Source organism: Leucopleurus acutus (assembly GCF_964270905.1).
Source record: "Leucopleurus acutus genome assembly, chromosome: 5".
In the NCBI taxonomy this organism is placed as follows: Eukaryota; Metazoa; Chordata; class Mammalia; order Artiodactyla; family Delphinidae; genus Leucopleurus; species Leucopleurus acutus.
The window spans coordinates 232,186-342,093 of record NC_139147.1 but is presented as its reverse complement, the minus strand read 5'-3'; the positions used below and the strand labels follow the sequence as shown (position 1 = coordinate 342,093).

The following is a 109,908-nucleotide window of genomic DNA, read 5'->3' as shown; positions in this document are numbered from 1 at the left end:
CTGCCCCCGATACGATCCCTTTTGCTTAAGAAAGTCAGAGCTGCTTTCCATCGCTTGTAACCCAGGATGCTGAATGCAGGCGTGAGGCTCTCAGAAGTGGAACAGCCTTCCACCTTTTACAATTCTGCCCTGGAGACTAGGGGCTAAGCTTCCCCAGTCATTATGAAGTTTGGGAAAGGAGCTGACACACTTCTTCCCCAAATTCAGGCCCTCCTGATACTGAAACCTCCTAATACTTCTGCTCCTAGCGCAAAGGTTAGGACGTGGGGCGGAGCTGGGACCCCAGCCTCTCACCTGTAATGAGATAAGCACCCCCTACCCCCAGCCAGTTCTCAGGGCACCTGTGAGGCCTGATGACACACATTAGCCCCGACAGAGCCAGACACGGAATGCAGCCACGGCCGCCGCTCAGCCCACGGCCCCTTCCGCGCACTTCCCTAAGCTGCTGAAAGAGGCGAGAGACGGAGGTGTGGAGACACCGCCATCCCTGCTTAGGTGAGAGGTCTCTGGGGGCGTGGCACCCTCCCTGCATTGGTTCTGCCCCCCAGATTCACCGCGAGGAAGACTTACTGGGTGTTGGGTGATCTGCGGTGGGGCCGGGGAGACAGTGGGGTGGACACCCACGGGGGGCACCTCTGGGGGCAGCACTGACCCACGGGCTCCTCCGTCCAGCCCCCTCCAGGCGCGGGCCCGGGAGACCTCTTCCAGGAGGTGCTGTTCCTGTAACGCCAAAGCAGAGCCCGTGCTTGGAGGCAGGGAGCTGTGACAGCCGGAGCGGGCTGGCGTGTCCCAGGCCCTCACCCCGCCTGGCACGACAGCGCCAGCTCACAGGCGTGTGGCCCCCGCAGTGGGGGAGCGGCCCCAGGACCACCTGCTACCCCCGTGCACCAGGCTCCCTCCCACCCCACCCGGGCGCATGATCAGATGGTAGGCCCGGGGCGCAGCTGGGTCGGAGTTGGAGCCAGGCCCTGGAGGCAAAGCCTGAAGGCCCTTGCCTGGTACACACGGGAGAAATTGACCCCGAACGACTTTTTCCAGCCTATAGAGGATATTCTGTCTCTCCAGCATGCTTCCAGGTCGACTTCACCACAAAGCAGTGAGTTTATCACAACTATCGTTTGGACCCGAACGCACCCCTTCCCATGGTCATTCCCTGCTGCGGGTGCCTCTGGTTTGGACGAAGCCCTGGTCATCTTGGAATCCCACTTCCGGGGAAACCGGACCCTTCACGCGGCACTTCCACCTCTAATCATGTGCAAACAGAGCAGTTTTTTTCAGCTAACAGCCCCCTGTGAGAGCCCAGCCTACGGGAAACAGGTGAGTTCTCCTCTCTTCCTGGTGTCCGTGATCGGGGATGACGCCCCTCAGCTGCTCACGGCCCGTCAGCTGTCCACCCCCAAGTCGCAAACGGCAGAACCAGCACGAGTTCCAGAAGGGCCCCCACCTCCACTGGCCCGTGTTTGCTCTGAGCTCAGGCCGCAGTCTCAGCTGCAGAGAGCTCGGGCCAAGGCTCCCTGTGGCCACGTGGCCTACCCAGAGTCTCTGCAGAAGGTCCTTCCTCATCCTCAGAGCGCTCCGCAGGGCGGCCTCTGGCCCGTCCTCATTTCCTGGAGGGAAGCGCGTGCTTCAGGGCTCAGCACTGCAGACCCCGGCAGCTCCCACTCCGGGACCTGCACGCCTGTCCCAGAGAAGGAGGGAGGTGCCTGGGGACGGAGCTCGGGGGGCTGCCCTGTGGGGATTACGTGGGCAATGGTGGGGGGCATGCGGGGAGCTCAGTCTCTCAGGGGGGTCTATCTTACTCCTGGACAGGAGCCGGAAGTTGCAGAGTGAGGATTTCCCCTGGGGCCCGAGCACCACGTTGCTCCTGCACCTTTGCCGGGAAGTCCCGCGGGCTCCACGGGGCGCGGTGAGAGGAAGGAGGCCCTCACGGGATGGGGCTGAGAGCCCAGCCTCCCATCATCTGGAGCCACCCCGCAGCCCCAAGCTGCCTGGAGGCTGGCGTGTTCCACGGAGCCTCAGGGAACGGTTCCTGCAGCGTCCTGGACACCATGCCTCTGGTGGTCCCTGAGCTCCTTTCCTCTGGGTGCACGGGCCTGCCCCCTCCCCCCAGGCCTGCCGCCTCCCCCTAGAGCTGGAGATGCCCGGGCTGCCTGTCCTCTGGGGTTCCCACTCCCCCTCCAGGAGTCCCCACTTCCCTGGCCCATTTGTACTGTTCCATGTTCTGAGCTTGTCCTTGGTCATGTGACCTGGTTTGGGATTTTTTTCTATCTGGATTTGGGCCCTGGGCTCTGTCTGCTGCACTTGGGAGCTGCCTGGAACCCCCGCAGCCCAAGGGGCTATGCCACATAGTAAAGAACAAGCAGTGTCTCCCCAGCACCTCGCCTAGATGTCCCTGAGCCTGGAGCCCGTCACCAGGGAAAGCAGTCCTTGCCCTGGGTCCTGTGGCCTAAGCATCTGCCCGCCAGCCAGGCTGGGGACGACGGGGCGTCTGGTCTGGGCGCCCGAGGATGCGCAGGCCGACACGGGTGGGGTAGGCCCTCCACACCCACACCGCACAGCGAGCGCAGGGCGACGTGGTCTGATGCAGGTGTGGCCACTTGCGATCCAAGCTGGGCAGCCTGGGCTGCTTATCTAACCTCTCTGTGCCTCTAGCGCTCAACTGCGAAACAGGAATGATGAACGTGCCCTCCTGGGTATGCAGGCTGGATGTGGTACGATATGAGGGTGTGTGTGTGTGTGCGTGTGTGCGTGTGTGTGTGTGTGTGTGTGTGTGTGTGTGTGTAGGTTGCTCTGCGCAGCGTCAGGCAGCCCGGGGCTCTTACCGGGCGTGAGCTGGGGGTCCTCAGAATCCACTTCCACATCCTCGCGCTCTTGCTTCAGCTTCTGTGAGAAGAGAGCAGAGCGAGGACCGTGCTCCAGGCGTGGGCTCAGTGCGGGGGGCCAGGCCGGGCACCAGCGCCCAGACAGACGGGCTGGGAGCAGGAAGCGTGTGAGGGGCCTGTGGGGGAGGGAGCCAGGTGGGACCCTGAGGCCACACTCGCCATACAGTGCACACACACTCCACCTTGAAACCCATAGGCCCTTGCAGGAGGCTACCTGAAGAGCCTGACCAGGCCGGCTCTGTGTCCTGACCACCTGACTGCCCCACTGAGCCCTGGGCTGAGCAGCTACTGTCGGGGCCAGTTCTGGGGTGAGCCCTGCTGCCGCTCTGGGCAGCCGTCGGGGGCAGAGGGACAGAGCAGGCAGGTGAGGTGGGGGGAGCCGTGAGGACCCCGCAGACCCTCGGAGGAGGAGAAGGGGGCCGGCCTGAGGGCGTCCACCGGCCGCCCACCCCAGGCCCGGCCGAGATGCCGCGCCCTGAAACTCGGAAGCTGGGAGGCCCCGAGGGGGAGAATCAGGGCGCCCTGGCGGTGCTCCAGCCCGTGGGTGCGGGCCTGCCTCCTGGCTGCAGAAACTGCCGGGAGAACCTACTTGGTTCTGTACAAACAAAGAAGAAAAGCCAAGGAACCACAGTTCTTCACTACGAGGCTAAAAGCGCTGAAAAGGGTCTTGCTTTGGAAGTGGGCTCGTTCCAGGTATAATCTTACCTTTCAAAGCTGTGCTTCTGTAACAAGCTGCTAAAAACACGAGTGCCCAGCTGCCTTACCTTCTCCAGGAGTTTCAGGGTCAGCCGGGTCAACCGATCTGCCACCGAGGAGTCCAGCATCCCGGGGCCACAGGAGGGGACGCCACGGGCCCGCCCCTCCCCGTCTCAGTTCCCTCTGGAAGAACCGCTCAGCCGGAGAGAAGCAGCCCAGCCCTGGGGCCACTGAAAGAATCCCACGCCGGGCTCGGTTTGCCTTCTGGCCTCTGCGGCCAGAGAAGAGCGTGTGTGTGTGTGGGGCACACACCCTGGACACACAGTGTCGGGCATCGCCGTGGTTGTTGCTAGGAGCCGCAGACATGGCGAGGCCCGGTTGCCAGGTTTCCACTGAGCGTCCTTCCCAGGCCCCGCCTGTCCCCATGCAGGGGTTACCAGTAAACACTGCTGATCCCCAGGTGTGGCCAGGCGGGGCTCCTTGGGAAGGAAAAAGTGGGCAGCAGCTGGGGCCCGAGGGGTAGAGTGCAGCCCTGGCGGGGAGGACAGAGCCCAGAGGATGGGGTGGGGAGGGGCACGGCATCCACCCCCCACGCACCACGGGGGCCTGCCACCCCTGCCCTCAGTCTGTTATGGCCTCCAGGAGGCCAGCAAGCCCCTGGCCTTTCCTAGGGATCCTCCCAGCCAGACGGGAGTAAAGGCCAGAACACTGGAAGACAGGGTGCGACCACCACCTCCCTGCAGACTTCAGGAAACTCTGCGTGGCACCAGGGAGCTGGCCAACGAGGTGCCTGGGGGCTTCTGGGTGGGAGCTCAAGGTGGGCTCACCCCACAGGCACCCAGCTGGCATCTCAGAGGACACGGGGCCACCCCGAGGCACCACCCCTCAGGGTGGATGTGATTCCAGCAGGGGGACTGCCCAGCCGGGACCCATGCCCAGAGAGGGGCAGGGGCACCTGGGAGGCGGCCCATCGGTGTGTGACCCACCTGCCCAGCAGAGGGCATGTCCACAGGGCTGGCATGGGGAGGGGGTGTGATGGGAGGGTGTGAGCCCATCAAGGGAAGACTTTTCTAAATGATGCTTCATTTCAATGCTTCCCAGGAAGGGCAGCCTTGAGGAGTATTGCGTTTTGTTTTATATTGCATCAATACCTACTGTATCGGGCATTTTGTAGGGTGTCCCTCTACTATTGGGATTTGTTTGATGATTTCTCACAATTGGACTGGGGTTATGGGTTTTTGGGAGGAAGACCACAGAGGCAAAAGGCCCTTCTCATCACGTCCCATCCAGGGTGTGTGCCGTCAACATGACCTACACTGTGGACAATGACCTTAGTTACCTCGTGGACGTGTGTCTATCAGGTTTCACCACTGCACAGCTACTATTTCTCTCTCCCTTTCCACACTGTCTTCTTCAGGAGGAAGTAGCTATGCACAGCCCATACATAAGGAGTGGGGGGTTGTGTTTCCCTCCTTGAAGGTGAGTATCTACATATCTGGACAGCTGTTTAATTGTTAAAAATAAGTTAAGAGTCAGATCCAACATTTCAGAATATCTAGAATAGCCATGGAAATGATTCTGGGGTTCCTCGGAACACAGCTTGAAAACCACTGGCCAAAGCAGCGTGGGCAAACACGTGGGCCCCCCACAAAGTTTTAGAGGTACTGCAACATGTAAAGGTTGAGAGATTCAGGCATAGATCTGAGTCTCTGACTGCTCCTGGGAAATCCGATCCTGTGGTCTGCTAGTGTTGCCTGCCTACCTCTGGTCTTATGAGGCCACCGCCTCATGTCTGTGAGCCAAGACTGCAAGCATCACTCACCACACAGGGCTATGGTCTGACACAGGAGGTGGCTGAACTTCCAGGGCTCCCTGAAGGTTTGTGTAAGTTGCGGTTGCTTAGACTCACACGTTCACACAGGTTGAAAGGTGAGCTTGTGTCAGTAAAGTCACTACAGCACATTCGTGGAGGAGCATAGTTACTGGCACTCAGTCTCAGAGAGCAGACAGGGGGCACACGGCCCGCACACAGACCCTACTGCATTGAAGGCACAGGAGTGAAGGAAACACGGAACCCGCAGCGTGTTCGCCGGACACCCCTGCACAGTTAACCCGCAGCAGCGCTGCTTGATACGCCACCTTTTCTCCAGCTGCCGCTTGCAGCGCTGTCATCCTACCCAGCTCTACCATGGCCAGATCTGACGCGGGGGCAAGTTTGTGGGTGTTTTCACTTCTCACACAGGGAAACCAAGGCACAGCTGCTTAGGGGTTTCCTGTGTTTCTTCCTGAGTTTGCGACCCCCCCCGCCATTTAGGTAACCATCACCAGTTGGTGAGAGCATCCCCCCACCCCACCCTCCGCGAGGGAACGCTCACCCAGGCACATTTACGCTACAGTAACAAGAGATGCCAACAATGGCATCTGACGCTTCGGCAATGACACTGACGCTTCGGATCAGTGTCAGTTAGTCAGAGCTTATCAGCTTCCAATGAGCCTGATAACTGTAGCAGCATTTGATTGTTAATCAAAACCGTGGGCTAGGAATAAAAACCTCGCCTTACTTCCTCATCTGGACAAACAGGCTTAAGTGGAGTCTGAAGCTAAGGAACAAACAATGATTTCATGAGACTCCAATTCCCACACGGACCATGAATTCATAACCCACATCACATTCTCTTTCTTTTTAAAAAAATTTTTAACAGACTATCTTTTTGAGCAGTTTTAGCTTCACAGAAATTGGAACCGGAAGTACAGCACATTCCTTTTTAATAACCATTTACAATATATTTGGATTGATTTACCCAAATGTTTCAAGGCCTTAAAACTTTTCCATGTGAGAAGAGACTTTTTTGCCTTTCACTGAAACAGCTCTCTCCCTCTGGTGATCTAGAACTGCGCACAATTACTGTATCATTTAAAATTGCATCCTTACAGGCCTCTTGGCAAGTGGCCCTATGGAGCCCCTTCCACGCTGGGGTTCCAGGGGTTGTCCTAACAGGAATACACTTGTATTCCAGGTGTGGGTTTGCCTTTCCTGCCCGCAGGGCCTCAGCCTGACCCTCTCTCAGAGTTTCTCACTGCATGGGGTCCCTGCTAACACTCTTTGACGCAGGGCACTGCTTTATGGCAGCGGTGCCAGAGTGGACCCTTGACTGTGCAAGCTGGGGGCAGACGCTTTAAACCAGAGCCCTCGATATGGCACTGTATCCCCAGTGGGAAGAATCCATGGGTCCAGGAGTGGCAGCACCGCCGGTGGCTTCCTGTCCCTGTAGCTCTGGGCTCCGTGGGTTGGGGATGCCGGCCCCGATTCCCACTGACTAACTCTGGCCGCCCCCGGCATTCCGGTTCTGTGGGTCCAGGCGCCAGCGGGACCCAAAGGAGGGACTCCTAGGAACGGAATCAAGTGATTTTGTTGGCTGTCTGCGATCGTGACACGAACAGGGCCACCATCCCGGTCGCCGAAAGGACCCCTGGAGACGAAAGTTTGGGTCCTGCCACCCCCGGGCACAGCCACAACCCGGAGCGATTTTAGGGGCAGCCCTGAGCTGGCGCACGCATGCAGTGGGGCCCGGCCTCCTGGGCTGTCCCCGGGGGCTCGCGAAGCTTGACTCAACTGGCCACCGGCGCAGACTCCCCCCAGGGCGGCCTCAACCTCGCGGGAACGCGAACCGGCCTCCGCGCCAGTCCCGGCCGGGCCCGACGACCCACGTGCGCGGGGTCCTTCAAACCGACCAACCACAGAGAGCACCGAGGCTGCCGCGCCCCGCTCAATGGTCCTGCCCGAAGAGGCGGGAGCGTCTATGCGCCAATCGGAGGAACGGACGCAGGGGCGGAGCTCCGCCGGGCCGCGCCTCCTTGAGGGCACCTCCCTGTACGCGCGTGCGCGAGGGCAGGACCGCGGCCCCTGATTGGCCGCGGGCCGGGGGTGCACGCCCCGGGGCGGGGCCGAACGCGGGGCGGGCCCACGTCTGCGTGACAGTTGTCGCGGGGGGAGGGTGAGCCCAGGCAATGGGGAGGGAGTGTAAATAGAGCGAAGGCGGCAGCGCATCGGCCCCTTCACCTCCTGGCGACCTGCGAAGAGCCCTGGAGTAAGATGGAAGAAGATGAGCAAGAGCAGCGGCGCAGAAAAGTGGAGGCCGGGAGAGCGAAGGTAAACGGCAGCGCCTCCTCCCCTTGCTGTCCCGGCGTGGGCTCCACAGGGCGGGCTCCGGTGCCTGCCACCGCCCCCTGCCAGGAGCGGACGCGGCCAGGAGGGGACCGCTACCGCCGCACTCTTGCCCTTTCCGCCGACTGGGCTGGAAGCCGCCCCTTGGCCGCCGCCATCTTGAATCCGCCGCCCTCTGCTTGGGCCCGCCCCCGCCGTAACCACAGCCAATCAGCGGCCGGGGGCGCGCGGCGCTTCGCGGAGAGGTCGGGCGCGGGGTACGCCGGGACTGGCGGGGCTGCGCTTGCGCCGGGCAGGGGCGGGGCCGTGGGAGGCGGGCGTCCCGGCCCCTCCCCTCCCACCGGGACCCCCACCCCCCCACCCCAGACCCGACCACCCCCGGGGAACTGCCAGAGGAGCCGGCGAGGCGGCTTCATTGAGAGACAGTGGTGTCCTCCGGACGCGGCGTCCCTGACGGCCGCCCGCTCCCGGAGCCCGAGGTGCGGGGACGGGCTGTCACCACACCTGCGCTCTTGTGCACACCTACTGGCACCTGCGCGTCTCCCTGTCCTCGCCCGGATTCCTGGAGGGCTTGGAGGCCGGGACTCGCTGCAGTTGGGCGACACGGGCGCTCCCCCTAGGGCTCAGCTCAGCTTCCATCCGGTTAAAACGACGTGCAGAGATCGTTTTACACGGAATTCTGCAGTTCTTTTTGCTATAGAAGTTCAGAGTGGTGTTCCCGAGCACGGGACTTGTTCACCCTGTGGAATGCCTCCCACCGACCCACGCCTTGGTGTCGGGGCTCCTGAAACGCCTGTGCCGCCTCCTCGCTGCTTGGGGCCCAGGTGGACAGTCCTGGGCAGGTGAGGGCGGAGGGCCTCTGCCGGGGCCGCGCCCCGCGCCGGGCCTGGGAGCTCCAGACGCCCGGACGGAGCCTCCTGGGAGGTGTCACGTCCCTGCGCTGCGGATGCCCCCGGGAGCTCTGTGCGGTCCCGGAGTGGGCCTTTGTCATCCACGTAGGCACCGTCCGGTACTCACTGTTCTGGGCGTGTTGTGGCCATTGAACCGTTTACCGACCAGACGCGGGCCCTAGAGACAGTGGAGAAAGCCTGGACACATGTGCTGTGCCGCCCTGGCCCACCCCACTCCGGCTGTCGTGGGCAGCCGCTGTGCAGTGCCCGCGACTATTAGGCAGAGCCCTATGAGGTTGCTGTTTGAGGTCAGACGTGGTCAGACATTGGGAATTTCACATGGATCAGCCAGCAGGGGTGTTCAGTTCCGTGCTAGTTCCTTCCCTTGAGGAAACCACAGGGCCACTGCATTAAAGGGAACACTCAGAACACATGGTGAGTGGTGTGAGGTGGTGACAGGCAGAGGACAGAGCGGCCTCCTTGGGCTTCCTGTGCAGGTCAGACTTCCGACTGGGGTTTGAAGAGTGAGGCTGTAGTGTGTTTTTTCCCCTTTGCATGTGCCTGGCACGTAGGAAGGAGATTGGAGGCGAGCCAGAGTTTAATACTCACCGTTTTCCCTGAGCTCACCATGGTTTGTAAATGTGCCTAAATGTTGCTTGAAGGAGCATTAATGGTGATGAGAAGATTTCACCTTGGGAGAAGAAACAGATGCCTCTTCTTGGGTGACCACAGGCCAGAGACTGGGTCTGTGATGCAGGAAGGGATCTCACAGACGGTTAGATTTGATGGAGTTGGGCACAAAATAAACGAATCTGGGACTGGTTTTGAAGGCAGTGTCTGTTCTTGAGAGACGGTTTCTCTCACTTAAATTGCCTTTTGTGATTTTCCTATGTCCACGAAATTGTGCACTTCTGTTATCATTTATACAAACATTTGTTAGATGCATTTGCTTTTATGACCAGAGTTGTCATTTGAAGGACCTTGTCCTCCTGTGAAAAGCTGACGTTAGCTATCCTACCTTTTGAATAAGGTGCTAGTGGGAGATGGTGTGTGAACAGTCTAAACCCTCAGATTTGTGGGACTGAACAGAGCCAGGTGTGCCTTCTGATGGGGACATTCTGCGGAGGTCCCTGGTGCTTTGGTGAGCTGCGTCATGAAAAATAGAACATCTGATTCCAAAAAGGAGGATGTTAGATTGACCTGGCTTAATTAATTTTTTGCTATTTCTGTACCTTGTCTCAGAATCTATGGCAAGGAAGTTTGGGCTAGGCTATGTATTTCCCTGATTGGGGAAAATGGGGCAAAAAGGGAGAATTTAGCTTTTCTATATAGTTTTAAACCTTAAACATGCCTTGATTAAGCTGTCAGTTTTTAAAATAGATGTACTTTTTAATGTTTGAATTTTTCTGTACACTGTCAGGGGCTGGGACAGCTATTCTGCCCGTCAGCCTTATTGCTTTCCTTTGTCCGGAGGCATCATTAACAGTCCTTAATGTTAGATTCTTTGGGTGTCACTCTGAGCTTTAACTCCCAGTATCGTAGATGTTAATGGAGGTGGTGTTTCTGGGACGGGGCCCGGTTGATGTGAGTCTGGCCAGGTGCGGCCGTGTGGACCGAGCCAGCCCCAGAGCCTCATGTGCCCCACAAGCTTGCTGTCTTTGTGGCTCTGTTACCTTTTCCTCGCTTACCTTTGCCTCTACTACCTCTCTACGTTTTTGCGCAGCTTGCTCACTTCCGACAGAGAAAAACAAAAGGTGACTGTGCGCATTCGAAGAAAACGCCGGCGAAGAGGAAGGGCGCGGCTGTCGATGCGCCTGACCAGGAGGAGAGTCCGGTAGCTGCGGCCGAGGCTGCCGGACTCCTGGGAGGCCGGGCCGTTGGCAAGAACGCGTCGTGCAGCGACACCCCTGATGGCGCAGGAGCCCCTCAGGTAGATCTGCTCGGCTCTGTGTTCTCACGTTTTGCTTATCTCCTGGTTATTGCTAGCGTAATTTACTAAAAGTGGTCTTAGGTCTGTTTTTGCCTATCAAAAGTGGGGAAAGGGGGTTTTATTTTATCTTGCAAAAGTGGCGTATATTTTTGTGGTTTCACTTCTAATTAAAGATTTTTCTGCACCCCATGATTTTGAGAAATTTGGGGCGAACTGTTTGAAGGCAGGGGTCAGTATTGGTGCTCTGCGTGGTAGTGGGAGTTTGACAAGTGTGGGTTCCTCGGGTGTGGCTGTGCATCAGCCCCCCTGACAGGTATCTTTGGACACTTAAGCCGTAATATCCCTTCACCTGCTGTCAAATCCACCTGCTTGTTGGTCTTTGTCCTTTCCCTCCTTTCTGAATGTGGGGTGAGGAGGGCAGGGCTGAAGGTGTCACAGAAATGGTGTCTTGTCTGTTGCTTGAGGCCCTGTGAGCTGCAGGGGCGGGTGTGGACCTGGGTGTTGAGGGTGCATGGCCTCCCTGGGCCTCCTGGTTGCCTGCATGCGGGTCTCCTTGGGGCCTCCTCTCGTGTGTGCGCTTGAACTGGGGGTACCCCTAACTTGTGTGCAGCAGGGCCGGGGCAGCTGTTTGCTAGAATGAGCTGAAAACTGGTGGTTGAGGGCAGAATTTGACTCCAAGTCATGCAGTGTCTGGACGGCCTTATTGCAAAAAAAGGAATGATTGCTAGCATATAAAGTTTATGATATTCTGCCTACAAATGTACTATAGAATGTTCCTTCTTTGGAAAAATTGGAAGACCTCGCCGTGGCGCTCCGACTTTGCCCGGGGAGCAGCTGCCCAGAACTCTGGTGCCTGAGTCTTTGGACCAGCCTGTGCCCAGCTCACTCTGCTTCCACTCCCTGTGGTCTGAGGGACCTGAGGCTGGATGTTAGTTTCGGTTCATGTTCGTGCTCTTGTTGCTTCTCTGGGGTCGAGCTGCGGGTCACAGCTGAGTCCACGGAAGCCACGTTGAGAGCGCTGAGCCCTGACTCTCAGTGGCTTTGCTCTGTATGCTTCCTGCTTAGGCTCTTTGAGGAGAAAGCCTTGCAATGTAAATCATCATTTATTAATTTCATATTTTTATTTTCAAATCAGACAAGTCTTTTTTATTTTAAGTTAAAGGTTTTGTGGTTTTTAGCTTTTCATTTTAAAATGTCAGACCCACAAAAAAATTGCAAAAAATAACACAGAGTTCCTGGAGATCCCTCACCTAACTTCCTGAAATATTGACACCTATGTAATCATAGTATAAATCACATCAGTTTTAGTTAACATTGAAACAATACTGTGAGCTGATAGATAGAGCTTATTCTAATTTTTCCGATTTTTCTGGTCCAGGATTCTGTATTGCATTTCAGTGCCTTGTCACCTTAGTCTCCTCCAATCTGGTCAGTTTCTCAGTCTTCCTTTGTGTTTTATAAGTTTGACACTTGTGGCGTACTAGCTAGTTATGTTGTAGGATCCCTGTCAGTTTGGGTTTGTTTGATGTTTCCTTCCGATTGAAGTCAGGTTGTGCATTTTGGCAGGAACACGGTGGAAGTGATGATGATGTCTGCTGAGTGCATCCTGAGAAGAAGCACAGGTGGTGTGGTGGTAGCTATGTCTCACTACTGGGGGGCCTGCCAGATTTCTGCTGACAGAGAAGTTTTTGTTTTCCCCTTTGTAGTTACTAAGTATATTATGAGGAGGTACTTAGAGACCCTGTAAATACTCCATTTCTCATGATACTTTCCATTAGTTTTAGCTTCTATTGAAGATTCTTGCCTGCAGTAATTACTGTGATGGTGTTGGCCAAATGATGACTTTGTTTCCATCATTCCATCTACATATATTAATTGGTGTTTTACTCTAAGGAGGAACTGTTGCTTCTCCGCAATTTATTTATTCAATTATTTATATCAGTATGGACTCCTAGATACTTATTTTATTATGGGTTTTAATCCATCATATCCATGTTTATTTTGTTGCTGAAATACATACATTTGGCCACTGGGAGTGCCTTTGAATTGGCATGTGACCTTTTAACATGCCCTCATCATTTTCTGGCGCCTTAATTCCTGGCACCAAGGTTTTCTAGGCTTATTTTGCCCTTTGCTGCTGCAGCCCCAAACCAGCCATTTCTTCAAGGAGCCCTGGTTCCTTTCGGTGGAGAATGGCTTTAGAATCCAGGATCTGGGCGCTAGGTGTGCTTATTGCTTGCGGGGTATGGCTGCTTCTAGGCTGTTTCAATAGACAGAGCCAGAAAGTATAAATGTGTGTATATGCACGCACATCTATATCTATCTGTCTATTTGCATGTATAATCAAAACCATGCGTTCACACTAATATCTTCAATTCCAGTCCAACAGCACAGAATTTATTCTAGCTTTTCCCCTCTCCTTATTTTTAGCTCCTTTTTCCCATAGTGAGAAATTGGGGAAAAGGCTTATCTACAGTATCTTTACTTATTTGCTCAATCTTAAAATACACACAAATTAATTTCAGAATTGCTACTTCTCATGCCAGTAAACACAAATTTACTAACTATAGAACATTTGTTTACACAGCCATCCCTCGCTTCTCGAAAGCTCGCTTTACACCACTTCACTTTTACAAAAGATCTACATTAGTACCTGTTTTGGCTAACAGAAAGAAATTCAAAGAGGATTTTCAGTTTTATGAAGAAATCTAATTGCTTCTTTACCTTTATGCCATCTTGGTTTATGAAAGCTTTCATAGGAATGCTCTGGTTTTGGTAGTGGGGGAAACCTGTAGTTGTTTTTGTCTTTATTTTTCCAAAGTTTATTGTTTAGCATTCCCGGGTTATTTGTTAGATATATGTACTTTGAATATTTTTCCTAGTCTTGCTTACCTTGCTTAAGTTGTTTTCTTAATGGTGTCTTGTGATAAGCCAATATTCTTAACTTTGATGTTGAATTTATCATTTTTTCCTATGGTTAGTGACTTCTGTGTCCTGTCCAAAAGGTCTCCCCTAGTCCTGAGGTTGTGAGGATAATCCCCAGTGTCTTCTTGAGGCTTGATGGCCTGGTTTCTATGTTTAAGTCTGTGATCCATCTCAAGTTACTTTCTGTGTATGGAGCACCGTGACTTTTAGAAGAATGGTTTAGTTTTGCTGGTTTTGAGTGTTTTATAAATAAAATAATCTGGTATGCATGTCCTGAGTCTGGGTCTTCTTATCCAGCATCCTTTAGGAGTTAAAGGCTATAGTTCTTTCATTTTCGTTGTTGTATAGTATTTTGCTGTATGGATGTACCTTGGTTTTTCTGTTCCACTGTTGATTGGCATTTGCTATGAACATTCTCATACAAGTCTCTTGGTGTCTGTGTGAACACGTTTCTATGGGGCCGTAATTAGGTATTTAATGTCTGAGTCAGTATTTAGGTATACGTTCAACTTGTGTATGTTGAGCTGTGTCTTAAAACAGTTGTTCAGTTTATATTTTCAGTGGTGGCATATGAGTGTTTTCCTTGTTCCATAACATCTGTGATTGGTGTTAACATTTGTTTTCTATTTTAACAGTTTTGGTGGGTGTGGAGTGGAGTGTATTTTAGCGGAGTGCAAGCTTAGTCAAACATTCCAAAAAAATCAGTGTGATTCACTTAAGAGACTAAAGGAGAAAAGTCATATGGTCTTCTCAGTTGATTTCGAAAAAGTGTGTTCTGCGAGAGAATGACCTGTAATTTTCCTCTCTTGTCAGGTTTTTGTGTTGAGGTTATGTTGGCCTCATGTGACGAGCTGAGAGGGTCCTTTGCTCTGTGGATGAGCTGGTGTAAGATGGTGGAGCTGTTGGGGACTGAAGCTTTCTTTGTGGAAAGACCTTTAATTGCAGAGTCAACTTACTGAACAGTTACCAGACTATTCAGTTGTGCTTTTTCTCAGAATGTGTCCTTCTAATCTTCCAGTTTGGGGTATGAAGTTATTCGTAGGAATACTCTTCTGTGGCGTCAGTGTTGACGACCCTTTTCAGTTTTGTTTGTCCTTAGATATGTTTTTCGTCTGTTTGTTTGTTTTGGCCACACCCTGCGGCATGCGGAGTCTAGTTCCCCAGCCAGGGATGGAATCGCACCTGCTGCAGTGGAAGCTCGGAGTCCTAACCACTGGACCATCAGGGAAGTCCCTGAATTGTCAGTTGAAAGCAGGCTACTGAGATGGCCTCTCCAGTCACTTAGAAAACTGGAGGGTGGATGAGTTCACTGTTCCTCGTCCTTCTAGGTGGTTCCCTCATTCTTCTGTTTCCTCATTATTTAAGGTGGTGTTGGCATGGTTGGGAATAATTGAGTGTGACAGAACAATCCTTAGGATGATGAAATAGCATCATGATATGGGAGAAGCAAGGTTGCTCAGATCCGTTTTGTGTCTTAGATAAATGCAGGGGTCTGGTAGTAATTGCAAGGTAAAATGTTTTACTCTAGAAAAAAAAAAAGTAAATTTTCTCATTGTTCTTTGGAAGACCTGTAAGAAGGAATAAAATTATGCCAGTCCTCTCAAGCAGTTATAACTGACCAGAAAAGAAACTTGATAAGTGCAGTTAGGTCCAGCAGACGCTAACGCTCACCCTGACAGCGGCAGAGTGATGTGTTCGGGGCTGGAGGTGCAGGTGGACATGGGGGTGGAAGCCGCCCGGGAGTCGCCAAGTTGTGCGCACCGAGCCTTCCTGCAGATAAAAGCCCCAATTCTTGTAAACTTATGGGTCAAAACTATTGGGAGAAAATTCATTGGAAAGCTTTAAACTCAATTTTGAGGTGATTTACAAAAAGAAACAAAAATACTATTCTGCAAATTATTAAGGAAAAGATTTATCTAAAGGAAAATCTTTAAGATGAAATATTTGAATTTATATAAAATTAAGAGCTTAGAAAATATGTGTTGAGCAACTAAAGTTTAGTGATTTGTGTTAAGTACGCGGTGAAATAAAGAAGCAGAATTCGTTAAAAATCGGGCAGCGACATCATTAGGGAAGCAAGTTACATAAAAAATGTTTAGAGCGTGAGATTTGTGTAGAAGGAGAGTAGTGCAGATGGAACTGGTGGGCCTGGAGGCGGGCAGGGCCGGGGGTGGGGGGCGGCAGCGGCGGGCTACCCTGGAGCCGCTGTGGATGCTCCTGGCCCTTCCCCTCCAGCTGCAGGAGCCCGGTGGAGCGGGGACGCCGCAGAAGCTGGAAGACGACGGTCCGGAGCAGCCTAGGGTGATGACGAAGGTATGCCTCTCCTGGGTTCTCGTTTAAGGTGTGTCCCGGTTGGGGAGGCCTCCCTTGCGTGCGTGGGGGCCGGAGCCAACTGAGGAAGCTGGAGGCGGTCTTCCTGTGACCTTTGATCTTGGTGGTGGGCGTGGAAGGGAGAGTCGCCCTTCCTTCACTGAGGGTCCTGTGGGGTCAGCGTGCCTCCTGGACCTGGCCCTCCATGCCCATGCCCATGTGGGCAGCCCTGCACGCGAGACACACTGGGGGACGGGCTTGCCGGCTGGGCGCTGGTCTTACCATCCCAGTTCGTACCACAGTGCTTGGTGTGACTTCCATGAGTGTTGAATTGATTACTTTTCTTTAATCCATTAATTTTTTTCGCGGTATGCGGGCCTCTCACTGCTGTGGCCCCTCCCATTGCGGAGCACAGGCTCCAGACGCGCAGGCTCAGCGGCCATGGCTCACGGGCCCAGCCGCTGTGTGGCACGTGGGATCTTCCCGGACCGGGGCACGAACTCGTGTCCCCTGCATCGGCAGGCGGACTCTCAACCACTGTGCCACCAGGGAAGCCCGCAAGTTTGGTTTTTAGTCTGCATTATTGCAGAAGAAATGTAGCTCAGAGGAGGGCCTGGCAGGGCCTGGAGAAATGGTCTCTAGTGGGGTCCGTAAAACCCAGCCTTAAATACACATTTCATACTTGTTTTAAACTGCGACTTGTAGCATCTTTGTGGAAAAGTACACAAAACTTAGATATAGCCCAACAGATGAGTACACCGTGAACAGCACGTGGTCTCTACAATTCAGGGGCAGGGCGGTGCTGGACCCTGCTCCCTGCTGCCCACCCTGAAGCGAGCACCCTCCTGGCTTCTGTGCCGATTCTGACGTAGAGCTTTGTGTGAATGGATCAGACGTGGTTCTGGTCTTCTCTCTCCTTTACCTTCAGCATCTTTGCATCCTTCTGTTTGAGATGTGTGCCTGGTGAGCAGCATAGGGTTGATTTTTAACTGACTCTCACAGTTACTGGGCGGTGATTCCCTTATATCTAATGTAATCGCTGATGCGCTTGTACTTACATCAGACGTTTGATTGGGCTTTCTATTTGTCCTGCCTGTTTTGTTTCTTTCTTTTCTCCTTTTTGCCTTCTTTGGATTATTTTTTATCAGGGGATTAAAAAAAAATTCTGCCTTTGTTCATTTTGAAGTAATAATATACAGTTTCTATTCTTTTAATGGTGAGGTTATTAAATACAACATATATACTTACCTAAGTCTAAATTTAATCAACAGCTTCACCTTCCTCTTGCATAGTAGTTACTGAAACTCCATTTATACTTCCCTCAACCTCCGTTTTCGTCACAGTCTTTTTCTTAATTGTAAAGCACTCATAAATTTTACCATCTTAACCATTTTAGGTGCACAGTTCATTGGTGTTTGTACATTCACACTGTTTTGCAACCGTCAGCACCATCCGTCTCCAGAACTCTTCTCATCTTGTCAACCTGAAACCCTGTCTGCTAAGCGACGTCCCCCAGCCCCTGGCAGCCGCCATTCTACCTTCTGTCTCTGTGACTTGGCGATCCTACATGCTTCACGGCAGTGGGGCAGTGCAATCGTGTAGTTGTCTCTTGGGCCTGGCTTATCTCACTGCACTTGGTGTCCTCCAGGAGCTGGAGCTGGAAGTGCTGCGCCTGAGCCTGAGCGACATGCACACGGCGCGGCTGGAGCTGACGCAGGCGCACCTGCAGCGCGAGAAGGAGGCGGCGCTGGCCGAGCTGCGTGCTGAGCTCACCGGGCGGCACGCGCAGGAGCGGGCCCTGCTGCAGAGCCGCGCGTGCAGGGAGCTGGAGCTGGTCCGGGAGGAGGCAGGTACGCTCGGCGCCCGGCCCGCGGGTGTCGTTGGAGGCGCCTGGCTTCTGAGCTGTGCTTGGGCCTCTGTGTGCGACCAGGCCTCGTGGAGCCCGCCCCCGCCCCCGTCCCCCCCTGCGCCCTGTGCCAGGTGGCGGCTCAGGTGCCTCTCAATCTGGCGATGTGCTGGCCTCAAGGTGAACTTATATGATTTCATTTTAATGTTTCTTGGTATATCTTTTGTTAGTACTTTTTTTTTTTCCTTTGTGGTGCGCGGGCCTCTCAGTGTTGTGGCCTCTCCCGCTGCGGAGCACAGGCTCTGGACACGCAGGCTCAGTGGCCATGGCTCATGGGCCCAGCCGCTCCGCGGCATGTGGGATCCTCCTAGACCGGGGCACGAACCCCCGTCCCCTGCATCGGCAGGTGGACTCTCAACCACTGTGCCACCAGGGAAGCCCTGTTAGTACTTTTTGTAAAAATCATACGTAGTAGTTTTATTGAGCTGTAATTCATGTACCACACGATTCACCCACTTAAAGTGTTTAAAGGCAGCACTTTGGTGGCTTTTCGTGTTTTCATGCTTAGAATGTTCTTCCCCCGGAGGAAACCCTGGCCCGTTTCCCTGTGATCTGCCCCGGTTGCAGAGTCTGCCTCTCCTGGGGGCCCACCCACCTGGAGGAGCAGCCTTGTCGGTCCTTTGATGCCTTGCCTGTTTCTTCACCTAGATTCAGGCAAACACAAGGAGATAGTTCCACGTCCTCCCCTGCTTTTGTTAAATTTTAAAAATACGAAATATGCCTTCCTTAGTTAGGCCTGTTTGATGCTGTTTCCTCCATGTGCACCCCTGGGAACGGTCCCCCGAGAGGCCCACCCTGCCGTCGGGTCCCTGAAGCTCTGCTGCAGGTGGGGCCCCTGTGGACCCGGCGGGACCTGCCCTCGGAGGCTGGCTTCTGGGCCTTTGCGTGATTTCTGGAGTTGTCCAGGCCGCCTTCCCCGCGCCCAGGGCTTGCTTGCTGTCGCCTGGTGCTATTCCTCCCCAGCCCCACGCTTGGCCGCGCCCGCTGGTCCAGCCTCCTCTGCCTAGCACCTCCTTTCTTGTGCTTCTTCTCTCAGGCGGGGAGCTGTTGGGACCTAGAATGTCTTTACCTCTCTCCATTTACTTGTGGTCCAGCACCCAGCCTGGAAGCTGGCTCAGTGGGATCCTGGACTACGGGGCTCTGGGTGCACAGTGGCCTAGTGTGGAGTGGACGGGCCGAGGTCCCCGTAAGCAGAAGGATGATGCAGGCTCAGCGCTCAGTGATCTGTGCAGCCCCAGAGTTGGCCTCGCCCGGTCCTCCTGGACTGTCACTCTGGCTGGACGTCACCCGTCCTTTGTCAGGCATGAGTGTGATTTGCTAATTAACCCAGACATCATCACCTGCTTGTTTCTCACAGATGTGTTCTGTCCTGTTAATGTCGGCAAGTGTTCGGTGGAGCGGCCAGAGGTGCCGGGAGCCTTCTCGTTTCCTGGGGGATCAGATTGTGGAAAAGTCTGAGCTGCGGTGATCTGAGCGACTTTTTATGTTTCTCTTGCAGCTGACCTGAAGGAGAAGCTACAATCAGAAATGGAGAAAAATGCCCAGATGATAGAGGTACACAGGATAAGAAAATTCATTCCGTGTACGCGGTATTTCCCTCATCCCCACCCAGGACCCCTCCCCTTGATTCTAACAAAATGCAGTCAGAGCTGGAGTCGCGGGGGTGAAGCATGATGCGCTGCTTTCTCTGCACAATGTGAATTCATCACAGCAGCTGGTTGTGGGCTTTTGTGTTGCCTGGTGTGATGCGAGTCTCTTTCCTCCCATCTGGTTCTGAGCAGCCCTGTGGCGCGGCCCTGGCTGTGCTTGGGACACAGACCTTGGTCCTCACGGACGGGAGATGTGGACGCCACAGAGGTGGTGATCAAGTGACGTGTATGGGCCTCGGGGAACCACGGGGGGTGGGGGGGTGGGACGAGCGTGACTCTTGCAACCCATCCCTTTCTCAAGGCTACGCTTGTAGAAGGGCCGTTGGCGCTGGTGATGGCCGAGGAAGTGTGTAGTGTTAGGGGATGTGTGACGTCAGACCGAGGGGAGCGGTGTGCCCTGGCCACTCTGGACAGGCGGTGGGTGGAGGATGGCCTTGTGCCCCAGCCCCTGCCCTCTGAGCTGGACAGAGGGGACTCGTTTCTTAGGGCGCCTGGGACAGCGCCTGACCCCGTCAGAGCTCGACGGTGTCGCTGTAATGCCCGGGTCTTGCGTGGGGGAACGGATGCCTGTCTTGCCGGCCGAGTTCCTGTGCTTTTGCTCAGCGACCAGTTCTGTTTCTGGCAGGTGGTCCTGGTTCTCGTGTCCTGGGCTGTTTGCCTGCAGGTGCTGCTGTTCCTGTGTGACCGGGCGTCCCGAGCTGTGTCCTGTACTCGCAGTCTGGTCTGGGCGGGGTGGCGGTTTTCGAATGCGCAGTTGAAATTTTTTTACCGCAGTAATAAACTGTTGGCCATCATCTACTTTTTCCTTATTTAAATTAGACCCTGAAGCAAGACTGGGAATCCGAGAGAGACTTGAGCTTAGAAAACCTACGCCGAGAATTATCGGATAGGCATCGGTCAGAACTGGAGAATTTACAAAACCAGTTTAAGAAAGAATTGGCAGAACAGCAGGCTGAGTTGGAGAAGGTTTTTCAAGACAAAAATCAGGCTGAATGTGAGTCTCTCATTAAAATGAGCAAGTTTGGAAGGGGACTGAAGTTTCGTGTCGTCCCAGAAACAGTGCCGTGCGATTGGCTGGCAGGAGAGTCAGCCTTGGGGTCCCTCCTCGTTGGTCACAGGCATCTCAGGTTCCCTACCCCTTCCGAAACCTTCATTTCAGAGAAATCTTTTGCAGACAAACAAAATCTTTCGTTCTTCTACTAAATTGCTACTGAAAAAGTAGTTTGTGATTGTCCTCTTTCTGTTCCACGGTGGGGCCCAGCGGTCAGTAGATGCTGTCTGCTGGCCTGTGGCTTCCCTTCCCTTCCTCCCCGAAGAGAGCAGTGTCCTGAGAACGGGGTCTGGAAGAGCCTGGGGGGCCCGCTGCGCCTGCAGCCGCCCCTGCTGCGGAGGAGGACGCTGTGCCGTCACAAGCTGAGTGAGGCCCGTGCCCCTCCCCAGTTTCCCTTCAGACTCAGGAGGCTCAGCATGAGGCGGCCCTGAGCAAGTTACGCGCGGACCTGCAGTTGGAACACTGCCAGTACGTGGAAGACCTGGAGCTGAAATTCAGAGAAAAGGAAAAGGAAAAGCAGCTTGAGGTAGAGGCCTTGCACGAGGGGGCTGGGGGAGATCTCGGATTGGGGTCCTTTCACGCTCTGTTGTTGCCTAAAGCTTAAGCCCTAATATGTGTATGTTTGTGTTTATTTCTAAATCGAGGCATAGTTCATTTACAATATTATGTACGTTTTAGATGGACAACATAGTGATTCACAACTTTTAAAGATTGTACTTCATTATAAAACATTGGCTGTATTCCCTGTGCCGTACAGTGTATTCTTGTAGCTTATTTTATACACAGTAGTTTGTACCTGTTAATTTCCTACCCCTAACTCGCCTCTCTCCCCATCCGTCTCCCCAGTGGTAACCACTAGTTTGTTCTTTATGACTGTGACTTTTTCTGTTTTGTGTACACGTTCATTTGTTCTGTTGTTCAGAGTCCACATATAAGTGATATCATATGGTATTTGTCTTTCTCTGACTTACTTCACTTAGTGTGACAGTCTCCAGGCCTAGCCATGCTGCTGCAGATGGCAGCAGTCCTCTTCTGTGGCTGAGTCGTGTTCCATTGCACATATGCACCGTGTCTTCTTTATCCGTTCGTCTGTCAGTGGATGCTTAGCTTGCTTCCTGTCTTGGCAGTTGTAATAGTGCTGCTGTGAGCATTGGCTGCATGTATCTTTGCGAATTAGTGTTTTCATTTTTTCAGATATATACCCAGGAGTGGGGTTGCTGGGTCATATGGTAGTTGTATTTTTAGTTTTTGAGGGACCTCCATACTTTAAGCCCCCCTCTAAAGAGACCCTCAGTATTTGGTGGAGCTGGTAGGGAGCCATGTCAGCATATAGTCTGTGACTTTGACTTAATGATGGTGTTCAGTCCTACACCTGGAGAATTCGTGCCCTTGACGAGTGCCCCTGGGATGTCTACAGGCTCCGGCCATTAGGGGTGCAAGGGCACATGCTCTGACCTTGACTCAATAAACAAGAAGTTAGCAAGAAACATTTCTGTGGCTCACGTATTCAGAACTCTTTTCCATTGGAACTTTACATACCGAAATGTGGGTGATGTGGCCAGATCTCACTCAGGGACCTGAAGGGCCTTTATCACCAAGACCAAGAGTCAGGCAATGCCCCAAGCACTGGTTCAAGGAATTAGAAAGGAAATAACTGGAAGACGGAGTTAGCCGAGGCCCGTGTGTGGGTTTGCAGGGAGGAGAGTCGTGGAGCCCAGGAGGAGCCGCGTCTGCGGCTCTCGCACCTGCTTCTCCCCGCTCTCCTCCAGACACAGGCCAGCTTGGCCGGGCAGGAGCAGGGCCAGGCGGGGCCCTGCGGGCTGTCCCTCATCCAGGGAGAGAGGCGGCCGGAGGTCACCTTCTGCCCTGTGCCCTGGGTGAGGAGAGGCCCGTACCACAAGGCAGCAGAGCAGCCGCAGGCCAGCACCGCCCACGCTCCCCCGGAAGCGCTCGGCCCTGTGCTTGTGACTTGGGGTGCTGGGTGGCCACCCTGACCCAGGCCCTGGGAGGGCAGGTGGAGCCACTCTCAGCTCCGGCAGTGCAGGGCCGGCTGGCACTCGGCACACACTTGGTGTGCAAGCTCTGTTCATCCCTGAAAGAGTTGCTTCCCGGGAAGGTTGAGCAGGGAACGTGGAGAAAACCACACAGGCCACACGAGGGTGAGGGAGCCCGTGGTCACAGATGGAGGGGGCCCATCCACCCTCCCTGACAAAGTAGGGGGACAGGTCTCTGCTGGGAACGAGGCCGAGGCCTGGGAGGCGTCCACATGAGAGGCCGCGGTGGCCGCGCGTTCCTCTGGTCCGCTCTCGGGGCCGCCTGGAGGTGGGTGCGCTTGAGCTGAGACTGCGCGTGTTCACCTGGTGCCCATCGGGTGCTGCATGGGTATCACCGGCACTGCCTCGGGCCCGGGTCTTGGTCGGGCTCCCACACCATCGCCTTCTCTTCCAGTTGGAGAACCTGCGCGCCTCGTACACGGAGCTGCAGGCCCAGTCACAGGAGGAGATCCGGCGCCTGGGGGCCCAGCTGGAGTCTGCAAGGTCCAGCCGGCAGGAGCCAAGTGGTGAGGAGCCTCGCGTTCAGAATCCAGGTTCCCAGCGGCTAGGGCTGAGCTCCCCCTGCTGAAGCCCCGAGCTAGGACCTAACGGTTTTGCAGGCCCAAGAAGGTGGCTTAGTAAACTTCTGTGAATTTTGAGGTCTGCGGCTTCACGGTGCAGAGCTGCTGGTGGCAGCCTTGGCTTCCTCGTAGGCGCGTTGGTGAGCAATGACTCTGGCAGCCTGTGTCCTCGTGTGGACACGCACCGTTCACGTGTGCGACTGGGCTCACGCTGGGGCTTGGTTGAGCGCTGTCGAAACGCAGTTCTCAGTGGGCATTTGGGTCGTGGGTGTACACTGCCTCCTGGGTCCTGTGAGCTCACCTGCGTCAGGTGTTGTCAGGCTCCTGGGGCCCTGAGCTCTGGTTTGGGAGGGTGATGCCACGTTTACTGAGGGCAGCTCACCTGGGTCTCCCCCTCACAAGACCCCAAGTCGGAGGGGTCTCTGCTCGCCGGTGGCACCTTCAGAGGGAGGAGGTCACAAGACACGGGACAGAGAGATGTGGGTTTGTCTCTCCAGACAGGCCTGGAACTGTAGGGTCTGCCCTTGTGCGTACATGTTACTGAGGAGCAAAGAGCAGAGTTACGAGAAGGGACCCGCAGTAACACCTGACGGTCTGGGTGGGTGGATAGGCCTCCCGTCCCCACCCCAGCCAGGCTCCGGGCAGCCGCAGGCGGAGCTGGCGGACGGACCTGTGGCTGGGCTTCAGGCGTGCTCTCACACACGGTTTCAGTTAGTGCGCCTTCCACTGCACCCTCCCCCGTGCGTTTAAGGACCCTCATGGGGAACGTTGATTTGGGACAGTGACCTGTTTCCATCCCTGTTACTTGAAAGCTAATAACTAGCTCTGGTGGACTGGCTGGCAGCACCCTCTGGGTCAGAACTGTGAGGCTGACAGTTCTCTTACGGTCTGCATTACTGTTCTTTTGCCGTTAACAAAATACCACCAACTCAGCAGCCTGAAACCACCCAGGGTCACCCACAGCCGAAGTCCAGATGTTGGGCTGGGCCTTGGCCCGGCTCCCTCGGTTGGCAGGGTCCCGTCCCTGTGCTTGTAGGACCGAGGTCCCATTTCCTTGCTGGCTGTTGGCCCAGGGGCTGCCCCCGTTCCTTGCCACGCGGCCCTCTCGTCTTCAGGGCCCCCACAACACGTGGAGTGCTTCTCACACTTCCAATCCGCCTGGCGTCTGTGCCGGCCTGAGAAAGCTCTCTGCCCTCAGGGCTCTGGGCTTTACTGAGGCCGCCTGGGTGGTCTCCCTGTGCGAGGCCCCCTGTGCCACGTAGCATAAGCCCTGGAGGGTCCATTCATGGGTTCTGGGATGGGGGACCTTTTACAGTTCTGCCCCCAGCACCACGCTGCAGGCTCTTAACTAGCTCTGATTTCCCCTGAGTGTTTCATTTTGAGATGATGGCTTACTTTCATCCTGTAAAGAGTTGCCCGAGCAGCTCCTGGCCCAAGCGCCTCACGTGGAGGGGCCAGAACACCTGGCGCGGGCCTTAGAGCAGCAGCAGCAGAGAACCAGGCACGAGGCTCAACTGGAACAGCTGGGAGTCTCTTCTGAAGAGAAGTTGAGGGAGGCTGAGAGCGGCCACCAGGAGGACCTGACCCTGTTACAGCAGCAGCTGCAGGGCGGGAAGGACAGCTCCCCGCCGGAGGCTGTGGGAATCAGGTAAAGCAGCGCAGGAGAACACGTTTATGATTGGGTCTAGACAAGATGACATTAAAGCTGGGCACCGGTCTGACCCGCGCGCAGGCTGCGGACAGCGTGGTGCTGCCGGGGTGGGTGGGCGCCAGCCCCGCTGCGCCCCCCTGCCGGCGGTCATCCTGTCCTCGGCACAGAAGCGGGATCCCAGGGACAGCGGAGTTCGGTGGAGGGGCACCTGTGTCGGGTCGTTACAGCACAGTTTCTCAACTCATCCAGTGCCTGTTCAGAAGAGATGCCTGAAGAAGAAGGAAGAGACCGTCTTGATCAACTCGGCCTTCAGCTGGAGCAGCACGAGGTGATGGGACACCGTTGTTTTGTTTTGAGGTCTAGCTGCCACAGGACATTATGACATGGTGACTGGATGCCTGGGTGTGCTGTGAAGGGTCAGTCTGGGTAACGTCCACCACCACAAAGAGGTAGAGTTTTTTCCTTGCGCTGAGAACTTTTAAGACCCACTCTCTTAGCAGCCTGTAGAGACACAATACAGCATTGTTAACTGTATGTAGTCCTGTGCTCTACACGACACCCCAGGACTTTTTATCCTCAAACTAGAAGTGTGCATCTTTTGACCCTTTCATCCATTTTGCCCACAGCCCCTCTCCCACCTCTGGCAACCACCAGTCTGTTCTCCATGAGGCGGGTTTTTTAGATTCCACATAGAAGTGAGATCAGACAGTATTTGTCTTTCTCAATCTGACTTATTTCACTTAGCATAACACCCTCAAGGTCCATCCATGTTGTCACAAATAGCAAGCTTTCCTTCTTTTTTATGGCTGAGTACTGTTTCCGTTGTGTGTATGTATGTACGTGTGTATGTGCCACATTTTCTTTATCCATCCATCTGCTGGTGGACATTTAGGTTGCTTCCATATCTTGACTGTTGTAAATAGGGTCTGCTGTGAACGTTGGGGTGTGTGTGTCTTTTCCAATTAGTGTTTTTGTTTTCTTTGGTTAAATACCCAGGAGTGGAATTGCTGGATCATATGGTAGTTCTTTTTTTTTTTAACATCTTTATTGGAGTATAATTGCTTTACAATGCTCTGTTACTTTCTGCTGTGTAACAAAGTGAATCAGCTATATGTATATGTATATATCCCCATATCTCCTCCCTCTTGCGTCTCCCTCCCACCTTCCCTATCCTTCCCCTCTAGGTGGTCACAAAGCACAGAGCTGGTCTCCCTGTGCTATGTGGCTGCTTCCCACTAGCTATTTTATGTTTGGTAGTGTATATATGTCAATGCCACTCTCTCACTTCATCCCAGCTTACCCTTCCCCCTCTCCATGTCCTCAAGTCCATTCTCTAGTAGGTCTGTGTCTTTATTCCTGTCCTGCCCCTAGGTTCTTCAGAACCATTTTTTTTTTGATTCCATATGTATGTGTTAGCATATGGTGTTTGTTTTTCTGACTTCACTCTGTATGACAGTCTCTAGGTCCACCCACCTCTCTGCAAATAACTCAATTTCGTTTGTTTTTACGGCTGAGTAATATTCCATTGTATATATGTGCCACATCTTCTTTATCCATTCATCTGTCGATGGACACTTAGGTTGCTTCCACATCCTGGCTATTGTAAATAGAGCTGCAGTGAACATTGTGGTATATGACTCTTTTCGAATTATGGTTTCCTCAGGGTATATGCCCAGTAGTGGGATTGCTGGGTCATATGGTAGTTCTATTTTTAGTTTTTTAAGGAACCTCCATACTGTTCTCCATAGTGGCTCTATCAGTTTACATTCCCACCAGCAGTGCACGAGGGTTTTTTTCTCTCCATACCCTCTCCAGCATTTTTTGATGATGTTCTATTTTTAGTTTTTTGAGGCACCTCCATACGGTTCTCCACAGCGGCTGCACCAGTTTACTTTCCCACCAGCAGTGCACGAGGGTTCCCTTCTCTCCACATCCTAGCCAACCTTTGTTATTTGTTGGTTTTTTAATAATAGCTATTCTGACAGGTGTGAGGGGGTGTCTCATGGTTTTGATTTGCATTTCTCTGAGGATTAGTGATGTTAAGCATCTTTTCATGTGCCTGTTGGCCATCTGTGTGTCTTCTTTGGAAAAGTATCTGTTCCGGTCTTCTGCCTGTTTTTTTTTTAATCAGGTGGTTTTTTTTGTTTGTTTGTTTGTTTTTTTTGCTGTTGAGGTATATGAGCATCTCCATAAACATTGAGAAAGGTTGTGTTTCATTAATCTTTAGTTGGGAATTGGACTGTCTTTATGTTTTCAAATCTGAATTTCCATCCTTTTCACAAAAGCTTCCTTCTGTGACACTGACAAGCAGAGGGAGGCTTGCTTTTGTGTCTCTGGTGCCTCCACAGGCTGCATTGTGTCTGCTTGTTTAAAACAACAACCCGAGGTTCATGGCATGACTTGGAGGCGGGTGGCTGGCAGGTCGGGTCCTGCCTGCATCCCATGCAGGCGCGGTCACACTGCTGCTCTCCACGAGCTCCCCAACCGCCTGCGTCGTGCGTGTTGATGACCGGAGAGTGAAGCGCTGGGGCGAGTGCGTGCTGGGCATCTTTTTATTGGCCTTTACGTTTCTCTTCGTTGAACGGCCTCCATGCCGTTTGTTTCTGGCATCTCTAACCTTTGTGGGCAGCGGTGTTCACACGGCTCTCTGTGACAGTGGAAGCCTCTGCGCCTGTTCTGATGCGGAGCTCCGAGGAGCCAGTGGCTCCCCTGTCCTCCTGCCCCCGGCGCTGGCGGTGGAGGTGCCGTGCTGTCGGCACGGCTGGGCCCCCGGCCGCGCTCCAGGAGTCCTGAGATGGCAGCCTGTGTCCACTTTTCACACCAGCAACAGGCAGGGCCTTGACTCTGTCTCCACTTCTGGGAAGTCTTGAGCAGCCGTTCGGACAGCTGTTCCTCCGTGTGGTTTGTTCTCTCTCTGACGCTCCCACGAGCTTCACGCTGCACCTCCTTCAATTCTCATTTCTCTTTTTATGTTGCTTTAGGCTTTGTTTTGGGGGGGGAGATTTTTTTCTCCCCTCTCCTCTAATTCTGCAGTTGGCTATCTTATTTCCATTGTCATTGTTAATTTCTGGGGCTTTGCCTTCTTGTTCTGTGTTCTTTCCTGTGTCCTCTGCTCAGCGTCAGGGACGGGGTGCCTTTGGTCTCCTCCTCGAAGGCGGCCGTTGGTGTTAAGAGGCCTCTTGAGGCTCCGTGTAGTTCCTGCCGCGTCTCCGTGCGTCTGCGTCTCTGTGTTGTGTGGGGCGTCTGTGGTCCGTGCATTGGTTGGTGACCTGAGGCTGTGCCGTCACGAAGCGTGAGGCACCGTGGGGTCTTGGGGGGCTGTCTGACCAGGCAGGCTCCACCTGGGGGCTGGGGTGGTGGCCTCCCCTCCTGGGGCCATTGGTCTCTACCAGCCTCCTGCTGGGCTCCCTGAGAAGAGGGGCACAGTGGGGTCCCCACGCCAGTCTCCCTGGTCCACAGCCCCTGGGGGTCGTGCAGTCACCTCTGTGCCCCCTGTACCCGCTTCCCAGCCTCCCGGGTGTCTGGGCAGCTCTCAGGCGGCTCCCCGTTCAACCCCTGTGAGCATCCGTGATTCCTGTCTTCCAGCAGTTGGTCACCTTTGGCTTACTGATTACCTCTTTCGCTGTTTCTTCTCCTCATAGGTTTTATGAATTAAATTATGTCTCCTATCATCTGAGGGAATATAAAAACAATAAAGTATACGTGTGTTTAAGCAGAAGTCCCCTGTGTGGGCGCGTGTGTGGCGCATGGCATGTGCGGTGTGTGCGCGTGCGTTGTGTATATTTGGCGTGTTGACGCGCCATGTTGACTGAGGGTGCCTGGTGCAGCTCCCCCAGCTGGGTTTGGGAACCCCCATGCCCCTCTGGTCGGCGCTGACCCCTGGCCAGTGTCTCTCTGGCTGCAACTGTTTGGTTGTCCCTGAGGCTGAATGTCTTTTGACTTGTTTGGCCGTCGTGGCCATGTTTCTGCCCTTTCCTCAGGGGCCGGGAGCCCCTTGCTCTCGGCTCCCGTCCCGTCCCCAGTCTCCAGGCACAGCAGGATTTCCCTGTATTTTATCTTTGCTTTTGTCGTCTACAACTGGCTGTTGCCTGGTGGGGGGTGAGACTCTGGCCCCCTTTTCTTTCCCGGGATGGCGAGTCGCTCTCGTCCGACTTGCTGGGAAGCCTGACCCTTGTGAGCCAAGTTGTGTCGGGGGCGCTCGAGTCCACCCCGTCAGTCAAGTCGTTTTCTCCCGTGACCGTATGAGGACTCCAGTCTTGACTTAAAAGATAACTCAAGCTTATTGAGAGCTGGACATTTAGGCTGCCGTGGCCTCTCTGTGATTTTGAGGAAGATGGGGTGACTGGTTGCATCTTGAGGGCACAGGAAACGTTGACACTGCCTCGAGCCCCTCTCGGACCCTGCACTCCAGAGCGTCGTCCTCGGGGGGCAGGCCCAGCACCCAGCTCTGGATGGGAAGCGCAGGGCAGGGCGTGAGGAGAAACCCGGGAGCCGCAGGTGGAGCAGGGTGCCTTGCACCAAGGCCCTGGCCGTGTGGCTGGTCCCGGAGGCCTGGCCCGGGGTGCGGAGGGCGAGGGACGGGGGTCCGGTGGGGGACCCAGTGCCCACAGCTTGGCGTCGGTGGAGTAGGCCCACCTCCCTGCTGGAAGCGAGACATGGGGCAGCAGGCGGCGTGGCCATGCGTGGCGAGGCTCCGTGGGAGGTTCCGTGGGGGTGGGTCCCCTGGGGGGTTCCCTGGGAGGCAGGGATTCAGGAACGAGGCTGAGAGAGTCATTAGAAGGTTTTCTCTGTGATTTCCCAAAGGAGAGCCTGGGGTTGCGCACACAGCTAGAAGGAAACCACCAGCGCCAACTAGCAGCGGGGAGGTCCTCCCAGGAAGTCCAGCAGGAGGCGGGCCTCGCGGGGACCCAGGTGTTGGAAGAGGAGCAGCATGTGTGGCCTTCGGAAGAGCCCGGCCCAGGTGTGTGCCTTCAGTGCCGCTGGGTCGCCGGGAGTCTGGCCTGCAGGGGACGTTCTGGGCGGTGACTGATTCCCATGAGAGCCACCTGCACACGCTGGCCATTCTCTTTGCAGTGTGGGCGCCGCGGGCCCTTCCTCGGGGGTTGAGCAGGCCTGGGCGTGTCAGGAGAGGGCCTGCCCGGGGTCACGGGGACGGAGAAGCTGTGGTCCTCCCCGGGGATGGTCAGGGACCCAGGAGAGCAGACGTAAGGCCGGCCCTGGACACAAGCCCGGGAGAGGGTGGGTCCCACGTAGAGCTGAGGGGGCAAGGCAGAGGGTCCCGCCGTGAGGGCCGGCAGCTCAGGGTCCCCGCCAGGGGAAGAATGCGGCCCAGAGAGCTGGGTCACGCCTGCTGGCGTCTTGCCCTCCCTGTTCTCCTTCCTGTGTGAGGGGTGCCCCACGGCTGCTGCTCGGCACATTCCTGCCAACCAGTGCCTTGGCCACGCTTGGCTCTTCATCGAGCCTGGGACGGTGATGGGCTCTGGCCAGAGGAGCTCTGGGGGTGCCAGGTCCCCCGGCACCCAGGCGGAAGGAGGTGTGGGCCGCTCAGCACGGGCCTGCTCGTCTGGGCCTGGGGCTCAGTGACCGCTTGGCTGAAGATGGGTGTGTCATGTTCTGACACCAAGCCCGCACGGGGAGTCTCAGGATCTTCGTGCAGGTCTGAGGCTTCTGAAGGTCGGTGTCTAGTCTGAGTTGCGGGTCAGCCTGACAGTCCTGCCCCCTGGTCCCCTGCAGAGCTCTCCCGGGTGCCCCTCCTGTGTGCACACAGCACGGCCTTGGAGGTGGCAGCCGGAGACTTGGGTCTGGAAACCATGCACAAGGCTCATCTCCTGCTTCTTCTGACGGAGCTCAAGGAAGAAATCGACCTCTTAAAAGTAGAAAATAGAAATTTACACGAGAAATTGCAGCACGAAATCCGCCTAAAAGAGGACTTGGAGCAAGTAAGTTGAAACACCTCACCACTCTGCACTTCCCGCGCCCACCGGGGCCCCGTGTTAAGCGGTCGGGGTCAGCGCAAGCCCCCGAGGTCCACCACGCCCTCCACCGGGAGCAGTGTTTGCTTGCTGGGTGCCTTCCTCGGGGTCGGGATGGGATGCCACCTGAGCTGGGGCCCGAGTGTGCTCCTTACAGGGGCCTCCAGTGCTCAGGGCAACTGGCCGGGGTCCTCCAAGGGGTCCCTTGGAGAACCTGGAACGTTCATTGTGCAAGTCCAGAGACTTGGCCTGGCGCTGTTTGCTGCTCTCCTGTGGCTCCGTCCTGGCTGGTGGTGGTTCCTCTGTCTGGGGGGTTGGCCTTCCCTTGACGGGAGGCCCCGTACATGTCTGATCCCCTGGGCTGGTCTTGGCACCGCAGAGGAGCTCCCCTTTGCGTGTGTGTCCAGACCTGCCAGCCCCAGAGGTAACAGTCGGGGCCAGGTGCCGGGATGCAGACACGTTTTACTTAAGCAAATAGTCTTATATTTGTGCATGTTAGGCTCCTTTATTCCCATCAGGATAAGAAACACTGCCATTGCTCTGTTCAGTGCGATGTGTTATGGAACTAGTGCTTGTATGTTGTGGAAATTCTCTCTCTTCAGAGATGGATTTGGGTCGTTGCTGCCAGTGATCTTTTCATTTAATTTCCTCCTTAAATAAACTTGGGCTTTCTGCAGGTGAAATGTACTTTAGTGGAAGCCCACCAGGAAGCACTGAAGAGCGCTAAGGAGAAGCTTGAGCTAATGAGACGAGGCGAGAGAGAGGCCGAGTGGGAAGTCACGAGTGAGGACCCGAGGAGAGGGGCCGAAGAGAGGCCGACGCAGCTGCTCCTCGAGCTGCGGGAGCAGGCCGAGTCCGAGAAGCTGTCCATGATGCACAGGTTTGAGCTTCGAGAAGCCGAAATGAGGCAGCTGCAGGACCAGCAGGCAGCCCAGATCCTGGACCTGGAGGGGTCGCTGATGGAGCAGCAGGGCCGCCTGAGGCAGCTGGAACTGGGGCTCTCGGGGGACAAGTCTCTGCAGTGCAGCCAGTGTGGCCGGGAGCTGGGCGGTGGTCTGGCCCCCACGGACCGGGACCACCTGAAGGAGGACTGTGCTCTCCAGCTGCAGCTGGCCCAGAGCAGGTGGGTGACGTTCCTGTGGCCGCCTGTTCAGTACGGAGCCGCCCGCCTGCCTGGGTGAGGCCGGTCCCCAGGAGGGCACGCGTGGCTCTTGGGGCTGCGGGACCTGCTGGCAGCAGCAGCACCCCCGTCCTTCCTGTGGAGCCCCCGTCCCGTGATCCACGCTGCCCTGCATGCATCTGTGACAGTCGTTTGTGTTCTCTGCACGGTTCACGGTTTCAGTAGCAGAACTGCAGCCTCATTTATCGTAAGGACGTGTGGTTCATTTCTGAAGTTTCTTGTGTATTTTAAACTCAGACGATTTAAAAAAAAAAATAAAGAGTTTTTCTGAACTATGTACATACTTCTCTGAAGCTTTAAGTAGATTTAGAGTGTGATTTGGTTTGCTGCCTCTTTGCACATCTGGGCTGTAGTGACCAGGGGGGTTGGTGAGCCCTGGTGTCACCGGAGCTACTGTTGGTTTTGCTGCTTCTCATGCAGCAGCTGCTCCCCAGCGTCATGAGGCAGGTGCAAGAGCTTCTGCTCTGGGGTCTGAGAACTGAGTTCAAATCCTGACCCACTGTGTGAGCTGGAAGGACGCAGGCACGGTGGACAAACTCATGAGGCCTTAGTGCCCTCCTGCATGGGCTGATCAGTGGAAAGGCTTTCGTGGTGTCTGGTCCACAGTTAGTACCTGAATCCCATCCCAGCTCTTGTCACTCACCTGGACGCACCATGTGGTGCTCATGTGTAATGGGTGCCCCGTAGAGATTCTTCCCTGCTGGGGTGTTGGGTGCTTCAGTTAGAGGGGCGTCTCCCTGCTTCTGTGTTTGCTAGCCAGTGTCACCTGCAGCTCATTTAATTCATGCCCCTAATTCACTCCAAAGGGGTTTTGGGGGTCTTCTGAATGCTCTTTGCAGCCCTGTTGGCTCCTGTAAACGATGCCGCTGCCCCTTCCCTGTTGAGGTCCTCTCCTTCCCGAGGAGCGGTCACACCTGCTTCCCTGTGGTGTCTGTGGAAATGTGTGTGTGGTTTCTTGCTGGGGGTCCTGTGTCCTGTACTTCAGTCTGTGACCGGGGACGCCTGGGCTCTGGCGTCCGAGCTCCTCTGGCTTCGTGGGCCCCTTGGCTCTCCGCTCACGGCTGGCAGTGGGGCTCAGACCACCTGCAGCCCAGGGAGGTGGAAAGAGCAGGGAAAATCTGGGCACGATGGTCTCACCAGTAGAAAGTGGTGTCTCCTCTGAGGAGTGTGAGGTTGATGCTTTTGTGGCTGCACGCTGGCTCTCCATGTTCACTTGGCTTGTCTCCTCAGGTTTTTAGAAGAACGTCGAGAAATCACAGAGAAATTTGCTGCAGAGCAAGACACCTTCCTGCGGGAGGCCCGGGAGAAGCACGCCCGCGAGCTCCAGCTGCTCCAGGAGAGTCACCGGCAGCACGTCCTGTCCTTGACGGTGGAGCTGGAGACCCGGCACCAGGCTGAGGTGGACGCGCTGAGGGCTTCTTTGGAGCGAGAGTGGTGGGCCCTCTCAGAAGCCCGCGTGGCTGAGCTGCAGACAAAACACGCTGCGGAAATCACTGCTTTGGAGACCAGACACGCGTCACGCCTGGACGCTTTGGAGTCGCGTTACCTGTCTGAGATGCAGACCTTGCTCGGCCTGGAGGAGCAGCTACAGAAAGAGGATGTTTCTCACCACATGGTCTTGACTTGGGTGTTAGAGAAGCTGAAGCTGAAACACGATGAAGAGCCCCAGTCCACAGAGGACGGCCTGAGAGCGGGAGAGAACACAGAGCACGTGGAGGGTGTGAGAGCCTCCTGGCTGCGCGGAGCTCGCCAGGTGAGGTGCGGGGCTTTGCCCTTCCCCAGGACTGGTGTCTTCTGTTGCCAGGTGTGCCAGCTGCGCGCGTGTGTGTGTGTCCCAGGGACAGCAGTGGTTTCCTGGTGGGGCAGGCACAGAACAGGGAGTTCTACGCGTTGTTTGGTCTCAGGTTCCTTGGCGAAGGCTTTGGATCTCTGATCCTGGAAAACGTGCGCCTGTGCCTGCGCACAGCGTTGCCTGTGAGACTTCAAAGGGTTCAGAGCGCTCCTCGGGGCCTCTACCGATTTCTGTGAGATTAAACCCTCTGTCCTGTGTCAAGAACAGCGACTGTCCCCTTGGCAGGTGCTCTCAGCGGTAGTATGAAAGGAGCTTCTGGAGACGGCCCCATTGCCCTGGCCAGCGCTCCCGTTTCCTCATCTGCAGACCCATGGCACTTGTACGTCGCGAATAGGATGCACTTATTTGGCTAGAACATCATCACGTAGCGGGAATTCAGTGTGGGGACGGGCTGCTCTGTGCCCACTGGGCCAGGTGTGCGCGCCAGGCACTCAGGAATGATCCTGTTCTGGCGCCTTCATACTTTTGTCACGTATGTAAGAAGTAGATATTCAAAATTACAAAGCAGGAAATCTCAGCCTTGTGAGAACACAAGGACCAGGGAGAAGCTTCGCTCGTGACTGAGACGTGGTTTATGAGATGTTCCCAGGGGGTTTTAAGCCCCTTTGCTCCTGGTTTAGCTTGTTTAAGGCTGGAAGGAAGAAGGCGGCCTAGGGCTGAGAGGTGTGGTGGCTTCGTTTTATGCTTCGGCGCTGCCTGTCCTGTGTGGTCTGCGCGCGAAATCTTTTCCTTTTTTAAGAAGTTTCTTTATTTGGCTGCACTGGGTCTTGGGTGCAGCGCGCGGGATATTTGTTGCCGTGTGCGGGATCTTTAGTTGCGGCGTGTGGGATCTAGTTCCCTGACCAGGGATTGAACCTGGGCCCCCTGCTTTGGGAGCATGGACTCCTAGCTACTGGACCACCAGGGAAGTCCCTGCAGGCGAGATATTGAACAAATTCCCCGAGGGCTGAGCACATTCCACCTGGGGTCATGAGCCTCTGGCCTGTCCTTGAATTCGGGCCCCAGGGCAGGTGTCACAACTCCTCCCTGGGAGTTGTCCTTTGGTGTGAATTTGGAGCGCTGTGGTACCCCCAGGCCAGTCTAGTGAGCTCTCAGTGTCAGCTTCAGTTTCCTCCCATGCAGATGGATGTGTGGGGAAGGGGGCTTTTTCCCCAGCCTGTGGATTTAAATTAGATTCCCTGGGTTTATAGGGTTTGAAGAAGATAAAGTCTAAAAGAGTATCAAGAGGAAGAAGTACGCATTTTTTACATGAGAAAGCTATGTATTTTAAACCATGGCTTAATTTTATTAGTGTAAAACGCACTTGTAGGAAGCACGTGGAGTGTTTCCCACCTTGCAGGTGGGAGGTGTGTGTGGGAGGCAGGGCCCTGTGGACTCGCTCTCTGCAGGTGGAGCTGGTGTGGCCTGCTGAGGGCCTGCCCCTGGGGCAGCAGCCAAAAGCAGCCGTGCAGGAGCTCAGGGCTGGGCACGTGGCCGAGAAGCAGGTGCAGGAGGCTCCGCAGGAGGGGGCCCCACAGGTTCCTTCTGGGCAGCGGTGGCTTCAGGGATGGCCTGGGGGTCAGGCTCTGGCCCCCACGGGGATGCCGGTGACATCAGCAAAACCGCTGGGCCTCCTGAGGCTTCTCCTCGTGACCAGAGCCCTCGGGCATACGTGAGGCCCGCAGTGGGGTGGACGCTGGACAGGCCTCACACCTGCCAGGAGGGCCCGAGGCCTGTGCTCAGCAGGGGTGGGGTCTCTCAGGGGCTGCCTGTGCCAGGTGCCCGGCAGGAGATCCATGTCCTCTGCATCCCGTGCTGCACCCCAAACCCTGGGGCCCATGGTGCAACCCGGGGGCACAGCCCTGCACAGACTCCACCCAAGTGCCCTCTGGCCCGATGTCCTGTCTTCTTTGTTCTCGTGGCGCCGGACACCTGCTGCCTGGCAGTTTCTGGAACACCCTGGCTGTGACCTCCTCTGAACTTGGCCTTGTCCCCCACCTGGAAACTCCCACTCTTGCCTCTCTTTCCTCAAATCGTTTTCTCCATGAGCGCTTCCTTCTGGGATGGCCCCTCCGTCCGGGACTCATGGCCCCGCGCCCTGTGCCCTGCATGGCCCACGGTGCGTCTGTGGAGCGCGTGCCACGTGCTGCGCTCCTCTCGCCTGCGCTCTGCTCAGCGGCGGCCCGGGCCCAGAGCGGTGCCCAGCCCGGGGCTCCAGGGCAGCACGCCCGGGAGGGTTTTGCTGCCAGGGACCCCGTCCTGCATACCTCTTCAGGGCAGTTGTTGCTGAGGTGCCCGTGGCCCTGCCACACAGTGTCACTAGGATCTCGGAGGTCAGGTGGGCAGTAAGGCCCTGACCGAGGGCAGGGCCCCTGGAGGGCAGGGCAGCAGCAAAGTGCCCGGATGTGTCCCATGGGGGCCGTGTGGTGGAGGCAGCTGCCCTGCTCTAGGTTGACCGAGGCTCGTGCAGAGCCCGGGGGCGGGCGGTGTCGGGGGTCTGCTGGGGCCAGGGAGAGGGCCCGTGCCTCTGGACCCAGGGGAGGCCGGAGGAGGCAGTGGCTGTGGAGGAGGATGGAGCAGGCAGGCTGCTTGGGTGCGTGGGTGACGTGTGTCCACGCAGAACAACCACCCCCAGCAGCTGCTCTTAGGGATCGGCACACGCTATGGGCTCTTCTTTAGATTTTTTTTCTTTTTTTTTTGGTTCCTCTGGGCGGCTTGCAGGATCTTAGTTCCCTGACCAGGGATTGAACCTGGGGCCAGGCAGTGAAAGCGCTGAGTCCTAACCACTGGACCGCCAGGGAATTCCCACTTCTTTGGATTTTTAACTTTGCGCATCACCATGTTTATAAGCAACATGTCGAATTGCGAGGTCGAGGTTACAGTGGAGTCTAACAAAGCAGTTGGAATACGCGGGGCTGCCATGGAGGCTGGGACCTGGCCCGGGTTCTCGTGACCCGTGTGGGGCTCACACCCCTCGGTGCCCTTTGCATTGACACAGGATGGCAGAGGTGTGTGCGGACGCCATGCGGCCAGGCCCCACGTGATGTCACTGCCCCGCCTGCCCGCCCTGCGTGTGTGTAGTGCACACGCGTAGCACACATGCAGCCGTGTGTATGCACGGAATTCTGCACACCATCCTCGCAGGGCTTGAAAAGCCCCTGGAGTCCATCTGAGGACACTTGGCTGGACGCCCCTGAGGCCCTTCTGCCTTGGTGTTCTTAGATTTGAAATACTTGTGTCTCCGCATCTTCTGGTCTTTCTGGGGGTAAGGATAACTGGTGTTTTTTTGTGAAGCATATGTACAAACTTACTGAGGTTATAAATTTTTGTAGGTACTTTTTCTGTGGGGCTTTTCAAAAGGACATGTTAGTAGCTCATTTTGAACCGTAAAATAAGGCCTGGCATTCGCTAGGTTTCCTAGGTTAATAGTCAGTGCTCTTAGCTGTGTGTGTACATATTGACCGATCTGAAATTAGCATGTAAACTGTTTTTTCACATGGAAGTTCCCAGAATGAGAATTAGTGGATTGGGGAAAAATAAAGGGAAGCATAAATATGACATTTATACCTTATGTTTGGTTGAAAAGTCTGGGAGTTGGCATTTTTCTTGGTTTGCTCCTTGGACCCTGAGATGCCCTGAATCCGGGTTTCCCATGTTTGGGGAATGAGAGGACAGGAGGGATCCACACCCAGGAAGCCCATGCCCACAAACGCTCAGAGAAACACGATAAAAGCCCGGCTGAGACCGGACATGCAGCTGGTCACTGATAAAGTCACACAAACCGTCTTCTCTTCACAATGTCATCTTACTCAGGTTTCATTAAAGAGGACAAAACTCCCTCATCCCCCTCAGTGTCCCCTCAGCCCCCATGTCCCCTCAGTGTCCCCTCAGCGTCCCCTCAGCCCCCATGTCCCCTCAGTGTCCCCTCAGCATCCCCTCAGCCCCCATGTCCCCTCAGTGTCCCCTCAGCGTCCCCTCAGCCCCCATGTCCCCTCAGTGTCCCCTCAGCGTCCCCTCAGCCCCCATGTCCCCTCAGTGTCCCCTCAGCGTCCCCTCAGCCCCCATGTCCCCTCAGTGTCCCCTCAGCGTCCCCTCAGTCCCCATGTCCCCTCAGTGTCCCCTCAGCGTCCCCTCAGCCCCCATGTCCCCTCAGTGTCTCCTCAGCATCCCCTCAGCCCCCATGTCCCCTCAGTGTCCCCTCAGCGTCCCCTCAGCCCCCATGTCCCCTCAGTGTCTCCTCAGCGTCCCCTCAGCCCCCATGTCCCCTCAGTGTCTCCTCAGCGTCCCCTCAGCCCCCATGTCCCCTCAGTGTCCCCTCAGCATCCCCTCAGCCCCCATGTCCCCTCAGTGTCCCCTCAGCGTCCCCTCAGCCCCCATGTCCCCTCAGTGTCCCCTCAGCATCCCCTCAGCCCCCATGTCCCCTCAGTGTCCCCTCAGCGTCCCCTCAGCCCCCATGTCCCCTCAGTGTCCCCTCAGCGTCCCCTCAGCCCCCATGTCCCCTCAGTGTCTCCTCAGCGTCCCCTCAGCCCCCATGTCCCCTCAGTGTCCCCTCAGCATCCCCTCAGCCCCCATGTCCCCTCAGTGTCCCCTCAGCGTCCCCTCAGCCCCCATGTCCCCTCAGTGTCCCCTCAGCGTCCCCTCAGCCCCCATGTCCCCTCAGTGTCTCCTCAGCATCCCCTCAGCCCCCATGTCCCCTCAGTGTCCCCTCAGCGTCCCCTCAGCCCCCATGTCCCCTCAGTGTCTCCTCAGCGTCCCCTCAGCCCCCATGTCCCCTCAGTGTCTCCTCAGCGTCCCCTCAGCCCCCATGTCCCCTCAGTGTCCCCTCAGCATCCCCTCAGCCCCCATGTCCCCTCAGTGTCCCCTCAGCGTCCCCTCAGCCCCCATGTCCCCTCAGTGTCCCCTCAGCATCCCCTCAGCCCCCATGTCCCCTCAGTGTCCCCTCAGCATCCCCTCAGCCCCCATGTCCCCTCAGTGTCCCCTCAGCGTCCCCTCAGCCCCCATGTCCCCTCAGTGTCTCCTCAGCGTCCCCTCAGCCCCCATGTCCCCTCAGTGTCCCCTCAGCATCCCCTCAGCCCCCATGTCCCCTCAGTGTCCCCTCAGCATCCCCTCAGCCCCCATGTCCCCTCAGTGTCCCCTCAGCATCCCCTCAGCCCCCATGTCCCCTCAGTGTCCCCTCAGCATCCCCTCAGTTTTCCCTTGAGGCAGGAGATAGATGGGCCCAGGCTGAACAGTTTCTCCCCTGTGGACAGAAGCTCCATAAAAGCGGGGTAATGGAGGAGGCTGGGCCCTGCCCAGATAGAAGATAAGAGATCATATATTCCTCATTTTCCTCATTCTCGAAGTCAAGGAGACCCTCCCGACTACACATGCGCAGAAGGGCTCCTTGGAGGTCCGAAAGGAAGGGGCGCCACCTCATAGTAAGTGATGCCAGCTACCCAGATAGGCCTCTTCGCTGGAATCCATCTTGGCTAAGAGATGTGTACGCACGCATGGGAGGACCTTGAGATACACCAAATACGGACTCAGAACCAGGCAGAGCAGGATGGTTGGTCAAAGGAAACCGGGAAGAAATGCCCACGAAAGTGATTCAAACTGCCATGAGGGCGTGACGCTCTCTCTGAGCCTGCCCGTGTGTCTGCTGTACTCTTTTTCCTTCTAAAAAACACTTTACTTGCTTCGCTACTTTCCGTCTCTCTGCGGAAACTCATTTTTTCATAGCTGACGGGCCAGGGCCTTGTCCCTGGCTGCTGGTCCCTGGTGGTCCAGTGGCCAGGGTTCAGCACTCTCACTGCCGCTGCCCAACCTCAATCTCTGGTCGGGAACTGAAATCCTGCTTCAAGCCGCTGCAGGCCGAGGCCGCCTGAGGTCACCCTCACCCCCGCAGCCCGCTTTCTGTCCCTGCAGTGTCCTCAGCGCCCCAGCCCCTCGAGCTCAGTCCTCAGGGGCCATTACGAGGGGTCAAGTGGCTGCCGGCATGGTGCTGGCTGCAGGCACCGTGGAGGAGACGGTGGTCCTGGCTGCAGCCCAGTTGCTCTCGTGCCCTCGTGAGCAACGCCCTCCTCTGGGGCGCTGCCCTGAGACCTGCTGACCTGTGGAGGTGTCTGAGTTTCATTTCTCTAATCCTCTGAAGAGTCAGACTCTGCCGCTGGCCTTCCCTGGTATTTATTGGCTTACAGTCCTCTCTCCAAAGAAGCTTTGTTGGATCCTGTTTGTTCACTCTGATGGTTCTGTTACCTGGTCGTGACATGCGTCCTGCTCTTCGGCTCAGCATTTTTGTACTTCCGTGTAGACTCTCTTTAGAGCGCTGAGATCGTTTGGGAAGTATTTTTCTATTTGTTCGTTCAAGTATGTCATTCTTTTACTTTGCTACTAAGGATGTGAGTATTAGATACTGTTTAAGTGACCTTTTTTGTCCAGCTCATTTCACAGGAGAAAACATCAGAGTTTGTGGGAAGGTGGGATATGCAGTTTCTTCCCCTATTTTATTTTAATATTTTATTGGAGAAAATTCCAACATACACAGAAACAGAGAACAGTTCAGAATCTGACTGCCCATGGGCGCACGCCAGTCTCAGTGCATCAGCCGCCCCAATATACCATAACATGCTCCATGCTCACCTGCAGAATTAACAGTAATCCCTTAATTTCATCACATATCCAGCCTAAGTTCCAGTCTCTTCCTGTGGCTGGTCAAATTGGGATCCACATAGGGCCTGAGCTGTGCTGAATCTGTTTTTACTGCTTCCTGTGACGTTGGCTAACATTTCCCCCATATTGCCTGTGAACGTGTCAGCAGTCAACACACGGGATGGGATTCAGGTCCATGGCTTGGTGAGAATAGTTCCAGGTGGTGGCCTCTTCTTCCTGCCGTCTTCCCTCAGGCTGTCCTCACAGACAGATATTCCATAAAGCCTTGCTGGGTGTCTCCTGGGATGCTGTGGCCATTGTCCCCAAAATAGCAGGGACGTGGTGTTCTTCCTCTGTGAAGGGGTTTTATCTGCGCCACAAATATCTCTGCACCTGTTTGAAAAGCAGTATCATTTTTCAGAAGAGTTGTTCACCCAGCGCTTGCGAAGCGATTGGATTATTTTTCAGGTTACTTCCCTTTGGAGTTTGGTTGTGAGAAAAGTTCTCTGAAAGCATAAGCCTGATCTCCTTTTCTTAGAGATAAGTGTCCTGCAAAGAAATCACCCTTATATTGGTAACGCTAAGCGGTGGAAGGAAAGCAGGGGCTAGCCGTCGTGTGGCCACTGTTGGTTCAAAGAAATCACCCTTATATTGGCAACGCTAAGCGGTGGAAGGAAAGCAGGGGCTAGCCGTCGTGTGGCCACTGTTGGTTCAAAGAAATCACCCTTATATTGGCAACGCTAAGCGGTGGAAGGAAAGCAGGGGCTAGCCGTCGTGTGGCCGCTGTTGGTTGCTCGCTCAGGCAGTGTCATCTTTTCTTGGGGAAAAAAAAAATCTGTTCGTATGATTTTTAAAAAACATTAAGAGAACCTCTGGTTATTTTAGATATAGTTTGAATGTCTTTAATTCATTATCAGTTGAATTTATTCTTAATACTATGTTGGTATTCTTTGTGCAGAACTACTTATTTTTTTCTTCTTTAAGTGTATCCATTTTTTTTTAATGATTAAAGTATATATGACACTTCCCACGTAATTCTGTGGATTTTTAGAAAAACTTGAGAATAACTTTTTTTTTTAATGTGGTACGTGGGCCTCTCACTGCTGTTGCGGAGCACAGGCTCCGGACGCGCAGGCTTAGCGGCCATGGCTCATGGGCCCAGCCGCTCCGCGGCATGTGGGATCCTCCCGGACCGGGGCACGAACCCGCGTCCCCTGCATCGGCAGGCGGACTCTCAACCGCTGCGCCACCAGGGAAGCCCGAGAATAACTTTTTAAAAACATCTTTTGCTTATATTGACTTTACCATTTGGAACAGATTAAAGAGAGTTTAGTCAGGCTGGAAATAGAACGATTGTGTGTAAGGAGGTCTTGAGGGGATGCAGGGAGTGGCACAAGTAAACTCCTTCTGAGCCTGTCCGGTCAGGTCACGGGGCCGAGGCCACGCAGCCAGCCCGGGGGTGCTGAGGCGTCCAGGTCGCGGGGCTGAATGCGCAGTGACGTCTGTGGCCTCCCCTGACTGTCCTGCTCCAGACCTGGGGGCACGCTGGGCAGAGCAGGTCGCGGTGTCCCCACTGCCCCTCGCAGGTGTCAGGTTAGGGTGATTTCCCCCACCCATAAAGGGCGCCTGGCAGGGGTGCTGTGTGTCCGCTGCTCCTGACTGTGTTTGGGACGTCTTGCTGGACCTGGCGTGTCTCTGCCAGCTGCCTGGAAACCCTTCCTGAGGCAGTGGAGGTTGGGGAACAAGTCCTGTGCGTGCCTCCCGCTCCTGTAGCAAGGGCCGCTCTGTGCTGGGGCCCGCGGGGCCTCAGCGGGGCAGACGACCCAGGCGCTTGGCATTGGTGGGCTGGTTCTTCCTTCCCAGCCACAGCTCCGTACGGCACCCACCCTCCGCCCTCTCTGTTTGTGGGCAGTGACTCCAAGGCCTGGAAGGACCCCGTGGCCAGAAAGAGCAGCCTGAGCCCCCGGGCCTGGGCTCTCACGTGCACAGTGCAGCCTGCAGGCCCTGGGACTCCAGGCACGCCGGGGTGTGGGGTGCTCTTGGACTCTGACCCTGACCCCAAACAGAAGTTCACTTTTATCTGTTTGTATACATTTGGCTTCCGTGAAAGATTTTTGCCTGAAGAATGTGATCTGTGGCACAAGTTTTTCAAGAAGCAGGTGCTTACGCTTCGACCTGTCAACCAGAGCGTTTAACAGGCCAGCGAGCGTGCGGGGTCCGCCCTCAGGACCTGTTAGCCGAAGGTGCTGAGGGGGAGGGGCGCAGATGCCTGTGCCGGGCGGGCGGGCGGGCACCCGAAGAGCGGTCCACGCGCGGGGTCCTGTTTATCATGTGCTTTTGCGGGATTTGCCTCTTCTTGGGTGCTGATGTTTTCTTATTTTTCCCAGCGTCCTTCAGTGTCCTGGAGTCTGTTTTGGGGGAAAGGGAGTGTGGCTTGTCCTCCTCTCCCGTGGCCTTGCCCTTCCGGTCTGTGGTGCCCGTTGGCATTCGGGGTTTTGTTCTTGTTCACTAGCACTTTGTGGTTGGCACACACAGAGCCAGCATCCGTGGTCAAATCTGGTTACTGTCAGGGCTGCAGCTTCCTTCCTGGCTGTGAACCATCTGGGTGAACCCCGTCCTTCCCATGAAGTGGTTTTGTGGTGCAGATGAGACAGTTAAAGGGCTTTGGAAACTGCCACATGTCCCAACTTGAAATTGCACTTGATTCTTCCTTTTAAAGGATTGAATTAAACCTATTCCAGGAGAGGAAGTTTATAAAAATGTTCTGTGTTAATTCAGAAATGGTCTCTAGAACTTCAAAGTATAGTTTCAGTGTTGTGCTGTGCAAACCCCATTTTCTGATGCTTGTGACTGAGGTGAGAATCCAGAGCCCACAAAGAGTGACTTGATGTTTTCTGTGAGCTATAACCTGACTGCTGCGTGTCGTCACGTGGAAATATGTGGAATAAGCTGAGCTCCAGCCTCACCACAGATCCACGCACACTGGCAAGGCCCAGTGTTGACCTTCCTCCCCACTCAAGCAGGGCGCTGCGGTTCCTGCGGAGCTGGAAGAGGAGGAGAAGCAGCGGCTCTGCTGTCGGGAGGAGATTGAGCTGCTGAAGTGTCGGTCGGAGGCGCTGCTGGAGCAGCACATCACACAGTTAAAGGTACTGGGCTTAAGGGTGATCTATTTCATTGCTATCCTTTCTCACCTGCAAAGTAAATAAGAAAAATTTATTCTAAATTAATTTTGATATGCAAAATTAAAACATATTCATTGTCTTAGAAACTGAGATTTTTCAAGGCAACTTTTTTTCCTTCATTTTTATGTTTAAGTTGACTAGTTAGCATTCCTTTTCTTTTAAGAAATTGTCATCAAATAGTTGACCCTTAACCAACACGGGATTAAGCGTGCCGGCCCTCTGCACAGTTGAGAATCTGCGTGTGATTGATAGCTGGCCCTCGGTACACGTGGCTCCTCCGTATCCGCCGTTACTGTGCATCTGCACACTCAACCAGCCACGGATCGTGTGGTGCTGTAGTGTTCACCATTGAAACAAAATCCATGGGGCTTCCCTGCGGTCCAGTGGCTAAGGCTCCTCGCTCCCAGTGCAGGGGGCCTGGGTTCGATCCCTGGTCAGGGAGGTAAGATGCCCCTCAGCACGGCCCAAAACAAACAATCCGGGGGTAAGTGGACCCACACTGTCCAACCCCATGGTAAAGAGCCGGCTGGATTTAAGCCTGGGAAGGTCTGAGCCCTGCTCATGGCCTTGCTTTGCTTGACTCACGTCCAGCCTTTTCTTGCTTCAAGGGGCCTGTTGCCACGGAAGGGTGTCTGCACGGGACGAGTGAGCATTCAGCATTACTTCTCACAATGATTTTTAGTGTGGTTTTGTTTTGTTTTTAATTACAGCTTTATTGAGATACAACGCACATATCATAAAAATCACTCTTTTTGAAATATACAGTTCGGTGGTCTGCAGTATATTCACAAAGTTGTACAACTCTTATTGCTGTCTAATTCCAGAACATTTACATCACCACAAAAGAAACCCCGCGCCCGTTAGCAGTCTCTTCCCTCCCCCAGCCCCTGGCAACCCCGATCTACTCTCTGCTTCTGTGGAGTTGCCTTTTCTGAACATTTTTTAGAAATCGAATCATGCAAAATGTGGCCTTTTGTGTTTGGCTTCTTTCACTTAGAATAATGTTTTCTAGGTTCATATATGTTATAGGGTGTGTCAGTACTTGCTGTTTGCTTTCTATATATCTTCTGTCTCTTTTGTTTCTCTAAATCTCCATTACTGCCGCCTTTTCTTTTGATTTCCTTGATGTTTATTTTTCTATATTTTTTTGGGTTTTGTTTTGTTTTTTTGTTTGCTTTTAATTTTTTTAGTGCCTGCCCTGGGCATTACATTGAACATTTTATAACAATATGGTTCAGATTAATACCAACTTAATTTTAATAGTTCACAAAATTGTTCTTTGATATAGCTTCATTCCTTCCTTCCTTCCTTCCTTCCTCCTTTGTGCTAATATTGTCATACAAAGAGCATCTGTATATACTTTATGCTCGTTCTTTATGCATTTGTCTTCTAAATCACATAGAAAAAAGAATTACAAACTATACACATAAACATAAGAGACAAAATAAATTACTTGCTTTTCACTGCTTTCTAGATTTTCTTTGTCTCTCAGCAGTCTGATTATGATGTGTCCAGGTGTGGATCTCTGAGTTTATCCTACTTGGAGTTCATTGAGCTTCTTCTATGTATAGATTAATATTTTTCATCAAATTTGCAAAGTTTTTAGGCATATTATCTTCAAGTATTCTTTTGCCCTGTTCCCTTTGTCCTTTCCTCTGGGACTCTCATGATGTGTATGTTGGTCTTTGAGGATGTCCTAAAGGCCTGTGAGCCTACTTACTTTATTTCTTTTTTCTTTTTTTTTCCTTTTTGTTCCCCATAATGAATAATCTCATTTGACCTGTCTTCATGTTTGCTGATTCTTCTACCCACTTGAATCTGCTGTTGAGTCCCTCTAGTGAAACTTTTATTTCAGTAATTGTGCTTTTCAGCTTCAGAGTATCTATTGGGTTTCATTTTATAATTTTATCTCTTTATTGCGGGGCTCTGGTTGGGGCATGCCTTTAATGCTGTGGCAGGCAGTATACATCTCTGCCTTAGCTTTCACTTCCTTTTAAGTTTTTTGATCAGCCTCTTATTAGCTCCAATTGTTATCACTGCCTCAGGCCGCTGAGATGTTAAACAGTTGCTGCTAATTGTTTTTGCCAAATGGCTTGGGCACAGGATTGTTGAGGTGAGCTCTGAATCAGAGCCAATAAAAAACCAGCTTTGAGAATGGAGCTCTTCAGTGAGCTGCCAGACAGGTCAGTTAGTGACAGTTGGTGGTGGTGCTTTGGTGCAAGCCATTCTCCTCCTCCTCCCCCCATGGTTGCTGGGCTGCATTTTCTTTCTTTTTTTTTTTGGCGGGTTCCCCGATCAAAGATTGAACCCTGGTTGAACCCTGGGGCCCACAGCAGTGAAAGCTTGAAATGGTCTTAACCACTGGACCACCAGGGAATTCCCTGGGCTGCATTTGCAAGGCTATCCCAGAGACTGGAGTGATGGGATTAGGGCAGGTTCAAACACTCAAAGCTTCCTGCTCTGATGGCGACTCAGCCTTTGTTTTTAATAAACACTTTAATTTCCAGAGCTATGAAAAAGTTGATTTTGACAGTTTTTGCCAGTGTTCTCAGTGCTCTTGTAGAGGAGTGGATTTTTGGAGGTCCTTATTCTGTCATTCTGGAAGGGCTATCTCTGTAGTTAAAAAAAAAAAGCTTATTTCATTAATGTATTTTAATTCATTAGGTGAACATTATTAAAAAATATTTTTTATTATTTAAGAAGAAACAGTGTTTATTTTTTAAAACCAGAGGAAGTTAGGTTTCTAAATATCTTGGATTTTGATGGTCATGATACCCTGATGATGGAGAATTTCTTAACGTGACCATTGGGAAAGGTAGCAGGTTGTTTCTTTTGTATTCTATATGATAAGCACATTTGAATGCATGTTCACTGGGGATAGTGGCCTTGGCCTTTTTGATCATTGTTCTTGGCACAGAATACGGAATCAATGAATATTTGTTGAATGAACTAAATTCTAGTGAACAGCAGAGAAATGGAGAAATTATCCTTATAATTTTATAACTTAATGGCATTTTTTGTTGTTGTTAATAATGTACTTTTGTACAGGGTGAATTTGAAAGTGAAAAGAAAGCTGCTTTGCATGAAAAAGAGGCGATACATAAACTTGAGCGAGAGCAGGCACAGTCTCTTTACCAAAAAGAGAAAGAGTCTCTGTCTCTGCAGCTTCGGGAGAAGAATAACCAAATTCTGCAGGTATGTGGGATGCATCTTTTCTTTGTTAATTCTTTTTTTGTGTATGGTAAAATGTGCATAACATAGTATTTACCATTTCAACCATTTTAAGTGTACAGTTTAGTGACATTAACCACATTCACAGTATTGTGCAAATATCGCTGCTCTCCATTTCCAGAACTTGTTCATCATCCCAAGTAGAAGCTCTGCCCTCATTAAAAATAATTCCTGGGCTTCCCTGGTGGCGTAGTGGTTAAGAATCTGCCTGCCAATGCAGGGGACACGGGTTCGAGCCCTGGTCTGGGAAGATTCCACATGCCGTGGAGCACCTATGCCTGTGTGCTACAACTACCGAGCCTGCACTCTAGAGCCTGCGAGCCACAACTGCTGAGCCCGTGTACCACAACTGCTGAAGCCCACACGCCTAGAGCTTGTGCTCCGCAACAAGAGAAGCCACCACAATGAGAAGCCCGTGCACCACACCTCGCCGCAACTTAGAGAAAGCCCGCACGCAGTGCAGCCAAAAATAAATTAATCAATTAATTAATTAAAAACATAATAACTCCCATCCCCCTCCATCCTTCCCTGGTACCCACCACTGTACTTTCTGCCTTTGTGAATTTGCCTCCTCGAGGGATCTCATTTCAGAGGAATCACACAATATATGTTCTTTCGTGTTTGGCTCATTTCACTTAGCATAATGTCCTCAAGGTCCATCCACGTTGTGCGTGTATCAACATTCATGGCTTTTTATGGCCGACTAATATTATTCCACTGTATATAGGCACCATATTTTGTTTATCTGTTCATCTGTTGGTGGCCATCTTCATGGTCGTCTCTTCCTTTGGCTGTTGTGCGTATAATGCTGCTGTGGACACTGCGATGCAAGTATTTGCTTCAGCCCCTGCTTTTGAGTTTTGGGGTATATATCTAAGAACAAAGTTGCTGGGTCATATGATAATTCTGTGTTTAACTTTGAGGAACTGCTAAACTGTTTTCCACAGCAGCTGTGGCATTGTGCATTTCCACCAACAGTGGACAAATGTTGCAATTTTTCCGCATTCTTGTCAACACTTGTTGTTTTTCATTTTTTAAATTAATAGCCATTGTAATGGATATGAGGTGATACCGTGTTTCTATTTGCATTTCCCTAATCACTGGTGGTGTTGGACATCTTTTCATGGGTTTATTGGCCATTTTTGTCTGTTCAGGTCCTTGACAGTTTTTTTTTATTGAAGTACAGTTAATTTACAATGTTGTGTTAGTTTCAACTGTATAGCAAAGTAACTCAGTTATATACATATATATGTATATACGTGTGTGTGTGTGTATATATATATAAAGCGTATATATATATATACTTTTTCAGATTCTTTTCACTTAGAGGTTATTACAGGATATTGAATGTAGTTTTCTGTGCTGTACAGTAGGTCCTTTTTGGTTATCTGTCTTATGTACAGTAGTGTCTACATATTAATCCCAAACTCCTAATATATCTCCGTGTCTGAGAGTCTATTTCTGTTTTGTAAATAAGTTCATTTGTATCATTTTCTTAGATTCCACATATAAGTGATATTATACAGTATTTTTCTCTCTGTCTGACTTATTTCACTAAGCATAATACTCTCTAGGTCCATCCATGTTGCTGCAAATGGCATTATTTCATTCTTTTTTATGGCTGAGGTCCTTGACAGTTTTTGAATTGGGTTTTTTTCATTATTATTATTGAAAATACGGATGTGTATTTATACTATTTTTAGAGATAGTCCCACTGTGTGATCTTTCAGAGTCATAACAGTACTGCTGCTTTCTTTGACTTTATCATCATACAGGGTCACTGGATTTGAACCTATTCACACACTGGAGGCACAGTTTTCTTATGAATATGTGCAGGCACCGCGCTAAGCACGTTAGATGTAGAATTTTCTCATTTCTGTGCAGCTCTCTCCCTCTCAGGACACTGAGGCCCAGGAGAGGCTCCGTTAATTTGTTCAAAGTCCGTGGCTGCCAAGTGGTGGGGCCAGGCCTTCTGACTGTAAACACTGCACATGGGTGTGTCTGACTTAATTTGGTACCAAAGATGTCAAAGTCATTCCCAGCCAGATTCAGGGCAGCATGTATCTGTGGAGGTCAGTCATTAGCTGCCCGTCAAGGGGCATGTTCCTGGCTGCAGAGGCCCCTCCTGTGCTGGGAGCCCAGCCACGAGAAGGCAGGAGGATGGGGGGCACGTGCAGGGGAGCAAGGACGGCACCAGGGCTTAGGCAGGAGGGGGCTCCATGAGGAAGAACGAGCCTCTCGAAGTGTTTCTTAAGCTTGTTCTTCAGTATACCAGGCATTTCTGCTGGTACATGACATGCATTCTTAAAACAGCTCATTCTGTACAAAATACTAAAAGTTTGTACAGAATACACCATTCAGAGCCTCTGCGATTTTATACCTCAAGGACCAGAAACAATAACAGTCCTAATAAAAGTATTACTACAGTTAAAAAGAAATGTTAAATTCTGAATTAAGAGAGAAATTGTAAAACATACATAGCGATTTACCTTTAAAAAGGGGGGATGGTTGCTTGATGGCAAGAGTGTGAGAGAAGGTGGGGAGGAAAGACTGAGAGGCGCCAGGAGTGGGGGAGGCCCTCGTGCGGGCGCGTGGAGGCGGCAGCAGGAGGCTCCCCTGGGCCGGTGGGCCGGGCTGTGCGTCCGCTGCCCAGAGGCTCCCCGGTCGGAGCAGGGCGCGCGACCCCTCAGGAAACCAGACTCTGCGGGAAGCTGTTTCCACTGTGAAATTATCTTACGGGTGTCCTTAAATGTACGTGTTCGGTTACAGTGACACTGTGGAGTAAGGATGGCCCACCACCCACGTGAAGCACCTCAGGAGACGCCCGCCCCCGCCCCCGCCGACGCAACCACCCTTCTGATCGCTGCAGGTTTCTTGCTCACTGATGTGGTTATTCCTGGACACTCTGCTGCTGAGCCTCAGCCCTTCCCGGCCTTCCCAAGGGGGTGTGTGCTGGCCTCCCTCGTTCCGTGTTGACTGGAGGTTCACAGACGGCGCTGGGGGGCCGTACCCGCTACCCAAGCTGCCGAATGGCATCTGTTGCGTGTGTGCTCATCGGTGGACTTGGGCCTGGTTCTGTCTTTCTGCCATTATGAATAAAGCTGCCCTGAGTTGCCTACACACACCTCTTACTCCAGATGTGCAGGAACTTCTTAAACCCAGAAGTGGGTGTCCAGGTTGTGGGGTTCTGCCCCTGCTGGGTAACCCCAAGGCTGTTTCTGGGTGGTTCCACCAGTCGTGCACTCGAGCTCCTGTTACTCCACATCCTCTCCTGGACTGTTCTTGCTTTTTAATTTTTGCCAATTTTGTGGCAACGAAATGGTGTCTCTTGGTGGTCTTAATTTGCTGATGAGATGCGCCTCTGTTACTATGTTTGTGATCCATTTGTGTTTCCCTTTCTGTGGAATACCTTTCTGTGGAGTACCTTTGTATCTTTGGCCATTTTTCTATTTAAAACAGTTGTTCGTCTTTTTCTTACTGATTTAGGGAAGTTTTTTTTTGTATTTCTGGATTTCTTCTAATTTGTGGGGTTTTTCTTCCCTTTTGTCATCTTTTGATGAACAAATGTTCTTCATTGATGAATTAACTCTATTACCTTATTGAGTACAGACTGTCCCTGACTTACAGTCGTTTGACTTAGGAAGGATTTTTTGACTTACGATGGTGTGAAAGCAGTGTACATTCAATAGAAACAGTACTTTGAATGTTGAATTTTTATCTTTCCCTGGGCTAGGGATATGTGGTCCAGTTCTCTCCTGTGATGCTGGGCAGGGCAGCCACAGCTCCCCATCCACCACACGACCAGAAAGGTGAACGACTGATGCGCCGACAGCCATTCTTGACCAAGACAGCCAGCCACTCTGCTTTTCCTTTTCAAAAGATTACTGTTAATTAAAGAAACCAGGCATCTCAAGTTAATGAATTTAGCGCTTTTCTATATACGGGAAGAAGCAAAGTCTGGGCTCGCTGAAATCATTTTTTTGATCTGTACCTCCTCTACCTGGGGCCAGTATCCTGTGCTTTCCCATCCTGAGCCCACTCAGAGCTCACTGTCTGGGCGGCTCTGGTGGCTTGATGGCTGCAACATCCTTTGTTTACTGATATGGCAGGTGACCCTTTTCATTCACAGGTGTATTAAATGCATTTCCTTTTTTAAAAAATTAATTATTTATTTTTGGCTGCGTTGGGTTTTCATTGCTGTGCGCGGGCTTTCTCTAGTTGCGGTGAGTGGGGGCTACTCTTGTTGCAGTGCATAGGCTTCTCATTGCAGCGGCTTCTTTTGTTGTGGAGTGCGGGCTGTAGGCACACGGGCTTCAGTAGTTGTGGCATGCGGGCTCAGTAGTTGTGGCTCACGGGCTCTAGAGCGCAGGCTCAGTAGCTGTGGCGCATGGGCCCAGCTGCTCTGCGGCATGTGGGATCTTCCCGGACCAGGGCTCAAATCCGTGTCTCCTGCATTGGCAGGCGGATTCTTAACCACTGTGCCACCAGGGAGGTCCTTAAATGCATTTTCGATGTATGGTATTTGCAGTTTAGGATGGGTGTCTTGGGATGTAGCCCCACTGTAGGTGCAGGAAGATTTGATAGGAATGCAGGTGAGGGAGCAGGGCCAGCAGAGGGAAGGGTCTGCCGTCCGCCAGCCCCACGCTGGCCTCTGGGGCCGCCCCAGCCTCGAGCCGTCCGGGCATGCAGTTCATCTTCTGCGTCTCTTTTGTCCATTTCTTGGTCATTGTTTGCCATCTTGAAACTTGCCATTCTCTGTTTACTTATTCCATTTTCTTTCATTTTACCAGCGACCTATATGGCCCAGTGGTTTATAGGAGCTGCACTTTTCCCCCAGGTTCCCTCTATGCACAGCATTGAAACTGTTTTCTGTTCCCTTTGTTCTCCTCAGTAAATTGGTTTCAAAATTACACCCTTCTTTTTCCTCCGGCCTGTGCTTCGCGTGCTTTATGGGCCCCACGCTGGTGTCCCATCATCCGTTTTCTCCATCCCACAAACCACAGACCTACTGTTAGATAAAGAAGTTCCGTACAGAAACTTAGTTTTAACTAAATTGTCTTAACTAAAGCTTTAACAATTTTTCTTCAACAGCTGAAAGACCAGATTTTATCCTTAAGTCGTGAGATAGAAGAGCGCCATTCCGAACTGGAGAGGCTTCAGCAAAGGCGGGAAAGGGAGAACCAGGAGGAAACAACTCTCATCTCAATGCTCAAGTCCGACATCGACCTGTCCCACAGCGAGAGGTCAGTGGCCGCCTCTGCTTCTCGGGCTGGAGTGCATGTTGGCACCTGGTGGATGGGACCCTGTGCGTGGTCCTCTCATCCAGGAGGGCCTTAAACTTCAAGATGAGCGCTGAGTCGTGGCACCCACATACCCACCACCTCGCTTTGCCAAACCTTCTCATTTTGCCAGGTTACAAGATTTGATGCTGCTATGAAGGCAGTTACCGACCCGTCCCTTTTCTTGTTTGTTTGGGAGTCTTATTTAGGAAATAGTTTCCCACCTGGCGCTAGGCAGGTTTTAGCTCCGCTTCTCGTGTGCTTCTGGAGTGAGCTGTTCAGTTGTGTTTGCCTGATGTCAGGAGACGCTCTCGTCTTTGCCTGTCGGGGCCATTGGCTCAGCATCACCCGGGAAGGTGCAGCTCACTGGCCGGCCTCTCTGGGCCCCTTTGTGCATCCCTTGGCCTGTCCCTGCCGGTATCTCGTGGTCCTGCTGGTCTGGGGTCCCCGCTGCCCCTGGACCCACGTCCTCAGCAGCGCGGCACTACCGTATATGCGGCGCTGAGGGTCAGAGGAGGAGGGGGGAGGGCTGCTGTGCAGAGGGCGGGTGCCACTCACGTGGGCTCCGTCTCTCCGTTCATGCTTTCACGGCTTCGTTATCTCTGCGAGGACCTTGTGTGCTGTGCCCAGCTGCCTTGCGGCTCGATGAGGGGAGTGCAGGGCAGGACATGTCAGGCCTGGCCCTGCCCTCGGGGGGCTGGCAGAGAGCAAAGGCCCCGAGGCGTTCGGGGGGTGTGCCCGGCAGGTGAGATGCCCCGACACCCACGAGTGTTTGGCGTTCATGAGGCTCCTCAGGGACCAGGGGTCGGTATGGCCTGGACGGGGCCCAAGGAGGAGGGGGGGCTGGGGCCTTCTGGCATTTTCTCTCAGAGCAAAGCAGACACCGCCTGCCCGAGCCCGTCTGGGGGTGGTCCTTATGCCCTCCCCGCACGCTCCCTCCGAGGGGCCTGGGCAGCAGCAGGGGCTGTCGGGCCCGCCGTTTGCAGTCTGCCCCCGCCTGCCCCCGCCCCTCACGTCCCCGCGTCCCTTTCTCACCATCTCTGGCCATGACCTGGGGTGTCAGCTTCCTGAGGGGCGGATCTTCCCGTGTCTTGGGTGGCGTTTCCCTGTGCTGGGCCCGAGGGAGGGGTGTGAGCCGCGGGCGGATGGGGCTGGCCAAGCCCTGACGTCTCGTGGGCACCGGAGCCACGGCCTGGGTGGGGTCACCGTGCCCCAGCTGATGCCCCCCAGCTGGAAGGGCTGGTCTGGGAGGATGCGGCTCAGAGACAGAACTCCTGTCCTAGGGGAACCAAACACCCCAAACTCCGTGTTTGTGTGGCCCCAGAGAGAGACACGGGGAGACACGGCGCCTTCCTGTGCTGGTGGGCTGTGGGCAAGGGGTGACCTGGGAGTTTGAGCCGGTGTCTCCTGAGAGGGTGGGGCCTCAGGGGCCACGTCGGCGCCCAGCTCTGCTCCTGAGTGCCAGAGAGGCTGTGGCGGGGGGCAGGCTGGGTCTGTGCAGCTCGTGGTGGCGCCGCTGCGGGCAGAGCAGCTGGGAGGGGGTCCCGGATGAAGCCCCTGTGCTGGGCTGGGCGCAGGCCTCCAGGAGAGGGACACTCAGGTCGCCCACGGTGCTGCTCGCGTGCGGTCAGCCGGGCGGGGTTTCGGCTGACGCTGCCCGTGTGTGCCCCTCTCAGGAGAGCTCTCCGGGACGCCCTGAGGAGGCTGCTGGGCCTGTTTGGGGAGACGCTCAAGGCCGCCGTTGCCCTGAAGAGCCGCATCGGTGAGCGCGTGGGGCTCTGCCTGGAGGACGAGAGCCCGCCTGCAGGTGAGCGCCGACAGCCCTGTGCCCGCAGACCCGAGGCCGGGCACCGGGGGTCCTCCTGGCAGCATGGCTCCTGTGTCTGCTCGCTTGTAGCCCCAGCCCTGGACGAGGTGTGGCCCGGGCTCGACGCGGCCCTGCCGGAGCCGGACAACGCATCGCCCGAGTGTGCCGAGACGTCGTCAGTGGCTGAGATTAGCAGTCATGTCTGTGAGAGCTTCTTCATGAGCCCAGAAAGCACGCTGGAGTATGAGCGGCCCGTCAGGAGGATCTACCGGAGCCTGGGCCTGGCGGTGGACGGCCTCCTGGAGATGGTCCTGGACTCCACCAGGCAGGTGAGGCACGGCCCCTCGGCCTCTCTGCAGAGGAGGGTGACAGGCTGAAGGAGTGGGCGGGGGGCCGGTGGGTGACGGAGGCTGCCTGGCAGTGACAGCACAGCCCCAGGTGCCTGCGGGTGCTGGGCAGTCAGGGTTTCTGATCCTCCACCAGACCGTGCGGGCGAGACGGAGGTTTCCTCTCTCCAGGCGGGTCTGACTTCTTTCTCTCCTCTCTCTTCCGGGTGTCGCCCTGAGCCTGTTACTCCCAGGGAGGTTCGCCCACATGTTTTCCTCAAATAGGAGTCTTTTCTGAGCCGAAATTCTTGGGGAAGTAGGCTTGCTGTGAATGAAAAGTAAAACCTCGGTGCACTTAATTTAGATCATGTGTGTTCAGCCTCTTTTACTGCACCTTGTACGCCATTTTAATTCCGTTTGAATACACTTACGTTTGGAGATTATTACTGAAGATGGGAATTTGTTAACCTTTTAGAATGCTTCAGACAGTTAGCACAGACATTAAGTAGGAAAGCTTGGAAAGCAATAGAGAGCCTTTTCCCAAAGTTGCCCAGTTAAAAAGTAAGCATTTTCACGTGAAGCATCGCTGTTCACGTCTCAGAAATATTGAGACGCGAATGCAGGTAGAGCCACAGTGTCGAGCTCTGAAGTTTCTCCTCTAGTTTCGTCCCATCTTCTCTCAGAAACCGGACAGAGTTGGGCAGCATCTTACGATAAATAATCAGGTGCTTTGGATTGTCCCCAAGCGCAGTTAACGGAACAGACGCCGTCCAGTCTGCAGTCTGACCTGGCCCACGGCCCTGCGTCCCCGCTGCCCCCACTGTGTGCTCTGCAGGGGCACCTGGGTGTGTAAGCGGGGAAGCAGGGGAGGGAGGTGGGAGTTGACACAGGCAGCGGCCAGAGGGGCGCGAGGAGCCCCTGTTCAGGTCGGGGTCAGTGGTGGGGCTGCCCGAGGGGCAGCGGCCGCCGAGAGCTCGGGCAGGCTGCCCACAGCAGGGCATGAGGCGGGGCAGCGCCAGGGGCTGTTTTCAAGGTAAAACCAACAGGTTTCCTTAGAGGCTGGGTGTGGAAGGGTCAGAGTTGGTTACCCGCAGGGGGAGGCTGAGGGGGCCCGGGCCAGGTGCCGAGTTGTCGGTCAGGACAGCTGGGTGTAGGCGTTTTGAATTCAGAGATTAATCTGGGCCCTCCAGCCTGTGGGTGACCTGGGGGCTTCAGCCTGGACATGCCCACCAGGGGAGCTCGGGAGGAAGGTGAGGTTGTGGCCCCGGGCTGTGCCTGGGAAGGGGGGCGTCCCATGGTGTCCGACCTGGGGAGGGAGGGTTGTGTCAGGTGCCCTGCCCGGTGTGGTGATGGCCCAGGAGCCTTTCCCATCCTCCACCTGCAGTCACCAGGGGGCCTGTCCCTGCCCGGGTGCCAGGCTCCTGTCGGTGTGTCCTCTGAAATGACCCCCCCCCGCCATGTTCCACGCAGACACATGTGGGGTCGACGGTCACAAACGGTGTGTCCGTGCAGTGTTGTCTGTGTCTCCATGTGCAGAACTTTCCTTTTTTGAAAATTTGTTGCTTATTTAGTAACTGACATAACGTTGAACATGGAAATTGATGTTTGTTACAGGATATTTATGGGTTCCCCAGAATTCGATGCAAATAGAACTCTGTTGGTGTCAGTGTAAGCTTTGATTACTTTTGGTCCAAAATGCCATTTTCAAACGCGTTTCACAGCTGGAGGAAGCACGTCAGATTCATTCTCGTCTTGAGAAGGAGTTCAGCTGCAAGAGCGAGGAGACGGCGCAGGTGGTGCGGAAGCACCAGGAGCTGCTGGAGCACCTGGACGCGGAGAGCGCGGCCAAGGCCCGGCTCGAGCTGGCGCTGCACACGGCGGAGGGTGAGCGGGGCCTGCCTGCCGGGGACGCGCGTCGTGCCGGGGTCTCAACAGCAAGGGCATCAGCCACCTTCCTGGGGTTGCGCCGCTGCCCCGACCCCGCGCACCTGGTGCCTGGCGCTCGCTCACGGTGGCCGCGTGCGCTGGGCCCTCGTCTTGCCCGCCCGCTCCTGTGCCTCGCGGGGAGGGTGGTCCGGTGCCGTCCCTGGGGGAACAGGACGCCCCGCCCCCGCCCCCCCTGGGGCCTTACAGCGCCCTCCCGCGTGGACTGCAGGCATCGTCGAGGGCTTCACAGAGGAGAGGGCCAGCCTGCAGGAGGCACTGGGCCGGAAGGAGGCGAGTGAGCAGGGCCTGGTGGCTGAACTGGAGGGCCTGAGGCAGCAGCTGCAGTGTGCGGCCCGACGGCAGGCGGAGCTGCAGGAGGAGAACTCCGTGCTGTGGAGCCAGAAGGAAGCCTTGGCTGTGGAAGCCGGAGAGAGGGAGACCGGTAAGGAGGCCGAGCTGCAGCCGGGGGTGCGGGCAGAGCCGGGCTGGCCCGGACGCGAGGCTTTGAGGGCAGAGAGGACGAGGTTGCGGGGTCGCGGGGCTGCGTGTGGCTTGAGGGCAGCTGCGGTGGCTGACTGTGCTGTAGGAAAGGCTGCTGACTCTGAGGCCGGGTCGCCTGGCCAGGGGGTCGCCCACCTGTGTGTGGTCGTCAGCCTCGGCATCCTGGAGGCAGTGGTCCAGCAGGGAGTGTCTGTTTGGGATCAAAGAATTGCAGTTTGGAGCGTGCAGATTCGGGTCCCGCTAGGCAGTAGAAACAGTTGGGGCTTTTGAGGGTGAGGACGGGGGGGTTTGCCTACAGAGAATTTAATTGGAGTCAGAGGCAGAAGCCAGTCTGGGCTGAACGTGCCTGAGGGCCGAGGCCGTCACGAGGGAGGAGAAGGCCCGTTACGGGGATGGGAGCAGGTGCGGTTCTTGCTGCGCCCCTGGAATCTCTGAGCTTCGGCCCAGGTCCCAAGTTCACGGCTCCCCTCGCTGGGGCCCGGCTTGAGTTCCACTCCTTAATGACCCCCAGGCTCCGTGTTAGAGCCCCTTGACATGCTGACCCTGCTTTGTTTCACATTTCACAAGATAAATAGCCAAGAATGTGAAAAAAATGAGGGCTACTTAAAAGTTTTCTTTAAAATTACCAGACAAGTGTTAACCTTAGCTAGGAAGACATACGGTTTTTGTTTTGGCTTTTTTTTAAACATCTGTATTGGAGTATAATTGCTTTACTGACATACAGTTTTAACAAAAGCAGGTCATTATAGTTTCAGATTCTTAGAAATTTTAGATCTTAAAATATTTAACGTTAAAACATAAAAAGCTTAAAATGTGGAGCTTGTGGGCAGTGGCGGCGGTAGGGGCAGCCAGGGCGGCGCCTGCGCTCCGCCCGCTGAGGGCCTGCCTTCCTCTCCCTGCGGCCCCCACCGCCCGGCCCCCCAGGCGAGAGTCCGGCCAGGCCCACCTCTCTGCTGCCCCCACCGCACAGCAAAGGCGTCAGCGACCTTCTGACTTTCAGGGGCTCCTGCTGAGCCACCACCCCAAGCAACTCAGAAAACTCATTTCTCTTCCTCCAATTCTTCTTTTTAATTTTCCGATTAATAAACAAACAGTTGTCTGTTTAGTTTCTGCCCTCATCTTCGGTACCTCTTCTGGGCGAGACGCATGTTCACGCTCCCTCGGCTCTTGAGTGGATGTGTGGGTCCGACGGGCTTGCAGGCTCTTGAAGCAAAGAGTGATTTGTGCCATCGTCTTGGTTTCCATCCGCGCGGGTTATTAAAACTATTTACAGTCATCTCCAGACTTCATCTTCTTGTTTAGCTTTAACATGTATAACATTCTTTTGTCTCTTTTCCATTTTTTGATGTGAACTTCTGATGGTAAAAAATTAACCTGCTTTCTTTTTTCCCTCCTTTGCTTTGTCTTTTTTGTACTTGAACTGTGTCTAATGGATGTTGTGCTAATTGAGAGTGGACCCGTGGCATCTTCTCAGTTCTGTGTCTGCGGTGAGTCTGCTCCCGTGTCTGCTCGGGGCTTCCTGGAACTTGCCCTCCCCGCCACCTCAAGCTGGGGCAGGGCCGTCCCCTGCTGACTGTGCCGCCTTCCGCTTTGCTCGCGTGCTTGCTTCTTCCTCGTTCAGGTCGTGTCCTTGGTCCCCAGCACAGAAACTTGTCCCGCTTTCCCCTCTCTGCTCGGCCCCCGGGGACAGCGGCGCGTATGAGCACGTGAGCGCGTGTGCTCTGTCTGTCCGTGCCATGTGCACGGTGCTCCCTAAATGGCAGTAAGATGTGGGTTGTTTTCTCCATGGCTCCCTGCAGACTGGACGCTTTCAGAGAAGGACCGTGAGGGAAACTTTCCAAGACCTCGAGTGCCTGAAAATTACCTTATTTCAGCCTCATCCTTAAATGAAGTGGTAGCTGGAAAGACAATTCTAGATTTGGTTTCTTTTACTTGAATACTTTGAGACTAAAAACCATTGTTTTCTTGCATCCGGACACCTGCTGGCACATCTGACCGTGTTTCTTTGGAGGTGTTTTTAGAAGTTTATCTTTGCTCGGATGTTCACACGTCCCGGAACCATATCTGGAGTGGTTTCCCATGCCTGCCCTGCTCTGCCGGCGGCCGGGCGTTTGTTACATCTGGGGCTTTGTCGTCATTACCTCTTGGCCGATGTCTCTTCCGTGCGCACACTTTGCTGTCCCCAGACGCCCTGGGCCACACGTCCCAGTGGGGCAGTGTCCTGGCTGGGGCCCCCTCCTGTTCCCGGGTGTTGGCGTCCCGGCCTGTGGGTCCGAGTGGTGGCTGGGCCCTCCCTGGCTGAGACCCGTGTTTGTTGTCACGGGCTCCCGTACCTCCAGCCTGCTCTCCCTGCGCGGGGCGTTAGGGCTTCAGGGTCGGGACCCTGTGGGAGATGCAGACGTATGGGGTCAGGCGAACGGCCACATAGCCCTAGGCCTGGCGCCTCCCCTGCGTCCACTGTGACCGCCCCTCACCGCTGCAGAGAGGCCTCGCCCACCTGTGTGGTAGGGGCTGGCCGGAGGGCACAGATCCATGGAACCTTTTCCCCAACCCAGGCCAGTCTTTCCTCCTGCGTTTGTTTTATCCGCAGGAAATTCTCGTGTTTCCTTTGGGTCCTCTCAGTTTGCTTTCATCTTTACATGGCTAACCCACCTTAGTTCCTCACTGTTGTCTGGTCCCTGTCTTAGCTGCCCGGCCACCTGGGGACTCCCGCTGCGCTGCCGCCCTGCAGGAGTGTGCCGGCCTGGCACCTGGCCTTCCCTTCCCTTCCCAGGCGCTGTCTTGGGGGCCACTTGGTCCCGATTCTGCTTTGGCTCCTCGTGAACACTGGCCAGCTTCCAAAGGGTGGGGGGTCCTGGCGCCTGTGGGGGAATTCAGCTCAGCCTCACCTGTTCTCGCGTGTCTTGTGCCCACCTTCAGGGCGATGCCATCTGTCCTCTGTGTTTTTCCTTGTTGTCTTTAAAAGTCAGCAGCAAAGCCCCTGGGAGCCGGGACCTGCTGCAACACGAGGGCCAACAGTGGCCTTAGTCTCAACAGAGACCCAGCGGCTTACGCTGCCGCTGTTACTCACCCTTACGGTCCTGGAGGTGGGAATCCGAGGTGAAGGTGCCGACACGGTCGCCTTCTGGTGCGAGCCCGCCTCCCACTCGTGGATGCGCCTTCTCGCTGGGCCCTCACGTGCAGGAGGGGCAGCAGCTCCGTGGGGCCTCTTTTATAAGAGAAGTGCTCATCCCCTCATGGGGCTTCACCCTCAGCACCTCATCGCCTCTGAAGGCTCCACCTCCAAACACCAGCATATGAATTCTGGAGGCACAACATTCGGACCAAGCAGTGGCACCACGGAAGTAACGCACGTTTCAGAGGTTGTCCGAGGCCTGGCATCAAGGCCACAACGTTTCCTGGAGTCCTGCTGCTGACATTTTCCCTTCTCTTATTTCTAACTTTCATATCTTAAGTCACCCAGTTTTCTGTTTTCATTTCTGAAAATGCTGTGTGTTTTCATTTATAGGCACTCCTGTTTCTATAGCACACAAGGATTCAGGTTTGTAACAGCACATGAGTGATTTCTGTGTGATATGCTGTATGTTTGTGTCAGGTTTTGCCAATTTTTTACTGAAGAGGACAAGTACTTAGCTTTTGTGGCAAACTACTACATGAAAGATAACTTTGATCGTCAATATTCATACATAAAAATGGGCAAGCATTTCTGTCACGATGCTTAACTGCAGTTACTGAGCCGCAGGAAGCCTGTCTTGCCATAGTCGTCCTTGGGCTGGGGGCCTGCACTGGGGGCCCCAGGAGGTCTCCTGATTCTGGAGTTGGCCCTCTGTGTGGCCTTAATGGCCGCATGGACACCTCCCCTCAGTCCTGCCTGCACGAAGGCTGTGTGACCCTGAAGCGGGTCCTGTCTGGGTGGCTGGCCAGGCAGCACTGGTCATCACAGCAGTGGCACACGAGCCCTGGTTTCTAGTCTCTGAGGCCCGTGAAGGACATTGTTCTAACTGCATGTTTAAGCCTAATTTGCCATCGTTGCTGACTTGTTAGCCTGGAAGTTTATGGAGAATATTACATTAGTGGGGGTGATAGTTTGTCATAAAGGACAGATTTATACAAACCAAAATAATTAACTTTGGAAAGCTGGTGAAATATAAATACAAACATACGGGTTTAACATTTCAGTTTCAGGATAGTTTCAACACTTTGGGATCCATTGCAGGGAGACCTCTTTTCCAAAGATGCTTGTTAACCTGTCGTTTCCCTTGGATCGTGGCCTCGTCGCCCCATCCGTTTTAGGTCGGCTTTAGATTTGCTGACGGCTCGACCGTTTTTCTCAAGACAGGTCACCCCCGGGTGTGTAGGGAGGCCTGTGCGGTCAGCACATCAGCTGGGAACCTCCGCAGCGGAGCTGGTGTTTCTTCTGGTGGAGGTTTTAAGTTACATTTTATTTTTCCATGTTGGACAATATACGTGAAGGCAGAATTCCCAGAAAACTACCTGATACGTCATTTGGGGACACAAAGATGTATTCTCTTCTCAGGCTTTAAAATTTTTTATTTTAGCCAATTTTCGTTTAAAAAGTATAATTTTTCCTTCCTCCCTCCCCGCCACCCCCCGCAGAAGTTCTCAGCCTTGTTTTCAGTGGGTTTTGCCAGAACTGCGGCTGTTTATTAGGACGTGGGCTCGGGATCTGACAGGTCGAGGGTGCACATCCGTCCTCTCGAGGCGGCTGTGTCCTTGGCCGAGTCACACGCCCGTGGGGGGTGGAGGGATACGCATGCTGCCCCCCTGCGCTCCATCGCTGGAGAAACGCGCATCTCCACGTTTCTGCCGGCCCACGGCTCCCTGGGCTGGGCTCCTCAGCTGTTTCCTCGGCACCTTCAGCTCTTCAGAAGGAAGTGGAGTCGCTCACCAAGGAGCAGTCGGAGACCAAGGAGCAGTCGGAGAAGGACCGCTCAGCGCTGCTGTCCCAGATGAGGCTCCTAGAGGCAGAGCTGGAGGAGCAGCTCTCGCGGCAGCAGGCGTGTGCCCGGCAGGCCGAGGAGCTCTCCGCCTTGAGGCAGCAGATGGGCTCCCTGGACCAGCAGCTGCGCCGCCAGCGCCAGTTCATGGACGTAAGAGTCTCGAGCGATGAGTTTGTTTGCGTCACCGGAGGTCATCTTCGTAGCGCGAACTTCATTCTAGGTTGTTAAGTAGCTTCTGTGCTAGCGTCGGGATGAACGTGAGCACAGCCTGGAGGACGTCTCTCGGGTGTTGTGCATGCGCAGCTTGCCCTGGCCCCGGGGCGGTGTCTGCTGGCCCTCTGCCGTCTGCTTTCTGTCTCTCCTGCCCATGTCTCAGAAGCCGCCCCGGGTCCCACCTGGGGACTGCGCCTCTTCATGTGGCTCCGTCATTCGCGGTGCCCATGACAAGGGGGCCCCTTCCGCCCAGTCCCCGTCCTCCGCTCCTGCCTGCAAAGGGCGGTGGGGACGCTCGGGGAAACAGTCCAAACAGGCTGCCTCTCGCGACAGGTGCAGGCGGTGGAGCGGGAACGCGAGCGCGAGGACTTCCAGCAGGAGATCCAGAGGCTAGAGGAGCAGCTCCGCCAGGCAGCCCGGCTGCGACCGCCGGGTCCCTGCGACAGCGACGTAAGTCAGCCCGCCCGCCGTATGCCAGGCCCTGCCTGTGGGGAGCGGTTCTCTGCGCTGCTTTCAAAAAAAGCTTTACCTTGAAACCCTGTTTTGCCTTTCATGTACACGAAAACGACCACGGGTGCAGCTGGATGGTGAGGTGCGAGTGCTCCGTGCTTGTCTGTGTCTGTGCGTCGTCCGTTTGCTTCCTCGGTGCTGCCGCCCCTCGCCTGTTCTCTGCATGACCAGACAGGGAGGGGTTGGTGCACGGGGCCCTGTCTCTGGTTTGTTTTTCTTGCTTCCTTCTGCTTGGGGTCGGATCTGTCTGCTTCTTCCTGTCTGAGGTCGCTGGAGTTGATTTGCTTATTCTTTTTAAAAATTAAAATTACTTTGAGATGATTGTGGATTCACTTGTAGTTAGAGGAAATAAGACCAGTTCCCCCCATGGTGATGTCCTGCAGGAGGCCCCAGCCAGGGTGTGGACATGCAGACAGGAGACGCCCACTCCCTCCCACCCGCTAATCCGCGCTCTCTCCACAGCTTTGTAATTTCCAGGCTGTTGTGCAAATGGACCATAGGTGTAACCTTTGCACTCAGCCTGCTTCTCGACCCTGACCCAGGCGGTGCTGTATCTATCTGTGCTTGGTTCTTTTTTTTTTTTTTTTACTGCTCAGTGGCTTTCCATTCCTTCCTCCCACAATTTATTTTATTTTACTAACAAATTCTGTGTTATTTTTTGTGTATCATTTTACAGAGAGAATTCTGTCTTATTCTTCCACCAGGCTTCACTGTGCAGCGTGGGTCTAGAAAACCATGCAGAGGATCAGTTTTCTCACAGTTGTGTTGTTGTACTCTCTTTACTTTGCAGGGTGGGATTTTTTTTTTTAAACTATTGTTTCTGAAGCATTTTCTGTGGTTTTTAGATTGAATTGTTAGAAGAAAAATTGAGAGAAAAATCAGATGGACTTAATGAACTGATTATAAAGAAAGAGTTGGCAGATAGACAAGTATTAATCCAGGAAGAGGAGATAAAACGTCTGCAGGAGACGAACGCCAGCACCACGAGAAAACTGATGCAGCTCCAGGGAGAACTGGAGAGACAGCGGAAAGCTGCGAGGGACCTGGAGCAGGCGAGCGTGCGGTCCCAGGGCGGAGGGGGGCGGCCGGGGGGAAGCTGCCGTGGCGGGGCTTCCTTTTCACCGCAGACCCTCAGCTCTGACTGCTCCATTGTGGACACAGGGTCACCAAGCGTGTGGGGGTCTCCCCAGTCCCCGGCAACCCCAGCTGGGTGTCCTGCGACTTAGCTCAACTCTGACACCGTCTACCTGGAGATGGCGTCAGACCCCGCAGCTTAAGGGCTCAGTCCCACAGGACTGTCCCCGCACCCAGATGCCCACCTCAGGTCCAACTTTTATAAGTTGAGGATCCCACGACCCCCTCCTGGGTTTCAACGAATTTGCTAGAGTGGCTCACAGAACTCAAAACACTTTACTTACTGGGTTGCCAGTTTATCATAAAAGGATGCAGTTGGGGAACAGCCAGATGGAGGGTGCAGAGGGCAGGTGGGGAGGGCGCACTGACCCAGAAGCTCCTGGAAAGCCATCCTTTTGGGTTTTGTGGAGGCTTCATCATGCAGCCACGATTGGCCATTGGTGATGGGTTCACCCTTCAGCCCCTCTCCCCTCCCTGGAGGCCAGGGCTGGGACTGAAAGTTCTGACCCTTTAATCCCATGGTCAGTTCCCCTGGCAAACAGCCCCGGTGGCCTGGGGCTTCCCCAAAGTCACCTCTGTGACACAGACTCAGATGTGGCTGGAGGGGCTTGTTGGGAATGTAGGGCACCTTCGTCACTCTCATCGCTCAGGGAGCACCAAGGTGTCAGGCGCTCTGTGCCAGGCATCGGACAGAGACCAGGTGCGTGTTTCTCATTGCACATCACAGTGTCGCATTTAGTGTAATAACATTTCATACCAGTTTTATAGCACTCCTTTGTCTCTCAAGTACTCTTGAGTTTATCGCTAGTAATTAAGTAAATCTTCAAGATTTTAGGTTTAGAAAGCTTATTTTATTAAATACTTTACATAGAGCCTAGTTATAATTATTTTAATTTTTGAGTAAGGAATTTATGTCAGCTCCTCAGTGAAAACACCTCTGGTGATAGTTCTTCTAGTTGTAGTTTGGAATTACGCCTCAGGGATGTGCACGTTCTTGTGTCTAAGAGTTTAAGATGAGGTGGGAAAGCTGCGTGTGGGCAGGTCCCCTGATTGGGAGTGGGGCAGGGCGGTGGCGTAGGAGGGCCTTTCCAGTCAGCGCTGCCCCTCCTTTGAGCATTTAGCCTGAAGGAATCCAAGTTTCTTGTATCTCGTGTCACTGGGGGTTTAAAGGTTACTTGAAAGTCTGAGGCTCAATAAGAAATTTTATTTTGGAATCGTTTTGGCCCTAAGAAAACCCTGGCTCAAGGAGGAGAGTTTTATCAGGTGTGTTTGGTTTGAAAATGCTGATGAGAACCACTAGGTGAAGCCCAGGCCCCTTCTTGAGGATGTGCTGTGTGGGAAGGACGTCCAGCACAGGCCCCGTGGCTCCTGAGTCAGCCAGCGGCTCGCTCTGTCCCCCCTTGCTTGGGGACAGTTCTGGGCGGCTCCCTCCTCCAGCCAACAGCTACCGAGCTTACTAGGCACCAGGCTGTAGAAAATGCCTTTTTTTTCCTCTACAAAGTTGGACCATGTGTACAATTTTGGATGCCTATTTCTTCCCCACTTAATGTGCTGTGACCATTCCATCCATAGTAAATGTTCCCTGAAAACTTTTTACTGGGCTGCTAACACTCATTGCGTGGATGTGTTGTCAGCCATTGACCTGTGCTTTGTCAGGTTCTTCCCAGTTAAAACAATTTGCTGACAGTCTGGAGACCCTTTGGGTACCTTGTTGAATAATGACTGGGATAAGTTCCTTGCAGTGGAATCTCGGGCGCACGTGGCGGCTCTGTTTGGGCTGCACCCTCCACTAGGCAGGCATCTGCTCTGGAGCATGGCTGGGTCTGTGGATGGTGTGTCTGGCATGTGCAGGTGTGCACAGGTGTGCTCCAGGAGGGCTGAGGATGACCTACACTTTAATAACAAGCTGCAGTTTGAGGCCCCCAATTTCCTGAAACACTTGCCTAAAATAAATCTTTTTTTCTTAAATAGGACAAAGAGGCATTACAGGAACAGCAGATGAGTAACTTGCTCCTGGTGTCCACACTGCAGTCTAAACTGGATGAGGGCAAATGCCTGGGGTCACCTGCGGGCAACCGTCCTGACGATGCAGAAGTCCAGCTGGAGGCGGTGCACAGGACGCTGCTGCAGCATGAGGACGAGGTGCGTGTGGGGCGGGCCTTGTGGGAGTGTCCCCTCACTGCTCCGTGTCTGCTGGTGGCCTCCCCTGCGCTTCTGTGTAGAGGACAGGACATCCAAGCGATAGTTTGTGGGCTTGTCACTACTGTGTACGCTTTGTAATTTTAACATTTCTATGTGGATTATAGGACAGTAAGTTTTTCTGGCACCTACTTTAAATCTTTCAAAGTGATTTTAATAATTATTAAATCGATTAGAATATTAGATCTTTTTTTTTTTTTTTTTTTTGTGGTACGCGGGCCTCTCACTGTTGTGGCCTCTCCCGTGGCAGAGCACAGGCTCCGGACGCACAGGCTCAGCGGCCATGGCTCACGGGCCCAGCTGCTCTGCGGCATGTGGGATCTTCCTGGACCGGGGCACGAACCCATGTCCCCTGCATCGGCAGGCGGACTCTCAACCACTGCGCCACCAGGGAAGCCCGGTGTTTGTATTTTTGATGTTGAGTTGTATGAACGGTTTATATATGTTGGATGTTAACCCTTTATTGGTCCTAATATTTGTAAATATTTTCTGCCATTCAGTAGGTCGTCTTTTCATTTTGTCGATGGCTTCCTTTGCTGTGCAAAAGCTTTTAAGTTTATTCAGGTCCCATTTGTTTATTCTTGCTTTTGTTTCCTGTGCTTTAGGAGACAGCACCAAGAAAATATTGCTATAATTTATGTCAAAGAGTGTTCTGCCTGGTTTTCCTCTAGCAGTTTTATGGTTTCCGGTCTTGCATTTAGGTCTTTTTCCTTTTTTTTTTTTTTTTTTTTACAGTTTTTATGGAGCTATATATTTTTTTTAACTTATTTTTTATTTTATATTTTTAATTTTTGGCTGTTTGGTTTCGTTGCTGTGCACAGGCTTTCTCTAGTTGCAGCAAGTGGGGGCTACTCTTTATTGCCATGCGCAGGCTTCTTATTGCAGTGACTTCTCTCGTTGCAGTGCGTGGGCTTCAGTAGTTGCAGCACACGGGCTCAGCAGTTGCAGCACGTGGGCCCTAGAGCATGTGGGCTTCAGTATTTGAAGTGCATGGGCTCAGTAGTTGAGGTGTGCAGGCTCTAGGCGCGCGGGCTTCAGTAGTTGTGGCTCACGGGCTCTAGGGTGCAGGCTCAGTAGTTGTAGCACATGGGCTTTGTTGCTGCGTGGCATGTGAGATCTTTCCGGACCAGGGATTGAGCCCGTGTCCCCTGCATTGGCAGGTGGATTCTTTTTTTTTTTTTTTTTTTTTTTTTGCGGTACGCGGGCCTCTCACTGCTGTGGCCTCTCCCACTGCGGAGCATAGGCTCCGGACGTGCAGGCCCAGCAGCCATGGCTCACGGGCCCAGCCGCTCCGCGGCATGTGGGATCTTCCCAGACCGGGGCACGAACCCATGTCCCCTGCATCGGCAGGCGAACTCTCAACCACTGCGCCACCAGGGAAGCCCCTGGCAGGTGGATTCTTAACCACTGCAGCACCAGGGAAGTCCTGTGCACTTAGGTCTTTAATCCATTTTGAATTTATTTTTGTATATAGTATTAGAGAATGTTCTAATTTCATTCTTTTACATGTAGCTGTCCCGTTTTCTCAGCACCACTTATTAAAGAGGCTGTCTTTTCTCCATTGTATATTCTTGCCTCCTTTGTTGTTGATTAATTGACCATAAGGGTGTGGGTTTATTTCTGGGCTCTGTATTCTGTTCCATTGATCTGTGTATCTGTTTTTGTGCCAATACCATGCTGTTTTGATTACTGTAGCTTCATAGTGTAGTCTGAAGTTAGGGAGCATGCTACCTCCAGCTTTGTTCTTTTTCTCAAAATTTCTTTGGCAATTTGGTGTTTTCTGTGGTGCCATATACATTTTAGGATTATTTGTTCTGGTTCTGTGAAACCTGTCGTGGGTATTTTCATAGGGAGTGCATTAAATCTGTAGATCGCTTTAGGTACTATAGACATTTTAACAGTATTCTTCCAATCTCTGAACATGGAATATCTTTCCATTTCTTTCTATTATCTTCAGTTTCCTTCATCAGTGTTTTATAGTTTTCAGAGTAGAGGTCTTTCACCTCCTCAGATAAGTTTATTCCTAGTATTTTATTCTTTTTGATGTTTTCTTTCTCTTCTGGTACTTCATTATTAATGTATAGAAAAAGCAACAGATTTCTGTATATTAATCTTGTATCCTTAAACTTTTCTGATTTCAGTTTAGTTCTAATAGTTTTTTGTTGGAGACTTTGGGGTTTTCTATATAAAGTATTAACATCATCTGCAAATAGTGATAGTTTTAGTTTTTCCCTTCCAATTTGGATGCCTTTTATTTCTTTTTCTTGTCTGATTGCTGTGGCTAGGATTTCTAATACTATGATAAATAGAAGTAGCAAGAGTAGGTATTCTTGTCTTTTTCCTGATTTTAGAGGGAAGGCTTTCAACTTTTCACCAATAATATGATGTTAGCTGTGGATCTGTCATAAATGGCCTTTATTATATTGAGATATATTTCCTCTTTACTAAATTTGATGAGAGTTTTTATCATGAATGGATGTTGAATTTTGGCACATGCTTTTACTGCATCTATTGAGACAATTGTGTATTTTTATCCTTCCTTTTGGGAATGTGGTGTATCATATTGGTTGATTTACAGATATTGAATCCTCCTTGCATCCCTGGAATAAATCTCACTTGATCATTGTGTGTGATTTCTTAATGTATCGTTGGATTGGTTTGCTAATATTTTATTGAGGATTTTTACATCTATATTCATTAGAGATATTGCCGTAACTGTCTTTTTTGGTAGTGTCTTTTTTTGGTTTTGATATCAGGGTACTGATGACCTCACAGAATAAGTTTGGGAGTGTTCCCTCCTCTTCAGTGTTTTGGAATTGTTTGAAAAGGATAGGGATTAGCACTTCCTTACATGTTTGGTATAGTTCCCCTGTGAAGCTGTCCGTTAACTGGACTTCTGATTCTTTTGCTAATTTTTTAAAAGTTGGGTTCATTTTCTTATTGTTCAGTTTTGGGAATTCTTTATAGCTTCTGAATACTTTTTTGATATATGATCTGTAGATATTTAACCCACTCTGTGGTTTGTCTCTTCACTCTTCAATAGTATGTTCTACAGATCAAGACCTTTTTAGTTTTGATGAAGTTCAATTTATTAAATTTTAAATGGGTTATGCTTTTGGAGTTGTATCTAAGAGCTCTTCTCCTAACCCAAGATGACAAAAATATTCTCTTATGTTTTCACTTAGAAATTTCATAGTTTTGCTTTGTATTCAAATCTATGGTATACTTTATATTTGGGCACATGGATGTCTAATTTTTCCAGCTCTGTTCAAATGCTAATCTTTTTTCCGTTTAATTGCCTTTACACCGTTCACAAAAATCAGTTAACCATATTTATTTAGATATCTGAACTCTGTTCAGTTATATTGATCTAGGTTTCTCTTTCTTTACTAATATCACACTATTTCTATTTCTATACTTTTACAGTAAGTCTTGAAACCAGGTAATGTAAGTCATCCAACTTTTTCTGTTTACAAATTTGTTTTGGCAATTCTGTTTCCTTTAACTTTCCATGTAATTGTAGAAGCAACAAAGTGATACCTGCAAAAATGTTTTGCTGGTATTTTGATTGGGATTGCATTGAATCTATAGATTGATCTGGAGAAAATTAACATCTTAACAATTTTGAGTCTTCCAAACCATGAACATGGTGTAAGTCTCCATTTATTTGTCTTCTTGGATTTCTTTCAGTGATATGTGGTTTTCAATTTATATATCCTGTATATATTTTGTTAGATTTATATCTAGGTACTTTATTTTTTGTTGTGCTATCTTAAATGATATGTTCATTTAATTTAAAATATGGTGTGTTTTATTTCACATTAAATTCTAATATGGTAGATTATATTGATGAATTTTCAAATATTGAACCAGCCCTGAATCCCTGGAATAAACCCCACTTGGTCATGGTGTATGGTTCTTTTATATCTGCTGAATTCTATTTACTAGTGTTTTGTTTGTTTGTTTGTTTGTTTGCGGTACGCGGGCCTCTCACTGTTGTGGCCTCTCCCGTTGCTGAGCACAGGCTCCGGACGCGCAGGCTCAGCGGCCATGGCTCACAGGCCCAGCCGCTCCGCGGCATGTGGGATCTTCCCGGACCGGGGCATGAACCCGTGTCCCCTGCATCGGCAGGCGGCCTCTCAACCACTGCGCCACCAGGGAAGCCCCTTTACTAGTGTTTTATTTAGAATTTATATATTCATCATGGATATTGGTCTGTAGTTTTCTTGTGATATCTGTCTGGTTTTGGTATCAGGGTAATATTGGCCTCACTGAATGAATTGTTCCCTCTTCTGTTTTCTGTAAAAGATTGTTCAGTATTGGTGCTATTTATTATTTAACTCATTACTGATGGGGGGATTTTTGCAGAAACTAACACCTGTGTCCGGTGATTTTTATTTTGGCCAGCCTGAAATAATTCTGTTATTTCAGTAACACTTTGCAGGTTATTACAATGGTTACACCTAATGCACCTGTAAAGTCTCCTAATTTTTGTGAAATGTTGTCTTAAGTCTGTTCTACTGTAGAAGCAAAGGAGCATTCTCCAGCACCATGAGTTTCATTTTCATTTTCTGTATTGGAATTAATCACTAAGGTTTTCTGTCTTTTTGTTGATCTAATATTCACATCATCTGAATCAGAACTATATTCTGAAGAATTATCATTTTCTGAGACACTAGTATATATGTTGCTTGGACAATTGGAGAAAGTATCTGCAAAAATTCACTGAAAAATTCTTCTTCACTCAAAATTTCACGAGGTGTCAGTTTTGAAAATTTTACATTTATAATATACACAATGTTGGAACAAAAACCTAACAGAGAAAAATGTGAATGATAATGACAATCGTAAGTTGTATAATGAACCCTTGATCCATTTTAAGATTTAGCATCTTTGCGCAGTGATGTTAATTGTATCACTCTCTAAAAACGTATTGATACATCTCCAGTCAATAACATTCGGGTAACAAAAGACGTATTAATATGTCTCCTGTCAATAATGTGTTAATTGTTGAGTAACACCATCTGGGTCTGGCAAGTTCTCTCTTTGTTTTTAAATTACAGATTCAATTTCCTCAATACTTACGGGATTGTTCAAATTAATATTTCGCATTGGGAAGTTTTGGGCCATTATTTATTGAGGTATTTTTTTGCATCATTCTCTTCTAGAGCTCCAGTTACAAATACGCCATACCTTTTACATCGTCCTATGGGTGTTGGAAGCTGTGTGCATTTTTTATAATTCTTTTCCTCTGATGGGATAATGTCTGTGACTCTTCAGAGTTTGAACTCTGTCATGTTCAGGATTTTCTCAAGCCCATTGGAGTGATTTTCTAAATTTCCTATCTTTTTGTTTATCATGAACATGCTTACCTTTATGTGCTTGAACACAGTTATAACATCCTTATTTGCTTCTTCCAGCATTTTTGTCATCTCAGTTTTAGTTGTCACTGGTTGTCTTTTCGTGTCAGAGTAGGCCACGTGATGCTGATTTTTTTTTAAATAATTTTGATTTGCATCCTTGATATTCTGCAGATAATGTTGTGGAAACTCTTGCTTCCCAAAACAGTGAGATTTTTCTTTTAGTGGTAGTCATGTTGGTCGGACTTGAAGTTTGCACTCTGTCTTGCCTGTAGAGATCGCATGAAGTTTGGTTTCCCTTCCCTGCTTCTCTGTCTGTTGTCTTTTTCTCTCCAGAGCCCTGGCAGCCCTGGCTGCCCCAGTTCCCTCTTCTCGGCCTCATCTGGCTGCACTGCCTGATGGCACAGCCTGAAAGATGGAAACTCCCCCATCTGGTAGCCTTTGCTGCATCAGAATCCCCAGCATGACGTCCTGGGCCTGTAGGCAGGTGGGATGTACCTCTGGGTTTCACGGAGTCGGTCTGCGTGCCCATTGTGGAGCTCCGTGGGCCCTCTGTGACGCCGTGCTGGTGCTGACTCTCCAGATGCCCACAGAATCCGCTGGCTGAGAGAGAAGCACCCTCTGAGCCTCACTCTTAGCTGCCTGGGGTGCGTGGCACTGTCCCGTGCACTGTGCACTGTCGCATGTCAGAGGCACCACTCCTCCCGCATTCAGGGAGATGCGACACATGTGTTCTGGCCCTTTTTCTATGTTCTGCAACTGCAGTTCTGTTCTTCCCTCTCTGGGCTTTGTGAACATCGTTGCGCCTCTGCTTCCTCACGTGCTCCAACTGCACTGTATCTTAGAGGACTTATTTTAGATTTTAGTGTCTTACCTCTTAATACCACTCTCACGTGCTAGCTTTGATAAAGTGTGATGCTTGTGTTGTGACTTTGGCGCTTTTGTTGTGCACACGTTTTCATCTCAGTGTGCTGAGTGCGCTGAGTGCATCAGGCCAAACGCATGCAGACAGAGTTACCCCCCCGACTCCCTTCAGTCGTCTGTGGGTGGGGAGACGTGGGTCTGTGCAGCACACAGCGTGGGGCTGGGTAGAGGGTCTTGCCTCACACTGAGAACTTTTCTTTTGCCAACTACATACAGTGGCGTCAGATGTGCGCTAAGTGTGAGTGTGATGTACAGCTTACGCCATCCAAACCAAAACCAAACATCAGTTTTCTTATTTTTGTTTTCACTATGGGCCAGGTTTGGATTTGTGTTTGAAGTAATGGTTAAGTAGTACTAGTGAAACCAAGAATTGTATGAAACTCTTAATTTTTAGGACATATAAGACGTTACTATAATCAATGGCTTGCAAATTGTTAACTAGAGCACAGATTGGTCAGCACTTTGCCATTTTTGGTCACTACTGTTGACGTAGTCTGAAGAGAGCGTCATTTGGAGCCACAATGGCACAGATTTCAATTCTGATTTTCCATTTACTGTCTTTGTGGTCTTGGCAAGATATTTCATATCTAGATTTCAACTGTCTCATCTTTTAAGTAGGAACAATAACATTTCTTATCTTAAAATTGTTGAGAATTAGATTAAATAGCACAAGTAGAAGCATCGTTTGATGCCCGCTACGTTGAGTCCCCGCATCCCCGCAGTGCACAGTGTGGACAGCGTGCTGTGTGCTCTGGCTCATTCATGTTCTTCATGACTGCAAACTCCCTCAGCCGATCTTCTCACTTTTATTCCTGTTCTGGTGTTAGAATGACACCTAAAATCTAAATACCCCTTTAGGAAAATCAAACAAATCAAAGTTGTTTAAATGTTAAGAAAATAGACATTTAAAAGGTGGTGAAAACATTCATGTGTAGTGTCATCGACTGAGACGTGGCCAAGTTAGAGTTTCCCCTGAACCCTGGCAGCCGAGGGTTGGGGTCTGTCACAGCGATGGGTGTGGCCTTAATGAAGCGTTTGAACGAGCAGCAAAGCAGCAACTGCAGATACGAATGTTTGACCATTTTGACATACTTGAAGCAGCTGGGTGTTCTGGGTGTTCTTCAGATCTTAGTGTCATTTGGTGATGTTGTCAGTTACTTCCACAGCTACTCTTAAGATGCGAAGTCTCCACTTCTGTAAGAATGAGTACAGGCCCAGCTGTAAGTGGAAAGGGGAACTTCTGAAGTTGATGTATGTCATTTGCCTCTGAAATGTGCTTTTTCTTCAGGTTTTGTATAACAGAAGTTCTGAAATTGAAGAGCTGAAATCCATTATTGAGAATTTGCGAGAGAACCAAGAGAGGTTACAGAAGGATAAAGCACAGGAGATTGAACAGCTCCATGAGGTCATCGAGAAACTGCAGAGGGAGCTCCCACTCGGGGGACCCGCAGTGCCCCAGGCCGGTGATGGCAGAGCCGCCAGCCTGCAGAGCGAGCTGCTGGGCCTCCCGGCCGAAGGAGCCAAGGCCTGCGCGGAGCTGGAGGGCGAGCTGCGTGCCGCCCTCGAGGCCAAGGAGGCCCTGAGCCGGCTGCTGGCCGAGCAGGAGCGCGGGCACGGCCAGGCCCTCGAGGCCCTCCAGCAGCGCCTGCAGGCCGCAGAGGAGGTGGCCGTGCGGCAGCTGGCCGCGTCGGGGCCCGGCGCCGTCCTCAGGGAGGCCGAGGTCCAGGCCCTGGCCTCCCAGATCCGCGAGTTCGAAGCTGCCCTGCGAGCCAAGGAAGCAAAGATCGCAGAGAGAGAGTTAGAAATCGACGCTCTGCACCGGCAGAAGTCAGCCCACTCTGCCGAGCTGGAGGCCATCCTGGCGGCCGTGGCCCGCTTCCGCTGCGCCCTAGAGCAGCAGCTCCTGGCGGCCTCTGGGGAGCCCCCCGAGCTGCAGCGGCTCCGGGCGCAGTGCGTCCGCCTCAGCTGCCAGCTGCAGGCGCTCAACCAGCGCTTCCTGAGGTGCCAGAGGGAGCCGGACGAGCGGCAGGCGCACGGGGCCCAAGTGGCAGGCAGTTCCGGGGGGTGGGCATCCTGGGGAGAAGAGGCCTCCTGCCACGAAGAGGTGGAACAGGATGTGTGTGGCAGGTGGCTGGCTGAGGCCCCCCACGGCCATGGCGGTAACCCACAGGTGGGCTCCTTCTTCATCAGGCCACAGGTGGTGCAGCCTCTTTGTGCAGAGAGCTGTGTGCACGTGGGGAGCCGGGGTGTGTCCGGGGATCTGGGGGTGCACGTGGGGACCTGGGGTGTGTCTGGGGAGCTGGGGGTGCAGGTGGAGGGTCAGGGTGTGTCCGGGGATCTGGGGGTGCAGGTGGGGAGCTGGCATGTGTCTGGGAGCTGGGGGTGCAGGTGGGGATCTGGGGTGTGTCTGGGGAGCTGGGGATGCGGGTGGGGAGCTGGCGTGTGTCTGGGATCTGGGGGTGCAGGTGGGGAGCTGGGGGGCAGCTGTGCTGTGTTCCGTGTCTGCTGGGGGCCGTCTTCGCGGCTTGCCCAGCTCCAGCACCTGCTGACCTGCTGTGCGCACCGCTGGTCTCCTGCTCCATGCATGTGTGTGATTCTGGCCCTGAGCTGTGGGCTCTCCCTCGGGGCCTGCTGGCTGGTGCTCCGGCTGCAGAGCTCCTGGGACTCTGAGGTAGCCTCACTGCACTTCTGACTTGGCGATGCCTTCGGCTGTGTGCTCATAAGCATTGTCCTTGTTTTCTCTGCTCGTCACAGAGCCCTATTAAGGAGGATCCGCAGCTGGCCAAAGCCCTGCCGACGTTGACCCGCGCAGGTCTCAGCCAGCAGGACAGCGTAATGTCGGTGCTCGCGGTCTGCCAGCGGCAACTGGAGTCTGAGCTGCTGTTAGTGAAAAAGGAAATGTGCCTGCCTGCAGAGAGCGGAGTGTCGGGAACAGCGAAGGTGCCTGGGCATGTCGGGGGTTGCGGGCGCACAGGACACGGCAGCTGGTCGCGGGTAGACACCCCCTCAGCGTCTTCGCTGCGACGGCAGGTTACGAGGACCGCAGCCAGGGGCGCCTTCTCCAGGCCCGCCGCTCTGGCAGTGCTGGTCAGATCCGTTTTGAGATTTCCCACGTGTTTGGTTTAAACGCACATTTCCCACGGTCTAATCAGCTGTGAAAAGTGAGCAGTCAGTTACTTCTTCCTCATAGTTGATACCAGTAGGATTTAACTGGGCTTCAGGGCTTGTGTCTGGATTTTCCGTGTGAGGACAGTTGCCCACAGCTGTGCTGCCTCCACAACCTTCATCACTTGCAAAGGCTTCACATTTATTGCTTGAACCTCAGGTGTTTTCCCTACATGTTTTTACCTGTCCTCCCAGCAAAGAAAGAGCAGAGTAATCTACGACTCAACAGTTTTAAATTCTGATCACCAGGACAGAAGCTACAAGAAGGCTGCCTTTTCTTTTCCAGGGTGGGGAGGGTGCAGGTCGGCGGCATCAAATTGTTGCAGAGCTGAGATGTTTGAGAACCAAAAGTGGGTTTGGTTCGGAAGCCTGCTCAGATGCAGGCTCTCGTGAGCCAGTCACCCTGCTGGTGTGGACGTTGCACACTTCGCTGGGTGTTCCAGCCCCTCATCTCCTGGGGGCGCTCCTGGGATGTGCCACGGGCCACGTGCACCGTGTTGGAAATTGGAAGATTCTGAATCCCACAGCACACAGGGCTCTGGGCCTGGGTCTGCAGGGGTTTTTTCTTTTTTCTTTTTTTTTTGGTACGCGGGCCTCTCACTGTTGTGGCCTCTACCGTTGCGGAGCACAGGCTCCGGACGCGCAGGCTCAGCGGCCATGGCTCATGGGCCCAGCCACTCCGCGGCATGTGGGATCTTCCCGGACCGGGGCACGAACCCGCGTCCCCTGCATCGGCAGGCAGGCTCTCAACCACTACGCCACCAGGGAAGCCCTGGGTCTGCGGTTTTGATAGAGGAAGCCTGCATCTGATGTCATGTGTTTATCAGATGCCCTCAGGAAATACATTGTTTGGAGAGAACCTTCACCTACTCTGTGTAGCAAACTTGTCTCAGCATCCTTATGATAAGAACATTTCTTTAAATTCTTAAAAGAGAGCTCGGCCCTGGGATATCCTGAGCTGGTCGCCAAATTTTTAGGAGTTACACACTGACAAGGAAATTCCAAATTCATTCCATAAATTACAATTTTGTGTTTTCCAATGTTTGCATATAGAACCTTCCAGGCCTTTTTCCTTAAAAAATCCCAAAAACAAGAAACTTACATCCTCAATAAATTGCCACAGAAATAGGTTATAACAGTTGCCTCTTTTTGTGTCGTGTGTGGCAAAATACACGTACAATTTACATCTTAATCATTTTTAAACGTATAGTTCAATCGTATTATATACGTTTATAATGTGTGACCATGCATCTCCATAGCTCTTTTCATCTTGTAAAACTGAAACTACTCATTTAAACAATGACTCCCATTTCCTCCTTCCCCCAGGCCCTGGCAACCACCGTTATGCTTTCTGTTTCCGTATGATTTTTGAGATACTCTAAGTGTTTACATAAGTGGCATCTCACAGTATTTGTTTTTTTGTGTTTGACTTATGTCACTCAGCATAATGTAATGTCATCAAGGTTCGTCTATGTCATAGCAGGTATCAGAATTTCCTTCCTTTTTAAGGCTGAATAATATTCCATTGTATGTATACACCACAGTATGCTTATCCATTCATCTGTCGATGGACACTTGGTTTGCTTCCACTTTTTTTTTTAATAAATAAACAAATTTATTTATTTATTTATTTTTTCAGCTGCGTTGGGTCTTTGTTGCTGCATGCAGGCTTTCTCTAGTTGCGGCGAGCGGGGGCTACTCGTCGTTGCCGTGTGCGGGCTTCTCATTGCGGTGGTTTCTCTTGTTGCAGAGCACGGGCTCTAGGGCGCGCGGGCTTCAGTAGTTGTCGCATGCGGTCTCAGGAGTTGTGACGCATGGGCTTAGTTGCTCCACAGCATGTGGGATCTTCCCAGAAAAGGGCTTGAACCTGTGCCCGCTGAATTGGCAGGCGGATTCTTAAGCAGTGCGCCACCAGGGAAGTCCTGCTTCCACGTTTTAACTGTTGTGAATAGTGCTGTTATGAACATGGATGTGCAAATATCTCTTTGGGACCCTGCTTTCAGTTCTTCTAGGTATATACCCAGAACTACAGTGGCTGGATCATATGGTAATTCTACTTCTCATTTTTTGAGGAACTGCTGTAGTGTTTTCCACAGTGGCTGTACCTGTTTACATTCCCATCAAAAGTGTACAAGAGTTCCAAGTTCTCCACATCCTCACCAATATTTGTTACTTTCTGGTTTGTTTGTTTTTGATAGTAGTCATCCTAATGGGTGTGAGGTGTATCTAATTGTAGTTTTGATTTGCATTTCTCAAATGACTAGTGATAGTGGATATCTTTTCAAGTATATGTTCTTTGGAGAGATGTCTGTTCAAGTCCTTTGGCAAATTTTGAATCAGGTTGTATGTTTTTTTGACTGAGTTTTACAAGTTCTTTATATATTTCTGGGTATATTAATCCCTTATTAGGTGTATGATTGGCAAATATTTTTTCCCATTTTGTGGGTTGCATTTTTACTCTGGATAGTGTCGTTTTTTTTGGCTGTGTTGGGTCTCTGTTGATGGGCGCGGGCCTTCTCTAGTTGCGGCGAGTGGGGGCTATGCTTCGTTGCGGTGTGCGGGCTTCTCACTGCGGTGGCTTCTCTTGTTGTGGAGCACGGGCTCTAGGTACATGGGCTTCAGCAGTTGTAGCATGTGGGCTCAGTAGTTGTGGCTCACGGGCTCTAGAGCGGAGGCTCAGTAGTTGTGGTGCACGGGCTTAGTTGCTCTGCGGCACGTGGGATCTTCCCGGACCAGGGCTTGAACCCGTGTCCCCTGCATTGGCATGCGGATTCTCAACCGCTGCGCCACCAGGAAAGCCCCTCTTCTCTTGTGTTTAATTGATTTTTTTAAATGGTGAAATGGTTAAATTCCTTTCTCACTTCTCTTTGTGTATATTCTTTTGTTATTTTCACATTTAGCATCCTAACATAAAGCACTCTGACTTGAATTTATACCAGCTTAAGTTTAAGAACACATAAAACTGTTCCTTTGTAGCTCCATCCCCACTCCTTTTGGTTTTTGATGTAACAAAAACCCATCTTTATACTTATGTGCCTTTAAACATAACCTAATAATTCCTTTAAATGCATTAATCTTTTAAATTATGTAGAAAACAACACGTGGAGTTAGAAACTAAAGTTACAGTAATACTTTTAGACCAATAACTTAGGAATATGTATATTAGTCTTTTAGTTCATGATGAAAACAAAAAGCGTAGTTATAGACCATTGTTACAATAACGTTAGCTTTTATAACTGCCCATGTTTTTACCTTTATTAAGGTCTTTATCTCTCCATACAGCTTTGAGTTACTGTCTAGGGTTCTTTCATTTCCCCTGCCGGACTCTCCTGAACGTTTTTTACAGGGCAGGTTTTAGTGCTAACAAGATCCCTCAGCTTCTGTTTATCTGGGAACGTCTTAATTTCTAACCTACTGTTGATGGAGCTTTGCTGTACTTAGGGTTCTTAGCTGACAGTTCTTTTTCTTTTAGCACTTTGACTGTATTGACCTACTGTTCTCTGGCCTCCAAAGTTTCTGGTGGAGAAATCTGTTGATAAGCTTATCGAGGATCCTTTGTATGTGACAAGTCACTTCTCTCTTGCTGTTTTCAAGATTTTCTCATTGTCTTTGGCTTTGTGTAAGTTTGATTATTATATGTCTTTGGTGTGGGTCTATTTGAGTTCATCTTACTTGGAGTTTGTCGAGTTTCCTGGGTATTTATGTTCGTATCTTTCATCAAGTTTGGAAAGTTTTCATTCATTATGTCCTCATATATTCTCTTTGCTTCCTTCTCTCTCCCTTCTTTTGGGACTCCCATTATGTGTATGTTGGTTTGTTCGGTGGTGTCCCATAGTTACCTGAGGCTCCACTTACTTTCCTCAATCTTTTTTTTTCTTTTCCCCAGACTTGATAATTTCCATTGTTCTGTCTTCGCATCCACTGAATCTTTCTTCTGCCTTCTCATATCTACCTTTGAATCCCTTTAGTGAGTTTTTAATTTCAGTTATACTTTTTAACTGCAGAATTTCATTTCTTTTTCTTTATTGATATTTCTATTTTGTTCATGCTTTTTTTTTTTTTTTTACTTCACATTTTCCTTAGTTCTGTGAGCATCTTTAAGAAGGCTGTGTTAAAGTCTTTGTCTACTAGATCCATCATCAGGTCTTTTTCAGGGATGGTTTCTGTTGACTCACTTATTTCCTATGCCTAGGCCATACTTCCCTGTTTTTGATTTTTGTTGTTGTTGTTGAACACTGAATATTTTTAATCTATTAATGTGGTAAATCTAGAAATCAGACTCTCCCTCTTTCTCAGTATTTACTTTTTTGTTGTTGTTGTTACTGTGTTTTTTTTTTTTTTTTTTGGTTGATGTCTTTGTGCTAAGGATCAGCTTGAGATGTAAACTTAAGTTCTCAGATCCTTTCTGAGCCTGTGCCTTTACCCAGGCACACGCATTCACTTTAGAATTTCCTCTGTATATGCAGTTGATTTTGAATGTCCTAGTTTTAAATTTTTCCCCAAAGGGAAAAAGAGAAAAATGCAGTGGTGGGGAAAAAGGGGCACCAGTCCTTTCAATCCCCTGGAAGTCACTTCCGCCAGAAGGGCAGGGGCTGGAACAGCTGGGGACAGGTGCAACAGCGTGGCCTCCTGCCTCTCTGCCTGCTCCTCTGTGATCAGAAGCATCATTCAGAGCCGATTCCCAGTTTTTGGAGGACATGGTCCTTTTTGCCCACCTTAGGTCCTGCAAGATGCTCCACGGACACACGCACAGCTGCCTCCTGGGTCCTGGGGTGGGGAATGGGTAGCTGTTCCTGTGCTAAGAGCTGAGAGCAGTTTAACCCTCCAAACCTTCCCCTGGAAGTTGCAAGCCTTCAGCAGACTGCAGACTTCCAGAACAGTTACATCAGGTACATTCTGCCAGTGCAGTATTTGCCCAGGCGGGAGAGGGGTTCCCGGTGCTGCCGGCTCTGCCATCCTTCCAGGAGCCTCTCCAGCAGTTGCCTTTTAGGCAATGAGCTTTAAGCCTTGAGTCTGTCTTTCATAGGATTTTAAAAAACTTGAAATCTTAAGAGTCTAGAGGGACAAAGGGCTCATCATGGAATCTCATCCTTAATTGTTCAGACAGTCTCTGAAATTGGCTCATAAATAACAAACGTGACAACATGTAATTCGCTTATTTTACTGTATGCATGTTCTTTTTTACCTGTAGGGTAAGGAAAAACTACTGGAAGATTGTCAGCTGCGGAAAGTTGATCTCATAGATCAGGTGAAACAACTTCAAGAAAAACTGAACCATCTGGTACATTGCATGAGCTTCCAAAACGTCAGGACAGAGGACTTGAAATATCAACAGGCATTGGAATCTCCACATGTTTTAGAAAATAATGCGAGTGATAGTTCCAGTAACAGTGAAGAAACTGACAGATCATCTCCTGTTGATGCCTTTAATGTCACATGGGATCTAGTTGACATTATTGGAAATCAAGATTCGTTGATACAAAACGAGGTGCCAGATACTTCCACAGGAGAGCAGGTTGCTTTGCAAGACAGGTCACTCTGCTCACAGGGGAGCTTGTACGGGTGTTCCCGTGACCTCTCCCACACCCAGGGGACCAAGCCCTTGAAGAAAGTGCTCAGGACGATGGACCTGTCCTCCTGGAGCTCCCCTGAGGTTGTCAGGAAGGACTCAATCTCTGAGCGCCCCCCCAGCCTGCCCCTCACACCCTGCTTGGATGCCCTGAGCCAGTGCAGTCTGGACACCTCCCTGTGGGACGGGACGAGCACCCAGCTGCTCCAGGCTGACCAGTTAGGGCTGCTTTGTTACCCGGGCGAGTCAGCAGCAGGAACGGCCCCTAAGTGGGCGGGGTCTCCGTTAGCTGCAGACGGGGCCCCCTCCATCGACCACCATGCTCAGCGGGTGCCTGTGGTAAGTGGTCTCCCTGGGTGCTGTCCTGGTTTGGGTCCATGGGATGCCCAAGGCCCCAGTGTGTTCCCACTGGGTTGTGTCTACGTGGACGGCAGGGTCACAGCTGCAGTCGTTGTTGGCTCACCTCCTGTTGTGGCCTGTTGGCCAGGCCTGTGTGAGCAGTCCCCTGGTCAGCAAGTGTAGGGACAGTCAGCGTTCTGCAGGATGGACCCAAGTCTACTGTCATAGGAACATTCACAGCACTTTGGTTGTTTTTAAAAATACATGAAATGCATTACTCTTACTCAGAAATTCACCGCAGGCCTAACTTTGCTAACTCACACTGGCTCTGGGAAGTATAATCATAAACCTGTCTTCATGTGTGGTCTGCCTATGGGTTCTTTGTCTGGAGGATGTTTTTTAGTTTTATTTTCAGTTCTATATCATGTTTAACAGGTTCTACCTATAATGTTATTAATTTCAAGAACACTTCAATATATTATTTTTGGGTTAGATTATATTTTATCTAACATAACTTTGAGATTTTGTGTATCTTAGATAAAATGAAAAATAAATTACGGGATATGTGTAATTTAAGGTATCCATATACGACCACTTCATATCCATATGCTTCCATTTCATATCCATATGCTACTACATCATGCAGAATTTTGAAAATCTGAAATATTTGCCAGGGACTTTGTAAACTATTCCTAGAGAACTGTGGGTGAACTTGATTAAATTATTATGAGCGTATGGCCTCGTGTCCACAAGCTGTGAACACTTTGAGTTCTGTGTGGGAAGATGATAAATTCAGGACTTAGCAAGTTTTCCATCTGGCAAGTTCAGTTCCATGATATAACACGTTATCATTTTATGACCATTTAAACATCTGCCTATTTGAACAGGAGAAAGATGTTGAAGATTTTATCATAACGTCTCTTGATTCTCAAGAAAAGTCAAGATCACCTCCTCTTGGGTTAGAAGGAAAAAGCGATGGAAAAAGTGAGTCAGTCACAAACTTTATTTTTACAGCTTCAGAGTATAGAATGGTGCAGAGTCCCTGTGCCCCCTCGCACGTCCCGTGTTAACTTGCGATGTTGCGTGTGCACACTCTGCCTCTCTCTCTCTCTGTGTCTCTGTCTCCCTCTGGGTTTTTGCTCTGTTACTTGAGGACCTGATGTCGTTTGACTCCTGAGAAGGTCCCTGTGTATTTCATGGCGTCCAGTCCACGCCAGGACATCCGCCCTGACCCAGGGCAGCATCGCGTCCGCATACTTCACTGAGATTTTGTCCCGTTAGTGCTCTCTACAGAAACAAGCGGTGGCTGCCACCATGCATCCAGATGTCCTTTGCGGGCTGGAGGCTGCTGAGAGCAGGCCAGGTGCCTGGCGCAGTGCTTGGGCCTGGACCCCATGAGGGCTGGTATGTTCGCGGCAGTCGGCATGTATGCATCTCGTGGGACTCCGTGAGCGCCCTGGCGGTGCCGTGCTCTTCATGTGGGTCAGTTTAGACTCTGCAGTTGTGTTGCCAGGTTTCATCCTGTTCCTTCTGAATGGCCGATGTCCTGGGTAGGTTTTCGAGACCCTGGGACGTTCTGTCCTCAAGCTCGGACCCACTTGGCCTCCATTGATGGTTCTTGGTGGTCTTGCCTGGATCCTTGTCACTGATGGCTGCCACACCGTGACTTTCTAACCTTATACTCTCTTTTATAATTGTTAGATTTTTACAAGTCAGTCACCTCAAGGTGTTTTGACTTTTGAAAAAAGTCACCATTGGCTCATTGGGTGCTTTTGAGGACAAGGCAGCGTGAAGTCCAGTTCACTGGCCATGTTGGCATTTGCGGAATGGGGCCAACAGCTTTTCAGCTGGTGCTCTCACTTCTTCCCAGCAGTAGCCACGTGATGTAACAATTTGAGCAGTTCTGTGAGGTGCGTCCCAGGAGCAGGCTCTCGTCCAGTTTCCCTGCCTGGAGTCTCCGTTTCCTGAGGATATCATGTTCAACTTTCAGAAATTTGCTCTAGTATTTATTATTTATGCAGCACACGCCACACACCTCCCTTCCCGTCTCCCTAAAATGGCCCCACCTGCACTTTCTGCCCCATCACTGCCGAGTGTCTGCACTTCGAGGATGCGTGTTTGAGTGCAGGAATGCGCTGCCCATGACGGCCTTCCCTGCATCTTGGACGTGGTCCTTGCTTTCCGGGTTGGACCCCCTACAAGTTTCTGGAGGCAAAGCGTGTGCCGGGTACTTTGTGTGTGAACATTGACATCTTCCTGATGTCGGCATCTTGGACTTGGGCTTGACCCTGGGTGGGGAGTTGGGTTCCTTCAGAGCGTGGAGCCCGCCGTCCTGGACCCGGTGTCATGAGAGCAGCGCATGGTCCCCTGGAGCGCGTCCTCCCACCCGAGAACTCTGCTCCGTCCTTTGGCCATTTCCCCCACGGTTTTGTCTCGTCTGTCTTGTTAATTCTTATTGATCACATATTGGGCCTCTTGTACTAATTTTTTCTCATTTTCCATGTTTGTATTCTTGTTCTCATTTCTAAGGGATTTTTCAGAGCTTTACTTCTTAAGCTTTGCATTGACTCTTTTTATTTTTGCTGTTTTAGTTTCTGACTAGTCCTCTTTCCTAACCCTAACCCTTGTTTCCCGAACGATACTCCCCTTCTTATTTCTCTGGGGATGCTCTGATTTTTCTGATGTTTTCTTCTGTTTACTGCCTTTGCTCTGTTTCTTCCACACTTTCTCTGAGTCTCTGTTTCTCTGTCTTTTGTGTTTGAATGCCCCCGGCACGTTTGAGAAGGTAGGCTTCTGAGCGGGCAGCCGTGAACGGCTCACTGGATGGCAGCTCTGTGCTCAGAGGGGCCTTGCCGGTCGCTCCACGAGATCCACCTGCCCTCCCCGAGCTGTGTGCTGGTGGGGATGGTGGGCTCTGCCTTCCCACCGTGTGCCTCCTTCCGTTTTCCAGAGTGTGTGCTTCCTAGCCTTCCTGGACTGGCCACAGTTCAAGGCGCAGGAACAGCTCAGGGAGCTGCATGCTTCCGAGAGGTTAGGAGTTCTATTTTGAGGCCCCTCCCATCAGACAGAGGCTCCTGGAGTCTCGAATTTGAGACTCTGTTGAGGGCTCCCCAGCCAGGCTGCCCGGTCCGGGCTTTTCTGCACCCACCCCCAGATCAGGCACCCCCGCCCCACGGCCAGGTGATTCGGGCCTGTCCTCCCACTCAGCCCCCTCCTCGTGTCCCGCTGCCCCTCTCGTCCGTCGTCCGAGGCGCTCGGCACAGTTGCCGATTTGCCCCGTCTGTGGGGGGTGAGGAAACACGTATCGCATCTGTGAAAATGAGCTGAGCTGCCAGGAGGGTTTATGTTCAAATCACGGACATTAACATGCTAAACGTGCAAAATGTACGTTTTCTTACTTAACGTGTGTAGCTCTCATCTTACGTTTTTATGAAACGTTTTTACTATCTGGGGGCGTCCATCGATGTTTCCTTGGTGAGAGGGCCCGGCCGTGGCTCTCCCGGTGCTTCGGGGCCGTCCCCGAGGATCGCCACCAGAGTCGCGGGGTCTAGGCCCTGACTCTGCGGTGTGTTTCTAGGTGATGGCGCGGGGTTTGGAAAGGCGCTAAGCCGAGACTCGGGAAGACCGGGAGCACCCACTGCTGGTCCCGCAGCGCCTCTCACCCCCCGGGGGTTCCGACGGCCGCTGGGCGCCAGGAAGCAGAAGGAAGTCCATCCGAAGCAAGTGAAGGTACTAGCCGGTGGGGAGCAGGGGAGGGGGCTCGAGGGGCCTCCCCTCTGGCCCGTCAGCAGCGGCGCTGGCCTCAGCCCTGCTACGACTTTGTGCCTTGTGTAGCGGCTCAAAGGGGGGAGATGCGCCGCTGTGGCAGGACCGCAGGGACGGTGTCCCAGGTGGGGCCTGGCCACGCTCGGGGGCCGCGGGCGCTGTGGCCGGGGGCAGCTCCTCCCGCAGCGCCTGTCACAGCACAGCGCCCAGAGGGCCTGCACGCGTGGCGCTGTCCCGAGTCGCAAGGCGAAACTGGATTGGTCTTCCTGAGTGTCGTTCAGGTGCCAGACCTCGTGACCCTGTTTTGGGAAGCAGTTGTGGTTTTTGCTTGTTTGGCTTTGGAAGCTTTCCCAGGATGCTTTGAGGGTTCTCTAATTCAGATAGTAAGTGTTCCCAAAGGAAATGATTTTGATGTTAAGTAAAATCTTCTCTGAAATTGTATTTGAAATGAAACTGGTTTTATTCCTTTAAGAATTGAAATGGAGCCGTATCTTCTAGCTGTTTTTTCTTTTTGTGCATTCCTCAATTTTTTATATGACATAAATACTAGAATTCCTAATTTTTAAGGAAAACGTTTGGTTGTTAATGACAATGTTTCATGCTTAGGCTTTGAGGTTTAATACTTGATCCTTAGTTATTAAAAAAGAAAAGAAAGAAAGAGACCTAGCAGAGGCCCTGGAGCCTTTTCCGGACGTGCTGTGGCAGCAAGAGAGAAGGTCAGGAGCGGCCACCCCGCAGCAGCCTGTTGGGTCAGTCAGCCAGCTTGTGTGTCCCTGCCGGCCCCTCTGCTGCACCATCCTCAGTGGGGCGCGGGGGCCACTCGCCGCGGGGCCGAGTCTCAGGAGCCTCGTGTGGTCGCGGCTCTGGCCGCCCTGAGGCCGGCCACGCTGGTGAAGGTACATCACGCCGGGAAGCGCGTGTCAGCTGGGCAGACGGGCCCCGCGGGGCGGCTGGTTCACGTGCGGCTGTGAGACTGCAGGCCGAGGCCCCCTGTGACTCCGGGGTCCTCAGGGCAGAGGCTCCGGGATCTCACGGCCTGACTGTGCCCGTGGCCCGGGGGCCGCTCCACGTCTGTCCTCCTGGCTGCCGTGCGCCCGGTTGGCGAGGGCGGAGGACCTCGCTCGTCACAGCTGTTCTTTTCCAGAGGTGTTTTTCAGAACACCTTTTTTTGTCCTTATATGACCCAGGAGAAGGTGTTTACGGCCTGCGGCCCGGTCCACTATACAGCCTCCCCACCCCTCCTTCCCGGGGCTGTGATTTGTGTCCGTTCTGTATCACATACATTGTTTTTAAAGTGAAATTGCTGTAGAGCGTTAAAGACGGCCGCTTGTGAAGTAAACACGGTACACAGTTTGGTGTCTAGCGCTGTTATGTTGCTGCTCCGCGGTTGGGTCGCGTCATTAGAGTTGGAGGAAGGCCTGCTTCTAGTTAAGTAACTGGCCACTCTTTGTCACAGGCCTCTTCGTTGCTATTTTTCTGTTCCCTGACGTGCCCCTTGCGGGAACCTGTGTTGACACGCGGTGTGAGGACGGTCACAGTCACTTGTGCTCTGCATTGGCCGTAGCACCAGCCATCCAGAAGGGTGGCCCTGGGTGGGGTGCACCTTCCTCTCTCAGCCTCCGTGGGCAGCACAGAAGGCTGGCGTGCACGTCCCAGGTCCCATGTCCCATCACTCTGTAACTACCACTCCAAATCCTGGGGGGGTGGAAGCCCCCTTCCTGTGTTCACATATTCTGGGCGCCCCCAGGGGCGTGAGAGGGCTGCAGTGGCCAGTAGCTGGCCTGGTACCATCCGCAGGTGCCTTTCCCCTGAGGTGTCCCTGTGCAGTTCTCGGGTCTCCCTCCTGGTGGGGCACTGTGGTCCCGGGAGGGCCGGGGAGGTGCCTGGCATCTTGCTGACTTGGCTGTAGATTTCCCTGAGCTGAGCATCTTCTGTGAGGGTGCAGGCGGGATGGCTGGATTGTGGGGCCTTTGCTGGAGCAGCTTGCACAGAAGTTCACTCGTTCAAAGCTGGTTTACTTGTCTGTGACAGTTACGGGGAGGAAGGTTTGAGAACCTCACGGTCAGAGCAGCAACTCTGGTCTCTGGTGAAAAGGCCGTGGGGGCGGCCTGGTGAGCCTTGGCGGGTGACAGCGGGGCAGTGACGGTGAGAGGTTTCAAGCTGCTTCTCCTTCTCTCTGAAATGTTTGTCCGTTTCAGGCTTTGCTGCAGATGGTGTGTGACGAGAGCCACCACATCCTGGCCCTGTCCGAATACCGTGGACCCCCGAGCATGCTGAGCAGGGGCGAGCCCAGCGCCCCCCTCGGGTGCCTCACGATGGGGGGCCAGGGCCTGCTGGAGGCAGCACCAGCTCCCAGGGAGCATCCCACCCCAGGACCCCCAAAGGGGGAGAAGGTAACAGGCCTTCTAGATACAGAAGAGAAGCAGTGGGCATGGACCTGGTTGAGGGCTTTTCTTGGCCCCAGAAGTGGGAGTAGAGGAGCAAGAGGCGGGTCAGCGGCAGGCAGGGAGGCCATGCCTGGTCAGCCACCCTCCCACTCGCGTTCCCTGGGCTCCAGCCTCCAGGAGAGGCTGCGGGGAAGGGGCCGGCTGGAGCCCTGCAGGGAGGCTCTGGATGGAGAAATGCGTATGGGGGCCGGGCCGAGGGGCAACCTGGAGGTGAGGGCCAGATGCTGAACCGTGTGCAAGGAAGCCAGCCGGCCATGGAGTGTGGACGGAGCAGTGGGCAGACCCCCAACTTTAGGGAAGGGGGCAGGTGGGCCTAAGCAGGTGGCCAGGAGGCAGCCAGCCCGTGTGTGGCCCGTATAGACACTGCCCCCTGCGTGGACACTAACCCTAACCCGGCACACACACATGCACACGCACCCCGCCCCTGCACACACATGCACACACCCCACCCATGCACACGCCCCCACCCTTGCACACACACATGCCCCTCACACACACGCACACACCCCACCCCTGCACACACACACGTGCAAACCCTACCCCCGCACACACGCACACGCACCCCACCCCTGCACACACACACGCACCCCGCCCTTGCACACAGATGCACACACCCCACCCCTGCACACACATGCAAACCCCCACTCCTGCACACACGCACACGCCCCCACCCTTGCAGACACATGCACACACACGCCCCCTGCCCCTCACACACGCACATGCACACACACACCCCTGCACACACACACATGCAAACCTCCCACCCCTGCACACATGCACACACCCCGCCCTTGCACACACGCACACACCCCACCCCTGCACACACGCGCACACACACGTGCGAACTCCACCTCCGCGCACACGCCCCCCACCCCTGCACACACACACCCCACCCACGCACACGCACCCCGCCCCTGCACACACATGCACACACGTGCGAACCCCCACCCCTGCACACACGCACACGCCCCCACCCCTGTACACACACGCCCCCAGCCCCCCCCACACCCGCCCCTCACACACACACACATGCCCCCCGCCCCTCACACACACACGCACATGCACACACACACCCGCCCCTGCACACACCCCCGCCCTTGCATACACACACGTACGCACACACACGCCGCCCTCGCCCCCACGCACATGCACACCCGCGCACACCCCCGCCCCTGCACACACACACACACGCCCCCCGCCCGTCACACACACACACACGCCCTGCCCATGCACACACACACACACACACATCCCCACCCCTGCACACACATGCACACGCCCCCCACCCCTCACACACGCCCATGCACACACACACATGCCCCCCACCCCTGCACACACACGCACATGCCCCCCGCCCCTACACACACACACGCACATGCTCCACACATGCACACGCGCAGGCACACGCACACACACCGTCTCCGCCACGCAGGCCTGGCCTCCCCTGGACCCGGGGCTCATGTGCAGCAGCCGGAAGGGAGGTTTGCTTGCTGACATTTACTCTGTCTTACCTCCCCGTCGTGTTGGGGGGGTTCTCTGCCCAGAGCTGGCTCCTCGTGCCCCTAGGCGGTCATGGGCGTCTGTGTGTCCTCATAAGTCGGGGTGGGTTCTGTTTGAACCTGCAGGATGTGTTTATAGGGACACGGGCTCTTTGTTTCGATATTTTAGGAACCTTCCAATGTGGGCCTCGACTGGAGAAGGGAATTTCTGCGCATCGTGCAAGAGGCCTTTGAAAAGGAGCGGGAGATACTGAGAGTCGAGCTGTGGCCCCGGCCCTGTGGCTCAGGCCCTGGGGGCTGCGGCTCCCTGTTGGAGAGGCTGGAGAAGGTGGTCCAGGAGCAGGTGAGCTCATGCCTTGGCTTCCCCCCGGAGCCCACCCTGACACAGAGGGTGACAGAACGTGTTTCGCCTGACCTTAGAGCAAGGCAGTGACTGAGCAGCAAATCCTGCTGCAGTCCACAGATAACACTGTGTTTTTACGTGTGAATTCCGTGAAGTGGAAAACTCTGTGCACTTATCTTCCTTCAGGATCTCACTCTGTTCTGGAAATAACTGGCCTTTCCTTGAAAGCAAAAGAGCCTTTCTAGGCGGCCCAGCTCCAGGCTGTGAGCGCTGAGCCCAGGCTTGGAGGGTCGACACCGCGAGGGCTGTGGGAGCCTGCTTCCCACCAGTTCCCTCGTAAGAGAGGGCAGGGTGCGTGGCGAGCGTCGACTGGGCCCAGCAAGCGAGACCAAGGTGCTGGGGGCAGAGCTGCGTGCAATCTGAGGGTTCCAGGGCCACTGTGCCCGCGTTCATGCCGCACGGTTGTCCCCTGCGTCCTCCTGTGGCAGCGACGCCGGGAGCTGCTCTTGCCTGGCACACCAGCCCTCAGGACCCCCTTCTTCTGCCGTGTCTTATGTCCCCCTGCCCTGATCCCCTGCCACCCCATCTGCAGGGGGACCTGCAGGAGAGGTCCTTGGAGCACCTTCGCCTGTCGGACAGGAGCAGCCTGATGTCCGAGATCCAGGCTTTGCGCGCCCAGCTGCGGATGACGCACCTGCAGAACCAGGAGAAGCTGCAGCAGCTGTGCGTGGCACTGACCAGTGCGGAGGCCCGCGGGAGCCGCCAGGAGCACCAGCTGCGGAGGCAGGGTGGGTATGGCCTCTCGGCTGCGTCCCCGAAACGTGGATCCTGACACTCACCTGTCAGGAGGTGGCAGGCAGGTCAACGAGCCCCTCGCTGACTCCCCAGGCCATCGAGTGCAGAACGTGTGCCAGTCAGGGTGGAGGCCTTGCCTAGCATCCCGGTGAGCAGCTGGTGGGGGCCGCGTTGGCGCCAGCGTGCTGGGCGCCGCAGGCCCACGTCCGTGAGGGTCACTGGGGCTCGCAAGAGGCTGAAGCGGCCTGTGGCAGGTTTCTGAGTTTGATTTAAACTCCGGGATTTTTACGCAGACACTCATGTCACCTGCAGGGAGAGAACACTTTATCTTATCTTTTCTTCCCCATCTCCTCTCCTCCTGTTCTTGCCACTTGCCCTGGGGATGCTCTGAGTGCTGAGTGAGGCCTGGGCTCCGTCCCGTGGGGCAGCCTGCCTTCGATCCCCAGCCTCGGCGTGCTGCCTCACACTGGGCACTTCCGGGCCGGCCTCGCTCGCATTTTGGATCTGTGTTCACTGTTCACGAGGGTCCTGGTCCGCGGTTTTCTTTCTTCTGGTTTCGGTTCCTGGAGGAGTGGGTGTGCGTGCTTCTAGTTCTGGGCGGGTTCTCCACGAAGCTGCCCGGGCTGGGTGGGCTCCATGGAGGTCTGTCTCGGCCCAGCTCCAGCCGTGCCCTTGGGAGACCCCGGGCCTGAACATCGCAGGGGTCGAGAGGGCGTGTGCCCCCTAACCCCGGAACCCCGTTGCGTCGCATGGCCTGCACGGCTGGGTGGTCCCGCCGCTCTCTGCCCGTGTGTCTCTCTGGATGCTCACTGGCCACGAGGGCGAGGCTGGCAGGGTGTGAGCAGAAGGCATGTGTCCCGACTATCTGGGTTCCATCAGAAACAGTGGCTTCTGGGTCATAGAAGCTTCCTGTCCCCCCAGAGTGAACACATTCCCTTCCTTTGCTGGTTTGTTACTGATTTGTTAAATCATGCGTGCGGCTCACTTTGGACTCGTGAATAATGCTATTTTAATTCATTTCATCTTTTTCCTAGTTGAGTTATTGGCGTATAAGGTTGAGCAGGAAAAATGTATAGTAAGCGACCTGCAGCAAACCCTGAGTGAAGAGCAAGAGAAAGCAAATAACGTCCGGAAGCTGCTGGTGGTGGAACAGAACACAGTCAGAGATCTGAAATCGGAGCTCTGCAAGTGTAGACAGGACAAGGAGCGGCTGCTGAAGTCTCTCGACGAGGTGCAGAAGGAGGTCCTTCAGCTGAGGTGCGGCCCCACTGGCAAGGCTCCACCTTCTAGCCCCGTCCTGCCCTCAGGCTTCTGGCCGAATAATGCTGGAAGTCACGTGGCCCCTGCCACGTTCTTGGCCTTGAAGTGAAAGATGCCGTCCGAAGCCGTGGTTTGCCAGGCTATCGTGATGGGTGTTGGGGAGGAGCCTCTGCTCCCGCAGGCTCCTGGGGGGCCACGCACACTGCAGGGCCTGCCCTCCCTGCCCTGGGAGCCCTGGGAGCCTGGCTGCTGGCCGGCGTCCCCTTGAGAGCCTGTGGCCCACACAGGTCAGTGCTGGACAGTAAGGAGGATGACCTGCAGGCTGCGCTGCAGCAGCTGGAGGCCGAGCGCACCAAGGAGCGGGCCCTGCAGAGCCGGCTGGAGGAGGAGCGGCTGCAGTGCCTGCAGAAGGAGGGCCAGAGCGCCAGGACCCTGGAGGTGACGTGCGCGGCCGCGACTGTGCCCAGGAGCCAGGGCTACACCTTCAGGGCTCAGAGGGTCCCTGCACGTGCAGCCCCCGCCTCCGGGCATTCGCTTCCGTGAGGGCAGTGCAGCCTGAGAGCTGCGTGGGGGCCCCGCCTGTGCACAGGGGAGGCCTCGGGCCGGTGCCCTGTGCGGCAGCCGTGTGGCCGCGCTGAGGCCACCCGTAGGCCTGGCTGAGCCAAGCACCGTGAGGGGGTCGAGGGCCCGCCCTTCAGCAGCACCGGAGCCCCTGATTCAGGGAGGGAGGTGAACCTGGGACGTTGCACTGTGCTCAGAACAGCGCCTCATCCCCGAGGAAGGCCGGCAGAGCCACGAGAAGAGGGGTTATTGCTCGCCCTCCTTCTACCCAAAGTATAACGTCAGAAGCTGTAGCTGCGGGAGCTCTTTAGATGCTCTTGCCTCGTCTTGCTTTTCCCCGATGCAGGAGCTAAGGGCGTCTTTGGAGAAGCAGTGCGCTCAGAGTAACCAGCTGTGCGTGGCGCTAAAACATGAGCAGACGGCCAAGGACAACCTCCGGAAGGAGCTGCAGATCGAGGCCTCGCGCTGCGAGGCGCTGCTGGCGCAGGAGCGTGGCCGCCTCTCGGAGCTGCAGCGGAGCCTGGAGGCCGAGCAGGGCCGCTCCCGCGAGCTGTCCGAGGCCCTGCAGCACGAGCGCCTGCTCACGGAGCGGCTGAGCCGGCGGCCACAGGACAAGCAGGCGCAGCCAGCTCTGCTGCAGAAGCTCAGGGGCTGCGAGGCCCGCGTGCTGGAGCTGGAGGTGGCGCTGGAGACCGCGCGGCAGCGAGCCCTGGAGGCTGAGGCCCACGTGCACCGCCAGGACGTGGAGAGGGAGCAGGAGGTGAGTGCGGCGCCGAGGCCTCCCGTGGAGACTCCGCCGAGAGCGTGGGGGAGTTTAGAGCAGCCAGGACGCCAGGACGGCAGTGCAGCCGAGGCCGAGCCGAGCGGACACGGAGAAGTGGAGCAGGTGGCAGACAGACAGGGAGACGTTGGCGAGCCTGCCACGGCCGGAGGGCCTGTCCTGGCTCCGGGCTGCCCCTTGGTTTGGTCAGTGCGGCGGCTGGAAGTCGGGAAGCGCGCGTCCTCCGACCTTGTTCTTTCCCAAGGTGGTTTTGGATCCTCGGGGCCCCTTGCGGTTCCGTGTGCGTCTGAGGATCGGCTTTTCCGCTTCTGCGTGAAGGCCCTTGGGATCTTGGTAGGAATCACACTGAGTCTGTAGATCGCTTTGGGGCGTGTTGTCTCCTTAACAATGCTAGGTCTTCCCATCCATGAAATCGGAAGGGCTCTCTGTCTGTTTAGCTCCTTAGTTTCTTTCAATAACGTTTTGTCACTTTCAGGTGATAAGCTTTGCGTTTCTTTTGTTAAATTTGTTCCTAAATATTATTTTTTTGATGCTGTTGTAAATGGAATTATTTTTTACTTCCGTTTTCAGGTTGTTGCGAATGTGTAGCAATGTGGGTGATTTTCACACCTTGATCTTATGTCCTGTAACCTTGCTGAACTGATTTATTATTAGTTCCAATATTTTTAATGGATTCTTTGGGATTTTCCATATAGAAGATCATGTTTTCTGCAAATAGACATAGTTTTACTTGTTCCTGTCCAACCTGGATGCCTTTGTCTCTTCTCCTTACCTGACTGCTCTGGCCAGAACCCACAGCGTGTGGGGCAGGCGTCCAGCCTGGTTCTTGATCTTGAGGGAGCAGTCAGTCTTTTACTGCTGAGTACGATGGTAGTCGTGCCATTTTTGTAGATACCCCTTACCGGAGGAAATTCCCTTCTATTTTTAGTTTATTCAATCTTTTTTATTTTTAATCATGAGAGAGTATTGGATTTTCTTTTTCTGTGTCTTTTCAGATTTATGGGTTTTGTCCTTCTCTTGATATGATATAGGACATTGATTCTCATATATTCAGTCATCCTAGCACTCTTGGGATGCATCCCACTTGAATTTGGTGTATAATTCTTTTTTAAATAGTGTTGGATTCAGTTTGCTAGTATTTTGTTAAGGATTTTGCGTTTATATTTATGAGAGATATGTTCTGTAGTTTTCTTTTCTTGTGGTGCTTTTGTTTTTGATATCAGGAAGATCTTGGCCTTGCAGGATGGGCTGGGAAGTGTTCCCTCCTTTATTTTTTGGATGGGTCTTAATTTTAGATACATTATACATTGACCAAAAGCATTTGTTTCTGAGGAAATTATTATCCTGTGTTTTCTCATGGATTGACCTTTATTTTGCTCTCTTTAAAAATATTTTTTAGAACTTCAAAAATATTACCTTTATTATTTCTTTTTGGGGGTTTTAGGAAATTATAAAAAGCTCTTAAAATGCACAAGGAAAACCAATGGCCTGGTCTTTTTAATGGTTAGGCTGCCATGAAATCGTCAAGAAATAAATATTAGTGAGATATCATTCACATGCTACTGAGTTCACCAATTTAAATTGCACAATTCAGCGGTTTTCAGTATATTCAAAAGTTGTGCAGCCTGATATCACTGCAATCAATTTTAGAACATGTTCATCACCCACAAGGGACCCCTGGGCCTGTTAGCGGGGACCCAGCCCCTGGCACCCACTGGTCTACTTTCCATCTCTGGATTTGCCTCTCCTGGTCGTTTTGTGTCAGTGGAATCACACGGTATGTGGCCTTCTTCTGTGTCTGGTTCCTGCCATGGGGTTTTCAAGGCTCACACGTGTTGTGTGTGTAACGATTCTTGTTTTTGGTGGGGTTAAACAGCCTGGAATGCAGTCGTGTTTCATCACTAGAGATCGTGGAAGTGGAGGAATCGTTTGGGGCTGTGGCAGAGGCCGGGGGTTTCCTGACGGAGGCGGCTAGAGTAACGGCCCTGGGTGGGCCTTGGTCACTCGGGACCCCCAGAGCGTGTTCCAGGTTTTTTGTGCGTGTGGGGGGAGAGAGGTTTGTTGTCTTCGTGTGCTTCTCAAGGGGCTTCCCAAACCTTATCCAGAGTCTTCTGCCAAACCTTTTTATTTAATTTTGGGGTTTTTTTCTTTTTTTTTTTTCTTTTTTTTTTTTTTTAGTTTGTTTTTGGTTTGTAAAAATGTAATTGCTTAAAAAAAATACAAACAAAGTGTTTTCCAAGTCAAATTGGTAACTGTCCCTCATGATGCACCTTGATATGTATTTTTCTTTCTTAAGTATGTTGTCCTTTTGGTGTCATTTTTACTGTAGGTAGTTAACTTGATCTGGGTTATGGGGTCTTTTTCTGGCCGTAGTGGCCCAGGCCTCTGATAGTTATTTCAGGGCCAATTTCATCTTTTTTAAACAAAATAAACCAGTGGGTCTCTTGGTTTTGTTACTTTCCTCATCTGGAAAATAGATCAAAAAGGATCACAGTTTCCTGAGGAGGCTCGAGCACTGAATGGGGGTGATGCTGGGAAAGCGCGGGAGGCGCTGGGTGGGAAGCAGGCCTGGTCCGTGTGCCGGCCTGAGGAGCGGCTGGGCCAGGCCCGTGCCCTCTCTGCCCTGTCTGGTTCCGCCCTGCCCGGCCTGGCCATCTTTGTTTCCCTGGATCCCCCCTCCCCAGGCGTCATCCCCTGGGGTCAGCCCCCATGCTCTCCGAGCCCCCGTTGCTCCCTGAACTTCTCAGCACGTGGAGATAAATATTGTTTACAGTTTCTGTCGGTGGTCTGCTGTCTCCCTGTGGAGACTCGGGTCCTGGGTGTGGGGCAGGGAGTGGCCTGGCTGGCTGGGTCCCCTGGCATCTCCGCAGTGAAGGACGGGGATCGCGAATGGGGGGCACAGGGCCTCCTGACACTCAGGCCCGCCTTCTCGGTGTTGAGCACCCACTCAGTGCCCGCATGCGTACTGAGGTGGGGGGCCGGGCTCAGGCTGTGGCTCATCCCATCCCGGGTCCTGTCCCGGATCCCCGGAGTGGGGGGACCCTGACTCCGCATCGCGCCTGGAGCACCCGTGTGGAGCGTGTTGGGGGTTGGTCGGTCGGGGCTCGGGGCCGGACTGGGCGGCCCCTGTGCTGAGCTCCTGGCCCCGGTCTCCACCCCGGACCGTGTGTGAGGCTCGCTTCTGTTTTTCGCCGTTGCTGACAGCGAGAGTTAGAGCTGCAGCGCCAGCGGGATGAGCACAAGATCCTGCAGCTCCAGCGGACGGTGAGGGAGCTGCAGGCGAGGGAGGCCGCGCGCCCCCGCCCGGAGCCAGAGTCGGAGCCCGCGCGCCCCCAGGAGCAGCAGCGGGGCCTAGAGAAGGTGCGGCAGCAGCTGCTCTGTGCTGCGGGGCTTCTGACCAGCTTCATCAACCAGACAGTGGACAGGCAAGTCTCTCGGGACTGCCCCAGCCATATGCCCAGCACCTTTGATGTTGAGAAAAATTCTGAGTGGGGCGTGTCTTTGATTTCGGGTTCAGGTTTTCATGAAACGGACTCTATTTCTCATCCCACGTGTGTGGATGAATTCATGGGCAGTATTCTCTTGAAAGATGATGACAGCATTGTGGTCTTTGCATTCTCATATGACAGGAAATCCAGGTGTCTTTCAGATCAGGTCTCTCCGTGTCCCTTTTCCATTGCTCACCACCCAGAGGGTCTGGCCCAAGGCCAGCCCCCCTCCCACCCGAGTCCCCCAAGGCAGGGCTGGTGCCCGGTGTCTGTGCAGCGTTTGCCTCGCCTGACACCCTGGCCCACTGCCCATGGGGCCAGGATGCGTCCGCCTGGTCGAGGACCCACGACCCTGCTGTTTGGCGGGAACCAATGTTGATTTGCCCTTTTCTGAGCACATGGAAGCTCAGACCATACAGCTCTCTTGTCTGTAATTGGGTTTAGTTAATGGAGCAGCAGTCTTGCTTAGGGACAGCGTTTTAGTAGCTGACTCAGAGTCCCAGCAGAGAGCAGCAGGGGGAGGTGGACACACTGAGGGAGCCTCCGTGGTCTGTGGTCAGCGCTCAGTGGCTGGAGGCTTCCGGGCTTCACAGACTGCCCACTTCCAGGCCGTGCCGCCTCCCGGCTGCCACAGTCACCGCCGGGCTCCCCGGGCGCTGCGCGGAGTGCCTGCCGCCTGGGACCCACACGCACCTTCTGAGTGACCGTGTGCTTCTCCAGGACCATCAGTGATTGGACGTCGTCAAACGAGAAGGCAGTGGCGTCGTTGCTTCACACGCTGGAGACGCTCAAGTCTGAATTGGGCGCGTCCAGCTCCTGCCGGGTGAGACCAGCTTTCCTGTTCACTGTGGCCGGACCTGCCTCCGGCCTCGGCCTGTCGCATGGTTGGCTCAATGCACTGTTCCTCGTGCCCATGGGGGCGCTGGTCTGTCCCGCTCCATGGCCGACGCCCCGGCCTCTCTGCCGCTCACGCACTTGTGTTGAGGCTCTGGGCTGGAAATGAGCTGCCCGTCAGCAGCGTCGGGGGTGCTTCAGGAGTCCTGACTGCTGCTGTGAATTCCCAACAAACTTCCGTGGGTCAGGACGTCGTGAGGTCTGTCGTGGAAGCAGCACGCAGCACAGGCAGCAGGAGAGCTGACCCTGCCGGTGTCCTGCGCCCGCTGGGGCCTGGAAGGAGTGCGCCTGTTCGGAGGGACCCTCAGGGATGAGCGTGCTTCCCACGCCACCCGTCACGTCCTGCCTCTGCCGGCGGTGCTGTCGGAACAGGGAGAGGGCCATGTTTTGTGGCAGCCTTCCTCTGTCTGTGCCCGGTTTCGTGCGAAGTCTGTTCATGGGAGAGCGAGAGGGAGGCCATCTGATGGCTTTTGCTCTCTCCTTCCCGCGCGTGGACTCTGCCCAGCCCCGCGAGCGTCCCACCAACCCCACATATGTTTAAAGTTACAGCCCCTGAAAACAGGCGACAGGAAAAGCCACGAATAGCGGCTTTTAACAAAACGTTTTCTGATCTCGTTTTCTCCTCAAGAAGAAGACGACGGTGGAGCTGCAGGTCCAGCTGGTGGACGTCCTGCTGAAGGACAATGAGTCCCTGAGCAGAGCGCTCAGCATGGTGACGCGGGAGAGGGCGGAGCTGTGCAGGGCCGTGTCCCGGCTGGAGAGGAGCCCCCGGACCCCGGGGACCCCGCAGGAGGGCTGCGCGCGCAGGGTACGCGTCCTGGGGCCCCGGCGGCTGCAGGCTGGGTTCGATTTGCGTATATTTTGGCTACGTTTTTGTATCTGGCTTCATGTGGGATGTTAACCTGGAGGGTTTTAGTCATTGTCTTTGGTCTCGTCCCTGTGAAATGAGCTGGGACGTGTTCCCTCCTGTTTTCTGGAAGAGATTGTGTAGAGCTGGTATTCATTTCTTCCTGAAATGCTTGTTGAGATGCACCAGTGAGACCATCCGTGCCGAGTGTTTTCTCTTCCGGAAGGTTCTTTGTGCAGGGCTTGGTGTTTCTGGTGCTCCTGGGCAGGGTGCCCTGTCAAGGCCGGGCAGGTCCCGCTGGCAGTTACCAGAGGGCGGTGGTGTGTCCCCGAGTGGGACCCGTCTTCTCAGTTCTGTCCAGTTCCATTTTGTCTGTCTGAAGCGCTGTGGGGTTAAGGGGGCTCCTTTGCTCGTGGGGCCCAACTGCTGGCAGACCCGTGGCCCTGTCCTCATCGGGAGGGACTGCAAAGGCAAGAGGTGCCGTTGGCGCCGAGCACGGCCTGCTCCCCTGGGGGCTCCTTGTTCAGAGGGCGCTCGGGGTGGACTAAAGCTCCATCACCTGGGACGCTTTGTCCTTCGCCTGGAAGGTAATGAATCAGGAAATAAATGTGATGAGCGAGCGAGAGGCAGGCTGAGGGTGGACAGACTGGAGCGTCTTCTCCTTTGTGTCGGGGTGACTTCTGTTGCTAGAGTGTCTTTTCCCCGGAGAGACCAGGCTCTGTTAGAACCGGGAAATGTGGTCCCTTCCTTCTGTCCCAGCAGGGAGGTCACCCAGCTCGGCACCTCCCTCTTCCAAGTCCTGCCCTGAGTTGTGGGCGGCGCAGCCAGGCTGCCTTGGCGGCAGCTGAGCTCGTGGCCCCGAGAGTGCTCCGAGCTGGCCTTGGCCTCGGCGGCAGGCGGTCCTGGCTGTCCGCTGTGGGCAGCAGCCTTGGCCCTCCCTGTGGGGCTCTTCGTCTGTTCGTGTGTCCACACCGGAGCTCTGGGGTGCTCAGCACAGTGTGGTGTCCAGGCCACGCTGCCAGTGTTGGGACGTGTGGCCTGGTCACGACATCCCCTCTGTGCGGTGTGGGCCCCTCCTGAGGTGTCCAGGGTGTGTGGCTTGATGGCACTTGAACAGAGCGGGTGTCTGCGTCTGCCAGGGGCAGCATTTCTAGGGCCAGGGCGGACAGGGGTGTCTAATAGGCTTAAAGCTTTGAATTCAGGGTGACTTCTCAAATGTGAGGGTTTTGTTTTTAGTAAAAATATGCCTTTTGTATAATCATACTTCAGTAAACAGTGTGTAGTAACCACCCTTGAGTGTAACAAAATAATCACGTAACAACCGGGACGTCACTGAGAAGAGGCTGGAGAGGGACCCAGGTGGCCGGCACCTGCCCCAGCCCACCCGTGTCCGGAGGGCACAGCGTGGGGGCGGCTCGGTCCTGGGAGCGGGCACCACTGTGCTCTCAGCCCCTGTTTGCTTTGCTTTTCTTTTCTTTTCTTCTCTTTTCTTTTCTTTTCTTTTCTTTTCCCCTCCTTCCCTCCCTCCCTCCCTTCCTTCATTTCTTTGGCTGCGTTGGGTCTTTGTTGCTGCGTGCGGGCTTTCTCTAGATGCAGCGAGCGGGGGCTGCTCTTCATTGTGGTGCGTGGGCTTCTCACTGCGGTGGCTTCTCTTGGTGCAGAGCACAGGCTGTAGGCGCGCGGGCTTCAGTAGTGGTGGCACGTGGGCTCAGTAGTTGTGGCACGCAAGCTCTAGAGCACAGGCTCAGTAGTTGTGGCGCACGGGCTCTAGAGTGCAGGGTCAGTAGTTGTGGCGCACGGGCTTAGTTGCTCCGCGGCATGTGGGATCTTCCCGGACCAGGGCTCGAACCCGTGTCCCCTGCACTGGCAGGTGGATTCTTAACCACTGCACCACCAGGGAAGCCCTCAGCCACTTTTCTTGAGATGCTCTCCTGGGAGAGCAGCTGTGTAGACACGCTGTCTGTGGTCATTGCAGAGGTCGGACAGGTCTGTGTGGAAGCAGGACAGGATGGGCTCGCTGGGCTCAGCACGACACCCAGACCCAGCACTGCCCACACCAGAATCTGGCGCCTGCAATGCCAAGGTAAGACCAAGCCCATGGGTGGTGTTAGGTGTGCAGACACCGTCTCGTGGCCGCTTCTTACTTGTTTAAGATTTATGTTTCTAGGCAAGTTGTAGGTTCACAGCCAAACTGAGGGGAAAGTACGGAGATTTCCCGAATCCTCTGCCCCAGCATCCACTCCCCCCAGGCGGTGCGTGTGTTGCAGTCCATAGACCCGCAGCGTCACGTTGTCATCACGTGCAGGCTGCTCTTGGGGCCATACTTTCTGTGGGTTTGACAAGTGTAAGATGACAAATGTCCACCACAACAGTGTCATGCAGAGCATTTTCACTGCCTAGAGATTCTCTGTGCGGCTCCCGCGGCGCTTTCTAAAATCCTGGGTTAAGAGGTGAAAGTCTTGGTGCTTGAATTACAGATGATAGTGTCCACAGCCTGGAAAAGCCTTGAGCCCACAGTTCAGTCAGCGCTTCTGATGGTGAGGCCCAAGCTGTGGGTCTCTCTGGAGGGAAAAGCCGTATTAGGATATGGACACCAACCTCTGCCTGTGACCTCAGGTCTCCCTGACCCCTGATGCCCGCAGACCTGTGATGGGACCCCCACCTGCCCCCAGTTTGGTCCGTGCTTAGTGGTTTGATTCCTGGGCCCTCGCGGGGCTCCTCTGATGCTGGTGAAGGGCCGTCTGTGCTCTGCGTTTTGTCAGATAAACAAGATCCAGCTCTGAACTGCAAGGTTGTTGCTGGTTATAGATGTCGTGCGGAGCTGACTGCTGTGATAAATGGCTGAGGAAAGAAGGCTGGTTCTTTTTAAAGCACCTGGTACAAGTGTGCTGTGGAGACTTGTGAGAAGGGTGACTTTGTCCTGTGGTTAAGTTTCACTGCTTTTTCTTTTTCTTTTAGATGGAAAAATTGTACCTGCGTTATCTGAGAGCAGAGAGCTTTAGAAAAGCCCTGATTTATCAAAAGAAGTATCTTTTGCTGTTGATTGGTGGATTCCAGGACTCTGAACAAGAAACACTCTCCATGATCGCCCACTTGGGAGTATTTCCGTCCAAGGCAGATAGGAAAGCGGTGGCGGCACGCCCTTTCACAAAATTCCGCACTGCCGTCAGGGTGGTGATCGCTGTCCTAAGGTACCGCCGAGGCACGTGCCTCCTGTCTGCTTTGGGGTCGTTTAGTCTTTGAAATGCTACAGTTGTTCCCTTTTTTAAGATGAATGATATTTGAGGCCTTAAAATATAGACGACCCTTGTCTTCCGGAAACCATGTTATGTAGAACTGCACCTTCTAAGATGGAAGGGTTTAAGGCTGCCTTTTTATTGTAAAACAAAGCCTTCCCATTAATGGTATTCTTATGATGACAGACATGTCTGATCGAGCTTAAAACTGCATTTCACTTCTTCATGTTTCAGTTTCTTATATTTCAGTCAAATTTGTGTTTCATAAAAGGTGCCATGTGCACAGGAGGACATGCTGTGGGCCCCCCAGCGGGGAGGTACACCTGACCCCTAAGTGTCCGCCCGGCCCGGCCCAGCCCAGCTCCAGCCGTTATGCATGCAGGGCGCCACTTTGGAGTACGGATGGACTCCCTGGTGTGATAGGGAATTTTGACTATTTCAGAATTAACAGTGATGAAAATCTATTTTATTTTATAATTTTAAAATCTGCTGTTATTTCTAAAAATGTTTGTCCCACTAAGAACTGTGCCACTGTGTCTGCTCTGGTGCCCACGGAGCTGCCTTTTCTGGGCCGCACGCACCTCCGTCTGTGGGACCAGGCACAGCAGGGTGGGCTGGGCCCCCTCGGCCTTTCCCTGGACTGCACCACAAAAGGCAGTGTGGGTCCCATTGCCCTCAGAGACCCAGCACCACACACGGTCCAGCCACACACTTGCCAGGAGCTCCCGCAGGGTGGAGGCCTCCTCCGGCCTCCGGGCACTTAGCGCCCTCCCTCCCTCTGAGTTTTCCGGACCACAGACCGTCAACCCACCTGCCTGTCACTCTGTCTGTCACCTGTCCTTCCATCTGTTCTGTATTTTCGGGGAACATGCCCCGTGCCAGGAAGTTTGTCAGATGCTGGGTTGGGGCGGGGAGAGCCCCAAACTCTGCCTCCGTCTTTCCACCAACGCGAAGTGGAGGTGCCTTCTGGGCTTTGGGTCTCAGAGGCAGCACTGCTGTGAGGGAGCTGCTGGGGGCCGTCAAGGAGAGGGGTCTAGGGGCCCCTACACCACTGCACCTCCCGTCACCACGTGGAGGGCGAGGGTCTCCATTTCCCCCAGCTGTCCGGGGCCCGTCAAGTGCGTTAGCGATGGAAGGGAGTGCGGTGAACCAGACAGACCCCAGCTGACGGGTCTGGGAGTGGAGGGGCAGGGTCGGGGGCCCGGGGGCCCGGGGGCCCAGGGTTCGGGGGCGGGGCCGGGAAGGTGCTGGCGGCTGCCCGGGTAGAGGGCCGTGCTCTCACTCCATGGTCCCATCACGTCTGGATTTTCTTGGTTCTTTTCAGTCCTGTTTCGCTCTAGTTTTCAATGTTTTGTATCTTTTTTTGTAGGTTACGCTTTTTGGTTAAGAAATGGCAACAAGTAGATGGCAGACGAGCCCTAGCGCCGGGCCGAGCACCCCGCCCAGGTACCTCCCATGCCACCCCCCCCCCATGGGCTTCTTTAGTGTCCGCCTGGTGGGAGATCGCAAAGCACAATAAGAAACCAGTAATTCAGCCAGTGCGCTTGTCCGGAGGCAGAGGGTTTTTGAAGGAAAGTGGTTTTTATTTTGGGAACAAGCACAAGTTTATACAGTTAATGTTGATGAATAAAAGTGGTTCAGAGGAGCGTAATAATGATTGAAAACTACAGAAATGCTAAATGTATCGACAAATAGCTTATCTTCAGTGAAAAGGCTTTTTCATTCTCCCAAATGGAGTGAAGTTCTACTTCACACTGTGCACGTCTCCTGGGAGCACCACTGCCTCCTCTGCCTCAGTCCCGTCCAGGCTGCGGTCGTCCTCTGCCCCATCTGACGGGCCGCTGCCCAGGTGTAGCTGGGCTGCCTGGGGGAGCTGCAGTGGGCAGCACCCTTCATGGCCACTGGGCTTCCCTGGTGGTGCCAGTCCCCTTTGATTTCCACGTGTGAATCCTTACGTCTCGGAATCAGCTGGCTTCAAGGTTCTTCAGGAGGGGTCCCCCCACACCCGCTGCCCCCCGGCTGCACCTGATGGTCGCCGGGGTTTCTGCCCTTCCCACTCTTCAGAGCTGGGTGCAGGAGACCCACCCCAGGCCCACCTGGCGCTGTGCTCACTCCATCAGGGTGCTGAGTGCTTCTCCAGGGCGCTGCCCACACAGACACGGGGGTCAGGGTTGGCCTTGCAGGAATGAAATGCAGGTGCTCAAAACTCAGGTTTCAGACTTCCCTGGTGGCGCAGTGGTTAGGAATCCGCCTGACAATGCAGGGGACACGGGTTCGATCCCTGGTCCGGGAAGATCCCACATGCTGCAGAGCAGCTGGGTCCGTGTGCCACAACTACTGAGCCTGTGCTCTAGAGCCCGCGGTCCACAACTGCTGAGGCCTGTGCGCCTACAGCTTGTGCTCTGCAACAAGAGAAGCCACTGCAATGAGAAGCCCGCGCACCACAACGAAGAGTAGCCCCTGCTCACCGCAACTAGAGAAAGCCCACACACAGCAACAAAGACCCAACGCAGCCAAATAACTAACTAAATAAATAAATACATTTAAAAAACAAAAAACAAAAACCCTCAGGTTTCTTCTAGAGATTTTTTTAATACAGTTTTTATAACGAATACATTTTTTTTTTTTTTTTTTTTGCGGTACGCGGAACTCTCACTGTTGTGGCCTCTCCCGTTGCGGAGCACAGGCTCCGGCTGCGCAGGCTCAGCGGCCAATGGCTCACGGGCCCAGCCGCTCCGCGGCATGTGGGATCTTCCCGAACCGGGGCACAAACCCATGTCCCCTGCATCGGCAGGTGGACTCTCAACCACTGCGCCACCAGGGGAGCCCTAACGAGTACTTTTTAAACGTTTTGAAATTGCCATGCAGACTCCTAAAAGCTTGTAAATTTAAAATTTTAGTGGATGGGCCTCCCTACTGAAATGCATTCTTTTTTTTTTCTTAATCCCTTCGTTGCTAAATAATCCTGGGGGAAGGATTCGTGGTGCCACGGCCGCAGCAGTCTCCACCCGACACCCGCGCATCCCCACCAACCCGGGACGTGTCTTCCAGCCACGCCAGGGGCCCTGTGCCAAAAGCATCCCCACGCAGGAGGGAAAGGTGAGCGGTGGTGCCTCAGCTGCTTTTCCACTGCAGGGTTGTAGCCGTCAGCAGGGGCCCCGTCTGCAGAGACAGGGCCACGCGCGGAGGTGTCCCTGGGCAGAGCTGTGCGGGTGCTCAGGCCCGCCTGTGATGGAAGGGCCCCCGGGCACATGTGACCCTCCCCCGACACGCGCACACACACATACATGCAAGGCCGTGGTGTTAGCTTTACTTAGTCTTTTTCTTTGGGATTGGGGGTTTTTTGCACACGTAATGTGTTTTTATACTTACAACTTACTTGGCAATTGAGATGTTACAGTGATAATGTTAAACATTCATTGGTTATTTGGGGAAAAAACTGTTTTCAATTAAAAATATAATTAAGAGGCCTTGTGGTTAAATTGTAGAATGGAATTTTGTTTAAAAATTCAGGTGAAGAAAGGTTTCCCTGACGGCTGTGACTGTCACGTTCTGAGCCCTGGGTGTAACAAGGCTGTGTGGTGTGGCCCTAATCACCTTCATCACGGTTTGCAGCCCATTTTCCTGACCGTGAGATTTCTTATCCAAGTGCTGCTTGTGAGAGATGTGATTTCCATTTCCATTTCTCCAAACTGAAACACAAATAATAATAATCCTATTCAAATGCTCGAATATGATTACAAGTCATTTATTTAATTCATTTGACTACGACTCCTCCAGTATTTGGAACCTACCCGTGAAGTGAACAGATAGCTCAGTCTGTGTCTGTGGTATTTGTCACACACATGTGACGGCTTGTGTAGGCATGTCGTCTGTTCTCTCTGTGCGTGCTTCCCCGGGGTTCTAAAACAAGCTCGTCAGAGCAGAACGCATCGTCCACCTCTGACATCGGACCAGCAGGGATAAAATGCTCACCTTTGCTCTCTCGCTCCATGGTCTCCGGTTGGTGATGAGACCTCCGTACGAGTTGCGTGTTAAGAGTGTGACGATCTCGGGCGTAACTGCCCTGATGGGGGAGGCCAGACCGATGAGCGTGGGTGGCTCCGCCGTGCGCGAGGCTGTGTCCCCACTCACCCTGCGTCTCTGCCGATGGGAACCCACCAGCGTGTGTGGTTCCTCACAGAGACGTGTTCTGAAAGTTTGGGTCCCAGAGCGAGGCAGGGAGTGCAGCAGTGTGAGTCCGTGAGGGCCCAGAAGCCCGGTTCTATTCGGGGAGGGCAGGCAGGGGCTCTCGGTCTGGCTGTGGCTCCCCCATTCCCGAGTGGGTGATACCTTTGAAGGAATAGGTGGTGGCCAAGGCCTCTTTTTTGTGGATGGCGCACAGGTAAGACACTCCCTGCCCTGGAGAGGAAGTGAGCAGTGAGGCAGATGGGGCTCCCTGGGCCCAGCTGGAGGCCAGGAGGAAGGGACCCCTGTGAAGGATGCTGGGCAGAATCCGGTTGGGATGATAGACTTATATGTGAAGATTTAGTGAATTAAATAATATACAGTAGTTTTTAGTTGTTTTAATTTGGAGACGTTGTAAAGAAGTTAGTTTTAAAGCACTATGTAGCACTTCTTAAAAAACCCTTACTATTTTTCCGCTGTGGTAAAGAAAATATAGGAAAGTAACAACCGCCTAGTTTACCCCATTTCCCATGAGTGTCTGGTCAGCAGGCCCAGCTCCACTGCCCCTCCGCACTGGCTGCATTCAAACCGTCTGCTGAGTTCAACTCTTTTTGTTTGTTTGTTGGTTTGTATGTTTGAAGATCAAATCCGTCCCCAAATCCCAGATCAGAAAGATCCCTGACTGCTTCTCAAGATCCAGAACATTCCTTGACGGAATACATTCACCATTTAGAAATGATCCAGCAAAGACTGGGAGACGTACCACCAGGTAATGAAAGTTCTCTGTCTTCTGACGGGATCTGAGTGACCCAGGAGTGTCCAGTCCTGGAGAGGAGACGGCTGGGGTCCAGCTTAGTTACTCTTGTTAGTTTCAGTCCTGCTAATCGGCCATAATGAATAGTATCAGAAGGAGGGTTGTGAGTGGAGACACCGAGGGGTGGGTGTGAAGGACGCACAGTGTCTCAGACTCACAGCGACCATGAAGACCGTGTTTACAGGATGTCGTTTGTCCAGCGTTTCTCAACTTTCATAATGTAAACCACTGCGTATCTTAATTGCTATTCTTATTGTTACCAAAAATAAGGTTAATTCAGTGATAGTGTTTCGAAGTTGTGAAATTCTTCTTAGAAGATGTGAAGCCTTCTAACAAATTGCTTCCTCATTTCTACTTGTGTCTAGATTCTACTTCAGAGAAGTCCTGCTGCCAGAAGAGTAAACAGTGAATAAAGTCCTGTGACGATTGTATTTGAGGAAGAGGTTTGATTTTCTGTGAGAGCTTGTGATGTGCGCGTGCTGAGTGGTGCTGAGCGCCAGCCCCGGTGTCGTCAGTTAGGTGCTCTCACCCTTACGCTTTGCTGCAAAGCCAAGTGGAGTATTTTCTGTGTGATTTCAGCACATCTTAGCTTCTTACCTTGATGAGGTAGCTGTGTGCTCATGAGTGACGGGCGTCTGCCCGGTTCTCTGTTGGTCGAGCCTCCCTGCCCACCCACGAAGGGTAAGCAGAGGATGGCTTCCTGTTGTTTATTTTCTTAAAGTGTACAGCCTGGTTTAAAACAAAAACACACACAAAAACAAAAAGAATAAAATTAAAGCCCTGGTGTGTTTGTGAATAGCCCTGTGGTTTTTTTTTTGTTTTGTTTTATCCAGTCTGCTTTTATCACGGGCAAAAAAATAAAACATAGACTTAGAATTCACATTGAACTTCTGTAAGTCAAAAATTTTCAGTGGAACTTAAAGCACTAGTAAGACAAATAGCCACATGCCTATTGATTCATCTTGCTTGGTTTCTTTTATTTCTGTCAGATGCTGTCACTACATATTTATTTCTCATGATTATGATCTTTTCATGTTTTACTCATGCTCATCTGTACCTGGTGGTGGTATCTAGCCAGTGTCCTTTACCCAAACGTCTGTTGTAAAGGTATGTTTATAAGTATCTCTGTGTTTCTAGGACCTTTGAACATAACATTTATTCTGCTGGGCTTGGTTTTAATATAAAACAACTTTTTCCTGATCACTACTTACTTATTTTCGATTTTTAGATCTTAGACTTACTTATTTAGATGTTTGCTTACTTATTTTAGATTTTTCTTTCCAGTGCATGTCTGCATTTTCCTCTTCTTAGCCAACACTGCCATAAGGTCACTGTTTTATAATCTTCCCACCTTTTCCACTGAGTCCTGTCTTCTGCTTGATGTTATTGAAGCGAAATCTTGACCAGCTCTGGGAGCAGGAATCCAAGAAATGTCTCTTCACTTTCCAGAAGAAAGACGTTTGAAATTGATGATCAAATACTGAAAACATAACTATCCATGTCATCCACGTTAAGCTAATGAGGGAGGGAGGGAGGGCCCATTTAAAGCCACCAGTGGGCGTAACCGTCACACCAACTTGTTACCATGGGGGTTAGTAATTACAAAGAAAGAGACATTCACCCTCCTTTCGTGGAAGAACACAGGTCAGACCTGCTGATGAGGGAAATTCTTCATGGTAAAGCACCCAGCTAATTAATAGAGAGGGAGCAATACAATTAGAGAACCACCAATTCTGCCCCCAGCGAAATAATCAGTTCACGGTGGGTTCATCAACAAGTCCTAAAACCAAGGCGAAGTTCCACTTTCACAGTGCAGGGGCCTGGGAGTGTCCACTGTGACCCCGGCTCATGGCAGGCCTGGCATGATGCCGTGTGAGATGCACAGTCTCCCCCAGTTTACAGATGGAGGGACAAGTGACACAGAACCACGAGGAAAGAGACACATGGGATGTTCTGTAAGTGACTGGCCTGGTTTCATCAAGTAGACAACATTACTCAGAAAACAAAAGTGAGGGCCCTGTTTTTTGTTAAAAGAAACTAAGGAGGGCTTCCCTGGTGGCGCAGTGGTTGAGAGTCTGTCTGCCGATGCAGGGGACACGGGTTCGTGCCCCGGACCGGGAAGATCCCACATGCCGCGGAGCGGCTGGGCCCGTGAGCCATGGCCGCTGAGCCTGTGCGTCCGGAGCCTGTGCTCTGCAACGGGAGAGGCCACAACAGTGAGAGGCCCGCGTACCGCAAAAAAAAAAGAAACTAAGGAGACATAAATGCATGTGCAAAAGTTAATTAGTTCCTAAATTGGGGAAAGCAGCTATAAAGTCATTTTGGGGGTTAACGGGGTAAATTTGAGTATGTACTGGATAGCAGATTTTAAGGGAATTTGTGTTAATTTTCTTAGGTGTGGTCATGGTTATATGAGAAAAGGCTGCTTTTCTGAGGAGCTGTATGCTGAATTATTTAAGAAAAAGGAGCCGTAACAAATGCAATTTATTTTGAAATGGTTCTGTTAGAAAGAGAGTACACATATATGGATTAAGTAAACATGCAAAATCTTTTAAAAATATTGAATCTAGATTGAATCTAGTTAGTATATGGTTATTTATTTTTTGAAAATTTTCATAATGAAAGATGAAAAAAACGTCATGACCAAACTGAAGTCTGACCCAATACGTTTTAATCAACTACAGGACTGTGTCAGTCCAGGTGGGAGAACATAACCACGCTAGGCTTTCCAGCTAAGGGAATCCAGTACAAGGATTTGATCATTATGATGGTGGAGGAGCCCTTTCCCTGGGGCTGGCGGGTCAGCAGAACGGTTCCTGGGACACAGGGACAGAGCCCCCCTCCAGCAGGAGCTGACCCCTCAGGGGAGATGCATCAGCATCACTGTGGAAGGGAGAGAGACACCCATCTTCCTCCTCCTGCCCTCCTGTTTGCCAGACTAGACAAGGATCCTGGGACAGTTCCTTGCAGAAGTCGGCACCTTGTGCAGAGCAGACAAGAATTGATCTGAAAGCACACTGGCAGGTGACCCTTTGGCTACGAATAATTTGTTCTCACCCACCCATACTTAGTTACCAAAATGCACCCACCTGATGTGGGGCAAACATTCTTCATACCGAAGAAGGCCCATGAGGTGTCGTATCTCAGTGATGCAGGCTCTGCAGGTAATGCCGGACTCCTCCCTCGGTGCTGGGTCTGCCCTTTGCTAATTGGTGTAGTTAACACACCCAGCATGTCATGTCAAGTGGGGGAGGTGAGGAGAAGTCCAGAGCAAGCATTAACCAGGCCTGCGCCCCCGTTTCAAAGAGTCTTCCTTCTACCATGTAGGCCTGGTTTTCTGGGCCTCACTGTCCTTTCTGAAAGATTTGAGACCTTAACAGTCTTGTTTTTAGAGGACTTCCTTTCCTTTTACAGTCGAACCTGGAAGTACTAAGTACGAGGAGGTGCCCAGTGAAGACGTCAGGTACAGATACAGGCTTTACTGTCCTCGAGTTGTGCTGGCCTCCAGGCTCCCCCTCAGTAATTGGGATCAATCCCACCAGCCGATGCAGGAACCCTATCCCTGCTGGTTCAGAGGGGGACCACTGTCACTGGTGGCAGCAGCCTCCCCCCACCCCTGGGACAGCAGAGCCCAGAGTCAGGATGGAAAGCAAAAATTCCTCCAGGCTTATCTGGCGTAGCAGTAAGAGGGGCTCTTCCCATCTTCTGATGGCCCCAGGCTGATGTATTCTGGCTGTGGGAGAAATGGCCATAAGTGGGTCTGCACTTAAGTGGGTCTGCAGTAGGGCAGCCTTCCCACTGTCAGTAGCTGAACTGCTTCTGGGTTGACGTCAGGGAATCCCATGGTCGTAAGGCTAGTGCCGCACTTTTGCTATGAGAGGAGTTTTCTGGTCAGAAGCAGCGATGGTGAGTAAGTAATTTGGGCAGTCCCCAGATGGGTTCTGGGCAGGGACAGCAAGTCCATATGCAGAACAGGAGTAGACAGAGCACAAGGACAACTCAGAGGGAGAAATTTTCTGGGAACCCTGGCCATCTGTTCACGGGGTTTACTTTTGCCTTCCTGACCCGCTTGAGTCTTATCATTCACCACCTCCTCTCCATCACCA

General features: G+C 52.9%; 3 protein-coding genes across 3 annotated transcripts; all 3 read left to right on the top strand.

Moving 5' to 3' along the window:
• Positions 1-10,267: 10,267 nt before the first annotated feature.
• On the top strand, positions 10,268-10,557 carry LOC309962614 (uncharacterized protein; the record flags this gene model as incomplete). Its single annotated transcript, XM_082840509.1, has 1 exon — positions 10,268-10,557. The coding sequence occupies one exon, from the start codon at positions 10,268-10,270 to the stop codon at positions 10,469-10,471; it is 204 nt and encodes a 67-aa protein (XP_082696635.1). The 3' UTR covers positions 10,472-10,557.
• Positions 10,558-15,621: 5,064 nt separating this feature from the next.
• On the top strand, positions 15,622-98,133 carry LOC309962547 (pericentrin-like; the record flags this gene model as incomplete). The annotated part of the gene is made up of 41 exons (XM_082840408.1): positions 15,622-15,801; positions 17,447-17,648; positions 19,203-19,258; positions 19,979-20,074; positions 20,805-20,930; positions 22,174-22,281; positions 22,853-22,964; positions 24,429-24,666; positions 27,299-27,410; positions 29,081-29,257; positions 30,058-30,202; positions 30,403-30,608; positions 31,319-31,764; positions 33,052-33,574; positions 35,062-35,324; positions 39,557-39,696; positions 42,667-42,758; positions 43,303-43,425; positions 51,784-51,935; positions 53,648-53,778; positions 53,869-54,107; positions 55,826-55,988; positions 56,260-56,472; positions 61,413-61,642; positions 62,039-62,155; positions 65,321-65,491; positions 73,121-74,002; positions 74,587-74,772; positions 80,189-80,905; positions 81,793-81,889; positions 84,483-84,634; positions 86,869-87,063; positions 88,786-88,959; positions 89,552-89,747; positions 90,789-91,011; positions 91,302-91,452; positions 91,922-92,335; positions 95,561-95,781; positions 96,565-96,667; positions 97,367-97,546; positions 98,113-98,133. The coding sequence occupies 41 exons, from the start codon at positions 15,622-15,624 to the stop codon at positions 98,131-98,133; spliced, it is 8,673 nt and encodes a 2,890-aa protein (XP_082696534.1).
• A 1,435-nt stretch (positions 98,134-99,568) lies between these two features.
• LOC309962613 (pericentrin-like) lies at positions 99,569-106,533 on the top strand. The gene is made up of 6 exons (XM_082840508.1): positions 99,569-99,668; positions 100,544-100,776; positions 102,191-102,267; positions 103,797-103,920; positions 105,630-105,757; positions 106,168-106,533. Exons 1-6 carry the CDS (start codon positions 99,594-99,596, stop codon positions 106,209-106,211), a joined length of 681 nt encoding a protein of 226 aa, XP_082696634.1. The 5' UTR covers positions 99,569-99,593; the 3' UTR covers positions 106,212-106,533.
• The last annotated feature ends 3,375 nt before the right edge of the window (positions 106,534-109,908 follow it).

Excerpts from the sequence above, each read along its gene's own strand:
- LOC309962613 (XM_082840508.1), top strand. The coding sequence starts at position 99,594 with ATGGGCTCGCTGGGCTCAGCACGACACCCAGACCCAGCACTGCCCACA. Across the intron at positions 99,669-100,543 it reads CTGGCGCCTGCAATGCCAAG|ATGGAAAAATTGTACCTGCG; the intron begins GTAAGACCAAGC and ends TTTTTCTTTTAG. Across the intron at positions 103,921-105,629 it reads TCCCCACGCAGGAGGGAAAG|ATCAAATCCGTCCCCAAATC; the intron begins GTGAGCGGTGGT and ends GTATGTTTGAAG.